The following is a 143,479-nucleotide window of genomic DNA, read 5'->3' on the forward strand; positions in this document are numbered from 1 at the left end:
AGACATCACCTTGCCTACAAAGGTCCGTCTAGTTAAAGCTATGGTTTTCCCAGTAGTGATGTATGGAAGTGAGAGCTGGACCATAAAGAAGGCTGATCGCCAAAGAATTGATGCTTTTGAATTATGGTGCTGGAGGAGACTCTTGAGAGTCCCATGGACTGCAAGAAGATCAAACCTATCCATTCTGAAGGAAATCAGCCCTGAGTGCTCCCTGGAAGGACAGATCGTGAAGCTGAGGCTCCAATACTTTGGCCACCTCATGAGAAGAGAAGACTCCCTCTCCATTCTGAAGGAAATCCCATTTTATTGAATGGGAGAGAGATCACACGTAAATATATATACTGTATACTGTATCTACCGGTATAATTTTTTTAAAAAAAGAATCAACCTCGCAAGACGACTGTGGTTGCGCGGCTCTATTTTGAAAAAAGATCTATGGTCAAACATGGCCCGCTTTGCTTTAACGCGCCTGCGCGGCGCTAGCTTTCTGCCTCATTCCATTGCCCTCCTCGTCGAAGGACCCCTGGCAAGTTGTTTTGTTTTCAAGGAGAGCGGGGAGTGCGCTGCCTACTGCAGTGCCTGATTAATATCAATAATGTTCAGAGGGACTGTGGCCACAACCTCAAACTTCTTAAAGCACTATTAAGGGCAGCAAGACTTAACAAAATGCCTGCAAAAAGCAATGCACCAGACATGATTTCCAAATACGCTTTTGAGTTTTCAAAACAATGAGATCAGCCAGGATCCCACCAGCCATTTCAAAAACTCCACATTTCTAAATCGCACTAAATAAACTTTCCTTCAGTAGCACCTTAAAGACCAACTAAGTTTTTATTTTGGTATGAGCTTTCGTGTGCATGCACACTTCTTCAGATACCGCTTCTTCAGATAAATAAACTTGTTAACCAGTTGTGCTTAGCCTTGTGCAGCTGGGCCACTGTTTAATTTAATTTAAATATATATTGGTGCTAGCTACCCTCCTCACAGCTGCACATTGCACCAAACACCTAGACAAGGACTTTATTTAAAAGCACTTTTAATTAAAATAAAATATGCATTTTAAAGCGCATTTAGCCTTTGCAACTGACCTCTAAGCGGCATGTTTCTTTCTTTCCGGTTGGTGCTTCAGTTTAATAATAATAATAATATTTTATTTATACCCCGCCCAACAAAATATTAAAATACTATGGTCTGTTAAACATTAAAAGCTTCCCTAAACAGGGCTGCCTTCAGATGCCTTCTAAAAGTCTGGCAGATGTTTTTCTCTTTGACATCTGGTGGGAGGGTGTTCCACAGGGCGGGCGCCACCACCGAGAAGTTTAAAAAGTGTTATGCAAATATTAGTAAAGGCAGCATCCCATTCTTCCTAGCAAGGGCAGCTTCCTAAACCCCACCCCAGCCATTGTTGCATATCAATAATAATTTATTCCGCAACTTGCCTGCGTTTGACAGATTTCAAGGCCCTTCCTTTTAGCTAGAGGCAGAAGAACCTGCGGCTCTCAAAATGTTGCTCCCAGCTCCCATCACCCCTGACCATGGAGCTGGCTGGCTAATGGAAGCTGGGAATTATAGAATCATTGGAAAGGTAACCCCAGGGGTCATCCAGTCCAACCCCCTGCGATGCAGGAATTCCAGCTAAAGCATCCACGACAAATGGCCATCCAACCTCTGCTTCAAAACCTCCAAGGGAGGAGAGTCCGCCACCTTCCATCGCGGTGTCAAACAGCTCTTGCCAACAGAAAGTTCTTCCTTATGTTTAGTCGGAATCTCCTTCCTTGTCACTTGAAGCCACAGGTTCGAGTCCTGCCCTCCGGAGAAGGAGAAAGCAAGCTTGCTCCATCTTCCGTGTGGCAGCCCTTGAGAGATTTGAAGATGGCTCTCCTATCTCTCCTCAGTCTCCTCTTTTCCGGGCTAAACATCTCCAGGTCCTTCAACCGTTCCTCATCGGGCTTGGTTTCCAGACCCTTTTTACAGGGCTGCACCCATCTTAAGTTCCACCCGTTGGAATCAACAAGACGGAGGCAAAGCAATCTCTTTTCATTTCAGCCGGTCGGAGTATGGCAAGCAACGGTGACAACCAAACGTGCCAACTGCACGTGGCCCCGGGCACCCAATAAATTCCGCATGAAGGAGCCAGGCACCCACAAATTTCGGTGCGGCGCCAGCGCTATGCCCAATGCATAGTGCCCCCGGGGCGCAGGGCCATGCTGGCACTCCTGGTGGAAAGAGTTTATCCCAGAGCAAGTTGCCGGTTTCAAATGGGATGTTAGCAGCCAGGAACCCTTGGGTCAATCTCAATATTGTCTATACTGACCGGCAGCAGCTCTCCAAGCTTTCAGGAAAGGAGTTGCCTATGAGTTGATCCCGGGACCTTCTGTATTTAATAGGCCTTGCTCCCAGGTAAATGGGTGTTAGGGCTGCAGCCCCCCAAAGTCTTTTAAAATAGAGATTCCTTCACGGACAAAAGGAAATCCTTCTTCTTGGGCTGCCAAGGAATGTCCTGGACTAAAGCGGTGAAAATAGCGTCTGGGGGCAATTTCAGAAAATCGGCAAAACAAGCCTTTTCTTTTTCATTTTTAAAGAAACTCAAAGCTGTTGAGTTTCCTAAACTCCAACAAAAGTTACTGCAAACAACTTCAAAATCCAAGACATTTTGCCGATTTAACAGGCTGCTTTCGCCGGTTAAATCCCAGACGCATGGCAACCCTAGATAAAAACTCCCTAAAACAGTGCAACCTCACGCCATTATCTACTCAGGAGTAATTCCTATTGAGTTCAATAAGTGGAATCTAGGATGGCAGGCTTTTATTCCTACCTAAAAAAATTAAAGCAAGAACTCGACGTTCCCATCAAGGTCAGGAATGAAGGGTGTGTGAGAGAGAGAGAACCAGGGAAAAAAAACGATTTTAGTACAAGGTAGAACCTTTATTACAACTTTTTCATTGATAGGTATACAACATCTGAGAGACAGATACGGGGAGAGGGACAAAAAAGGTAATATTGTTATAAAATGTCAAATTTATTGCTACATTACTGTTATATACAGGACAGTTCTCAAAATTCTACTTTTAAAAAAGTTAAGGATTATTTAAAAATTCCAAATAATCCAGCCAGCTGTTTTTTTTTCTTGACACTTGTATAAAATTATTATTATTATTTTTTTAAAAAATGAACACAATCCATATCTTGAGGCACTCGGAAACACAATTTTAACCCCCGTGCTCCCCCACCCCCACCCGCCCGATCCCAGAAATTTGTGATTCAGTCCAAAAATGTGGGTCCCCTCCCCTCCATTCTGTGGTGCCCTCCCCACCCACCAAATACTCTTTTCTTTCCATTTTCCTCCTCCTTCTACTTCTTCTTCTTAAACTGGGGTTAGGCCTATATATATATTTATACCATATATATATCTTTCAAAACTATAATGTGTATCTGATTTAATAACAAGGATTCTCAGCCACTTACGTACAGCTGGATTTTACAATGTAGGCAGCAAAAGGAGAAAAGAAAAGAAAAGAAAAACTCCCCATAGCCCCCTCCCCAAATCCAAATACCAGCTAGGCATGACTTAACCCCCACCTTGTCCACTGAAAGCAAAAGAGAGAGGGGTTCGTCGAGTCCTTTCATTTCCCATGAAGACTTAAGTCATAGCTAACTGTACCTGGATCGGGGCCACTCACCCCTCCCGCCCCCCATGAAAAAGCAAGGATCCATTTTTATCTTTTTTTAATATATATATATATATAAAACCCCAATAACAACAAAGAGAGAGCCCCGAAAACAATCTAATAGAGGCTGAAAAGGATAAACAGCCTCCCCCACCCCACCTAAAAAAATATAGCTTAACGGGAATCAAGGTACAATTTGTTCTCTGCAGAGCGTGAAACCACTTTTTTTAAACAAAAAGTTAACATTTTCCCATGGTGCTGTTTCTCCTAAGACACTCCCACCCACAACAAAAAAAGGGGTTTTTTTTCCCCCTCCTGTTTTTTTGTTTTGCTGGTTGTCCCTTTCTTACATTTCCTAACCCCGCAACAAAAATAAATATCCCAAGATCATTTGGGACATATCTATATTACAAACTTGAAAGAAAGAAAGAAAGAAAGAAAGAAAGAAAGAAAGAAAGAAAGAAAGAAAGAAAGAAAGAAAGAAAGACAGTTTCAAACCCGTTTTTAAGCTATCATAGTGACCTAAATGCAGAGGGCGTCTGGGGGTTGCATGGAGTGGGGAGGGGGCGCGACGCAGGGAGGGAGGTACTGAGCCTCCGAGCGCCCTCACGAAAATGGCAGGATTCCTTTAGATAGTTAAAACCGGTCTGAAACTGGTTTAAGAGTTTGTAGTGTAGACACGCCCCTACCGAAAAGGCGAGCTCCCCCCACCCTTTCCCTGAACGGAACGAAAACACAATAAAAACAGAACCAAAATTGTTAAAATAAAATACAACTTTGAAAGGAAGGAGGAGGAGAACTTATTTTGAGACAGTGGACTGGAAAGTGTTTTTTTTCCCCTGGGGTGGGGTGTATGAACTGGCACTGGACAAGGAAGTTGTCGCGACTCTCCTTTAAAGAGAGATTTAGTCAGGGTGGGGTGGGAACGAGGAGATGCAAAATGTTATCCTGTCTACTCCGCATCCTCGGCCGACCCCAGAGAACACCCCCGTCCCCCCAAAAAACTTCCAGTTTGGCGCAGAATTGCCAACAGCGGGAACAGGGCCAGAAATCAGATCTGCAAGGGGAGATGAATCAAGCCAGGCGACGGGTGGAAAAGGGGGGACCGTGGGCCGAGCAGCGGGTGGCACGGGGGATACCCACGCTGCAAAAAGGGGCCCCTGTTCCCACCCTAGCAAGCGCCCCCTCCCCCCCCCCCGGGATGCCACGCTCAGCTTCTCTGCTGTCGGAGTTGTGTGTGTGTGTGTGTTTCGAGCAGAATTTGCCCAAAGTCAACTTTCCGGGATATTCGAAACCTCCGATTCCAAGGTTGCAGCGACCCATGCGAGAGTTTCCAAAGACCTGTTGCCCCCCCAACCCCCAGAGGGCAAACTTGGGAGGACGACGCCTGGACGAGATACCAGGACAAGTCGACGCGCCCTCCCGAAATCCGAGACCGCGGCGGCGATCTCCTCTTGCCAGAAACAGCGGCCCAGGCACGGCCTTCTCTAGAGGGGCGCAAAGTTGCTTTCTGTCCGCAAGCTGGCGGGGGGTCAGAAGTATCCGGCGAGGGGGCCGCCCCACCGTCCGGCAGTTCCTCCCGAGCTCGCAAAATGCAAGGCGGGTCCGTCTTCGGTAGGAAGTCCTCCGTGTGGCCTCTCCGGCTTAGAACCCCCTTCCGTCACGCGCACCCCACCCCAAAATCTCGCCATCTCGTCTTTTCCTCGATGCGGCTCATTTGTTCTTCGTTCTGCCTCCAGCAGTTCTTTTAATATATATATTTAAATCGCTCCCAACCTCCCTCCTTTTGTTTGTTCCACGCCGGTTTTGCTCAGGTGCTTGTTTAAAAAAATGAAGAAGATTAAGTGGGAACGTGAGCTGGTCCTTCCATCTCCATCCTGCCTTTCAAAGTCCTCCGATTCCCGCCGTCTTGAGATCCACGTCTTCCGCGAAGAGGACTTCATGTTGCCTGTAGTGTCTTTGCGTTCCATTAAAGGGGGACCACAGATGACTTTTTTTTTGTGGGGTTTAAGATGGAAGCAAAGGGCACAATGTAAGACTTTTTGAGAACCCTGCGGGATGGAGGAAACTTTTCCGGATCGCTTTGCCATCTCTCCCCCTGTCCCCTTTCAACATTCGACAGAGATTATATGAGTACATCCTTCGCTGTGGAAGTTCCTAGCCAAATGAGCCCGCCTATTTCAATTCACGTTTGTGACATTTTCGTAGCGGAAAAACAACAACACTCTCACGGTCCGTGTGTCCCCCCCCCATTCCGTCCTCGAATTTAGTTTCCTTTTTTTGTGTTTTGTTTTCAAACATCCAGTCCTCTTAATACAAACTTTTAATATTTCTGGTTGATCTTAATTTTTTAAAAAATAATATGCAACATTAACTATAGAAACAGCAGCAGAGAAAAGAGATAGAGGTGGGGGGGGAGAAAGCAGGTCGATGGGGGGGGAAACAAATCTCTTCGTTCTTTTTTTTTTTACACGTCTTTTTTCGTTGCTTACAAAACATATACGCAAAAGAAGCTAAAAAAACAACAACCCAAAACGAAAACCCCCCCCCCTCCACAAAAGGCATTACTATGTTTGTTCTACGTTAAAAAAAATTATTGTAACTAATGTTCTTTTTTAAAAAAAGAAAAAAGAAAGAAGAAAGAAAAGAAAAACAAAATGCGTAGGCACAATTTCTTTTTTCTTTTTGCTGGCCTTATGTGAACACAAGCCATTTGTAATGTTACACATCCCCGCAAACAACCCCCCCCCAAACTCGGTAACTGAAGGATATGCACTGAAAGTTCAAGAATATAGACTTAAGGCAATCTTTGCTGTTGATTTTTTTGTTTTGTTTCGATAAAACTTGTTGCTTTTCCTTTCCTTTAGAGAGAGAGAGAGAGAGAAAGAAAGAGAGAGAGAGAAAAGTTCCTTCTAGCACGCTGAACTTTTCTCCACCTGTTCCCCCCCCTCCCCAAAAAGGGACCGCACATCGGTATTTAAAACAGGACTACAGTTTCTGGTGCGGACACGCGGCGGTTGTCGGGGAATGGAGGAGGGGGGATATGTGGGAGATCGAGCCTTCCCTTCTTCCTACAGATGTCTGCTTGCAGGGCGAATAAAAGAATTCATCTGCGGAGGGAGAGAGAGAGGGGGGGGAAAAGGTGAGAGAGAAACAGCGCAAAAAACACAAATCTCAAAAGCGTCGCCTGCATACTCCACCATCCAAGGCTGCATCCGACTCAGCTCTGAATCGCTTAGCCCAGGGGGTCAGCAAACTTTTTCAGCAGGGGGCTGGGTCCACTGTCCCTCCGACCTTGTGGGAGGCCGGAGTATATTTTTGAAAAAATAATAATGAACAAATTCTTATGCCCCGCAAATAACCCAGAGATGCATTTTAAATAAAAGCACACATTCTACTCATGTAAAAACATGCTGATTCCCAGACCGTCCGTGGGTCAGATTGAGAAGGCAATTGGGCCGGATCTGTCCCCCGCGCCTTAAGTTTGCCTACCCATGGCTTAGCCCTATCCTTGCTCTGCTGGCGGGGCATTTTGTGCCAGGAGGATGCTACTGCGCCAGGCAAGGCAGTGGAAGACAGGAGTGCCTGGCGTGCTATGGTCCATGGGGTCACGAAGAGTCGGACACGACTAAACAACAAGAACCTAGTTCGGCCACTGATGGATTGATTGTGTGACTGCAGTACATTGTATACTGCTTTTGTTTTATGGATCAATGGTCTCGTCAGATAGTAAAAATTAGTGTTAAATTGCTGTTTTAGGGGTTGTTCTTAAAAGTCCGGAACGGATAAATCCATTTTGCATTACTTTCTATGGGAAAGCGAACCCTGGTTTTGGAACGCTTTGGTTTGGAACGGAATTTGCGGAACGGATTAAGTTTGAGAACCGAGGGACCACAGGTAATGACCATAGGGATGTCAAAATGTTCCAAAGTAGGGAGTCCAGGGCTTAGCTTTTGAAAAAAAAAGGTGGCCCACAGTAATTCTTTTACATGATTTGGTACCAGGTTTGACCAAAGCCCACTCCAGAAGAAACGAAACTTCCCAACCTGAAGATTTCCCACTGCTCCCAAGTAAAGACCCAGAACAGGTGCAGAGAGAGAGAGAGAGAGAGAGAGTACCTTTACATATGCCCCACGGGGTTGTGTCCATCTCCTAGACCCGGATGAGATGCCGAGAGTGCCATTTGAGGGTCTCCAACAACGCCAGACACTTTCTCCTCTTCGCGGCGCTTTAGGCAGGCTGCTTTTGGGTTCAGGTTACGTTCTGAGACGAGAGAAGAGAGAGAAGCGGTGGGGAGGAGGAGGAGGAGGAGGAACTCTGGACGTTCGGGTCTGGCAAGAGCCACCTGCAACCCCAACCCAAACCAAGGAGCATCCGAGGGAAAGTGGCAAGACGGAGAGAGGGATATAAGGATTGCACAAAGCGCAAGAGGGTTGGCACCCGGGCGTCGGCCCCCTCCCCACCTTGCTGCTCAAAAGCTGTAAGCCCCCCCCTCGCTGTTATGGGGGATCTCTGCATGGACCGCGAACCAGAGCGCGGGGGGTTTTGGGAAGGGAAGAGCAGCGACGCAAAACCTCGAGCCCAGAGCAAAGGGTGGAAGGGAGAGAAGCAGAGACACTCGTGTGAGTGAGCGAGAGAGCACAGATGGGAGATGTGCGCAAAGCGGGGGGCCGAGAACTTGGGGTGGGGAGCCCCCCGGCGCCGTACCTCGTACTTGCTGCTCCAAGCCTAATATGACTTGCACCGCCTGCTGGAGGATGATGAGCTTGGTCTGCGCTTTGTCTGTTTTTAAGTGAATTTGGCACATGCGTCCCAGCTCTTTAAAGGCCTCGTTAATGTCCCGGACGCGCACCCTCTCCCTTGCATTATTGGCCATGCGCCTCTCTCGGTCCCTCAGGTCTTTGTCTTCCAGTGAGAGCGCCTCATCTGTACTGCTGGGTTCACACAGCACCACGGGGGTTAGTCTGGGGAGCGACGGAGGGACTCCGCGGGGCGGGCGGGGGCAGGGGGGACGGTGCCAAGGTGGGCAGCGCGGGGAAAAGTCCACGTCAGTGGTGAGCCAAGGCGGCATGGCACAACTGACGGAGGAGGAGGAGAGCCCTTTTGTTCCACCTCAGAGACAAGGAGCTGTCGAACGCTTCAGAGGCCTGGTCACCCTGCCGTGCGTGCCATTTTGCAACACGGGCAAAATCAAACTTATAAACCAGGTTGTCCCCCTATCCTCTGGGACGATACAGGCACCGCCTCTCTTTTGACACCTTGGAACCGTGGAATCGTAGAGGCAGAAGGGACCTCCCCAGCGGTCATCCAGTCCAACCCCCTAGCAATGCTGGGATCTCGGCTCAAGCACCCGGGACCGTTGGGCACCCAGCTTCCGCTCGGAACCCTCGAAGGGAGGAGAGGCCGCCACCTTCCAAGGGAGACCGTCCCTCTTGGGGCAGCCGATTGCAGAAGCAATACAATAAAATCGGGGATGGCTCCCCGCCTTTTAGACTCAAGTTCCCATCAGCCCCAGCCAGCCAGCGTGGCCAATGGTCACAATGGGAGCCAGAGTCCCACCAGATCTGGGTAAGTCGCTTAGCAGTTTATCTAAGCCTAGCCCCCGGAGTCCCTATTTTGTGATGTCGATTTTGGACGTTTCAATAACAACAGTCCAAACCAACTGTGCCGGCCTTTGGAAATCTGAACCTCGGCATCTGGAAGGAAGGTGAGTGTCCTGCCTCCAGGGAGATCTGTTCACAGCTGGAAAGGGTGGGGGTTGGATGTGTCAAGGCTGGGCGATGACACCCACCCACCCCGCAACTGACAGGTCTACTGCGACTGGAGGAGAAGCTCCGTCCTTCGAGGTTGCGGTCCCTCCCTAAATATTTGCCACATAAGCATTATGCGGTTTACTTGTAGAATCGTGGACTTGGAAGGGACCCCCAGGGCTCATCTAGTCCAACCCCCTGCGATGCAGAAATCTCAGCTAAAGCATCCACGACAGGTGGCCACCCAACCTCCGCTTAGAAACCTCCAAGGAGGGAAAATCCACCAAACCCCAAGGGAGTCTGTTTAATGGCTCTTACTGTCAGAAGATAATAATAACAACGATTTATTATTTATGTCCCGCCCATCTGGCTGGGTTTCCCAGAAGGAGGTTATTATATTAATAATATTAATATTCATAACAACCAGTGCTGTTTTTCTAGAAAAAGGTGCTGGAGCTCACCTTGTTCTCTTAGAAAAAGTATTATTATTATTATTATTAATTATTATTATTATTTATTATTACTATTATTATTTACAGTTGCAATCGAAATCATCCAGCCCCCCCCCCCCATTTCAAACCACGTTTATTCTCAACATTTGCAAACTTTCAGCTGTTTGCAAGGAGCGAAATCCCACAAAAGCCACGGAAAACATATGCTCCGCACAACATACGCCCTCAGCAGTTCCCCCCAAATTCAGCTGAAAATGCAACTTAAGAGACTGGAGAAGCCCGTCAAAGTTGCCTTTCCAGAGGATTTGCAAGGGGTGGGGGGGTGGAACAATTTTGATTGCACCTGTAGGTGTTGCCTAGAATCTATCTCCTCTCCTTTCTCCCGTCTCTTGGCATTTGATATCCGGACCAAGGCAGGAAAAAACGGCCTATGCCTACCCTCAAAATGTGTAAAGAACGTCAGAATTCCGAAGCTTGATCCGGCCAAAGCTGGGCTGGGGGGGGGGGGGTAGCATCTAAGCCAGCATCCTGTTCTCGCAGCGGCCAATCAGATTCGTCCAGGGAGCCCACAAGTGGTCACGACTCCCCCCTCACCTGCTATGTGCAAAGTACGTGGTACCCAGAGGCGTCTAGCGCCTCCGGCAAGCGGACTGGGCCTTGTGGCTTGCTTGCTTGCAAAATTTCGCTCGGCCCCTGTGGCAGTATATGTCCTGGGGTAAAATCCCATTAAAAAGCTCAAAAACTTTGGGGTTAAATCAGGGGTCAGCCTCCTTTTCCAGCCGTGGGCCAGTCCACTATCCCTCAGACCTGGTGGGGTGCCGGACTATATTTTGAAAAAGAAAAAAAATGAACGAATTCCTATGCCCCACAAATAACCCAGAGGTGCATTCTACTCATGTAAAAACACTCTAATTTCTGGACTGTCTGCGGGACGGATTGAGAAGGTGACACCTGACTCAGAACGCAGAGCTGTTTCGGAGTCCCCCTGGTTTATTTTTGGGGGGTGGGGGGGACTGGTTTTTTGGGGGGGAAAAACCCCTGAAACCTCATGCAGGATTTGAGACAGAAGCAGTGGAGGGGAAATATTAGAGGGGTTTCCGTATTAAGCAAGAGTTTGATATATATACAGTGACACCTCGGTTTCCGAACGTCTCCACTGACGAACGTTTTGGAAACCGGACGCTGTAAACCCGGAAGTAAACGCTTCCGTTTTTGAACGTCCATCGGAAGTCGAACTTCCGAGACGGCTTCCATGTTGAGTTTTCCGTTTCAAAGCTTCCTGTGTTTCTGGTTTCTGGTTTCCGAACGTTTCCGAACTCGGACGGTCTTCCGGAACGGATTACCGTTTAAAAACCGAGGTACCGCTGTATAAGGAAAGGGTTCGAACGAAAACACTGTGGAGGTGGAGGGCAGGAAGCCAATCCACAAAACTATTTAATTTGAAGTCAACATGTAAAAAAATAAAAAATTCCTTCAGTAGCACCTTAAAGACCAACTAAGTTTTTATTTTGGTATGAGCTTTCGTGTGCATGCACACTTCTTCAGATACAGTGAAATGAAAACTTCCATTTCACTGTATCTGAAGAAGTGTGCATGCACACGAAAGCTCATACCAAAATAAAAACTTAGTTGGTCTTTAAGGTGCTACTGAAGGAATTTTTTATTTTACTTCGATCCAGACCAACACGGCTACCTACCTGTAACCAGAACTATGTAAAAAAAAATAATGGATGAAAATTGTATTATTAAAGATAATGCAGTGGTTTTGAAACACTAGAAATATTAATGTTTCACTTTATTTCCAGGGGAAATAAAGAACTTCCGACTTCGGAGGAAGAAGTTAGCCATGAAGGCTTGTAACTAATAATAATAATAATAATAATAATAATAATTCTTTAGAAACTTCCTGACAGTAAGAGCTGTTCAACAGTGGAATTTGCTACCAAGGAGTGTGGTGGAGTCTCCTTCTTTGGAGGTCTTTAAGCAGAGGCTTGACAGGCATATGTCAAGAATGCTTTGATGGTGTTTCCTGCTCGGCACGGGGTTGGACTGGATGGCCCTTGTGGTCTCTTCCAACTCTAGGATTCTATGAAATAATTTCCAGGGGGAAGGTTAGCGATGCAATAAGCGATTCATTTTTAAAGTTACGCAGCAGGTGCAGAAAATGCTTAAGTCTCTCTGTGGCTACGAAAGCGACGGGGGTCACCGGGCGAACCTTAGAAAACTACCTTCTACCATAGGCCCATCGAGACCAGTGTCATCCACACAGACTGGCAGCAATCGTTCAGGGTTTCAGAGAGGAACCTGTCTTGCTGCTGCGACTGTTCCCCCACAAAGCTGGATGCTGGAAGATTCAGAGAAAAGGTAGCGATTCTCCACATAGCGACATAGCTAGTCTCTGGGACGTGCTACCCCAGACAAATGTTTAATGTCTGACTTTTATTATGCTTTCATATGTGCTAGAAGCTGCACATACAAGTGCTGGGGAAAGCCAGCCAGATGGGTGGGGTAGAATTATTATTATTATTATTATTGTTATTATTATTAGCCTTCATGGCTAACTTCTTCCTCCGAAGTCGGAAGAAGGATAAAGCTGAAAATCACGGGAGAATGCTTGTCGAAATTAACGGGGCTTGGTGGAGATTTGAAAAACTGACATCAGAGAATGTTGATTAAAATATTGGGGACCTCCTTTTTGCACGGAAAAGAAAAAGAAACAAATGGATTTGGGGGGGCAAAGGTTTTATGTTGGTTTATAGCAAGCAGGGTGTTTTTTGGGTGTGTGTGTGTTATATCGGGGTAGATGAAATGACAAGGGCTGGGCGATACCTGGTTTCCAACATCGCAATGTATCAGTATATCATGACGTCTGAAATAAAGATGGAATCAAAACAATAGAGACTATTGTTTATACGTAGCAGACAGATGAAAAACCGGAAGTTCTTTAACTTTTGTTAAAGGACAAATTTTCATCTTTCCTATTAAGTTCTTATCTATCTATCCAGAAGGGCATGGTATTATTATTATTATTATTATTATTATTATTATTATTATTATTATTATTATTATCTCTTACTTCTTATCATTTCCCCTTTTCTCCTCCTTCCCTTTTCTTCTTTCCCCCTATGTTTCTATTTTATTTAGATTCACGTTGGATAAAAAAAAGATATCTGGCATTGCGTTTTGTATGTTTCTTTATAAACCCTAATTCAAAAAGAAGGGGGGAAATTCCTGTAGGGGAAAAAAAAGAAGTAGTGGAGAGAGGTGTTGCTGCCATGGGATTTTGCTTGGGGGGCTACTCAGAAGAGGCACCCTTGGTTGGCCTCCGGAAAGACAGGAATCTGGACTAGATCATGAAATTATACAAGGTTCCGCCTGCAAAGCAGGGATCCTTTTGCCCAGTGGGCCTTGAACCTGCGAACCTGAGATTAAGAGACTCGTGCTTTGCCGACTGAGCTATCCCAGCAGATGGATGGGTCTTGGGTCTGACCCCGCTTGCAGGTCTCTCCTGATGTTCTTATAAAAAGGTAAAGAACCCCTGGATGGTTAAGTCCAGTCAAAGGCAACAATGGGGTTGCGGCGCTCATCTCGCTTTCAGGCCGAGGGAGCCGGCGTTTGTCCACAGACAGTTTTTCCGGGTCATGTGGCCAGCAGGACTAAACCGCTTCTGGCGCATGACGGAAACCAGAGCAGCACACAGCAACACCGTTTACCTTCCCTCCAGAGCAGTACCTACTTATCTACTTGTGCTGGTGTGCTTTGGAACTGCTAGGTTGGCAGGAGCTGGGACAGAGCAATGTGAGCTCACCCCATCACGGGGATTCAAACCGCCGACCTTCCAATCGGCAAGCCCAAGAGGCTCAGTGGTTTAGACCCCAGCGCTACCCGCATCCCTGATGTTCTTATAAGGCTATTGGTAAGTACAAGTTACGCCGGCTGTCTATTCCTTCCAGTATCAGTATTTTGCCTACGAATGCCAGTTGCGGAGAACAGAAGTGGGGAGCTCAGAGGCCTGTTCACTTTGGGGCACCTGCAAGAACAGGACCGGCAACCCAGTCCTCCCTATACTCTGCACATGCTTGGGAGACACATCCCATCCAACACAGTGCAACGTGGTTTCCTAAATACGTATGTGCCCTTCTAAGGAGAGGCATTCCCCGCATCCCCTTCTCTTGTATTTGTAGGGAATGCTGCCTGCCTGTGGCTGGACTTCAGAAGCCCACTATCTGGAGGGCATGACATATGGGACAACCATGTCACCGGGGGGTTTGGACTGGATGATCCTCAGGGTCCCTTCCCCCAACTCTACGATTCCACAGGCGACCCGTCTGTGCCAAAAGGCTACAGCCAGAGAGTGGGCCAAATCGGAGAGCTCTTCAGCTGGCCGGTTTTAGGCTTGGGGGGCGCCAGTGGCCGACCCATCCCAGACACGCCCCAACTTTGCTGCCTTCAGGAACGTGGCGAAATAATAGCTTTAAAAAGGAGATGCACCAGAGACTTCAAGGTTAGGGGAGGGTGCGCCCGCCTTTCTGCTCACAGGCTATTCCTTCCCCCGCCCGCCTGCCTTCTGCCCACCCGGGTTTTCCTGTCTCTCTGAGGACGCAGCAAGTACAAGGTACAGGGTTGGAACCACCGAGGGGGTCACGGCTGGGGTCTGTCTGTAGGAAAGCAGAGAAGGGATGGCAGCAAATGAGGCATATACGCAAGAGAGAGAAAAGAGACCAGGAAAAATAAAATAAAAAGAGTTATACATGTAAATAAAAGGAAGCTCCAGGATGGAAGGGGAGAGAGGAGCACAACGGGGGCTGCAGCAACGAAGGAGCTTAGCAGAAAGACGGGGCACAGGTTCTGTACTGCCAAGAAACGAGGCGCGCTGCCCTCCCGCCCTCCGACCGCCTCTGTCGAAGAGGAGAAGGGGAAACTGCATTGAACTCAAGATGCACCCATTTCGCAGATTCCGAGGAAGGAAAAGTTAAGGGCTTGCATGCACAGCCAAGCATGGGGAAAAGACATTCGCAGAGAGGAAGGGAAAGCAGCCTGACTCTCTTCCGTGGGAGCCTGCCTGGCAGAGAAGTGGACTCGCGTTTTAGCCTCCAGCCAAGCTCCCCACCCAGCCCCCGGCTATCTCTGCGCAGATGCCTTCATCCCTAACTTGGCAGCTGGGATTGAGGGACCCAGGCAGGTGGTTTTCAAAATACAGCCGTACCTTGGATCACGAACGCCTTGGCACTCAGACATTTTGGCTCCCGAACACCGCAAACCCAGAAGTGAATGTTCTGGTTTGCAAATGTTCTTTGGGATCCGGAGGTCCGACGCGGCTTCTGGTGGGCTGCAGGAGCTTCCCGCAGCCCATCGGAAGCCGCGCCTTGGTTTTCAGACGTTGAACGGACTTCCGGAACGGATTACGTTCTAGAACCAAGGTATGGCTGTAATAAAAAAAGACCAGGCTCATCTCTCCAGAGCATCTTTCGCTGGTTCCCGCTATGACTTTTTTAAAAAAAGCAAAAACCCAACAAAGCTCAGACTGAGCGGCTTTCCCACAACATGTGAATAGGTTTCCTCTCGCGTGGTGGATCTTTCCCTCTTGCACACCCCCAAAATCTTTGCAGGGAGTTCCCCTAACTCTGGTATGGAGGGAAACTCACAGAGGAGAGGAAGGACGAGGAAGTTTCACTCCACAAGAGGAAATCCTCGTGCGGACAGAATGACTTGTTTGGATTAGCATAGTCATTTATCGAATTTGTATTTATTAAATTTGTGGCATGCTTCCTGCAGCCCCCCCCTGATGCTCAGTGAATCTCCTAAGCTCAGCCAAGGGCTACCCCATCCTTCCGAGTCCGAAAGTCTCGAGGGATGGAAATAGTTTTCTTATTTATTCCCATCCCCAGTAGCCCAGTAACGTAAGGAACAGCAGCCTACGGCGAGGAGCTGATCTCAAAACTCACTGCTACAAGGCGAGAAACACAATGAAGTATTTCTTTAAAAGCAAGGCCTTGCCACCGTGCAAAAATTGGATGAAAAAATACATGGGAAAATACATAGGGATTTGCTGGAAACTCGTCCAGTGGGATCTTCGCATAACCTGAATGATCTTTCCCCCTCTCTGGAAAAAAACACACACCTCCCATCGTTGACAGGCAGCAATTTAGAGCCCCAAACAGCCACCCCTTTAGTGCTGCAGCTGCAATTGAAATCATCCCACCCCCTGATTAAAAAGGGGTAAAGGGACCCCTGACCATTAGGTCCAGTTGTGACCGACTCTGGGGTTGCGGCGCTCATCTTGCGTTATTGGCCGAGGGAGCCGGCATACAGCTTCCAGGTCATGTGGCCAGCATGACAAAGCCGCTTCTGGCGAACCAGAGCAGCGCACGGAAACGGCGTTTACCTTCCTGCTTGGAGCGCTACCTATTTATCTACTTGCACTTTGAGGTGCTTTCGAACTGCTAGATTGGCAGGAGCTGGGACCAAGCAACGGGAGCTCACCCCGTCGCAGGGATTCGAACCGCCGACCTTCTGATCGGCAAGCCCTAGGCTCAGTGGTTTAACCCACAGCACCACCCTGATTGCAAATCAGCAGATTTGCAGCACTTTTCAGTGGTTTGCAACAAGCCTTTTCAGCTGCTTCTTGCGCTGAGCTTATTTCCATGGCTTCGTTTGCTCCTTTGCAAACCACTGGAAGCCTGCAAATGTTGATTCATAAACCTGATTTTGCAGTGGTGGTGGTGGTAGTGGGTTGCAAAGGATTCCGACTGCAGCTGTATGTGGCAGTTTGGGGCAGATGAGGAAAACAACAATGTGTGCAAGTACCCCCGTAGGGGCGCGAGGGGTGGCGGCATGCAGGAAGCACAACGCTCGCTTTCCCTTATTATTTCCGGCGCGGGGAAAACAACAAATGGGAAAAGCGAGTGGTGCGAAAGGGGAGCAGAGAAAAGCAAAACAATGACAACCCGCTAAAAACCCACGACAACAGAGACCCCAAAATGGGCAAAAAATAAACCAAGATGTGAGAGTTTCAAGGGGTTGCCGGGGGGCGGGCGAGGGGGAGGACATCAGCAGGATTCGGAGAGGAGCGCCAGGGAATGAGGGGTTTCGGGAGGACGAGACAGACAGCCCCTTGCCGCTCGGAAAACGTCACCACATCGGAAGCCTCCACTGACCTCTAACTTGTTGTTCCAGATTCAGGATAACCGACACGGCCTGGTGTAGAATTAGGAGTTTGGTCTGCGGCTTTTCGCTGTTTAGGTGCAGTTGGCACATGCGCCCGAGCTCTTTAAAAGCCTCGTTGATGTCGCGGACGCGAAGGCGCTCCCGGGCATTATTGGCCACCCTCCTCTCTTTCTCGCGCTCGGCTTTTTGCTCTGGGGGGAGGAGGTCGTCATCCTCGTCCTCATCTTGACTGATGATTTGAAATGAGAATGAGACAAGGGGGAGGACATTTTTTTTCTCGCGGGCACACCTCGGCACCGGAAGGAATCGTGCACAAATAAGGGGGAGGGGGGGAAGGGATGCACAAAACACAACAGGGCAACACACCACCCGCCACAATTTATTTATTTATTTATTTGCAATAACTGGAACGAACGTAAACCCAACATTCCCCACCCCCCACCCCAAGCACCCACCGCATGTCTCAGGGCCAGATGGTTTGCAAAGCGTGTCCCCCAAACACACACACACCCCGAAAGGAAGAAGCTGACTGGGTAAAACGGCAGTAAACCGGAAGGGGGATTCAGAAGTCTAAAGAGAAAAATAGTGCATGCTAGCCAGAGAACCATATAGGCGTGTGACTGCAATTTTATTATTTTCGGCGGTTTCCGTTTTTCTATACAGCCGTACCTTGGTTCTCAAACGGAATCTGTTCCCGAAAACCGAGGCGCGGCTTCCAATGGGCTGCGAGAAGCTCCTGCAGCCCACCGGAAGCCGCGTTGGACGTCTGGGTTCCAAATAATGTTTGCAAACCAAAACACTCACTTCCAGGTTTGTGGTGTTTCAGGAGCCGAAACGTTCGGGTCGCAAGGCGTTCGGGATCCAAGGTACGGGTATTTCTTTTTCCTGATAGGGTTTGTATGGTTTCACCGTGGCCTCTGGCTAGTACAACAAAGCCTCTTTGCGGTGTCCACCCCCCCAAGCCCCCAGGAGATGCTCAGAATCGGAAGAGGGATGTGTGAACCGTCTCCGGGAAAACTGATTCCCATCAGTGCTGTGAGGACACAGTTTGGAAACCACCGAGCTCACGGCTGTGGGGACGAACGCAGCACCTTTTTGTCTCCCTACCCAAACCACCCGTGAGTAGGGGGCAAAATATGAAACACACACGCACACACACATGGGCAACAATAAATAAATTTTGAACATACATGCACACACACCCATGCAGACATCTATAGGTTCATCAGCGGGGCTGCAAAATGCCACCACCCCTAGAAAGCTCGGAGGGCGCCTCTCCCCACCCCCCACCCCGCTCTCCCCCTTCCCCAAAGAAGCGAGTCTCTCCTGGGGGTGTTTGAAGCAAGCCGGTTTCTTCGCTTTTCCAGCCCTGCTCACCAAGTCGCCGCCGCCCGACCTCCCGTCTGTCAAGGGGCTTTGTTGCCCGGCTGCCCAAAAGGCCTAGGATCCCGGTGGGCCCCCCCGCCCCTCCCCCCCGGAAAGGGAACAGAGAAAGGGCTGAGACCTGTTCAAAGAGCACCTTGTTCGGTTCCGCGATGCCTTCAGCTCCTTCTTCTCCTCCTCCGAGTTGTCGGCCACCGACGTGTTTTCATCGTCTTCCTTGTCCTCCCGCTTGATCTCGCTGGTGCCCGACGAGACGCTGGCCCGGCCAAGCCCAGACGTCAAGCCTGGTAAGGGAATCAGACAGGCAAAGATGAGAGGCAAGGCAGGGGACCGGAGCCTTCGAGATCTCGGCGGATCTGCTGAAGCGAAAGGGCTAGAAATTTGCTTCCCTTTTTCTTTTCTTTTTTAAAAACGAAATATCTCCCCCCCCCAACCCAAAACTTTTATCTTCTGGGTTGACAGGGATGGGTGTTGTAGAATCGGAGAATTGTAGCGTTGGAAGGGACCCCAAGGGTTAACAACACACTCAGTAGTGGCCAAACTTGGCCCTCCAGCTGTTTTTGGACTACAACTCCCATCATCCCTAGCTAACAGGACCAGTGGCCAGGGATGATGGGAATTGTAGTCTCAAAACAGCTGGAGGGCCAGGTTTGGCCACCACTGCTGTACATAATGCGTTGGGGGCAGGGGTCTAGGGACTGCAATAAAACCTCTGCGTGTGCGATCAGCCTCGTGATATACGGATATATCGTTATATATGGATGTATCGTGATGTCCGAAATAAGGATGGAGCTAGGAAGAAGCTGGCTTCGTGTTTTCTCCTGCATCGTGAGTTTTGCAAAGCACACACAAAAACATCACGATGTATTGCCAGGTCAAAAATCATGAAACAGATATCACAAAAGAACTTCAAACCAGTTTTGAATGCGGTGTTAGAAACTTATGATATATAAACTAGGCTCCTTAAACCAAGGTTGCTATTGCAAAAATGGAATGTCCAGTTGCCATTTTGGGGCCAGGTGGCTATAAAGGTTTGTTTTCCAAAGGATAGACTGTGATGGATTCTCAGCTAAACATCTGGCTAGCTCAGAGGACAATCTTGAGCTAGGTTAAGAGATTTGAAAGAAGTCGCTTGATCCAGGGACAGTGTGTGTGTGTGTGTGTGTGTGTGTGTGTGTGTGTGTGTGTGTGTGCATATTCCGGTCTCTTTTTTGAATGATGAGATGCACGGACCATTCATAACGTAGGGATATTCTTCCCAATGCAGAGCGCGGGGGGGGGGGGAGCAAAGGCAAGCGACAAGAATTCGCTATAACGTCACTCACAGCTCCTCTCAGGCAGCACAAAAAAGGCATTTCGGTCCCTGAAATTAATTCCGATTGTGCAGATAAAATATCACAGATAAAGTCATGCAGGATGGGGGGGTCTTAGTGTGTGAAAACAGTCCAGATCCAAGGATCCCCAGATGGAGACGTCAGGCGCCATGAGTGCCGGATTTACGTATAAGTAAACAAGCTCTAGCTTAGGGCCCCACTCTCTTGGGGCCCCCCAAAACATTTTAAGGGGAAAAAACTGGATGTACATTTCCAAAATATAAGATAGAAAACCAATAAAATAAAACCTCCATCCAGCAACTGTGTTTTGTGTTGTGTTGGCTCCTAGGATGTAAGTCATGGGCCCTGCCTGCTCGCCTGCTCCCTAAAATATCCCTGGTTTCCTCCTTTCTATATATGGCTTGAGATACCTATGAGGTCCATCAATGAGCATAGAGCATTTATTCAACACAGAAAGGGCCCCATGACCTTCAGGAGCTTAGGGCTTTGTCAAACCTAAATCCTGGCACCAAGGCATCTTCATTCGGTGGCCAATGGCCGGTAAAGGTAAAGGGTAAAGGGGACCCCTGACCATTAGGTCCAGTTGTGACCGACTCTGGGGTTTCGGCGCTCATCTCGCGATTTTGGCCGAGGGAGCCAGTGTACAGCTTCCAGGTCATGTGGCCAGCATGACAAAGCCGCTTCTGGCAAACCAGAGCAGCACATGGAAACGCCGTTTACCTTCCCGCTGTAGCGGTTCCTATTTATGGTATCTACTTTCACTTTGACGTGCTTTTGAACTGCTAGGTTGGCAGGAGCTGGGACCGAGCAACGGGAGCTCACCCCGTCGCAGGGATTCAAACCGCCGACCTTCTGATCGGCAAGCCCTAGGCTCAGTGGTTTAACCCACAGCGCCACCTGGGTAACCTCAATGGCCGGTAGCCGGGTGCAAAATGCGCCTGGCAAATTCCGATCCAACAATACATCGCCCGCCCCTAACGGTCCTCCTGGACAAGAACGCCGGTTTAGCTGCGACCCCTGCATTTGCAGGGGGCTGGGATAGATGGCACTCGGTTGCCCCAGCAAGGACGTTGGGACTTTTGAGGGGAAGGACGGCACGGCGAGGCCCGTGACTCAACCTTACCGCTGAAGGCATCCGAAGACTGGCCTCTGTTGAGGTCCGGGAGCGAGCTGGGCTGGGCTGGGAGAGGGACGTGATTGTGGAGGAGACTGGGGTTGCTGGGAAGGCCGTCTTCCGAATGCCCTCCTGCCACCTGAAAGAGCGAAGGGAGAGCCAGGCGTTATTTATTTTCTTAAAAAGTTTTTATTTATACTTCTCAAGTTTATACATTTCATGACAGCGGCACCTCGGTTCTCAAGCGCCTTGGTTCTCAAACGCTGAAAACCCGGGAGTGAGTGTTCTGGTTTCCGAACGTTTTACGGAAACCGAACGTCCGATGCGGCTGTCGGCTTTTGTTTCTGGGGCACCTGCACCAATCAGAAGCCGCATCTCGGTTTCCGAACTTTTTTGAAGTCAATTGGACTTCTGGAACGGGGCTTTTGTTTTTTGCTCTTTATTTTGCGTTTTTGTTTTTAAGGCTTTTTTTTTTTTTGGTTCATTTGTTCTTATGACTGTGTGGAACCCAGTCTGGCTACTGATTGTGTGACTGTGGAAATGGATAAAAAAACCCCATCCAAACAATGACTCTCATCAGTGCAGGTAAAGAAAAAAAATGTAATTTTAATTTTTATCATCTACAATACTGCCTTATTTATTTTGTAGTACAGCGCACTGATTATTGCTTTCATTTTATGGACCAACGGTCTTGATAGATAGTGAAATCCATGTTCAATTGCTGTTTTGTTTTTAAAAGTCTGGAACAGATCAATCTGTATTGCATTACTTTCTGTGGGAAAGAAGCGCGCCTTGGTTTCGGAACACTTTGGTTTTGGAACGGAATTTCCGGAACGGATTAAGTTTGAGAACCAAGGTACCACCATATAACGGTTTGAGTAACCTATCTAACTTTCATTATGGGGGAAAAAAGGAGAGAATAAAATATTATAATATATCGAAAATCCCCACGAAAACTTTCGAAATGGCAAAAGGGTGGTCTGGCACCCTCGGCTCGCCCCTTACCAGGTTTGAGTGCCGATTGGCGATTGGCAAGACAGAGGCGGGGGGGAAGGATTGGCTGAGGCTGCCGACTGTGGTGCCGTGGGCTGCCGCCGCCGCCGCCGATGCCAGCAAGTCGTGGATGTCCCTGTGGTTGCTCTGCCCCACCGCATGGTTCCGGAGGACGTGGATGGCTTCGTCCAAGTGGTCTTCCATCTTGTTTTGCTTGGGGAGAGAAACGAGAGAGGGTATCAGACAAGGCGGAGCCAAGCTGGTTTTCTACTTGCTTCGGAGGGTAGGACTCGAACCCATGGTTCCAAGGGACGAGGAAGGAGATTCCAACTCAACGTGGCAGACTCTCCTTCCTTGGAGGGTTTTAAGCAGAAGTTGGGTGCCCATCTGTCACCTGAGATTCCTGCATTGCAGGGGGTTGATAATAATAATATTTATTCATTTATTTATCCCCCGCCCACCTGGCTGCGTTTCCCCAGCCACTCTGGGCGGCTTCCAACAGAATATTAAAATACAATAATTCACAAAACATTAAAAGCTTCCCTAAACAGGGCTGCCTTCAGATGTCTTCTAAAAGTCAGATAGTTGTTTATTTCCTTGACATCTGACGGTAGGGCGTTCCACAGGGCAGGCGCCACCACTGAGAAGGCCCTCTGCCTGGTTCCCTGTAACCTCGTTTCTCGCAGGGAGGGAACCGCCAGGAGGCCCTCGGAGCTGGACCCCAGTGTCCAGGCTGGACGATGGGGGTGAAGACAGCTGCATTCTGGATTAGTTGCAGTTTGTGGGTCACCTTCAAAGGGAGCCCCACATAGAGCACATGGCAGTAGTCCAAGCGGGAGATAACCAGAGCATGCACCACTCTGGCAAGTCTGCAGGCAGGGATGGTCTCATCCTGCGTCCCAGATGGAGCTGGGAGACAGCTGCCCTGGACACAGAACTGACCTGCGCCTCCATGGACAGCGCTGAGTCCAAAATGACCCTCAGGCTGCACACCTGGTCCTTCAGTGACACTGTTACCCCATTCAGGATCAGGGAGTTCCCCACACCCACCCGCCAAGGGTTGGGCTGGATGACCATTTCCAACTCTAAAGATTCGACGATCCCATGACTGTGCAAAGCAAGCTTCCTCGTACAGATGTTTGGGGCTAGAGCTCCCACCCATCCCAGCTGGAGGGACACCTAGATGACGGTGAAATCCCCAACCCCCCAAACTACAGTAGCTACAGCCTGAGACTCTTCATCTCAGGTTCATGGGTTCGAGTCCCACGTTGGCCCAAAGATTCCTGCAGCGGAGCCAATTTGTCCCTTCTGACTTTACAATTCTAGGAGTCTATGAATCATGTTACGAGCTCCCTTTTCTGGGAGCAGAAGCAGAGGGGGACCGGAAGGAGGAGGCTTACCAAAGTATGAAGTGTCCCTTCGTAGCTTGGGGATAAGGCACCCTGTCCTCCAGCCCGGGGCCACTGCGAAGAACCTAGGGGGGGGGAATAAAAACAAGAGAATTGGTGCCAGGGTCCCAGGACAAAACCCAGAGGCGTCTACCGCTGGCGAGATTTATTTCTTTCGTAAAACTGACACTTAAAACTTTAAAAAGGCAACCTCGAGGCCGCTTGCGAAAAAAGCAAAGCCGTGACATTTCTGGTCAAAATAATAAATCCAAAGCCACAGTGTAAAACCGTGCAAAAATAATTAAATTTAATAGGGTGGGTGGAGATTGAAATGAATGCCAACACCCAACATATCTGAAGGTTTTGCCTAAGCAAAAATGCTTTAAGTAGGTGCCGGGAAGAGTAGAGCGAAGGAGACGGGCGTCAACAAGCAGGGAGTTTCAGAAGTGCGGGCAAAAGGAGAAAGAATAAAAGGAGATCGAAGGGGAAGAGTGTGGGACTCAGTTGTCAACCTTTTTGAGTCCACGACTCCCTTGACCAACTACCGGTACATTCTTTCTGTGGCTCCCCTGTGGGGCTCAGGAGCCTCCTCTCCCCTCTCCTTGGGAGTCCTTTGGTCAACCGCTGGTCTCTGAGTTGCCCCAAAGAGAGGTGCCTCCTCACGCTGCCCCACAGGGGCCTGGGAAGAGGATGCCCCCAGCCTCAGTGGCCCAACGGAGACTGGCCTAAGGTGAATGTGAGGCCAGCACCTTACCTGGGGGGGGGGGGGGCAGCAACGGGCGCTGCCAGGCCTGCATGGCACAAAGGCTCCCCCTTCAGCACCGGGCACTCAGCTCCCAGGCTGGCATTGCAGACAGCAAGCACAGGAAAGGCTGCCTGCCTGCCCGGCCTCCCACTAGTCTGTCCATTCCCAACAGCAAGGGCTGGAGGACTGGCCAGCTGGGCTCCCTCACCTGCTTGCTTGCTTACTCTGAGGCCGCCCCAGCTCCTGGCACCCAGCACCCCCTGGCCAGCCCCAGAGGCACCGTTCACCTGCGGAGCTTGTAGCCAGGGCTGCTGCAACAAACAGTTGTTGCAAGCCTTTGGGAAGCAGAGACGCCAGAGGGCATCAGGGGAGGGAGGGAGGGAGGAAAAAGGGACAGAGGCCAGGGTTGCGCACGGCACCCCTGACCATCCTCCAAGGCACCCCAGGGTGCCACGGCACACGGGTTCAAAACCACTGGGCTAGGCGATCCTGCAAGCAAACTGCTCCCAAGCTGTTAAGGGCTTTGTATACCCAAAGTAACCCCTCAAACTCGGCCCGGGAGCAAGCTGGCAAGCAGCGCGGCTCTCTGAGCAGGGCAGTTAGCCCCCCACCCCGACGAAGAAACTCTCTTGTGTGCGGAGAGGAGACAGGCTATCGAGGGCCAGATTTGATGAAGTGAACATGCGTGAGGGCCGGCCAAAGTTTTAACGGTCTGGAACGGATTGATCCATTCTGCATTACTTTCTATGGGAAAGCATGCCTTGGCTTCAGAACGCTTTGGTTTTGGAACAGACTTCCAGAACGGGTTAAGTTTGAGAACCAAGGTACTACTGTAATAGCCTTTTTCTTTTTAAAAAGTCTGCTTCTTGGGTGGGGGGTGTTTTCTAATCTCATGCTCTAGGTGGGCACTCCAGAAGCGATGCTGACCTGCTCTAGGGTTGCTACATAACCCCCCGCAAAAAATGCAAAAAACTCACCTGTTATTCCCTGAGGGGAGCCCACCGGTGTGGATGGGTTCGAAGAGAAATTATTGCTAGAGTGATCTGGGGAGTAGATCTGAAAAATGGGGAAACAACAACAACAAAAGGTTTTCTTTTCTTTCCAGGAGCCAGGCAAATAATACGGGGTGGGCCCTTTTATTCCCCAAAGGAAAAACTTCTCCAAAGTTTTTGTGGAAAGAAGAACTTACCGAAGCCAATGCTTTTCCAAGCGCATCTCCTGAACTTCCAGCCGTGGTTCCTCGGTTACCTGGCACAAGAGGAGAGGGGGAGGATGAGGGAGGAGGAAAACGCGCACACGCAAAAGGAGAATCGCCCGCGGAAATGGGGAGCCGAGGCAGCTGCTTCGATCAGGCCCAATTCATTTTAAATATTCAAGCAGGGATAGATTCATGCAGTGCTTTTTTTTCCTGGGGGGAACGCATACCCCTCAACGTTTTGTGAATCTTTGTACTTTTGTCCATTTACTGTATTTATTTCCCCCAATTTGAACTATAAAATGGTGATTTTCTTGAGTCAAAAGGAGAGTACCCCTAAACATATATTTTTTGTGGGGGGGAAAAGCACTGGATTTATGAACACCTGTTACCCCAAGGGCAAAAAGGGAGATAAATGTTGCAGCGAAACCAAATGGAAATTTAGGATGTCAAGGAAAAATAGGCCTCCTCGCGATAGCAAATACCTAGAGACGTTTCACGGTTGCGATAGATAATTGCCATTGTTATTAGGTTGTTGCATCGGTTGTTGGGCTAATGGAATATTATAGGGAAAGAAACGAAGGTTTGCAACCGAAAATGCAAAAATAAAAGCCGAGGAAAGAAAAGAGATTAATAGCCACTGGGGTTTTGCAACCGGGTTTTGCAACAGGTTCATTGTAGGGTGAGGGAGATTAGCACGTTCTGCGTTTCCAGCCCCCCCCCCTCGTGTTTATGTGTGTATGTGTGTGTGTGTTTCACAACAGAACCCTCAGCCTTTCCGAGCCTTGATCCGACCACGACGCCCCTTCCCCCCAACCCGATCCGTGTAATCCCCTCCTCATCTCGTCCAAAGGGTCTGCATTTCCCCTGCCCCCCCCATTGCTTCTTTTTGGGGGGTTGGAATTTGCATGCTCAGAGACGGGCACCCTCCACCGTCCCGGGTGCAAAAATAAAATAAAAATAAAAATGCATCGCTCTCCCTGCAAAGACGCTGTCTGGTTACCCCATGGCAAAGACAGGCGTTCAAAAGCACAAATAATATTCCATCTATCTATCTATCTATCTATCTATCTATCTATCTATCTATCTATCTATCTATCTATCTATCTATCTTCTATCTATCATCTATCTATCTATCTATCTATCTATCTATCTATCTATCTATCTATCTATCTATGAATGAAATATTTTTTGTGCTTTTTATATATAAACCTGCTTCCAACTCCAAGTAGAGGGAGGCTGCGTGCTTGCGGCCGCCGTACAAGGGGGAGGCATTAGTGTCGGGCGGCCCCTAGACAGCGGCTTAGACCCAAACGCATCTATTTCCGTAGCACTAATGGCTTTCCGACACTCCCCAAGGGATTAACCTACATCCAAGCAGGAAAGGACGAGAACTTGGGGGGGGGGCGCGGGGGGGGGCGGAGAGCCGGCAGAAGGAAGCAGGAGGAAGAAAAGGCCAGAAGAGGGGGGGGTTTTGGCACCTGAGACAGGTGACGGAAGGGAAATAAACCTGCGGGACCACCACCCCTGTCGCTGCAAATAAACCAGCCCCCCTCCCCGATTCATCATCGGGGTCATCGGGGCAGCTGGGAAATTCATTTTTCTGATCGCGAAACTTATGCAATGATGAGCAGGGTCCTTACCACGGGATCACATTCATCCGGTGCTTTACCAGCTGCACAGGGTCAGGTTTAAGGTGCTGGTTTTGACCTTTAAAGCCCTATGCGGCTTAGGACCCTCGTACCTGCGGGACCGCCTCTCCCAGTATTCCCCGCGGAGGACATTAAGGTCCACAAACAATAACATACTGGAGTTCCCGAGTTACAAGGTGGTTAGGCTGGCCTCGACCAGGACCAGGGCCTTCTCAGTACTGGCCCCGACCTGGTGGAACGCTCTCTCTCAGGAGACTAGGGCCCAGCGGGAGTTGTCATCTTTTCGTAGGGCCTGCAAGACGGAGCTGTTCCGCTTGGCCTTTGGACTGACTCAATTCTTGTCAGACCCCGGTGTTATCCTCCCCTAAGGCTTTATCCTACAGATATTTAAATGAGGTTGCACTTGTAGATTCCAAATATTAAAATTGAATTTAATCTACATTTTAATTGAATTGTTTCTTTTATGCTTGCTTTGATATTCTTGCTGTTAGCTGCCCTGAGCCCGGTCTTGACTGGGAAAGGCGGGGTATAAATATAATAATAATAATAATAATAATAATAATAATAATAATAATAATAATAAGGCCAATTTTCTCTGTCCCGCCCTGTGTCTCAAACTCATCATTGCGCCTAGAGCAGGGGTCCCCAAGCTAAGGCCCAGGGGCCGGATGTGGCCCAATTGCCTCCTCAATCCGGCCCACGGACAGTCCGGGAATCAGCATGTTTTTACATGAGTAGAATGTGTCCTTTAAAAAAAAAGTAGCTGACCCTGCCACGCATTGCTGTGGGTAATCCCTGTGATTCCCGCCACCCTGTCCTGTCCCATGACACATCATGCCCCCTCTTCCCCCCACCCCCTGGCTCATCCCTGTGACTGGTCCCATTGTGCCCTGACCTATCCCGTCCCCACCTCCCCCCAACCCCCACCCAGGCGAGTCAGTGCCTCCATTCAGCCTAGTCTGTAAAGGCTTCGGCCTAGTATGTAAACTGCAGTAGAGGTGCTGTTGAGAGGGAAGGTTCTATAGCTGCAGTAACATGTTGCTGTCGCTAGAGGGTGCTCTTTTGAAACCTCTTCTGGCTTCTTTTCCCCAGCATGCACTATTGGGTGAGTTGTGTGTTCTGAAACACGGGGTTTGGGGTTTTTTACGTGGCCCAGCTGTTACACCTGTCCACGCAAAGTGTCTTATATTAATCTCCTATTCGCATGTGACGTTGTGTCAAAATTTCAACGCATTCGGTCAAGCGGTTTTGTAGATCATTCAAGCAGAACGAACGGCGAACGAACGGACACATTCTACATTTTTATATATATAGAAGCATCTCTGGGTTATTTGTGGGGCATAGGAATTCGTTCATATATTTTTTTTCAAAATATAGTCCGCCCCGCACAAGGTCTGAGGAACAGTGGACCGGCCCCCTGCTGAAAAAGTTTGCTGACCCCTGGCCTAGAGGCTAATCTTCCCCCGGTAGAATGACGGATCCTGCGTAGGACACTTAGCTATTGGCTTTGCCTAAACTCAACCCACCCACCCCGGTCTAATATCCCCAGTGCTGCAAGATTGTCACAAGAGCTGGGGCAATCAGAATAAGATCCACTATTTGAGTACTGATTCAAAGCCCTAAGATTTATCTATATATATAAAAATGTAGACACTGCGTGCGCGGAGGTAACACCCTTGCACCGTAACTGCTGAACTGAATTGCATCAAATTAGGGCAAAGCGTACCTTGCCCATCAGGGAGGGATCTGGCATTTTATAAAATCCAAAAAAGCACACCTTTCATACCTAAAATAATGATTAAACACACAAAAAAGTGGCACGCAAATTACACATCACCAGAAGACTCCAGCAGCATCCAATAGAAAGGCAGATCGCGCGCTGTCACCAGCAAAAGCTCTGAAGGGCGGCGCCAAATAATGACGTCATCAACCGAGCAACTGAAACCACCCAGGCGGCCATTACCAGACAACCCAGTCAGGCCGGGACCAAGGAATGGAGATACAGGGTGGAGGCCTTAGCTTGCATTTAAATACTAGCCCAAGCCAAGGCCGACAGACTAGGCCTCGCCTCTACTTTACAGCCTACTTCACAGACTAGGCCTTGGCTCCACATTACAGACTAGGCCTCGGCTCTACTTTACAGCCCACAGGCTAGGCCTCAGCTCTAATTTACAGCCTATAAACTAGGCCTCAATTCTACTTCAGACTAGGCCTCGCCTCTACTTTACAGCCTACTTTACAGACTAGGCCTTGGCTCCACTTTACAGACTAGGCCTCGGCTCTACTTTACAGCCCACAGACTAGGCCTCAGCTCTAATTTACAGCCTACAAACTAGGCCTCGCCTCTACTTCACAGACTAGGCCTCGCCTCTACTTTACAGCCTACTTCACATACTAGGCCTCGGCTCCACTTTACAGACTAGGCCTCGGCTCTACTTTACAGCCTACTTTACAGACTAGGCCTTGGCTCCACTTTACAGACTAGGCCTCGGCTCTACTTTACAGCCCACAGACTAGGCCTCAGCTCTAATTTACAGCCTACAAACTAGGCCTCGCCTCTACTTCACAGACTAGGCCTCGCCTCTACTTTACAGCCTACAGACTAGGCCTCGGCTCCACTTTACAGACTAGGCCTCAGCTCTACAGCCCTTTAAATACTATCCCAAATGGAGCCCTGGGTGGGGTGGGGTGGGGTGGATGCACGAATGCATCCAATCCTCTTGTAAAACCATCCACGGCTGCACCCATCTCTGCCTCCTGTGGCAGGGAATTCCGCAGTCTAACAACTCAGCTCAGCAAGGTTAAGATTCCTTTTAGATCAAACCACAACCCTCTCTCCTTCCTTGGATGATTCTAGGATTCCCATCTTTGTTTTAGAAAGCTGCAGCCCTCGTGGCATTTCGGTTGCCGGAGCATGCATGCGCCTCCAACTTTGGCCTGTAAATTTCTGGGAAAGGGAGGCAGCTCGGATCCTCAATTATATCAGCAATAATAGGAAAAAACAAAATAAAATAAAAGGGAAGGGTTTGGATACGAACCCATGACACTCTCCGTTCCGCTGATGGGGGGCGTGTGGCTGGAAACTCCGTACTGGTTGGAGGCCGAGGAAAACCCCGAGACCGAGGGGATCCCGCCATTCACTTCCCCTGAATGCATCGGGTAATTCTGGAAGGGGACAAAGTGGTCGACCTGTTTTTTAGTAAAATTGCCCCAAAAGGATATTTTCGCTGCCATTTGATAATTCCACCCGGACAACATTCTCGTCTGGCTATATCTGGGAAACTTTGTGCGTACGGCAGCCCTACATTAACCGCATCCCCTTTACTCCATGGCAATAGGGCAATATTTTATTCTTGCCTTAATCCCCCCCCAAATCTCTTCCCCCCCACGCAAAAATGTGACGTTTTTGAGCAGGCACCCCCAAACTCGGCCCTCCAGGTGTTTCGGGACTACAACTCCCATCATCCCTAGCTAACAGGACCAATGGTCAGGGATGATGGGAAATGTAGTCCCAAAACATCTGGAGGGCCGAGTTTGGGGGTGCCTGTTTTTGAGCTTATTTTTTAGTGATTTTCAGAAATTCTGCCCGGCGCTTTTTTCCGACGGACAAGTCCTGGATACACCTGGAAATTCTGGATGTATGGCAGCCCTAGGTGTACCAAAATGAAATTATTATTATTATTATTATTATTATTATTATTATTATTATTATTATTATTGGTCCCGGGGGGGGGGAATGATTGGGTTGTTGCTTTTATTTTGATTACATATTATTTGGCTTTATATTTTGCTTTTGCTTTGCGAACCGCCCCGAGACCTCCAAGTATGGGGCGGTATATAAATTCAAAAAATAATAATAATGCTAATAAACACCCAACAACCCCTTTTTCTTGGGTTCAGGGCATTCAAACCTGCCATTGTTGCGTTCCTAAAATGGGCTATGAATGAGCCCCATTGGTCTGGAACGGATGGACACATCTCAGGGACCCCCACGTGGTTGTCTATACCAGACCAAACTGGGTGTGCGTGTGATTGTGGGGTGCAGCCCCGCTCTGTCCTTCAGGGACCCCGGATGCCCTTGGAGGTTTTCACCCCCCAAACCCCAAATCGGAACCAGTGAAGGTCCTGTGTGAGTGGCTAGAGGCGGTTGGAGGATGGATGGCGGCTAACAGGTTGAGGTTGAATCCTGACAAGACAGAAGGACTGTTTTGGGGGGACAGGGGGCGGGCAGGTGTGGAGGACTCCCTGGTCCTGAATGGAGTCACTGTGCCCCCAAAGGAGCAGGTGCGCAGCCTGGGGGTCATTTTGGACTCCCAGCTGTCCATGGAGGCACAGGTCAATTCTGTGTCCAGGGCGGCTGTCTACCAGCTCCATCTGGTACGCAGGATGAGGCCTTCCCTGCCTGCAGACTGTCTGGCCAAAGTGGTGCATGCTCTGGTTATCTCCCGCTTGGACTTCTGCCATGCGCTCTACATGGGGCTCCCTTTGAAGGTGACCCGGAAACTACAACTAATCCAGAATGCGGCAGCTAGACTGGTGACTGAGAGCGGCCGCCGAGACCACATAACACCGGTCTTGAAAGACCTACATTGGCTCCCAGTACGTTTCAGAGCACAATTCAAAGGGTTGGTGCTGACCTTTAAAGTCCTCAACAGCCTTGGCCCAGTAGACCTGAAGGAGCACCTCCACCCCCATCGTTCTGCCCGGACACTGAGGTCCAGCGCCGAGGGCCTTCTGGCGGTTCCCTCTTTGCGAGAAGCGAAGTTACAGGGAACCAGGCAGAGGGCCTTCTCGGTGGTGGCGCCCTTCCATCAGATGTCAAAGCAGTAAACAACGACCTGCCTTTCTGAAGGCAGCCCTGTTTAGGGAAGTTTTTAATGTTTGATGTTTTATGGTGCTTTTAATCTCTTGTTGGAGGCCGCCCAGAATCGCTGGGGAAACCCAGCCAGATGGGTGGGGTAAAAATAAATAAATAAATAAATAATAATTATTATTATTACTACTACTACCTCCCCCCCTAAAAAAATTACCATTCTTTCGTGCTGATGAAGACTGCTGAAGTTGCCGGACTGCGGGATAGGGGAGGACGACGCTCCCAGGATGGCCCCATAATTGGACTGGCTGATGGAGGTGGAGGAATTCCACAAATCCGCTGAGTTGTGAAGTCCATCTGCGAGATGAGGACAAAAAAAGAGGGTTTCTTTTTCTCTCTCCATTTTTCAAAGAAATTATTTATGCTTTTCAAATTTATACATTTCACTAATTTTGAAAAAAATCCATTGAATTTGGCATAGCTCACTCTTGCCACCTAGTGTTGCCTTTGTATATTGCGCTTTGCAACCTGTTTATAAAGCGTTTTACTTGCAGCTGTGTAGCTGAGTCCAGAAAGAGAGAAAGAGATAGATAGAAAGAGACAGAGACACACACACACAGAGAGAGAGTGACAGAGGGAGGAAGGAGATAAATAAATCTACTTTAAACGTTTGTTCCTCTTGTTCTCAGTGAAACATTTTTTAAAAAAAACGTTTTAAAAAAAAAGTTTGGAAAATTACATTGAATTTGGCATAGCTCACTTTCGCCACCTAGTGTCGCATTTGTATTTCGTGCTTTGCAACACATTTAAGGTGTTTTACTTGCAGCTGTGTAGCTGAGTCCAGAAAGAGAGAAAGGGAGAAATAAATGAGAGAGAGAGAGAGAGGAAGGAGAGGAAGAAAGAGAGAGAAGAGGGGGAGAGAGAGAGACAGAGAGAGGAGGGAGAGAAAGAAAGAGAGCGAAAGAGATAGAAAGACAGAAAGACAGAAAGACAGAAAGACAGAAAGACAGAAAGAAAGAAAGAAAGAAAGAAAGAAAGAGAGAGGAGGGAGAGAGAGAGAGAAAAAAAGAAAGAAAGAAAGAAAGAGAGGGAGAGAAAGAAAGAGATAGAGGGAGAGAGAGAGAGAGATGAAAGAAAAAGGAGAGAGAAGAAGGAAGGAAGGAAGGAAGGAAGGAAGGAAGGAAAATTGTGACCCTCCAGAGATGCTGTGGGGACTCCTAGAGCCCAGTAGGTCCTGAGGCCAAGGGCCATTTTGAGTTGTAGCCCAGTAACAACCAGAGGGCCACAAATGTCTCCCCCTCGGGTCAGGGTCCCGGTCCCCGCCCCCGAGTCGGACCAGGCTCGAATCCCCATGCTCCGGGCCCACCTCGCAGGGTGGTCGTACGGGGTTTTTTAAAAAAGGCTCAGTCCAATTGAATCCAATTTAATCTTTCGAGGTTGGTAAAAATGAAGGGACAGCTCCATGGGGCCAGGTTTTCTCTCTCTGGCCCCCCACCGCAAGGCACCCCAAAAGTTCACCCCCCCTTGTTCTTCCGCCCTTACCTGGCATGTAAAAGGCTCCAGGGTAGACAGTGCTGGGGGCTTTGGAGGGGGGGTAGCTGGCCGGTTCCCTGCTATAGTCGTCACCTGAGTTGGGTGGATATACCTGTTAAAAGAGAAAAAAAGAGGGAAAGTTGTCAACGCTTTTCCCCAGCCAGCAGCATCTACAGAGTCCGTGCCGGGTGCGAATCCCAACGACTTCCGGAGGAACCTGCGATTCCCGAGCCTAGAAATTTTATTCCGTTTCTTTTTTTAGTCTGTTTTTTTTCCTTTCTTTTTCTAGAGGGCCAACCCAGCCAAATGAGCAGGACATAAATAACAACTTAAAAATTATTAATAATTGGCGGCTCATGGAATATAATAAATAATAATAATAACAATTTTATTTATGCCCCGGCCTCCCCTGCCAGGGCCAGGCTCAGGATGGCTAACACCAAATACAGTATAAATTACAATGAAACGCAACAGGCTGGTGGTATCTGGTTCCAAAACACCAAAAACTCAGAAGTTTTCGAACGTTTTTCGGAAGCCGGACATCCGATGCGGCTGTCGGCTATTGTTTCCGGGGCACCTACTCCAATCAGAAGCCGCGCCTTGGTTTACAAACATTTCAGAAGTCCGACGGACTTCCGGGACGGATTAAGTTTGCCGCTTTTGTTTTCACTCTTTATTTCGCGTTTTTGAGGCTTTTTCGGTTCATTTGTTTCTGCGACTGTGTGGAACCCAGTTCAGCTACGGATAATAATAATAATAATAATAATTTATTATTTATACCCCGCCCATCTGGCCGGGTTCCCCCAGCCACTCTGGGCGGCTTCCAACAAAACAGAAATTCTAAAACACAGAAATCCATCAAACATTAAAATACAGAGATCCATCAAACATTAAAAGCTTCCCTAAACAGGGCTGCCTTGAGATGCCTTCTAAAGGTCTGGTAATTGTTGTTCTCTTTGACCTCTAGTGGGAGGGCATTCCACAGGGTGGGTGCCACTACCGAGAAGGCCCTCTGCCTGGTTCCCTGTAACTTGGCTTCTCGTAGTGAGGGAACCGCCAGAAGGCCCCTGGAGCTGGACCTCAGTGTCCGGGCAGAACGATGGGGGTGGAGACGCTCCTTCAGGTATACCGGACCGAGGCCGTTTAGGGCTTTAAAGGTCAACACCAACACTTTGAATTGTGCTCGGAAACGTACTGGGAGCCAATGTAGGTCTTTCAGGACCGGTGTTATGTGGTCTCGGCGGCCACTCCCAGTCACCAGTCTAGCTGCCGCATTCTGGATTAGTTGTAGTTTCCGGGTCACCTTCAAAGGTAGCCCCACGTAGAGCGCATTGCAGTAGTCCAAGCGGGAGATAACTAGAGCATGCACCACTCTGGAGAGACAGTCAGTGGGCAGGTAGGGACTCAGCCTGCGTACCAGATGGAGCTGATAAACAGCTGCCTTGGACACCGAGTTGACCTGTGCCTCCATGGACAGCTGAGAGTCTAAAATGACTCCCAGGCTGCGCACCTGGTCTTTCAGGGGCACAGTTACCCCATTCAGGACCAGGGAGTCCTCCACACCCGTCCGCCTCCTGTCCCCCACAAACAGTACTTCTGTCTTGTCAGGATTCAATCTCAATCTGTTAGCCGCCATCCATCCTCCAACCGCCTCCAAGCACTCACACAGGACCTTCACCGCCTTCACTGGTTCTGATTTAAAAGAGAGGTAGAGCTGGGTATCATCAGCATACTGATGGACACCCAGCCCAAACCTCCTGATGATCTCTCCCAGCGGCTGCATATAGATGTTAAAAAGCTTGGGGGAGAGGACAGAACCCTGAGGCACCCCACAAGTGAGAGCCCAGGGGTCTGAACACTCATCCCCCACCACCACTTTCTGAACACGGCCCAGGAGGAAGGCGCGGAACCACTGCATGACAGTGCCCCCAGCTCCCAAGCCCTCTAGACGGTCCAGAAGGATGTTATGGTCGATGGTGTCAAAAGCCGCTGAGAGATCCAGCAGAACAAGGAAACAGCTCTCACCTTTGTCCCTAGCCCGCCGGAGATCATCGACCAGTGCGACCAAGGCAGTTTCAGTCCCATGATGAGGCCTGAATCCTGACTGGAAGGGATCCAAATGGTCCGCTTCTTCCAGGCGTGCCTGGAGTTGTTCAGCAACCACTTGCTCAATCACCTTGCCCAAGAATGGAAGATTTGAGACTGGGCGATAGTTGGCCATATTGGCCGGATCTAAAGATGGTTTTTTTAGAAGCGGTTTAATAACCGCCTCTTTCAGCGGGTCTGGGAAGGCTCCCTCATGGAGAGAAGCATTTACCAACCCGCGAAGCCCATCGCCCAGCCCTTCCCGGCTAGCTTTTATAAGCCAGGATGGGCAAGGATCAAGGAGACAGGTGGTTGGTTTCACTCGTCCAAGCAGCCTGTCCACATCCTCGGAGGTAACAGATTGAAATTGATCCCACAAAACTTGACTAGACAGGACTCTAGCACTCCCCCGCCCCGGCCCTGCTCCCACGGTGGAGTCTACCTCTTCCCGAATCTGAGCGACTTTATCTGCAAAAAACTTTGCAAAATCATTGCAGGAGATCATGTGGCCCATACTGGGCCCGGATGGAGCAGGTGGTTCCGCTAAATTGCGAACCACCTGGAAGAGTCTCCTGCTGCTGTTTTCTGCAGATGCGATGGAGACGGTGAAGAAGGTCCTCTTCGCCGTCGCCATTGCCACTTGGTAGGCTCGAAGTTGAGCTCTAGCCCGTGTCCGGTCTGATTCAAAATGAGTTTTCCGCCACCGGCGCTCTAGCCGTCTCAATGACTGTTTCATCACCCTCAGCGCCGGGGAAAACCACGGGGCTGTCCGGGCTCCATGCAATCTGAGAGGGCGCTTCGGAGCCAGACAGTCAATAGCGCTGGTTAACTCCGCATTCCAGCGGGCCACCAGGGAATCAGCTGAAAGGCCATCGACATGGGATAAAACATCCCCTACCACTCTCTGGAAGCCAATTGGATCCATTAAGTAGCGGGGGCGGACCATCCGAATCGGTCCCACCTCCCTGCAGAGGGGAAGGGTTGCGGAGAAGTCCAGTTGCACCAGAAAGTGATCTGACCATGGCACTTCTTTTGTTTCGCTTTTACTTAATGTCAGATCACCACCATCCATAGAGGTAAACACCAAGTCCAAGGCATGTCCGCGGCTATGAGTTGGGCCAGACTTATTCAGGGACAGCCCCATGGTGGCCATGCTTTCCACAAAGTCCCGAGCGGCTCCTTGTAAGGTCGTGTCGGCATGGATGTTAAAATCCCCTAAGACAACCAAGCTAGGTGTCTCCAGGAGCACATCCGACACGACCTGAAGCAGCTCGGGCAGGGAATCCTTGGTGCAGCGGGGAGGTCGGTACACCAAAAGGAATCCTGTACTGCCCCTATTGCCCAACTTCCAGAACATGCACTCAGAAAACTCAGTCTTACCAATAGGACGCCTGGTGCAAACTAATGACTTCCTAAAAATCACTGCAACCCCCCCTCCCCGCCCAGATGGCCTGGGTTGCTGTGCATAAGAGAAACCTGGTGGGCAAGCAGCGCCAAGAACGGGCCCATCGTCTTCATCCAACCAGGTCTCTGTCACACATGCCAGGTCAAATCCTCCATCCACAATCAGGTCGTGAATGGCAGTGGTCTTATTCATCATCGACCTGGCATTGCACAGCAGCACCTTCAGGTCATGTGGGATGGATTAATTGTGCGACTTCGGAAATGGATAAAAGCCCCCCATCCAAGCAATGACCGTCCCCCGTGCAGGTAAAGAAAAGAAACCAATTTACATTTTTATCGTCTACAATACTGCCTTTTTTATTTTATAGTACAGCACATTGAATATTGCTTTCTTTTTACGGATCTATGGTCTCGTTAGATAGCAAAATTCATGGCAAATTGCCATTTTAGGGGTTGTTTTTAAAAGTCTGGAACGGATTAATCCGTTTTGCATGACTTTCTATGGGAAAGAAGCGCGCCTTGGTTTTGGAACGCTTTGGTTTTGGAACGGAATTTCCGGAACGGATTAAGTTTGAAGATCAAGATACCGCTGTACTTAATTAACCTCCTGCCCTTCACCCCGAAGACCTCAAGGTGGCGCACTTCTCTCCCCCTCTCCCTTGCCAGCCATGTCATCCTTACAACAGCCCTGCAAGGTAGGTCCAGCCAGGAAGCAGGGAAGTTGCATGCCCCCCCCCCCACCAAATGAGCTTGGTGTCGAGCTGAGGATTTGAACTCGGGTCTCCCCGAGCCCAGCATTCTCCAGCAGCAGTGGAGCAAAAGAGGCGGGGCCTGTCAAGAGAAGGTGGAGCCTAGTCTTTTAAGAGGGTGGCGGCTTGGGGGCAGAGCTTGGTAAAATGTTGGGGTGGGGCTAAGGCTGACCCTGCCCACCGAATCCTTTTAGGAGACCCCCAGGGAGGGCAGGAATAACCCCTCAATGTCAACATGGAAGCCATGGGCAGCAGGTCTGCTCAAGGGGTTAGCAAAGCTCATTCAAGCCTCTTGAGTCCAGATTTGGAGGAGATCGTAGAATCGCGGAACCGACCCCAAAGGTCATCCAGCCCAACCCCCTGCAATGCAGAAAGCGAGAGGCGTTCTCCCAATTTCTTGCATGCAGCTGCCGGTCAGAGCAGGGAACGGCCGCCTGCCTCCTACCCCCTACGGGGCACAGCCCTTAAACCTCGGGGCCATGGGTTCAAGCATTGCGCTGCGCCAAAGACTCATCGCACGGCAGCGTCTCAGGGGCTGGGTCTCCGACTCTGTCCCGGGGCTCAATACTGCTTGCACGGGCCGGCAGCGACTCCACGGGCAAGGGAGCTTCTCCCTCACCTGACCTCATGGCGACTGAAGAGCCGATTGAACAGGAACACTGGATGGTGCCTTATTCAGAGTCGGACCACAGGGTCCCTTTGGCCCAGTGTTGCCTACTCTGACCAGCAGCTACTCTCTAGCGATTTTTTTTGCCGGGGGGGGGCATTCCCAGCCATGCCTGCATGCCATTGGGGAATGATCTTGGGACTCATTTGCCCACCCATATGGTTCCTTTATGCGCTTCTCATTCCTTCTAAATTGTACCCAGGGCGCCTTTTGGGGGGGGGGGTGTTCATTCAGAAATGACCGATTCTGAGACACCAAAAAACCACAAGCTGAAACTGGCCTCAGAGTTTCAAAAGGAGCAGAATTTAGGCCTCTGGGAAGATTCTCAAGCTCTTTTAAAATGACGTGGGTTTTTCGCTCGCTTTGCATATATCATGGGGGGGGGGAATGGGGTTAGAACGGTTCGCCGCCCCCCGTCCAAGCTCTGACTATGAGAATCTTGCACCAATGCTAAACAGCTTCTTCTTTTTTAAAACCCACCCAACTCGAATTTGCAGGAAGCCAGGAACAAATAATAATAATAATAATAAATGATTCCAAAATCGTACACGCCCCCCCTCCAAATTTCGATGATGAGAATCTTGCACCCATGCTAAACAGCCTTAAAAAAAAATTGCATCTTTTTTTTTAAACCACCCAACTCGGGGGGGGGGGAGGGGGCGGGTTTGCAGGGAACCAGGAACAAATAATAATAATAAACGATTCCAAAATCGTACACGCTCTACCCTCCAAGTTTTGATCACCCTTGCTAAACAGCCTTTAAAAAATAATAATCATCTTGCATATATATTTTTTAAACCACCCAACTCGAGGGGGACAGGTTTGCAGGGAATAAAATAAAAATACGACCCACCCCCCTCCCCCCCCTGCAGCGTGTTCTGTGTAATGGAGCGAGAGGTGCAGGTTTTTGGGGTGGGGGGAGAGAGAGAGAGAAGAGGGGAGTCAGAGCGGGGGAACGTAGCCGGCTGCAAAGAATAAGAAATCCAGCAAATTGCCTTTTCCTATAATTTGATTACATAGCAGGAGCCGGGGAGCCGAGCAGGAATAATAGCTCCGTGCCATCTGCCAGGGGTTGGCAAGCGGCCAGATTTGCAGGCAGCTGCGTGGGGCTGGCGGGGATGGGGGGGGGAACACGAGGAGGAGGGGAGACGAGACCAAAAAAATAAAAAAGACGGTGGGGGCAGCGGGAGAGAGGAGAAAAGAGCAGCTTCAAAAAACAGGGGGTGCAAACGGAGAAAATCCCAATATAAGGGCAATCTGCAAACAGGACGGTGTGTTTGTGCATGCAATGGGAATGTGTCGTTGTCATCCCCCCCCCCCAAAAAAAATTATGCAAACTGAAGCAAGGATGATTCCTTCCCTCTTCCCGGGGAAAAAAATAACCATGCAGTTCTCGAATCAGAGGAAATGAGAATTCTCCTCCGCCTGCTGTCTTTTTTTGGGGGGGGGATAAGATTGGGGGGGGGATAAGATTGGGGGGTGGGGTGGGGCTTGAGGGTTTCATTATGCACCCCCCAAAAATTCTGGGCATATACCCCCTTCCCCTCATCCGGAAAATAAAACAGAAAACTCAGGCACAGAGGCGTTTCTGGGGCCCCCCGGCTGCTCGCCCCCTGAAAACCCGCAGCTTGGGAATGTCTTTGCTTGCAGGGGGGTGACCCTAAAATAAAAACGGAGAGGGGAAGCAAGAGAACAGGTGGGTCAAGCGCGAGTTAAGTGACCGACACGCCTTATCCGTACATGTGCATTCAGGGGGAAAGAGGGTGTCCCCCCCACATCGTGGCTGGGGGACCCCAGCCAGATGGGCGGGGTATAAATAATAAATTATTATTATATATTATCGTCCTAAAAGTTTGGGGTGAAGGATGAGGAAAGGGGAGAAACTCCCCCCGAGGCTTCTGAGCTGAGATTTTTATGTCTTTAAAGTCCCAGCCGGCATCAAGAGTTCATTCGTATTATTATTATTATTATTATTATTATTATTATTATTATTATTATTATTATTATTTGTCCTGCTCAACCTTTAGGGTTGCCATACACCCGAAATTTCCTGGACTTTGGTGGGTATTCTGCCGTCAGAAACAGTGTCCTGGTGGAAATGGCTTAAATGTCCGGGGAAATTCGGACGACGACGACTACTACTAATATATTATTTCTACCCTGCCCATCTGCCAAGCCATGTCAGAAGCGTCGATTTTGGATCAACCACTTTGGCCAAAAACCTCAACAACTTCTGTGTCCAGATTTTCACTTTCTGAAATATGGCAATCCATGGCTCTAACCAACCGAGCTATCCGGTGGGCTTATTCCCCGCTTCTCCCCAATATAGATTTTCCCTCTTTATTTATTTAATTTGTTAATCTTTTTTGGGGTGTGTGTGTGTTATTGAGTAGTTGTTGCTGTTATTGAGTAGTTGTTCCGTGAACCGCCCTGAGCCCTGCGGGTATATTCATTTAATGATGATGATGTCTATAGCTCTCAGGGCAGTTTGTGAGATAAAACCGGAACATCAAAAACACAAAATACACCGTTGAAATAAAAACTAACCCCCATTCCCAAATGAAAATGAAACACATTTCAAAAGGGACCTGGTTGAAGAGGAACATTTTCGCCTGGCACCTAGTGGAGGCGCCAGGCGAACCTCCCTGGGGAGAGCATCTTGCAAACGAGGAGCCACCGCGTAAAAGGCCCTGCTCTCGAGTTGCCACCGTCCGGACCTCTCCTGGAAGAGGCACACGGAGAAAGGGATCCAAAGATCTCAGGGTCTGGGATCCCTTGATCCATAAAGGGATTCCCCACTTCCCACCTTGTTCCCGATATAGAGTTTTAATTCCCACCCCACCCCCTTTCCCCGCCAGGTGCCCAAATGTCTCCGGCCAGCCCTGCCTGCAGCCCACCCCTCTCGAACTCGACGCATTCCTAACGTTTGCAACCGCCGGGCATTCGGTGACATCACAGAAGTCCGGCCAATGGCAGGCACAGGCTGGTAGCGCCCCCCCCTGACAGCACAAGGGGGGGAAAACACCCCCAGCTGGGCCGACTTTGCCAAAGAGTAAAACGGAAAATTGCTTACCGAAGAGGGGAGTCCTGGAGGAACTTTCCGGACTTTTTTCGGTTGTCCATCTGAATTTGGGGTGCGAGGAGGAAGGGGAGAAAAAGGGGGGAGAGTTTTTTTTAAGCATTAGCAAACATAATTACAGATTTTTTTAAAAAGCCATTCCTAATGTGGCAGAATAGATTTCGTAGCGCCAGGGGGATGCCTTCTGCCAACCGAGGTCCCCAACCTGTTGTGCCCCAGATTTATTAATTCTTATCACCGCATTTTTCCGTCTATAAGATGCCCCCATGTATAAGATGCCCCCTATTTGGGGGGACTCCGATTTAAGAAGACGGGGGGGGGAGGTATATACTATCTGTGTGTAAGACAAGCCCAGATTTTGGACATTATTTTAGAGTAAAAAAAAAAACCTTAGCCTTATACACGGAAAAAGTACGGTATTTTATTTATTTGTTGAATTCATAGACCACCCTAAACCCACAGGTCTCGGGGGTGATTCACAAGCAGATCTCGAAAGGATTAAGAAATGCATTTTGGGGTTTGAAGGGGCGAAAAAAGCTCACCGACTTCTGTTGGAGTCAGAATACTGGGGGTGTTTTTTTGTTTGTGTGTGTGCTATTGGGTTGTTGTTTTTATTCTGATGATGTATTTTGTGGTTTTATATTCAGATTTCTTTCTGCAAACCACCCTGAGACCTGCATGCGTAGGCGGCATATAAATTCAATGAATAAGAATAAGTTTCCAAGCCGCGCTCAAAGTCCAGTGGATTTATTACGGGCGCAAGCTTTGGGTGGGCGCACAGAGGCCATGATCCGTTTTGAAAAAGGTCCCCCGAGACGTTTCCGCTCTTCCGGTTATGACCGTGCAACTCACTATTTCAGGGCGGGGGTATTTTTAGCATTCCTGGTTTCCGTGCTGTAATCTCGAGGGTTTCGTTCTCGAACTCAAGCCCTCCAAGCTGCATAAAAGAGACTCCTGCCAAGCATCTTGTTCTCACGGAGGGGGGGGGAGGCAAGTATATTGCTACCTGTGTACAGTGGTACCTTGGTTCCCAAATGCCAAAAACCCGGAAGTAAGTGTTCCAGTTTTCAAACGTTTTTCAGAAGTTGGCCGTCCGACGCGGCTGTCGGCTATTGTTTCCAGGGTACCTGCGCCAATCAGAAGTCGCGCCTTGGTTTCCAAACATTTCAGAAGTCCAACGGACTTCCGGAACGGATTTAGCTTGGTTCTTAAGCCCCCCCCCCCAATCCAAACAATGACCGCCATCAGTGCAGGTAAAGAAAAAATAATAATTTTAATTTTTATCATCTACAATACTGTCTTCTTTATTTTATCGTACAGCCCATTGATTACTGCTTTCATTTTATGGCTCAATGGTCTGGTTAGTAAAATTCGTGTTCAATGGCTGTTTTAGGGGTTTTTTTTAATAAAAAAAGTCTGGAACGGATTGATCCGTTTTGCATTCCTTTCTATGGGAAAGCGCGCCTTGGTTTTGGAACGGACTTCCGGAACCGATTAAGTTTGAGAACCAAGGTACCACTGTATATCCCCAGGGAGACAAAGGGCTCTCTTCCCCATTTCTCTCCGGGAACAAAGGTCTCCTCCATCTCCCCCTGGGCACAACGATCTCACTTGCCCATCTCTCCCTGCCCCAGGGACAAAAGGGCCCTTCCCTTTGCAGGTGGGTGGAGGTGACCATTGTCCCACCTGCCCCAGAATCCCCCAGTGCCGGATATCTTCTGGAAATCCTTTATTTCGTTTTGGAACGGACTTCTGGGACGGATTAAGTCTGAGAACCAAGGTACTGCCGTATTCCTGCAGCTTGAATTTCTAACGGTTATCCCTTCTGCGAAACCTTGAATGCCAAAACGCGCAACCTGCACCCGGCCCTGAGAATTCGGAACAGGGAGTCGCACAGAGACACGACAGCCCCTCGGGTGGATAGGGGCTCCAGGCATCCGGGAACGTTTTAAGTTTCCTTTCTTCAGGCACGACCCCCTTTGGGAGACGGATCCCAAAAAGCTCGGCACTAAGACCCCGGCAGGCCAGAGCGGGCTGGAGGGGTTGGGGGGGGGGAGAGAGAGGCATTTTACAGAGTGAACCTGCTGCCACAGAACAGGTGGATTTCATTAGTTCCAAGGCGGGAGGATGAAAGCAAAAAATGGGGAGAGGAAGGGGCAGGAAATTGTGCAGGAGGGAGACCATGGGGGGAGGGCGTTGCGCAGGCAGAGCGGCCCCACGCCCTTTTCCAGACAGGGAATGTTCAAGGGATTTTATTATTATCATTATTATTTTTTGCAAAAAAACGGTTTTGCAAGAAAACGCCTCTTCGCTGGTGAGGGGGCCACAGGCAGAAAAAAAGCGTAGGTTTGGGGGCATTTTGCGAGAAAATGTGTCTTCGCTGGGGAGGCATTTCTGGAGAGACTCCCTGCCAGAAACCCGAAGAGCTGCTGCCAGCCAGAGCTGGATGAAGAGATGTTTCAACTCGGTGCAAGATAGCTGGGCTTGCCAACTTCTGGAGAATCTCGGTTGTGTTTTTAGGTTTCTAGACCTCACAGTGCCGAGAAAATGCACTGAAAAGGGCACCTATTGAAGGCCTGGTTTATTTCGGGGTGGGGGTGGGTGGGTATTGCCTGCTTCCTTGACTACTACCGCCCCAAAATAAAGCAGAATAACTTAGGCAAAGTGGAAAAGGGGGGGGGGGAGAATGAAGCTTTTTTTTTTTTTTTTTTTTTGCACATGGCCGAGTTCTCCAACAAGTCTCCATTCCTGAGATTCCTTTCCCGCAATGAATGCCAGATGTCTGGAACCGGAGCAGAGCGTTTCCTGTAGGCACCTCCGCCCCACACTGTAATAAATGGGGAGGGGGGCTTCTGAAGAGCTGGGGGGGAGGGTCTCCCCGCCCCCAGGAGATGCAGCAGCTCGCTGCCTTTGCAAATTCACCCCGTTCCCTGGCAAGCTAGGTAGGGCAGGTTTGGGGGCATTTGGGACCAGGAGGGTTTTTGATGGAAAGTGTGCAACTTGTCCCCCCCCACCCCCCACCGTGGCTGAGTGGTGGGACACCTGCCTTGCATGCAGAAAGGCCCCAGCTTTGATGCCCAGCCTCTCCAAGCAGGGTGAGGAAGGAGAGCTGCTGCCGGTCTGTGCAGGCAACATCAGCCAGATGGGCCAACATACTGATTTCCGCAGAAGCAGCACCACAAACGCCCCGCGGAAAGGCGGCCTCCCCAAACCCCGCCAGGCCCCATATATACCTATGCTGCTGTCCGCCCCTCTCCGGCGAGGGTTGTTGGCGTACGGGTAATATTGCGAGCCGCCCTTCACCCCCGTCGGCGACAACGCGCTGGGGCTCGAAATCCCCATTTCACCGGGCAGGAAGCCGGGCTGCGGGGATGAGAGAGAGGAAAACAACGCCGTCCGTGAAAAAGAGAGCAGAGAAAAAGCGGCTGACGCGCCGACCCTAGAAGGCAGGCCCATTCTCTCCCCCACCCTACCTCACCTAGAGGACGAGGAACGGGGGCACCCGGTTGTGGGTGCGAGAGAAGCAGGCAGGCAGCATATACCATTCTGACCTAGAGAGAGCCAGGGCTCGGCTTCAGAGAAGGCTGTGTGTTTCTGCTTCCCCTTGAAACCATGAGGACTGGCGCCCTGCGCTAGTTTGGGGAGACACGGAAAGACACTCTTGGGGAGCAGCGGCCGGTCAGTGTAGACCCCCCCGAGCTATAGGGGCAGCTTTGCCTGCTGCTGCATTCAGATCCTGCCCCCCACCCTCACGCCTCCTCCCTGCAAACAATCCCCGCCCCAACCCCGCAAAGAAACGCAGAACATTAAAACCCACTGCCGGCTGGCATTTATGCGCCTCCGATTAAAAAAATTAAATCCTCGCTGGCAACGAGGTGCTAGTCCCCACGCAGCTGTTTTGGAAACGCAACGCCGGGGAAAAACGGTGTGGGTTTTAAAACAGCATCTTGGTTGGAGGGTTGGTGGGGAGAGAGTATAGGAGTGCAGAGCCGGGAAGGGCCCTCCAGGGCTCATGTAGCCCAACCCGCTGCAATGCGGGCAATCTCAGCGAAAGCATCTAACTAAAAAGGAGCAGGGAAATCTGATTTCAGGAGTGCAAAGGGGCTGCCTGCCTCTTTGAGTTGGGAGTTCGCCAGATTTTCTCCGAAAACTGCTGGGGGTCTCGTAGCCGAACGAAAACTCCACATTCTGCAGCAGTCTACCTGTGAATACCCGCGTATACCCAAGCCTTTGTGCCATTTGCTGGCGGGCTCTGGGTGACCAAAACCCTGCCAAGCTCTGTACTGGCAACCCTACTAACAGCAAAAGCAGATAAGGATTAAGTTAAGGACATTTTGCTCACCTGGTTGAGAGCCGGCATGTCTCTTCCAAACGGGTAGGCACCTCTTTCTGTGCCTTTCCCTAGAGAAAAGAAGAGGAGGAAAGAAAGAAAGAGTCTGTGAGCACCCAAAACCAGGGGACCGCTTGCGGAGCTGCTGTCAACATTCTTGAACCCGCGTTTCAGGCAATGGGGGTTGGACTGCATGACCTCTGGGGTTCCCATTCCAACTTTTATGTTTGAGAACAGGGCAAAGAAGTGAGGGTGAACAGGTCTGGGAGCATTTGAGTTCACGTTTTTAAGCAAAGCTTCTTCTTCTTACCTATTATTATTATTATTATTATTATTATTATTATTATTATTATTATACCACCCTTTACCCAAAACTTCACACCTCCCGAATGAATGCACAGATCAGGGCGAAATTCTGCCGTTCTGGAGTTCGCACTCCTCCGAATTTTGCCTCCACTGAGAAAGGTATTACGCCACAGACGGTGCATTTTTGGAGATAAAAGGAGGTGTCAAAGAACATATTTTGTGATGAAATTGGGACTTAAAATATACATTTGCATATGGGTTTTCGGAAAGAAAAAAGGAAAACGCAGATTAATGTGGAAATGGGACAGGATGTAGTTGTCAAATAAATAAATAAATATTATTGTTATTTGTCTCGGGGTGGCTTCCAACAAATTAACCCTTAAACCTTAAAAAAAACACCTTCCCTCTACAGGGCTGCCTTCAGATGTCTCCTAAAAGTTGCATAGTTCTTGACATCTGATGGGAGGGCGTTCCACAGGGCGGGCGCCACCACCGAGAAGGCCCTCTGCCTGGTTCTCTGTAACCTCATTTCCCGCAGGGAGGGAACCGCCAGAAGACCCTCGGAGCTGGACCTCAGTGTCCGGGATGGAGATGCTCCTTCAGGTCTACTGGGCCGTTTGGGGCTTTCAAAGTCAGCACCAACCCTTTGAATTGGGCCCGGAAATGTCCTGGGAGCCAATGTGGGTCTTTCAGGACCGGTGTTATATGGTCTTGGTGGCCGCTCCCAGTCCCCAGTCTAGCTGCCGCATTCTGGATTAGTTGTAGTTTCCCGGTCACCTTCAAAGGCAGCCCCACAGAGAGCGCATTGCAGTAGTCCAAGCAGGAGACAACCAGAGCATGCACCACTCTGGCCAGACAGTCCGCGGGCAGGGAGGGGACATGATTGGGCTGTGGCTCCCATAATTCCCCAACCATTTCTCACGATGGCTGGGGCAAAAGGGAGCTAGCTGCTTTAAGGCAAGAAATCCTGGAGGGCCGCAGGTGGAGATGCCTTCTAAAAGCTAGATAGTTGTTTATTTCCTTGACATCTGATGGGAGGGCGCCACCACCGAGAAGGCCCTCTGCCTGGTTCCCTGTAACCTCACTTCTCGCAGGGAGGGAACCGCCAGAAGGCCCTCGGTGCTGAACCTCAGTGTCCAGGATGGACGACATTCTGGATTAGTTGCAGATTCCGGGTCGCCTTTAAAGGAAAGCACATGGCAAGATTCGCTGCCATGCACTCTCCAACTGCCTTCCCTGGTTCCAGTTTGAAGGGGAGGCAGAACTGGGAATCATCCTGGTATCTCACACCAACTGCCAAAAATGTATAAATGTAAAGCTTAGGGCTGCCGTACGTCCGGAATTCCCCAGACATAGCTGGGACCTGTCCGCCGAAAATGGCGCCCGGGCGGAATTCTTCCGAAAAACGGCTAAAATGTCCGGAGAGGAACCCAGTCATAGGGCAGCCCTTATCAGAATCACTGACTTTTTTTGCCGGTGTCCCTAAAAAAGGGGGGCGTGTGTGTAAAAAAACCCCCAAAAAAACCACCCACAAACAAATGTCAAAATATGACCACCCTACAAGTGGTGTGCTTCTCCACGACGCCCACATTCCCCGACTCTTCTCTCGAGAGGCTTAGCGTTAAGTCAGGAAGAGGTCACGGGGTTGCAGGGCAAAATCTTTTAACTGACCTAATTCCCCCCCCCCCCCGCCTCTCTCAAAGCGGTTTAGGAGCTAAATTTGCCACGCGGAGGACGGCCTCTCGCACGCCCTCCCTTTATTTCTCCCTCCTCTATGCGCAAAAAAAATGAATGCCGCCGGGTTTCGTCACCAGGCTGATCTAGGGCCTAAATCCCCTCTGCCGGGAGAGAGAACCGCGAGGTTTTCCCTTATTTCTTTTCTCCACACATGCCGCCCCCCCTCCCCCCAGTTTTCCAAATGTGATGTCCTGGTGCACATCAATCTCTGTGAGACGAGGATGCGAGATGAGTCCAAAGGGGGAGAGTAGCGTTTCCTGAAATTTCGCTCCCTCCAATCGCCTTGCAAATCTAGCACCGGGGTTTAAAGGTAAAGATATAGGTACCCCCCTTAGGTCCAGTTGCGGATGACTCTGGGGTTGTGGCACTCATCTCGCTCTATAGGCCGAGGGAGCCAGCGTTTGGCCGCTGACCGCTTCCAGGTCATGTGGCCAGCATGGTAAGCTGCTTCTGGCAAACCAGAGCAGCGCACGGAAACACCGTTTACTTTCCCGCTGGAGTGGTTCCTATTTATCTACTTGCACTTTGATGTGCTTTCGAACTGCTATGTGAGCAGGAGCTGGGTCTGAAAGACGGGAGCTCACCCCGTCGCAGGGATTCGAACTGCCGACCTTCCGATCGGCAGGCCCTAGGCTCTGTGGTTTAGACCGCAGCGCCACCTGCGTACCGAGCACCGGGGTTTAAGAGACCCCGAATAAGTCACGCAGGGGGGCGGGGAGAGGGACGACCTGCAACTATCTTGGACAACTTGGGTTTTTGGACAGAAGATGCTTTGCTCCACCTTCCATGTGACAGCCCTTGAGATATCTGAAGGTGGTTCTCCTCTCTCCTCTCAGTCTCCTCTTTCCCAGGCTAAGCATATCCAGCTCCTTCAACCGTTCCTCATCAGGCTTGTTTTCCAGACCGCTGATAATCTTGGTTGCCCTCCTCTGCCCACCTTCCATCTTATGCTTAAAATCCTTCAAGGAAGGGAAGTCCACCAGGGACCAAATGTCTGAACATCTATCTATCTATCTATCTATCTATCTATCTATCTATCTAATCAGGGTTAACTCTAAACCATGGTTAAGAGAAGCAGGCGCAAAAATCCCAAGCTAAACCACGGTTAAGAAAAGCAGGTGCAAAACCCAGAGCTGGCGCATTTGCTCAGGGTCCCAGGGACCAGAACGAAAAATGTCTGAACATCTATTACATTACAACAACAACAACCAGGGTTAAGGCTAAACCGCGGTTAAGAAAAATAGGCGCAAAACCCAGAGCTGGCGCGTTTGCTCAGTTTCCCAGGGAGCAGAACGAAAAATGTCCAGATCATCTGAAGATCTATTATTTTTTTAAACCAAACCAAACCAGGGTTAACGCTAAACCGTGGTTAAGAAAAGTAGGCGCAAAACCCACAGCTAACATCTTTGCCCCAGGTTCCAGGAACCAGAACGAAAAAATGCCTGGATCCAATAATTCAGGCGCATCCAACAGGTAGATCGTGATCTACCGGTAGATCACTGGACGCCTGTGGCAGATCACTGGCTCCTCCCTAAAAAAAAGAGAAAGCTCAACAAAGTTCAACCTGAACCCCTAAAAACAGGGCTTTCCTTCCTTTAAAAAAAACCCTCAACAACTGTGACCTGAAACCCCCAAAAGGGGGTAGATCACTGCCAGTTTTTAACTCTACGAGTAGATCACAGTCTCTTGGGAGTTGGCCACCCGTGGAATAACTTTATTAAAAATGCAATTCATGGCATGCTTTTTTGGGGGGGGGGAAGTGGCGAGAGAGGAAGGAGGCGAGATAAGGTGGAGAGATTAAAGGCGGTGATTGGCATGGTGGGGGGTGGAGGCGGGGGGGGGGGGGTAGTGGTGAGTGTGTCTTGCTCAGCCTGAACCGATTAAAAAACATTGTCCAATACGGTGTCGGCTCAGATTAGCAGGCTGGGTCTTTTTGGAAAAGGAGTTAATTGCGAGAAATAATGACTTGAAAGGGATCCCCACCCAGGGCTTATTGGCTCCCAGGCTACTTAACCACTATTTGCTGCCCCCGCCCCCCCTCCAAAATAAAATAAAACCAAACCCGATGATTCCTTTGCAGATATGCAAGTTTGCAAAAGGGAGAAGAGATCAATGGAGATTTTATTGGTATCTATCTGTTTATCGACACAGGTGAATTAACAGACACCCCCTCGGCCCTCCCTCTTTCTCCCCCCCCCCCGGAACACCCGGATTTGCGGGGATTAGCAGTGTCTCAGACTGGGGGGGGGCGTTTCGGAAGAGGGGAAGGGCAGACGCAGACTGTTGCTGACGGGCAGAGATGGGAAAAGGCCAAAATTCACTTTGGGGTTCCCCCATTAGGGCGGTTTATAAAAAAAAAAACTTTTTAAAAAGTCTTATCTCACTACGCTAGGGATTATATAGCCTATCTGAAATTTCATGCCTATCGGTTCCTATCTTGACCCTGCTCCACTGAACTGAAATGTCAGCCTTCACGATGACATAAAGTAGGAAAACGGCCAAGTAAACAGCTATTTTCGTGGAGGAGGGTCGAGAAATAAACTGATGCGCATGAAATTTCAGGTATAGCTATATAATCCCTAGTGTAGTGAGATAAGACCTTCGGAGCAGACATTAAAAAATAAAAATGAATCGCCCTATTCCGAATCTTTGCAGACCCCACCCATGTGGTTTAGAGGTTAGGGTGGCAGACTAGGAGCTGGGTTCAAACCCCAAAACTCAGCTGCCCGGCCCTGTGTGCGAAAGCAGCCGTCCCGGTACCGGAAACGCTCCTTGCGGCACTCGGGGCATGCTCAGAGGCGCCCTTGTTCTCCCGACCTGATCGCGCTCAGGCCGCAAAACGAAATAGCACACCTGAAGCGACCGCCCTCTGCTAACCCAAACGCAGAAAGCTAGATCTGGTCTGTGCTGCTCGCTGTACCAAATGTCCCATTGACTTCAGTGGTGTCCGCACTGGTTGGCAGCGCCTCTGCAGGGTTTCAAGCGGGGGGGGGGGGAGAGGGGCATTCCCAGCCCTACCTTGCGACTGGACGTGGGGCGTTCTGCGTTCAAAGCAGGTGCTCTAGGGGCTGCGGTCCTGTACCCCGCAAAAGAAAGCAAGTTTGTCGTCCTGATGGTCACCTCGGGTGGAACCCGGAACCAGAAGGGACCCCCAGCGGCAATCTAGCCCACCCCGCTGCCGAGCACCCTCGCCGAGAAACATTTTGTGCAGTTAGGTTCTCCCACCAACACAGCGGCTCTCACCTACAATCCCAGACCCCAGGAATGATGACGAAGATAGGCTATTATGGGATGGAAGTTCTCTGTGCTCGCCGTAGTGGGAGCCTTCGCCGTAGCCCTGCTGGAAGGAGGAGAAAGAAAACATTGTAGGAGTGGGTCCTTAAAAAACAAACACGACACGGGTCACTTTCCGACAGAGTGGATAAACATCAATGATTTTTTAAAATTGGATTAAAAAAAATTAAATCAAAATTTTAAAATTAAATGCTTTTGGGGGGGAAATCTTTCTAAAGATAGTTTTCTGTTTAAGTTGCATTATTGTTTTAAGCTTTTCATGTGTGCAAAAACTCAGCCTAAGTTTTTAACAACAACAACAACTATTATTATTATTTCCATTCTAAGGTATTTTCTAAAAAATAGTTAACAAACGTAGATACATATGCTATAATGTTATTGTTTTAGTTAAATTGTTCAAATTGTTATTGAGGAAATGATTATTTTTTCCTTCCAGTAAAGTACAGCAGAAAAAGTAGCCCAAATTGTTTTTATTCAGACGACTTTTTCTGTTGTACTTTATTGGAAGGAGAAAAATAATCATTTCCTAAATAACAATTTGACCCATTTATTTAACTAAAACATTAACTTACTAAAAAACCTCACCATAATTTCATGATTATCTGTCTATGTATTTCTAACTGTATCACCAAATCAGTCATTTTTGATATAACTGTAAAAACTACTCTGAAAATTTATTATTCCAAAAATGAAGCCCCTCCCCCATTGTGAACCTGATCCTACTTGAACATGGGTAGGCAAACTAAGGCCCAGGGGCCGGATCCGGCCCAACCGCCTTCTTAATCCGGCCCGCAGACAGTCCAGGAATCAGCGTGTTTTTACATGAGTAGAATGTGTGCTTTTATTTAAAATGCATCTCTGGGTTATTTGTGGGGCATAGGAATTTGCTCATTTTTTTCTTTTTCAACATATAGTCCGGCCCCCGACAAGGTCTGAGGGACAGTGGACCGGCCCCCTGATGAAAAAGTTTGCTGACCCCTGGACTAGAACCTCTCTGTCTTATCCGGATTGAACTTCAGTTCAGGCAAGCAAGAGGCACGAGTTCGAGGAGAACGTCGCAACCCGGGCGAACCGTCCAGGAAGGCCTGGACCTGGGCTCCCGGTGGGGGCGCGGCCTGAAGAGAGTGCTGGGGGCCGGAAAGAGAGAGATGGGGGCCACATTCTGCCTCTGGGCCCGGGGTTCCTCTTTGCTGGTGCAAGAGCATGCCAAGATATTATTATTATTATTATTATTATTATTATTATTATTATTAATATCCCACCCTCCCCGGCCAAAACCTGAAGCAAGGCTGGCGAGGTCCAGGCTGAGAGTTTTGGCGGGCCGCATTAATTGAATGCAACCTTTGACTATTGATTCAAAACCCCAAAATGCATTTTATATCATTGACTTTTTCTTTGTATATTGTATTGTGTTGTTTTGTTGCTATGGCCGATGGCTGGCGCAAATAAAGATTCATTCATTCAATTGCAAGCAACCCTATTTGCACCCTTTGCAAACCCGCCCCCCCCCAAAAAAAAAGATTCTCGAAAGGCAAGAGATTTATTTATTTATTTCTCTCCATTTCAAAGTGTGTGGTTTTTTTAAAAAAATCCTTACCCTGACTTGGTCAAACGTGGAGTTATTTTGATCTCCTGCTGCCCAGGAGCCAGAGGCCGGCCGCTCGTCCAAACCTGCTGGAGAAGGGGATTAAATAAAAATTAAACAAGCCCAGGAAATTATTATTATTTTTTTTAAAAAAAAGGAATCGGCTTTGATAAGCAGCCCCTTCAAACAAAGACAGTGCTCTCCTGAAGCTAAAACCGCTTTCCTTCCAAAAACAGAACAATATTTGGATGTTTAAGAGAGAATAAAGAGACTTTTTCCTGTTTTGCAAAGTTCCCATGCAGGGATTCCCAGCTTCAGAGCACAGCTGACCGGGGGATGATAGCTTCTTGAATTTCGTCATGGGCCGGGCCGCCTCTTTCCCCACCCACCCACCCTGGAAAGCCTTGCATGCAGAAAGTTAGGGTGTCAGGATGAGGGAGGGGGGAGGGGGAGGAATTTGGTTAAACTGAATTCTTTTCCCTGGATTGTTATAGTTCCAGTGGTTTCGTATTCTCACACGCAGTCAGAAGAAGACCCCTCCCCCAATGCAAATCCCACCATTACTAAAGTGGGTACAGGCTCTCCCCCCCCCGAAAATAGGTTGTTCGTTGTGGTCTGTTCCCCCTGAGGTCACCCGCGGGAGCCAGTCCCTTTTGTTAAATGCTACGTTTGAAACACACAAAGCAGACCCTGTTGGCCCACGCCCTGTGCTGCTAGCTTTCTGCTTGCAGGGAGTTAAAGCAACATCAGGGGAGGCTCGGGAAAAGAGCTCTAAGTGGGAATGTGGCCGCTGACAAGAGCCGGGACAGGATCAGGCTCCCTGAGTAGGAGACCCCCCCCCAAAAAAATACCAACTACGGAAGCGGAACGAACACGAACACACACACACACACACACACACACACACACACACACACATATATGCAGGAGAGGATTTTGAAGGGATGTTTTGGGCCAAGCAATTTCGATTTACGAAATTTCTGTGGGTGTCAATACAGTGGTACCTCTGGCCGGATCCCGAGGTTTCTGCCAAAAGTTTGCCGCTTTTGTTTTTGCCATTTATTTGGCGTTTTTGTTTTTGAGGCTTTTTCAGTTCATTTGCTTTTGTGACTGTGTGTGGAACCCAGTTCAGCTATTGGTGGATTGATTGATTGAGTGACTGCGGAAATGGATAAAAGCCCCCCACCCAAACAATGACCGTCATCAGTGCAGGAGAAGAAAAAATAATAATTTTTATCATCTACAATATTGTCTTATTTATTTTACAGTACAGTACATTGATTCTTGCTTTCATTTTATGGATCGATGGTCTCGTTAGATCAGGCATCCCCAAAATGCGGCCCTCCAGATGTTTTGGCCTACAACTCCCATGATCCCTAGCTAACAGGACCAGTGGTCAGGGATGATGGGAATTGTAGTCCAAAACATCTGGAATGCCGGAGCTTGGGGATGCCTGCGTTAGATAGTAAAATTAATGTTCAAGTGCTGTTTTAGGGGGTTGTTTTTAAAAGTCCGGAAGGGATTAATCCATTTTGCATTGCTTTCTATGGGAAAGCGTGCCTTGGTTTTGGAACGCTTTGGTTTTGGAACGGAATTTCCGGAACGGATTAAGTCTGAGAACCAAGGTCCTTGATTCCATCCTGCTCGAGACTCCGAGGAGCCGAAATGCAAGCCCCGATGTGAGTGTGCAAGGCTGGGTGTGCAAAAGTGCAACGCTGCACTCACACGCAATAACCCCACCCCCACCCCATTGTGTGCATCGTGTGTCCCCCCCCCCAGCTTATTATTATGTGAATCGCAGCCTTTGCAGGCTTCCAATCTCCCCTCGCTGTTCATTTAACCAGAAACTTCTTTCAAAATTGCAAGGCTTCCATTCCGCAGCCTTTTGTGTTAATCATTTCCCCGGAGAATCGGTGTTTAATTGCTGTCTAATTTGCATAATTATGCATATTAATCTCCACGCCTAATGAATATTCATAATTCTCATTTAGATTTTGTTTTCTAATCAAAAAAATAAAAATCCTCCCCCCCCCAATTCCTTTCACCAATCCCTGCTCTCTCCAATCTGATTACTTTGCGGAATTGAGGTGCCGGAAAAAGATGCTAATGCGACTTGGGATAGTATTTTGGGGGGGGGGGTGGCGGCGGGGGCGGGGAGCTGTGCATTCCTGCACCATTTACTCCTTCCCACCCCCACCCCCACGGTGATTCCCTTTTTTCGATGCTCCGCTCTAGAAGAGTTTAATCTGCATTGGCCAAAAACGTGAAATTTACAAAACACGCTAATAATGCAGGATTGGGAGCCGCCGAGAAACTTCTAAATCACCTATACATGGGGCTCTGCCAGCAAGGAGCTTACAGATCTACATTCCAACACAGAGGACCGGTTAAAGGAGCAGATCATATGATAAAATCATTGAACTGTAGAGTTGGAAGGGAACCCCAACGGTCATCTAGTCCAACCCCCTGCAATGCAGGAATCTCAGCTAAAGCATCCAGGACAGAAGGGCCATTCAACTTCTGCTTAAAACCCTTCAAGGAAGGAGAGTCCGCCGCCACCCGGGGCTTCAGAACACCTCTGACTGCCAGAAAGCTTTCCCAGATGTTGAGCCGGAATCTCCTTTCTTGTCGCTCGAAGCCGCGGGTTTGAGTCCTGCCTTCCAGAGCCGGAGGAAACAAGCTTGCTCTCTCCCCCATGTGACAGCCCTTGAGATATTGGAAGATGGCTCTCCTCTCTCCTCTTTTCCAGGCTAAACACCCCCCCCCCGGCTCCTTCGACCGTTGTTCTTCATCAGGCTTGGTTTCCAGACCCTTGATCATCTCGGTCTCCCTCCTCTGCCCACCTTCCAGTTTGTCAACATCCTTCCTAAATTGTAGTGCCCAGAACTGGACACAGTATCCCAGGTGTGGTCTGACCAAGGCAGAATAGAGGGGGACTATGACTTCCCTTGATCTGGACACTAGACTTCTGTGGATGCAGTCTAGAATAGTGTTAGCAGAATATTCTCCATGCAGACATTAAAACAGAGACTGCCTGGAAAGGAACCTGGGTACAATAAACGCCGGTCAACCTTACAGGGAGGGTGTTTTGGGAAATAAAGCGAAGAAGCCACTGCCAGTCTCTTTATAAAGAACTAGGAGCCTCCCACCCAGCGCTGCTCAGATATTCTAATAAAAGCCCAAACCAGTTTTGAAAATGTCCGTCTGCAACCCAACAGCATCTGATGGCAGGAAAACCTGCTCCTCAATCTCAGGGAACGCAAAAATTGCCGCCCATCTCTTACAAGGTGTCCAAACACAGAGCCATCTCCCCCAAAAGATATAGCAAGACAGGCACTCCAAAACACTAGGCAACGTTGAACTTCACACATCGCTGGGAACTTTTAACGCTTGGCCTTATAGATGTATATACATTGCTTTGACATCTTAAAGGTACTTTCTGTGTTGTATTGTCCAAATGCTGCCGTTTCCTATTAAGTTTCCACAGTTGCTCCCCAACGTCCCCCCTCTTAACAGTAAAAATAAGGTGCAAATTGTATTTCAATGTTCACATCCCCTCCAACATTTTGCCGGTGAAAATAGGGATGTCCTATTCCATCCCTTCCAACATTTCTGTGAAAATAGGGACGTCCTATTCCATCCCTTCCAACATTTCTCCTGTGAAAATAGGGAAGTCCTATTCCATCGCCTCCAACATTTTGCCGGTGAAAATAGGGACGTCCTATTCAATCCCTTCCAACATTTCTTCTGTGAAAATAGGGACGTCCTATTCCATCCCTTCCAACATTTCTCCTGTGAAAATAGGGAAGTCCTATTCCATCGCCTCCAACATTTTGCCGGTGAAAATAGGGACGTCCTATTCCATCCCTTCCAACGTTTCTCCTGTGAAAATAGGGACGTCCTATTCCATCCCTTCCAACATTGCTCCTGTGAAAATAGGGATGTCCTATTCCATCCCTTCCAACATTTCTCCTGTGAAAATAGGGACGTCCTATTCCATCCCTTCCAACATTTCTCCTGTGAAAATAGGGACGTCCTATTCCCTCCCCTCCAACGTTTCTCCTGTGAAAATAGGGGTGTCTTATTCCATCCCCTCCAACACTTCTCCCATGAAATTAGGGACGTCCTATTCCATCCCCTCCAACGTTTCTCCCGTGCAAATAGGAATGTCCGACTGTCATGTCTAGATGCCATCAAGAGCCTTCTCCTGCACAAAATCGTTGAATGCTCTTAGGACAACATCTCGGTGGATATCACTACTTCCTGCAGCAGCAAGTTCCGTAGTTAAACTCCTTGCTGTATGAAGAAATCCTTCCTTTTATAACTGTCCTGAATCTCCCAGCTTTGGGGTTCCATGGATTTCATTTGCAAGTTGCCTTTCCTGCAAGGGGTGTGTCCTGCTGCTTTGCGCTGGGAGGCAGCAAATTGTCTCCGAAAAGTTTTACACATCGCTTGGGAAGACAGGCGAACTAATGCCAGTGTACTGGAAGAAGCAAAGATCTCAAGTGTTGAAGCCATGATTCTTCAACATCATCTTTGTTGTACTGGCCTTGTGGTGCGGATGCCTGATGATCGTCTTCCAAAACAACTCCTCTATTCCGAACTTAAGAATGGAAAGCGTAATGCTGGTGGTCAACAAAAGAGGTTTAAAGACTCTTTCAAGGCAAATCTTTAAAAATGTAGTATAAACACTGACAACTGGGAAACACTGGCCTGCGAGTGCTCCAGTTGGAGAACAGCCTTGACCAAAGGTGTCCTGGGCTTTGAAGACACTCGAACTCAGGACGCAAGGGAGAAACGTGCTAAGAGGAAGGCACGCTTGGCAAACCCTCACTGGGATCAACTCCCACCCGGAAACCTATGTCCCCGCTGTGGAAGGACGTGTGGATCCAGAATTGGCCTCCACAGTCCCTTACGGACTCACTGTTAAGACGATGTCTATGGAAGACCATCTTACTCAGCTATGAGGGATTGCCAAAGAAGAAGAAGATATATAGGGTTGTATGCAGCCCTAAGTCACAGAGCGGACCCAGGGAAACCTAGCCTAACCCAGATGGGCAGGGTACAAATACTAAAATTATGTTTCCCATCGAAGAGCATTTATGCTCGTGAGAGTAAAGGCTTTCCCTTCTGCAGTGACCAAAGGCAGATTCTCACATACTCCATATCGAGCCCGTTTCTTTGCCTGCAACCAAGGAAGACCCGATTCAATGGACCACATTCTCTTAAGATTGCCTTTTACACGGCAGACCTCGTCAACTGATGCTGAGCAAAATGTTGGACCTCCAGCCCACAGTCCCAAGGGGAAGCCAAACGAGGTTTCTCCTAGCAGATCGGGACAAAGATATCACTGTCTTAGTAGCTTCCTTTTTAGCCACAATTCTACCCGAAAGGGTTCCCAACGAACTATCCTTTCGGAAAACAGGTAAAGGTAAAGGACCCCTGGACGGTTAAGTGCAGTCAAAGGCGGCTATGGGGTTGCAGGGTTCATCTCGCTTTCAGGCCGAGGGAGCCGGCGTTTGTCTGCAGACAACTTTCCGGGTCATGTGGCCAGCTGGACTGAACCGCTTCCGGTGCATGGCGGAAACCAGAGCGCACAGAACTCCATTTACCTTCCCGCCGCAGCGGTACCTATTTATCTACTTGCACTTGACATGCTTTCGAACTGCTAGGTTGGCAGGAGCTGGGACCGAGCAACGGGAGCTCACCCTGTTGTCACGGGGATTCGAACCGCCGGCCTTCCGATCAGCAAGCCCAAGGGGCTCCGTGGTTTAGACCACAGCGCCACCCGCGTGGAAAACAACACAGGGAGCAGCAGAATATCAAAATGCACAGGACCATATTGTGACCTTAAAACCCTTGACAGCGTCCCCTTTGTCCTTTAAATTATTCCAGTTACTTGAAACATTTTACACTGCGATTCCAATAAAGGTATTTGATTGATTGATAATAAATTTATTATTGCTGTTGTTGTTATTGCTGAAATGAGCAGGCATGGATTATATTCTTCCAACATGTCTTCTCTAAATAAAAACCTAACTGGCTATACGGTCCACTGCAAATAAAAATCAATATTGTTCTTTAAGCAGAGACCAGTGAAATAAAAAAATACGATCGCTTCCAGCTCGCAAAGAACTTCTAAACGCCACGTCCCGTCCCGTAGGTAGGAAGGGGCAATGATACAGGGCTCCCTTTGCCCCTCCCATCCTGGCTACGTTAATAGAGTTATTAAAACGGGGGGGGGGGGGGGAGAGAGAGAGAGAGAGAGACCCCACAGATTAATTATGCATTTTAATAACCCTGATCATGAATATTCATATAGCATTTGTGTGTTCGTGTTCTAATTAAATACGTACTAATAATATAAAATGTAGCTTGTCGGGGGGGGAGTGTGTCCTCCCCCCCACCCCCCATTAAAGGGTTTTGGCGCTGCAAAGCTCGCATGCAAACCCACCGCCTATGGTGGAGAGAAAGTGGACACACACACAAACACAGAGTGTCGTAACACTCAAACTCGGGGTCAGCCAAAGAAGCTGGACGCTGGAAGGTTTGGGACGGATCAAAAGGAGAAATTCTTAGTGCAGAGTTAAGACTATGGAACTCCCCACCACAAGCGGGAGGGATGGCCAATGACCTTGATGGCTTCAAATGAAGATTAGAAAACTTGGGTCCCTTGTGACTCTTAAGATTCCTGGAGGATAAAGGTAAAGGGACCCCTGACCGTTAGGTCCAGTCATGGCTGACTCTGGGGTTGCGGCGCTCATCTCGCATTATTGGCCGAGGGAGTCGGCGTACAGCTTCTGGGCCATGTGGCCAGCATGACTAAGCTGCTTCTGACGAACCAGAGCAGCGCACGGAAATGCCGTTTACCTTCCCGCCGGAGCGGTACCTACTTATCTACTTGCACCTTGGTGTGCTTTCGAACTGCTAGGTTGGACGATAAGACTATCAATACACTCATACCTCGGTTTACAACCACCTCGGTTTACAAACAAAGCGGACCCATCTGGAACGGATTAATTCACTTTCCATTACTTTCAATGGGAAAGTGCGCTTCAGTTTAAGTACAGACTTCCAGAACCAATTACACTCATACTTCGGGTTAAGTACGCATCAGGTTGAGTACTCCGCGGACCCGTCTGGAACGGATTAATCCACTTTCCATTACTTTCAATGGAAAAGTTCGCTTCAGGTTAAGTACAGACTTCCGGAACCAATTGTGGTTGTAAACCGAGGTACCACTGTTATGTGCAAATTCCATTTCAATGTTCATATAGCCTCCAACTTTTCTCCCATGAAAATAGGGACGTCCTATTCCATCCCCTCCAACTTTTCTACTAGCCATGATGGCTTTCCGCTGCCTCTGCATTGCTTTCCCAAATTGCATTCTTACATTCACAAAACCCACCTCGGTCAGTGGCCCTCCTAACCAGGGTTAGAAACTCGGGTGCATAGCCTAGGATCCTTAAACCAGGGGTAGGCAACCTAAGGCCCGGGGCCCAGATATGGCCCAACCCCTTCTCAATCTGACCCATGGATGGTCCGGGAATCACGAGTAGAATGTGTCCTTTTATTTAAAATGCATCTCTGGGTTATTTGTGGGGCATAGGAATTCCTTCATTATTATTATTTCCTTCAAAATATAGTCCGGCCCCCCACAAGGCCTGAAAGACAGTGGACCGGCCCCCTGCTGAAAAAGGTTGCTGAGCCCTGCCTTAATCCAAGGTTGCAGTCACCAAAAAGGAAGGTCTAGTTGCCATTTTGGGGCAAGACGCCTCTAAAGTCTTATTTTTCAAAGGATGGACTGGCTGGGATGGATTCTCAGTTAAATATCTGGGTAGTTTAAGAGGACAACCTTGAGCTGGGTTAAGAACTTAAGAGAACTTAAAGAGGAAAAGTCCCTTGATCCAGGATAGTCTGCATATATATTGGCCTCTTCCAACCTCTTTTTCTGAATGGGGACACGGACCATTCATAACGTGGGAATATCATTCACAACGGTGAGCAGGGGAGTTTAAACTTTCCCCTTTCTTTTAAAACTCGCAAGTTCCTAGTCCTCATCGTGGATGTACTGTGTCCAGTTCTGGGCACCACAGTTCAAGAAGGATACTGACAAGCTGGAACGTGTCCAGAAGAGGGCAACCAAAATGGTCAAAGGCCTGGAAACGATGCCTTATGAGGAACGGCTTAGGGAGCTGGGTATGTTTAGCCTGGAGAAGAGAAGGTTAAGGGGTGATATGATAACCATGTTCAAATATATAAAAGGATGTCATATAGAGGAGGGAGAAAGGTTGTTTTCTGCTGCTCCAGAGAAGCGGACACGGAGCAACGGATTCAAACTACAAGAAAGAAAATTCCACCTAAACATTAGGAAGAACTTCCTGACAGTAAGAGCTGTTCGGCAGTGGAATTTGCTGCCAAGGAGTGTGGTGGAGTCTCCTTCTTTGGAGGTCTTTAAGCAGAGGCTTGACAGCCATATGTCAAGAATGCTTTGATGGTGTTTCCTGCTTGGCAGGGGGTTGGACTGGATGCCCCTTGTGGTCTCTTCCAACTCTAGGATTCTATGATTCTATGATGCGAAAACACAGTTGCTAAGCGTATCTCTGGTGGCAGGGCCGGCTCTAGGTAGACCTCCGGTGGCGCGGTGCGCCAGGGCGCCGGGCCGGTAAGTAGGGCGCCGGGCGGCAACCATACTGCGCCCTGCAAGGGCGCCGGAGCGATCTCTGCCCCTCAGCAACAGGCCGCATGACCTGCTCGAGACTGCCCTGTCTGGTGGCAAAATCTGAGAAGGTAGGTAAGGAAGAAGGGTGAACCGGGCAAAAAGGGATTGCGATCCCCTCTCTCAAACTGAATCATTTGTCCATTTTTTTTAAATTGTTTGACCACAAATTAACAAACATGGATATATATATGCTATAATGTTATTGTTTTAGTCAAATAAATTGTTTAAATTGTTATCAAGGAAATGTTTATGTTTTCTCCTTCCAATAAGTACAGCAGTAATGTTGTCCAAATATAAGCAGTTAACTTACTAAACCTCGCAATAATTTCTTAATGATCTGTCAATGTATTTCTAATAGTATAGCCAAATCAGTAATTTTTGATAGAACTGTAAAAACCGCTCTGAAAATTTATTATTCCAAAAATGAAACCTTCATCTGGTTGTAAATATTAAGATTATACCTGCAAGAATGAGTCTTTCTGTGAATAATAATAATGATTTAAATAAAGTCTTACTGACTAGTGATTTAAATCAAGTCTCACTGACTAGAGATTTAAATCATGATTTAAACCGTTTTGATTTAAATCAAATCCACCCTGTCCTGAGTTGTCTCATGTTCTTTTGAGCTAAATCCTTCCTTGGAGGTTTTTAGGCAGAAGTTGGGTGGTCATCTGTCCTGGATGCTTTAGTCGGGGGTCCCAACTCTACCATTCCATTGCTGGTTGCTCTTGAGCGCCCCCTCCAAGGAAGCTGGCCAGAAGGCAGAAGTGCAGATCCACCCGGCGACTTTCCCATTTAAAACACAAAAAGCCCCTGCAGATCCTGTCCTTTCAGGGCTGGCCAACCTCCTGCTCCTTTTAGAGGGCGTCCTTCGGGGCCACAAACGCCGGAGGATCGCGCATGGGAGACACGTGAATTTTTTCAGGAAACTTTAAGAGACGCACAACAGATGTTCAGCAGAGCAATCTGACCCTTTGCACTGAGTTGGGCTCAGATTCCTGGGGTGTTTTCCCCCCCTTAAAGGGGGAAGGACCCCCAAGGCAGGTGGGGACGATAATTTGATTTAAACGAAGGTAGCAGACGGCTGCCATGATAAACACTTCCCTATTAAGCTGCTTTTAAGTGCCTAATCGGGGCTGCAATGGGGAGGGGGGGGAGACACCGCGGAGCGAGATTTGGGAAGGGCGGGGGAGGGGGGAATCAATAAAAGAAGCCGGCCGATAATTAGGTTTAGCCTTCCGTCACGAGCAGCAAAGTTGTTTTCCACTATGCTCAAATCCCCTGCCCTCATCCTGCACAATCAGGTTACAATAATTTAATAATGATATTTTTCTATACCCCGTCCATCTTATTGGGTTGGCCCAGCCACTCTGGGCAGCTTCCAACACATATAAAAACGCAATAAAAACACTGAACGTCAATAGTAACGATGCAATGTAAAAAGTCGCAATTACTTTAGACATAAACGGCTTGCGGCAAACAAAGCATCATTCAGCCATCGATCCGAATCGAACAGTAAACAGGAAAATCAAACATAGGCAAATAATAATTAAACAGGTTGCAATGGACAGGCCCATATACAGTCACAATCGAAATTATTCCGCCCCCACCCCCATTGCAAATCAGTCTTATTCTCAACATTTTGGGCTTTCGGCTGTTTGCAAGGAGCGAATCTCACAAAAGTCATGGAAATTGAGCTGAAAATGCAACTGGAGGAGCCAGGATAAGTTGCATGTTTGGCTGAATCTCACCCGATTTGCAAGGCGGGGGTGTGTTGATTGATTTCAACTTCAATTTGCATCGTATCATTTTATGCACTGTGGCTCGCCGTTGTTTTATTGATTGCAGTTTGAAAATTATTTATTGCAAATGTCAAGAGTGAATTTCTGTTTAATTTTTATATGCAGATATTATTATTCTATACTATTCTAATGATTGTTGAGTGTTACTTTTTGATGCAAGCTGTTTATTTTAAAATTATGTTTTATTATCACCTTTTGTATTGCATTCGATTGTTACAAGGTGTACATTCTTTGTTTCTTCCGCTTGTAAACCGCCTTGGGTATTGAAAGATAGAAAGACGGGACACAAATTAAAAGTGATGATGAGGGTGGTGATAACGAACACTCTTAGAGGCGCTGTGGTCTAAACCACTGAGCCTAGGGCTTGCCAATCAGAAGGTCGGCGGTTCGAATCCCCACGACGGGGTGATCTCCTGTTGCTTGGTCCCAGCTCCTGCCAACCTAGCAGTTCGAAAGCACGTCAAAGTGCAAGTAGACAAATAGGAACCGCTACAGCGGGAAGGTAAACAGCATTTCCGTGCGCTGCTCTGGTTCGCCAGAAGCGGCTTTGTCATGCTGGCCACATGACCTGGAAGCTGTACGCCGGCTCCCTCGGCCAATAACGCAAGATGAGCGCCGCAACCCCAGAGTCGGCCACGACTGGACCTAATGGCCAGGGGTCCCTTTACCTTTACACAGACCGCATGACGGATCAGCAGGGCCTTTAACTCAGCAGCAAAGCGCCACCTGCGTTGAAACGGCACCTACTCAACAATAAGGGGGCTTGCCGTTCGCCTGGGGCGAGCTACATCTCTCTTCCAGGTGAACAGGAAGGCAGGACAGCGCTGAACCCTTTTCCGACCAAAATGTGCACCCTTTTCCGGGCTCTTTCTCCCACTTAACAGGGGCTCGCATTTCAGAACCTGGTTTTGGGGGCCAGCAGAGGAGACGCCCAACCCACGGCGACAGGAAATTCGCCCATCAGTTTGGTAGTTTAAAAGGAAGCTACCGCTCCGAAGATCTATGGATGAAGGGCAATCTAAAATAAAGGTAAAGACACCCCTGACAGTTAAGTCCAGTTGCAACGACTCTGGGGTTGCAGCACTCATCTCACTTTACTGGCTGAGGGAGCCGGCGTTTGTCCGCAGACAGTTTTTCCGGGTCATGTGGCCAGCATGACTAAAGCTGCTTCTGGCGAAACAAAAGCAGCACACGGAAACGCCGTTTACCTTCCCGCCGGAGCGGTACCTATTCATCTACTTGCACTTTGCTGTGCTTTTGAACTGCTAGGTTGGCAGGAGCTGGGACCGAGCAACAGGAGCTCACCCCGTTGCGGGGATTCGAACTGCGGACCTTCTGATCGGCAAGCCCAAGAGGCTCAGTAGTTTAGACCACGGCGCCACCCGCATCAAGATAGGATTGCCATATTTCAAAAAGTGAAAATCCGGACACAAGTGTTTTTTCTTTGACAGTGGTACCTTGGTACTCAAACAACTTTGAACCCAAACACTGTGAACCAGGAAGTAAGTGTTCGCGAACTTTTTTCAGAAGCCAAACGTGCTCCGGTTTGAGTGTTACGCTGAGGTCTGTCTGGTTTTTTGCTATTTATTTTGCATTTTTGTTTTTGCGGCTTTTTCGTTTTGGTCTTTGTGACTGCGTGGAGCCCAGTTCAGCTACTGATGGATTGACTGTGTGGCTGCAGTACATTGTTTATCCGGAACGGATTAAGTTTGAGAACCAAGGTACCACCGTATACATTTTTTGCTGCATTCTAAACACTTCCACACAAAAAAATATAAAAACCCGCAGAGAGAGAACTTCTGAAGCTGGGAAGAAATACCACCCTTTTATTGGAGAGACCCTTCGGAGAGGGTCGCTTCCAAGTCTGAAAGCACAGGATCGGGTCGGGCAGCCCGAAGCAAACTCCAAGCCAGAGGTTTAATGCAGCTGCTCGCCTGGGGTGAGTCAAGGATCTCCTCCTGGCGAACCAGAAAGAAGCCATTCACAAACTAAACCACAGACCAGTGGCTCCCAATGTGGGCAGTGGGATAACTGGGAGGGGGGCTGGAGGTGCAAAAGACTAACTACCAGATTTTGCAAAGCTTGCTATCGCTGGATCAAGTCCATCAGTTCCGTTGAATTAATTAAACTAAACCATTTTAATTGGATTAATGTGCAATTAACTGCTGCTGTTTCGAATCGTATTCCGTTACGCTCTTCCTTAGCAGGGAGTATTTTTGCATGTTTTTTTTACAGGATAAGGGGGCAACCGGGTACGGATTTATGGGAAAGGTTTGGGAACAGCTGCGATAAGGTTGCGGCCAAATGCATTCTACTCGAGAGTAGACCTAGCCACGGCAACCACCCCAACTCGATTCCCTTTCCGCACAACACAATCCCGTCCTCCTCCCTTTGAAATCCCTACAGCAAAGTTCAGCCAAATGCCGACAGCAATCTCCGGCAGCAATTTGGGCTCGGTTCTAGCGATCAGTTAGACGTACGGCTCGAAATCCATTCTGAACCAAAAGTGAAAACGACAAAAGACTGCCTTTAAATAATAATAATAATCATATTTTCATAGTGTGGAAAAGAAGATATCTCTACCTGCATATGCAGGTGGCGCTGTGGGTTAAACCACAGAGCCTCTTGGGCTTGCTGATCAGAAGGTCAGCGGTTCGAATCCCCGCGACGGGATGAACTCCCGTTGCTTGGTCCCAGCTCCTGCCAACCTAGCAGTTCGAAAGCACGTCAAAGTGCAAGTAGATAAATAGGTACTGCTCTGGCGGGAAGGTAAACGGCATTTCCGTGCGCTGCTCTGGTTCATCAGTCATGCTGGCCACATGACCCGGAAGAAGAGTATGGATTTGATATCCCACTTTAGCACTACCTGAAGGAGCTAACATTCTCCTTTCCCTTCCTCCCCCACAACAAACACTCTGTGAGGTGAGTGGGGCTGAGAGACTTCAGAGAAGCGTGACTAGACCAAGGTCACCCAGCAGCTGCATGTGGAGGAGCGGAGACACGAACCCGGTTCCCCAGATTACAAGTCTATGGCTCTCAACAACTATACCACACTGGGTCTCAGTGTCGTCCGCGACTGGACCTAATGGTCAGGGGTCCCTTTACCTTTACCTGCATACCAGCCCTGCAAAGTAGGCCAGGCAGGCGGGGAACTGCAGCCAGGTTGCCAAGTGAGTTTGTGGCTGGGCAGCGGATTCGAACCCAGATCTTCCTAGAGTGAGAAAGCTAACTAAGATCAAGGGGGGAGGCAGCTTAAATGTGGTCCCCCCCGGCCACCGGGCTGCACCCCACACTGTCTGGCTTTGCCCCACCCACTGGCCCCACGCACATTTTAGAGATGGGGGGAGGGGAGAAGAAAACTTTTACTTTTTAGGGAGGCTGAGGATGAGAAAGCCAGAGGGTGGAGGCAAAATTGGACGCAGATCGTACTAGAACGGGAAGGCAGTAGCGTAGCAAGGTGGGGGCGGTGGGGGCGGGGCGCCCCGGGCTCCACTCTCCTTACACAGGAGCAGCAGCGGCAGCCTGGACGGACCGCGCATAAGTTGCGCCGTCACGGTGCATGCGTCGTGACACCCCGCCCCCATGGCGCGCCTTTGCCTTTGCCGCCCTGGGCAGCCAAGCGGCAAGGTTCGCCACTGCGGGAAGGGACCCCGTGGGTCATCTAGCCCAACGCCCTGCAATGCAGGAATCTTCTGCCCCACATGGGGCTTGGACCCGCAACTCCAAGATTAGGAGTCTCTGGCTCAAAACGGTTGCAGCATCTGGGGCTTTTAAGCCCGAGAGGAAACACAAGGAGAGGAGGCCTCAAATGCCCTTTTAAAATGGGTTAAGGGGGGCAGTGGTTCAAAATTGGGAAAGGAGTACAGTACTAAGATCATGGCCACTGGTCCCATCACCTCCTGGCAAATAGAAGGGGAAGAAATGGAGGCAGTGAGAGATTTTACTTTCTTGGGCTCCTTGATCACTGCAGATGGTGACAGCAGTCACGAAATTAAAAGACGCCTGCTTCTTGGGAGAAAAGCAATGACAAACCTAGACAGCATCTTAAAAAGCAGAGACATCACCTTGCCGACAAAGGTCCGTATAGTTAAAGCTATGGTTTTCCCAGTAGTGATGTATGGAAGTGAGAGCTGGACCATCAAGAAGGCTGATTGCCGAAGAATTGATGCTTTTGAATTATGGTGCTGGAGGAGACTCTTGAGAGTCCCATGGACTGCAAGAAGATCAAAGCTACCCATTCTTAAGGAAATCAGCCCTGAGTGCTCACTGGAAGGACAGATCCTGAAGCTGAGGCTCCAATACTTTGGCCACCTCATGAGAAGAGAAGAATCATTGGAAAAGACCCTGATGTTGGGAAATATTGAGGGCACTAGGAGAAGGGGACGTCAGAGGATGAGATGGTTGGACAGTGTTCTCGAAGCTACAAACATGAGTTTGACCAAACTGCGGGAGGCAGTGCAAGACAGGAGTGCCTGGCGTGCTCTGGTCCATGGGGTCACGAAGAGGCGGACACGACTAAACGACTAAACAACAACAAGGGGGGGCAGAATGACTGCGGAGAGAGCGCTGTATACAAATTTAACCAATAATATTAATCACAAAAATAATCCTAGGGACCAGGAGGGACATCTAGCCCCCCCCCCAAGGCAGGAATCTTTTGAGAAGGTTAAATTTGAACCCGCGACTCTGAGATTAAGAGTCTCTGGCTCAAATGGTTGCATCGTTTGGGGCATTTTAGGAACCGCAGGGAGGAGAGGAGAAAGTACCCCTGGGGGTCATCTAGCCGAACCCCCTGACATGCAGGAATTCTTCTGCCCGACGCTGGACTCGAACCCGTAACTCCGAGATTAAAAGTTACACACTCTACCAGCCAAGCTCTTGCAAAGTCATGGAACCAACCGCAGAACATGCATGGAATCTTTTGCCTGTTGCAGGACTTGAACTCGCGACCCCGAGATTAAGAAACTCAGGCTCTGGCAACGCAGAAATCCGGCAGGGGAGGGATGGGGAGAGATGACAAGGAGCGGAGCGCAGATAAGCCGGAGGGTTGAAAACAATTTTTTAAAAAAAAAACTCTGCGGCCCCCAAAACACTTCCTGGCAGCTGTGAAAACAAGGTCGCCCCACAGTGACCAAACAAAAGACCTCAAAGGAGAACGCCGCTGAGAAAAGGGGGGAGTTTTTTAAGTCAACACAATAAAATCAATTGTGTGGTTCTTTTATTTAAAGAACGCTAACACCAAGACGGAACCAGCCATTAAATACTTGTCCATATGTCTATGCATAGATTATATATATATATACACACACACACACACACATATATTTAAAAATAGTTTTGCAAGTTGTGTTCCCCACTTGTTGTTGTTATTATTATTAATAATAATAGTTTTGCAAGGTGTGTGTCCTTCCCCCCTTATTTTATTATTATTATTTTAACATCTTTACTGAAAATTCAAAAAGGACTCAATCACATGTGCGCTAAACATGGCAAGGAGTAAGTAAAAACGAAGGGAAAAGGAAAATCCCCAAACTGTACAGTTTAGCAAAGTGGTTATTGTACTTCGCCAGATCTTAGCCTATTAAGAATGGATTCCAAATATCGTTGAATTCGTCCCATGGCAGGTCTGCGTTTATATGCAAGTTGTTCACACGTTTGTGAGTTTGTACAAGCCTTCAATCCAATCGTAGAAGGGAGCTGCGTTTTATTTTTTCAATTTCATCCATATCAGTCTTTTTGCTTCTTTCTCAACTTTGACCCTTTTATGTGATTTTGCACGCTTTGCGGGGGGGGGGGAGAGGTTATGCATTGAGATTCGCTGCTGATTTATTGATTATGGATTGGTAACCCTCCGTTGTGGCTGATAAGTGTAGACAGTTGAATTGTTATCATTTGCTGGTTTCAACTTTACAGTTTGCTATTAGATTCTAATGAATTGTTTGTGCGTAACAGAGAAACCTGTTTACTTGCACCCAAAATTTGGAGTAGACAGGAATATTTGGGTGGGAGGGGCGGTGGCTGTGTGTTCCGGACTGTACCATTTTCCAACCTGAATTTTTAGAAATCCATGATTTTAAGAAATATCAACAACCTCAGATATGCAGATGACACAACCTTGATGGCAGAAAGTGAGGAGGAATTAAAGAACCTTTTAATGAGGGTGAAAGAGGAGAGCGCAAAATATGGTCTGAAGCTCAACATCAAAAAAACCAAGATCATGGCCACTGGTCCCATCACCTCCTGGCAAATAGAAGGGGAAGAAATGGAGGCAGTGAGAGATTTTACTTTCTTGGGCTCCTTGATCACTGCAGATGGTGACAGCAGTCACGAAATTAAAAGACGCCTGCTTCTTGGGAGAAAAGCAATGACAAACCTAGACAGCATCTTAAAAAGCAGAGACATCACCTTGCCGACAAAGGTCCGTATAGTTAAAGCTATGGTTTTCCCAGTAGTGATGTATGGAAGTGAGAGCTGGACCATAAAGAAGGCTGATCGCCGAAGAATTGATGCTTTTGAATTATGGTGCTGGAGGAGACTCTTGAGAGTCCCATGGACTGCAAGAAGATCAAACCTATCCATTCTTAAGGAAATCAGCCCTGAGTGCTCCCTGGAAGGACAGATCCTGAAGCTGAGGCTCCAATACTTTGGCCACCTCATGAGAAGAGAAGACTCCCTGGACAAGACCCTGATGTTGGGAAAGATTGAGGGCACTAGGAGAAGGGGACGACAGAGGACAAGATGGTTGGACAGTGTTCTCGAAGCTACGAACATGAGTTTGACCAAACTACGGGAGGCAGTGCAAGACAGGAGTGCCTGGCGTGCTATGGTCCATGGGGTCACGAAGAGTCGGACACGACTAAACGACTAAACAACAACATGATTTTAAGAACAGGGAGTTTTTAGTTTGCTTTTTGACCTGGGCGACGTAAGTTTCGGGAAAACTGGGTTGAAGTTTTTCCAATTTTCAGAATGAATTATTATTATTTTACCGCTGCTAAGCTTTAACCTCTCTCCCCAGCTAATACTGAAACAGCCTATCTAGCCCCATACTGCCTGCACTGACTGGCAACAGCTACAGCTAAAAGGTCTTATCCAGGCACCCCCAAACTTCAGCCCTCCAGATGTTTTGGACTACAATTCCCATCATCCCTGACCACTGGTCCTGTTAGCTAGGGATTATGGGAGTTGTAGGCCAAAACATCTGGAGGGCCACAGTTTGGGGATGCCTGGTCTTATCGGTTCCAAATAAACCTAGTGGCTAAAAGCAGTAAAACTGCTAGCGAATTTGCAAAGCTAAGCAGGGGCTGGCCTGGTTTCAAACTGGATCAGAGACTTGCATGTCCAGGCGTTTGCCATATTTCAAGAAGTAAAAATCCAGCCAAAGAAAACTGTTGAATTTCCCTAAATTCCCCCCCCCCCGGATGCTAATTCTGCAATTGAAATCCTAAGCAAAGCAAAATCTTACATGAATCAGCTCAAACGCTGAGGACTAGAATCTTATTTTGGGCTTTGCATGCAAAGGTCTGAGGTTCAATCCTCCGGCTTTGGGGAAGTAAATAAACTAATAATCATTCCATGGTGTCACCCTGTATGGCTATGCAACGCCCCTGTCTGAAACCCTGGAGAGCTGCTGCCAGTCAGAGCAGGCAACCCTGAGCTCGATAGAAGGCTGGTAATGAGGACTAGAATCTTGGCCCATCTTTACGGGATGGAGCCGAGCCGAGCCGAGCGGAGCACTGCTTGGAGGTTGCGCAGGGTCACGATCTGCTGCGCGGGCAGCCCCGCCGTCAGACGGGTGACTCACGGAGCAGGAAAAGGAAATAAGGAGGAGAATTGCTCCTGCCAGGAAGGGCCTATTCCCTGCGCCCAGAAAAACAAGCTTGCCCCTCCGAGAAAGAAAGAAAGAAAACTTCTTTTCTTCCGTAAACAAAGTGTTCCCTCGCTGCCACCTGCTTGCAACAAAAAAACAAGGGGGGTGGGAATAAAGGGGGAGGCAGGCAGCCTGGGAAATCTTTTGTCTTAAAGACTGTTTTTCCTAAGCTGCAGTTACCACAACAATACGGTGCGCTCCTTTCTTGGGGAACGCAGCTTGGCTTTGCAAAGAAGCTCGGCAAAGCAGCTTGGCAAGGCAGGACCCGTTCCGTTTGCAGATCTTATTCCGTTCCCGCATTTGCACCCTGCTTTCCGGAGCCAGGAGCTTCTCACTCCCTCCCTCCTGCACATGCAAAACATCCCTGCGAAGTAGGCCAGGCTGCTTCCCCCACTTTGGGGGTCCTCGGGTCCAGGCGGCGGACGCGGCCCACTAACAGCATTCGGAATCCCCGAGCCGTGTTTTGCTACCGGCAGGTGACTACGGGGCCATTTCCGGGCACTAGTTGGCGACCGACGTTTAAAAACCTCTGCCTTAGTCCAGAGTTCGTACCATTTCCGTTTCGAACTGTGTCCCGTTTCCCCCTCTCGCATCCCAGGACAAGTGAATTGGTGGCAGTCGAGCAGTTGAGTTGAGATCGTAAAATCGCAGCGCTGGAAGAGAGACCCCCTGAGGGGCATCTAATCCAACCTGGAATCTCCTCTCTTGCAACTTGAAGCCATGGGTTCGAGACATGCCCTCGGAAGCAGGAGAAAACAAGCTAGCTCCCTTCTTCCGTGTGACACCCCTTGAGATACTGGAAGTTGACGCTCCTGTCTCTTCTTTTCCAGGCTGAACATACCCAATTCCCTCAACCGTTCCTCATCAGTCTTGGTTTCTAAATTTGGGCACCTGGACGTGGTTGAAGATTGAACCCGGGAACACATTGTCACAAGAGCGCCTGGACTAAAACTGTCTATCAAAACTTCACTCTTGTGGTTTATCCCCACAACAGCTACACACTTTGGGCGTCAGAACAACTTGGCCCAATCAGGACATTTTGCCCATGGCATGACTATTTTCCACCTTCCCATTTTGACTCTCCGGCACCCTATCTGCATAACTGAGCAATTCCAAAATATATATTCCAAAATATAGACGCGCTTTGACTCTCGCAAGATTGAATGTATTGAACCTCAGCTGGACTTGAGAGACGATTCCAACAGATGCCACACAAAAAACATCCCTGTGGAGATGGCAGTCCCGAATCGGTGGTGCATGCCCTTCTGGCTTGCCCTCTTGATAAAGACTTGAGGAATGAGGTTATCCCCCCTCTTTTATTGTCCATTCCGAGTCGCCCAGCCACTGCCCCAGTGTCCTTTCTCTGGGCAGATCAAGAGGAGCAGGGGACAGCAAAGGTGGCAAGGTTTTTAGCTGGAGCAATCAGAATTAGGTCCACTATTTGACTACTGATTCAAAACCCTAAAATGTATTTTATAAAATTGACTTTTTATTTCTATTCTTTGTATATCGTATTGTTGTTTTATTGCTATGGCCGATGGCTGACGCGAATAAAGATTCATTCAAACTGGGAACATCTGCATGCCTTGCCTCCAGTTCGTTAGAATCGTAGAATCGTAGAATTGCAGCGGTCATCTAGCTCAACCTCCTGCAAATGCATGAATCTCAGCTAAAGCATCCCTGACATACGGCCACGCAATCTCTGCTTTAAAAACTCCAAGGAAGGAATATCATATCTCCCCTCCTACGATATTCCAAGGTAGACTGCTCCTGAACACGAGGCTTTCATGCAGCTGATTCAGCCGTCACAGCAAAGAGCGGCTGACTTGATCCCCAGAAAAAAAGGGGTCCCAGAGAAAGCCCAAAAAGGATGCCAGGCCCAAGGTGGCCGTTTTACAGACCTGGAAAAACTAGGATGGTCCCCGTTTGTGCCACCTGATGCCTACTAAAGTCGGAATCCGCAACACCACGTTTGGCCGTTTGTGGCGGAGAAAAAGTATTTCCTACTTCTGGGAAATGAATACACCTGCTTCCTACTTTTCCAGAGTCTTAGGCCGGCTTGTGATTTACAGGCAAGTAGGAATCTCACCCAAAATATACATTACCAGTGCCCAGAAATATGGCAATTTGTTGGGGGTGGGGAGCCCAGAACGTCTGACAGAAACAAGAGACTGACGAAACGAAGCCTGGGAGAGGTCTCGAGGGACACACGCAAATTAAAAAATATAAAAAGTTGCATTTTCGTTTGCAGGCGATGGCGACAGACCAGTCTAAGTCTCTCTGCAACCATTTAACTGTACTGCAGACCAGCTTCTGAGCTTAAATGGTGGGGGGTGGGAGGGAGGAGAGAAAGAGATACCGAGAAATGTAGATTATCCAGCACTTCAAAAATAGTCTGCGTTAAAAGAGGCTGCCCGGAAATTCTAAATCCTGCCATGCCCAGGTCCTCTTCAGTTCTGTTTACAGTGGTACCTTGGTTCTCAAACTTAATCCGTACCGGAAGTCTGTTCCGAAACCAAAGCGTTCCAAAACCAAGGCACGCTTTCCCATAGAAAGCCATGCAAAACTTATCAATCCTTGGTTTTGGAACGCTTTGGTTTTGGAAACGGAGCAAGCCTTGGTTTTGGAACAGACCTCCGGAACGGATAAGTCTGAGAAACAAGGTACCCCTGTATTTATATCCCGCCCATCTGCCTTTGCGCGCTTCCCCTGAGATTCCCAGGGGTCCTTTCATTGCCTGATGATACGTTAACAGGAAAGATTGCTAAGCTGGGATTTTGTCCAAAGGAGCTAAGTGAAACCCCAAACGGCCGTCCCCCCCAAAAAAATAAAATAACCGGCAGCTCATTCACCCATCGGCTTCTGGTTCTCGTGTGCCGAACTACGAATGTGTGTTTTGTTTTGTTTCTAAAAAATAAGTTTACCAAATTTGGAGGGGGGGCATTGAGAGAAAGAGAGAGAGAATTCCCGAGCCGATTTAAAATAGAACGGAGTTAAATTTAGGTTTCGGGACGGCTTCCTGACTTGAAACTGCGGCTCTCCGAATCTGGAATGATCATCAGGTATATAAAAAAGACTTGGCACGTTTTGAGATGCAAACTCTTGGCCGTTGCTGGATAAATTTGCCTGGAACGTCCCCTACCCCCAACCCCCTCCCGCAAAGGCAGGCTTGTCCTGCTTGCAGGAGGTTCAATCCTGAGCATCTACTGTGGTACCTTGGTTCTCAAACTTAATCTGTTTAGAAAATTCCATTCCAAAACCAAAGCGTTCCAAAACCAAGGTGCGCTTCCCCCTAGAAAGTCATGCAAAACGGATCAATTTGTTCCAGACTCAAAAACAAAAATGCAAAATAAAGAGAAAAAAAAAAAAGCACCAAGCTTAATCCGTTCCGGAAGTCCTTTGGACTTCCGAAATATTCAGAAACCAAGGCACAGCTTCTGATTGGCGCAGCCCCCCCCCACAAACAATAGCCGACAGCCGCATCATATGTTCCGAAAAACCTTCGAAAACTGGAACACTTACTTCCGGGTTTTTGGAGTTTGAGAACCAAAGCGTTTGAGAACCAAGGTACCACTGTGCTTAAATCAGTTCTTTGCTGAGAACAATGAGGACTAGAATGTTGCTTTATCATTAGGGCAAAGGACTGTAAATTCGATATTGGATGTCGAAGGTTCTAGCTGAGACTGGGAATGTCTGCCCCCCCCCCGGCCCACCTCGCCCACCAATCTATTTTATCATAAAACCGATTTATCATAAAATCGACCCACGTTCCCCATTATTTTCCTTACAAGCCGCCAGGGTGGATTTGATTTAAATCAAATCAATTTAAATCACGATTTAAATCACTGGTCAGTAAGACTTGATTTAAATCCTTTTTTTACAGAAAGACTCATTCTTGCTGGTATCATCTTAACATTTGCAACCAGAGGAAGCTTTCATTTTTGGAGGGAGGATGCAAGGCTGACTTGCGGAACTCACTGCCACAGGGCAGGCCGCAATTTGCTTTTTAAAAACCCAAGCAGAACTGCTCGCCTATCATATATTAGGGTGCGGTACAGATGTTTTGGGGGAGGCATCGAACCCAGGGCACCCATCTCTTCCCTCGATGATCATTTGTAGATGCCACAACAAGGATAAAAGTAAATTCCCCGCTAAGAACAGTAATTCAAAACAAAAACCATGCAGAAAATCCACAGAGATTTCAAGTCGGTAGGAAAGCAGTGTGTCGCTGCCTCCCCCCCCAAAAAAAAACAGCAAACATGCTTGCGTTCCCCATAGCAACCCCAAAACCTGGAGGCTTTTCAATATGGCGAAAATCCCATTTTGAAACACAGCCGGACTTTCAAATGCAAATAGCGACAGAGAAGGAACATATGGTGGAGGTTAGTTCTTATTTTTCCTAATTAAACGGCGCACTGCTGTTTTGTATAACAATGTTAATAGGGCATTTGCAAGCTTTCGGAAGGGAGGCCGTGGTGTCTCTCCCCCCCCCCATTTTTTTAAGAGAGAGGCGGCAATTGGCAGAGAAAACTGAAGGCAGCGAAACACACACCCCGTCCCCGATCTTCCTTGATATCAACACGGTGGTTTGGCACGTTCCGAATTTAGGGGTGTTTTGGGGGGGGGAGAATAGTCCCCTTCAGATCCCATTGCTGCTTTTTTTTTTCAGACCGCTAAAAGCAACCTCCCTCCCTTTGGCAAAAACGCACCCCGTCCTCGCAGATTCGCATGCTGAACATGGACACCTAATTGGGTGAATTTTCCAATGGGCATACTGTGGTCCCTTGGTCCTCAAACTTAATCCGGTCCGGAAATTCCATTCCAAAACCAAAGCTTTCCGAAACCAAGGCTCGCTGTCCCATAGAAAGTCACGCAAAATGGTTCAATCCGTTCCGGACTTTTAAAAAACAACCCCTAAAACCGCAATGGAACATGTATCATCTCGAATGAGACCATTGATCCATAAAATGAAAGCAAGAATCAATGTACTGTACTGTAGAATAAAGAAGGCAGTATTGTAGATGATAAAAATAATAAAAAAAAATTTTCTTTCCTGCACTGATGATAGCCATTGTTTGGATGGGGGCCTTTTATCCATTTCTGCAGTCACACAATCAATCAGTAGCTGAACTGGGTTCCACACAGTCACAAAAACAAATGAACCGAAAAAGCCTCAAAAACAAAAACGCAAAATAAAGAGCAAAAACAAAAGCGCCAAACTTCATCCGTTCTGGAAGTCCGTTTGACTTCCAAAATGTTCGGAAACCAAGGCGCTTCTGACGGGTGCAGGCACCCCGGAAACAATAGCCGACAGCCGCGTCGGACGTCCAGCTTCCGAGAAACGTTCGAAAACCGGAACACTTACTTCCGGGTTTTTGGTGTTTGAGAACCAAAGCGTTTGAAAATGAAGGTACCACTGTATTATAAGTGCCCATTAGGCTGTGATTTCTGGGATAAAAGTTGGCTTAAACCCTTCTCCTAAATTTCCCTAGTAAATCGGCCCCGCACGCCCCCACGCTGGATTGCAGTCAAGGACCCAATATGGCCCCCAGCCGGAAAATTTTCCCCTTGAAAGTCCTGCCCAAAAATCAGGTGGAATGGTTGCATCTCTCAAACCTGCCCACATCTGACAGCGATACACTGCCACAAAGTAAGCCCCGCTCCGCCCGACCTGATTTCAGCAATAGTTTGGAGTTCTCCCACAAAACGGTGCGGGGGGACAAAAGAGTTGCGCCCATTCGGAGCGAGGGCAAGCAAGCGCCGCCCTCGCTCGGCGCTGGCTTCACAGCGGTGCCAACTTTGCCAAACCTGCCGAGCTGGCAGCAGCTGGGAGATGCCAACGTGCCACCTGGGCCCTGCCTGACGAGATGGATCTCTCTGATTAGAAACACCCTGTACTTTTTTTAAAAAAATATTAACATCCAGTCGAGATTAAAGGGAGTGTTGCGTGAGAAACTTATTTACTCAAAACAGCAACTAACCATTCTGCTAACCCAAACTCCTAGTTAGACAGGATTTTCTTTCGTTTTTCCATCTTGGGTTTTTCATAAACCCATTACTGAAGCGCAGACTTTTTGGTTTTTTGCAAGGTACAGTGGTACCTTGGTTCTCAAACGCCTTGGTACTCAAACAACGTGGAACACTGCAAATCCGGAAGGAGGTGTTCCGGTTTGCGAACTTTTCTCAGAAGCCGAACGTGCTCCGTTTTGAGTGCCACACTTCCATTTTGAGTGTTACACTGAGTTCTGTCTGTTTTTGCTATTTATTTTGCGGCTCTTTTTCGTTTTGTTTTTGTGACTGTGTGGAGCCCAGTTCAGCTATTGATGGATTGATTGTGTGCCTGCAGTACATTGATTATTGCTTTCATTTTGTGGATCAATGGTCTCGTTAGATAGTAAAATTCATGTTGAATTGCTGTTTTAGGGGTTGTGTTTAAAAGCCCGTTTAGCATTCCTTTCTATGGGAAAGCGTGCCTTGGTTTTGGAACGCTTTGGTTTCGGAACAGATTTCCGGAACAGATTAAGTTTGAGAACCAAGGTACCACTGTATTGAAGTGCAGGGTTTTGCTTTTCAAAAAGGAAAGGGGGGGGGATGTAAGACTCTGGAAGTCTGGATCCAATTTTCCCTTTTAAACTCTTTTGCTGGAAAGTCTGAAGTCCATCAGCTTATTATCCTTCGTTATCGACTAGATTTTATAGCCTGCCTTTCCTCCGAGGGCTTCGAAAAGCAGCCGTTTCGCACTCGCGACAACAACCCAGCAAGGTTGCCCCACAGCAGAAAGACTCTAGGAAGGCAGTGGGGGCTGTAGTGGTTAGAGCGGGCATCCCCAAGCTCTGCCCTCCAAATGTTTTGGGACTACAATTCCCATCATCCCTGACCACTGGTCCTGTTAGCTTGGGATCATGGGCTAGGAGAACTAGGAAGAAGCTCTTAGAATCATAGAATCCTAGAGTTGGAAGAGACCACAAGGGCCATCCAGTCCAACCTCCTGCCAAGCAGGAAACACAATTAAAGCATTCCTGACATATGCCTGTCAAGCCTCTGCTTAAAGACCTCCTTCTGCTGACCTGCTGAGAAAGGTGGAGTGGCCAGGCGGGCAGAGATGGCCGCTGTGAACCTGGCGTCCAGAGATCTCCGTGTGGCCACAACGGGACCCGTGCCAAGTCGCAAAACGTGCCTGGTCAAAAGGTAAAACAAGGTTCTAGTCCTCAGGCTCCTGGTTTAAATAGCAACTGTGGCTGTTGCGAGGAAGGTGGCAAATTTTTATTGCGAAGACCTGGAACCCTGGGAAGACTCGACATGCCAGGACGGGTTGCCAAACCCATTTCATTTAGTTGTTGTTCTGCGAAAATGTGCCCGGTTCCAACCCTCAGTCTGACTTATGCAACGTGCAATTTATGCAATTTTTTAAAAAATAAATTTTAAAAAACCTTAACGGCCCGGAAGGGTTTTCTGTAAAATTAAAATCAGCGGGGTTGCAACCAATGCTGGCCTTACTCAAGAGTAGACCCGCCGGAAACAACAGGCGTACCCAACCGGGGTCTATTAACGTCACTGGGTCTACTCTGAGTAAGGCAAGCATCGGATGCAGCCTATGATTTTAATCTTTAGATTGGCCCAATACAAAGGAGTGGAGCAGGGGATGAAACGAAGTGTGTTTTTTTCACTGGGGGGGGGGCAGAGAATGTGTTGCTTTAAAAAGAAAAGAAAAGAGTTTAACCAGGAAGTAACACTCACTTTTAAAGCGTGTCAACTCTAATTCGCAAATTTCAGATTTATACGCAATTCAAAACGAGACCGACAACGCGCTTCTTCCAATTTCACAGCATGTGCGAAAATGAACACGATTTGCAGTAAATGACATTTTATGACCAGACTCGTTCTAAATACCCTTCCTATAGGTAGGGCTTGAGAAACTGCGATACATCGCATTTACTTGAGTCTCAAGCGCTGTCGAATCTAAAGCGCACCACAATTTTCGCAATGTCATTTGGCCAAAAAAGGTGAGCACTGGATTCAAGAAAAATTGGCCCTGCTACCGTGTTTCTCCAAAAATAAGACACCGTCTTATATTTATTTTTCCTCCAAAAAACACACTATGGCTTATTTTCATGCTTATTTTCAGGGGATGTCTTATTTTTTTCCTCCTCCGCCTGCCGCGGCCGGCATTGCTGCTGCGCCTATCACTATGTCTTATTTTCGGGGTATGGCTTATATTCCTTGAATGCTTAAAAATCCTCCTACGTCTTATTTTATGGCTACGTCTTATTTTTTGAGAAACAGGCTAGTAGCAAAGTTCTTCAGATTCAACAACAACAAAATAATAATAATACCTATTTCTCCCTCGCTTGCCACATCCAAGTACTGGGGCTCATGTTCCCCTCTTTGGGAACATCAGTGTGCACAGAACAATTTATTAAACTGTTTCACGTATGGACTTTCCTGAAGGAAAGTACTAGCGAAGACGAGCACATCTTATAGCCCATCCATCACGGACATGCCTATATCTGCCTATAGACATAAAATCGTAAGGCTGTCGTCACGCTGCAGTTTGCATGGCAGGTATAGAGCTCAGAAGAGCTTCAATCTGCTGAATTAGTAAACTGTCGAGTTGGAAGCGACCCTGAGGTTCACCCCCGGGGCAATGCAGGAATATGCAGCTGCCCCAGGCAGGAATCGAACACACAACCTAGGCGTTATCAGCACCACGCTCTAGTCAGCTGAGCTGTCCACTGGAGGCTGATGTTCATGTGTCCAGCATGTGCAATCTAGAGGTTCTCCCTTCCTTACTGGCTTTGCTCAATCCCCAACCTCTCAGTACAGCCATTTTTTGATGGCTGAAATTCTCAGAGCTGAAATGTTTAGCCTGCGGCTGCTTTTTAAAAGTTCAAAACGGCAACATAAAGAATTGGACACAATTGTATATAATAATAAAAATATAAGATTATATGTATTGGGAAAATTTCGGGGAAACAATATGCAGGGTGAACAATATGGAAATAAAACAAAATGAGTATGAGCGAAGTCCAGGGGAGGGAGTAGGAAAATACGGAAAACTGTTACGAGAAATACTGTTAGAGGATGTATATACGGAAAAACCAAAAAAAGGTATTTTTTCACACACAAAAAACGGCAGGTTTTATGGCTTTGCAACCTCAAAACTCAAGAGCTGCCACCTTTGAAAAGAGCTCATTTTATTTTATTTTTAAACTAGAGCGGCTGGGGAAAGGCAGAACCCTTTTGCAACGTTTTTTATTTTTATTTTAAAAAAGCCCTCTGTCTCCTTAATCACAGCAGCGTATATATTAGAAAGGGATCCGGAACAAGCTGGCAAGAAGCCCCATTTGAAGCTTTTTACAGCTCAGGTGAACTTTTTGCGCGCGCACACACACACACACACACACACACACACACACACACACACAGCTCCTCAATAAAGGGCGGAAGAGATTTATACCTAGGTGTGTGCGTACATATAAATATATCTTTCCACGGGTGTAATCCAGGCTGGCGTTTTAATTCTTTGTTTGGGAGACGGAGGGGGCGGGCAGGGAGAAAGGAGGGGGGGATGGAACAACCCTCAGATGCAAAGCCAACCTTCCTTTTTGGAGAGAGATCAAAGTGTGCCAAATTAACAATTAAAGATGGGGGGAAAGAAAACAGGCGCTTGCTCCCTTGATATGCGGTTGTTGGTTTTGGGTTGTTGTGTTTTGGGGGTTTTGCCAGAAGGTAAGCTGCTGTTTTACTTGGGGGTCAAAGGGAGGAGGGAGATTTTGGGGGACCCACAGAACAGCGGAGTCAAACTGGTGGTGCCCGGATGGGAATAGCGAAGGTTTCCCCACCTAGAGGTGTAACTGGACTCCAGATCCCATGGTCCCTGGCTGTGGATGATGGGAGTTGTAGTCTAGAAACATCATTCAGCCTGGACTCTGGGGTCCAGCTCCGAGGGCCTTCTGGAGAGGACCTTCTCCGAGGGCCTTCTCCCTGCAAGAAGCGAAGTTACAGGGAACCAGGCAGAGGGCCTTCTCGGTGGTGGCGCCCGCCCTGTGGAACGCCCTCCCGTCAGATGTCAAGGTAATAAAATACTAGCTGACTTTCAGAAGACATCTGAAGGCAGCCCTGTTTAGGGAAGTTTTTAATGTTTGATGGTTTACTGTGCTTTTAATATCCATCTGGTACACAGGATGAGACCCTCCCTGTCCACAGACTGTCCGGCCAGAGTGGCGCATGCTCTAGTTATCTCCCGCTTGGACTACTGCCATGCGCTCTCCGTGGGGCTACCTTGGAAGGTGACCTGGAAACTGCAACTAATCCAGAATGCGGCAGCTAGACTGGGGACTGGGAGTGGAGACCATATAACACCAGTCCTGAAAGACCTACATTGGCTCCCAGGACGTTTCCAAGGACAAGTCAAAGTGTTGGTGCTGACCTTGAAAGCTCTAAACGGCCCAATATCCCTGAAGGAGAGTCTCCACCCCCATCGTCCATCCCAGACACTCAGGTCCAGCTCCGAGGGCCTTCTGGCGGTTCCCTCCCTGCGAGAAGTGAGGTTAGAGGGAACCAGGCAGAGGGCCTTCTCGGTGGCGGCACCTGCCCTGTGGAATGCCCTCCCATCGGATATTCAAATAATATTTTTTATATATTTAAACTGGATTTTTATAAAATAAAATGCTTTTGGAGAAAGTTACATTATAGTCCAAAGGCTATCCATCAGGAAATAAGAATTTGTTTTTTAAGTTTTAAAAATTGTTTAACCACATCAGTTAACAAACATGGATACACGTCCTACAATGTCATTGTTTTAGTTAAATAAATTGTTTGAATTGTTATGAAGGAAATGATTGTTTTTCTCCTTCCAATGAAGCACAGCAGAAAAGTTGTCCAAATATTAACAGTTAACTCATTAAACCTCACAATGATGTCATAATGATCTGTCTTCTGTATTTCTAATAATAGAGCCAAACCAGTAATTTTTGATATAACTGTAAAAACTACTCTGAAAATTTATTACCCCAAAAATGAAACCTTCATCTAGTTGTCAATATTAAGAATGTACCAGCAAGAACGAGCCTTTCTGTAAAATAAATTAATAATAATTTAAATCAAGTCTTACTGACTAGTTATTTAAATCGTGATTTAAATAGATTTGATTTAAATCAAATCCACCCTGGAGGAGGGAATTGAAATTTCCCGCAACAAATAAATTCTAGGCCGGCGATCCCTCGCCACAGATCACAGCCTATTGTACCACAAAGTCGGTAGCGACCCACTTAGGACACAGTGCCCCACAAAACAATTTACCCAGCGGAACAAGAATACCGCTAATTTAGTCTTACTACACTGGACGCGGGTGGCACTGTGGGTTAAACCACAGAGCCTAGGGCAGGCATCCCCAAACTTCGGCCCTCCAGATGTTTTGGACTACAATTCCCATCTTCCCCGACCACTGGTCCTGTTAGCTAGGGATCATGGGAGTTGAAGGCCAAAACATCTGGAGGACCGAAGTTTGGGGATGCCTGGCCTAGGGCTTGCCAATCAGAATGTCGGCAGTTCGAATCCCCACAACGGGGTGAGGTCCCGTTTCTCGGTCCCAGCTCCTGCTAACCTAGCAGTTTGAAAGCATGTCAAATTGCAAGTAGATAAATAGGTACCACTCCAGTGGGAAGGTAAACGGCGTTTCTGTGTGCTGCTCTGGTTTGCCAGAAGCGGCTTTGTCATGCTGGCCACATGACCTGGAAGCTGTACGCCGGCTCCCTTGGGCAATAATGCGAGATGAGCGCCGCAACCCCAGAGTTGTCTGCAACTGGACCTAATGATCAGGGGTCCTTTTACCTTTACCTTTACACTGGACACAACCCAAGGACCATTTCCCCCAAAACAAAAGCGCCCAGAAAGCTGGATTTTCTGCACCACTTCCGTTCTTTTCCCCATGCTCTAGCTGAATCTCAGCTTTGCTGCCTCCCCGCAACCTATAATAAGTTCAGGGAACCTGCAAGAAGTTGAGCCCAGGAAACATCCTAGACCAGGGTTTCCCAAACTCGGGCATTCAGCTGTTTTTTTGGACTACAAATCCCATCATCCCTGAGCGCTGGGTCCTGCCAGCAATGGACGATGGGAGTTGTAGTACAAAAACAGCCAGAGACCCAACTTTGGGAAACCCTGTCCCAGACTTTGTGTGAGCACTCACCCCCTTCCCCAAAAGGCACTGGGGGTAACAATACAGCAAGCACAACTGTACTCAGAAAGAAGGCACCCCCCCAAAAAAGCCCCAAATATGACCAGAGAAAGTAAAGTAAATACCAAACCAAAGACTGAAGCTATTGAGCAGCCTTTGCAACAAACAGGAAATCAATTCTGCACAGAACAGCAAATTGCAATTCCTGGGAGAAACTTCTCAGCCAAAAAAAGGGAAAAAGTTAAATGGGGTGGGGTTAAAACATCATTTTCTCTGCAGCTAGCAAAAGCAACAAAAAAAACACACAAATAGTCTATAAGGAGTGGATGATTTTTAAAGAATATTTTAAAAATTATGGTATAAAATGAAACATTTTGACAGAACTAAACTGACCCTTGTATTATATAACTATAAGTTTGTAGGGATGTATAAAGAAACTATACAAGAAATATGTAACTGTGCGGTATAAGGTAACCAATAAATATAGTGAGACTAATTGGAAGTCATTTTTAACTTTTTTCTTTACAAGTTTTAAAATTATTTGCATTGTAAACAAATGATATATGTTACATTAATTTTGCGGATTCTGATGTTGTTATTTGTTTGTTTCTTTTATTGTTTGTTTCTTTGTTTGTATACTTGTTTATTTGTTGTCTGTTTTTCTTCCTTTTCCATTCTATGAATGCATGTTATTTTAAAACAATAAAGATATATACTTTAAAAAAAAAAAAAACCCACATCATTTTCTCCCTCCTGCTATCCTGGAACAGCCATCGCCAAGCTAGGGCTCGCCAGATGTTTCACACCAGCCCAAATATCAGGAGGGCACCAGGTTGGAGACGGCCGCCCTGGGAGGGGGCGTCGCCCAACGAAACGGATCCTCGTGGGAAACTGGCAACGCAAAAATACCATCCACCCGAAAAAGCAGGAAGCCTAGCTGGAAAGGCAGCAGCAACAACAACCGCCGATCTAGACAAAGGATGAAGGAACATGCAGAACCCCAGATGTTGCTTTCTGCCCCCCCCCCAAAGCCCAGCAGCTTTAGCCCAGCAATATCCAGGGGATGGCAGACTTTGCCACCTGCAATTGAAGATGCCACGTTCCCTAGATCCAGGCAAGAGGCGGAAGAATGCTTCTATTCTCGAAAAGAATGCCTCTTCCTAGGTTAGGAACCTGTATCCATCGCGACCATAGTGGAGGGATGCCTCTACAGTGGTACCTTGGTTCTCAAACGCTTTGGTTCTCAAGCTCCGAAAACCCGAAGCCCTGTAACGGTGCGAGCTCCCGTTGTTCGGTCCCAGCTCCTGCCAACCTAGCAGTTCGAAAGCACGTCAAAGTGCAAGTAGATAAATAGGTACCGCTCGAAGCGGGAAGATAAACGGTGTTTCCGTGCACTGCTCTGGTTCGCCAGAAGCGGATTAGTCATACTGGCCACATGACCAGGAAGCTGTCTGCGGACAAACGCTTGGCCCATAGAGCAAGATGAGTGTGCAACCCCAGAGTGGTCCGCGACTGGACCTAACGGTCAGGGGTACCTTTACCTTTTAAGCAAAAGCTCGCCCCTTCATGATACTCGGCCCTTTCTCCGAGGGTAGACCCTGCACTAAACAGAAGCTTCCTTTTCCTTTCCCTCTTTCTCAGAAAGGACAAGCGCTGCCAAGGCAAAAGAAATAGCCCAGCCCGCTCAGCCCAGCCCGGAATCTCAAACGCAGCTGGGGCGGTTGCGGCAAGAAGCCCAAATTATTTTGCGAAAAGCATCAAAGCCGGGGGTGGGGTGGGGTAGGGTGGGGGGGTTGAAGAAACCTCCTCAGAGGTGACAAGCTCCGGGCAGAGGGAGTGGAAAGGGGGGTGGGCAGTATATTTGTGTGTTGTGGGGGTGGAAGGGAGGGAGGGAGGGAGAGATTCCACTTTGTTGTAACCACCTGTAGCTTCAAAATTCGGGAACGTGCGCCGACTCGCCCCACTCGCAAGACACGCACGGGCGCAGAAGTCTCTAGAGCACACGCCCCATATCAAAGCAACCCCCCTCCATCAAACGAAGCACATTTCATGCTCAAAATCAAAGGACACAAAAAACCCAAGTTGGGAGATCCAAAAAAATGGGGGAAAGGGGGGGGTTTCCCTCCCCCCTGCACCTTGAACTTTTGCACCTGCAGTTAAAAATAAAAACGTAGACTTCTAACGAACCGTTCTTGCAAACCGGTTTTCTCCAGGTGTGGCCAGGCTACAAACCCCATTGTCCTAGACCAGGCCTAGGCGAACTCGGCCCTCCAGATGTTTTGGGACTACAACTCCCATGATCCCTAGCTAACAGGACCAGTGGTCAGGGATGATGGGGATTGTAGTCCCAAAACGTCTGGAGGGCCGAGTTTGCCTATGCCTGCCCTAGACCCCCTGGGCCCGGGATTGGCTGCTGGAAGTTGGGGGGGGGTCTGGCACAACCTCTGGAAGACACCCCTGGTCTGAGAAGAGGCATTCTCTCGCGGGCAGGAGGGGAAGGAAACCACTCAAGCAGTCAAGTACAGCACTACCTGTTTTGCTAGAGTGGTCCTGCAGGGGATGTTGGTCCAACCAGTCAGAACTTCCTGTTACACCTGGCTGGAGCATCTTTCCTTTGCTTGTGACTAGTAGGTGGGCGTGACCTTTCCAGACCTGCTAAAAGGCCAAGTCACGCAGCCACCTCCCTTCTTTTCCATCCTGCCTGATTCCCGATTCCCCTGGACTTCACCCAGGTGATCTTCCATATGGGCTAAACCTGTTTGTACATACAGTGGTCCCTTGGTTCTCAAACGCCTGGGGACTCAAACAACTTGAAACCCAAACAACTTGAAACCCAAACGCCTGGGGACTCAAACAACTTGAAACCCAAACACCGGTTTGCTCCGTTTTGAGTGTTACGCTTCCGATTTGAGTGTTACGCTGACGTCTTTCTGTTTTTGCTTTTCATTTTGCTTTTTTTTTTTGCTTTTGCGGCTCTTTTTTGTTTTTGCGACTGCGTGGAAACCAGCGCAGCTACTAATTGATTGATTGATCGTGTATCTGCAGTACGTTATAGCAATACCCCCGGTTGCGAACGTGATCCAAGCGGGAGGCATGTTCGCAACCCGCAGCGTTCACAGCCTGAAGCACCACGTCTGCGCATGCGCGTGACGTCATTTTGCGTTTCTGCGCATGCGCTGAAACCCAGAAGTAACCCGTTCTGCTACTTCCGGGTTCGGCACGATCCACAACCCGAAAACACGCAACCCGCAGTGTTCATAACCTGAGGTATGACTGTATTTATCACTTTCATTTTATGGACCAATGCTCTCGTTAGATAGTAAAATTCATGTTAAACTGCTGGTTTGGGGTTGTTTTTAAAAGTCTGGAATGGATTAATCCGTTTTGCATTCCTTTCTATGGGAAAGCATGCCTTGGTTTTGGAACGGACTTCCAGAACGGATTAAGTTTGAGAACCAAGGTGTACCACTGTACAGGTGAAACTCGGAAAATTAGAATCTCATCAAAAAGTGCATTTATTTCAGTAATGCAACTTATTCTTTTTTCCTTTTAATTTTTACAAATGCTTTCTTTTGGAAATTCCACAGTAATAAAACAAATAGTTACAATAATACAAAAATAAACAAGAATAAACATTGCTATTACATTTCCTTCATTGCATTCCATTTATAATTGACCCGCCTAACTACAAATAATTACAATAACAAATAAAGGCTTGACATATTTTGCTTTTCCTGTTTTAATTCTATCTCATATATTGGTTTCAGCTTTTAAGCTGCGTTACTGACATAAATGCACTTTTTGACGATATTCTAATTTTCCAAGTTTCACCTGCATTTGTAACTTTAAGCCGAAAGCCTGCCTTCAGGGATCGGACTGTGCTCTGCTTGATCATGAGCAAAACTTCCTTTTGTTCCTTATGAATAAGAGTGTGGTGTCTCTATTCTTTTAGGAGGGATCAAAGGGGTATCACCAGGAATAACAGAACATATCTCAACCTGGGCAAGCCAGATTAAATAGGCTTCTGAGACTCACACAAGTCTGCAACCAGCTTTCTGCTGTGTAAAAGGGGAAATGCACTCTGCTGTATAAAGAAACTTGCTAGCGAGGATATATTACTCAATATATCCTCTCCTGTTACCCACAACATTCCCACATGTCGCCCCTCTCCAGATGTTGTGCCAAAATCCCCACAACGTCCATCAACACCTCTGATGCTGCTTGCATCAATTATATTTTTATAAATTATTATATAATTATTATTATTATTGCCATGCAGGAAGCTGGAGTCCCGGCAATAGCAAGCGCAAGACCTTAGGCTCCTCGTTTGCGCAACCCTGGAGGAAAAAAAACCAGAAACACGGGGAGATATATTCAAGGTTACCTGATCCTCCGAACTGCGTGCTAGCGAGTGTCGTAGGCCTGTTTTTCCCATTGGCTACTGGCAGCGGAAACATCTGGGAAAGAAGAAGAAGAGGGGGAAAGCAGCGTTAGAAACTCAGATATATATATGCCAGGCGCCAAGCAGCTCCTTAAACCAAGGTTGCGGTCGCCAAAATGAAATTTCCGTTGCTGTTTGGGGGGCAAGACGGCTCTAAAGTCTTGATTTTTTTTCAAAGGATGGTGATGGATTCTCAGTTAACATCTGGCTGGTTCAGAGGACAACCCTGAGCTGGGTTAAGAGCTTTGAGAACTTAAAGAAAAGTCCCTTGATCCAAGAAAAGTCGGAAAGAAAAGCATTTCCTTCCGGGTTTTCCGCGTTCAAGAAACGAGGTACCACTGTATCTTGGTTTATTCCGACCTCTTTTTCTCTTTTTTAATATAATCTTTATTAAATTTCTGTTTTACATCTTAGAAAATTCACTTAAACCACCTTAAAACATTTTGCACAACATAAATACGCCCTGCCTATTTTATATAAACTAAACCAGGCATGTCCAACAGGTAGATCATGATCTACCAGTAGATCACTGGATGTCTGTGGCAGATCACCGGTAGATCACCAGCTCCCCCCAAAGAAGCTAAAAAACTTTGGCTCCCCTTAAAAAAAATAACATCTTTGCCCTGCACCCCTAAAAAACGGGGCTTTCCTCCCTAAAAAAAGCTCAGCGTCACTTTCCTCCTCCCTAAAGAAGCTCAACAACTTTGACCTGAACCCAAAAAGGGGGTAGATTTTTTTTAACTCTGTGAGTAGATTGCAGTCTCTTGGAAGTTGGCCACCCCTGAACTAAACCATTCAAAACTCATTCACACTGTTGAATTTATCTTAATGCTGGGCGGTGGGCATGTTTTCAAGTGTACACATCCCCCCTCCCCATATATTCAATCAATCAATCAATCAATCAATCAATCGTTCTTCTTGTTCTCTTATTTTGTATGTTAGATCCACAAAGTTGCGCATATTCCATCAGTTTATGTTGCGATTCTTTTTTAGTTCGGCCTTCGCTCCCGACCTTTTTTTTTTCTGAATGGGGACACAGACCATTCATAATGTAGGAATATTATCCACAACTCCGAGCAGGGGGAAGTGAAGGCAAGCAGCAACAATTCGCTATGACGCCGTTCTCTGCGCAGAAATAGAATTTTGGTTCCTGAAATGGTTACAGGTAGGTAGCTGTGTTGGTCTGAGTCGAAACAAAATTAAAAAATTCCTCCAGCAGCACCTTAAAGACCAACTAAGTTTTTATTTTGGTATGAGCTTTCGTGTGCATGCACACTTCTCCTGAAAGTCATTCCGATTGTGCAGATAAAATATAACAGACTGAATCCGACAGGATAGGGTCTGAGTGTGCGAATATGGTCCAGACCCAAGGATCCCCAGATAGCGAAGATGTCAGGCATCATCCTGGCAGTCGGGCAGCGTAGATAAAAATCTTTTTCTTTTTTTCCAAAAAAATTGGATTTATTTTTTTCAAAAATAAGATTGTTTTGATTTAAATCAGATTTTTAAAAGAAAATGCTTTCGGAGGAAAAAATATTTCTAAATATAGTTTTCTATTTAAATTACATTACAGTCCAAAGGCTATTCATCAGTATTTGTTTTAAACTTTTCATGTGCGCTAAAACACAGTCAAAGTTGTTGCTTTTTAACTGTTTAACCACATCAGTTGACAAACATGGATAAATATGTTGTAATATTATCACTTTAGTTCAATAAATTGTTTCAGTTATTAAGGAAATGGTTATTTTTCTCCTTCCAATAAAGTACAGCAGAAAAGTTGTCCAAATAATTTCATAATTATCTGTCTACATGTTTCAAATAGAATAGAATAGAATAGAATGATTTATTGGCCAAGTATCAACCATACTTGGAATTTTGCTTTGACTACCGTATATTCGGGCGTATAAGAAGATTTTTTAAGCCCAGAAAATCGCCTCAAAATTTAGGGGTTATCTTATACGCCAGGTACTGCCTGCTCGGCAAGTCCCCCGTGCGCTGCGCTAAACCGGGGACTCACCAAGCAGCGCCAGAAATTGCTTCTGAGCATGTCCGCACATGCTCAGAAGTGATTTCTGGCGCTGTGGACATTTTGGATATGGGCAGCGCGGCACCAGAAATCGCTGCAGACATTTTCGAGTTAAAATATAGAGTATATCCCAAATTCTATATTTTAACTCGAAAATTTGGGGGTCGTCTTATACGCCCAGTCGCCTTGTAGGCCGGAATATACGGTACATTGCAATGTAAAGAAGAAACATACCTCGAACAAACACTATTCCCCTCACAATACAACAGTAGAACCAAATCATTCATTTTTGATGTAACTGTAAAAACAACTCTGAAAATTCATTATTCCAAAAACGAAGCCTTCCTCTGGTTGTAAATATTAAGATGATACCAGCAAGAATGAGTCCTTCTGTAAAAAATAATAATGATTTAAATCAAGCCTTACTGACTAGTGACTTAAAAAAGTCTTACTGACTATAGTGATTTAAATCATGATTTAAAACGATTTGATTTCAATCAAATCCACCCTGCAGCTGGGCATCTTCACTTGGCGGCCGCAAGTGGCCAATAGCTGGGCGCAAAATGTGCCTGGAAAATTTTGTACACCGGGGAAGAGGTTAGCCAGAGAAGGAGAAGGGGGTGCTAGGGGGGGGGTGCAGGCAGAGGCAGCATTTAACAGCACCCAAAATCTGACACAGATTCTCCTCTCTGGGCTTACACACACACACACACACACACACACACAATCATAAGAGTTGGTAGGTGTACCCTGATGTCATCTAGTCCAACCCCTCTGCAGTGCATGAACCTCAGCTAACGCGGCCATGAAACGCAGCCTCCCTAATTCTGCTTCAAAACTTCTAAGCAAGGTCCACCACCTTCTAAGGAGGGACGCGGGTGGCGCTGTGGGTTAAACCACAGAGCCTAGGGCTTGCCGATCAGAAGGTCGGTGGTTCGAATCCCTGCGACGGACGGGGTGAGCTCCCGTCGCTTGGTCCATGCTCCTGCCAACCTAGCAGTTCGAAAGCACATCAAAGTGCAAGTAGATAAATAGGTACCACTCCAGCGGGAAGGTAAACGACGTTTCCGTGCACTGCTCTGGTTCGCCAGAAGCGGCTTTGTCATGCTGGCCACATGACCTGGAAGCTGTCTGCCGGCTCCCTCGGCCAGTAAAGCGAGATGAGCGCCGCAAACCCAGAGTCGTCCGCGACTGGACCTAATGGTCAGGGGTCCCTTTACCTTTACCTTCTAAGGAAGTCCGTCGTACTGCTTTTTAATATATGGGGTGGGGGAGCAAAATAAAAATTAAAAAACTCGCCCAATAAATTTCCTCTCGCCTCTAGTTGCAAACGAAAGTAATCTCCCTTTTTTGAACACGCAACCCCCTCCCCAACAAGAGCTGCAGTCAAAGAAGCAAAATTTCAATTTACTCGGTGAACTTCACCTAGGGTTGACATACCTGCACTGTATTTCAAACAGCAAAAATTTGGACACAAAAGTTGAGCTTCTTTTTTTTGGCCAAAGTTGCAAATGAGGTTTTGACATATGGCAACCCTAACCTCAACCCCCCCCCCCCGAAAACATTCAGATAAACCGGAAACTGCCCCTGTGATCACAGCAATATAAACATGCTTTGGCCCCAGATCAATGCATAAGCAAATATCTCTCCAGCTCCAAACACTCTTGCAGCCTTCCTGGTCAAAGTTTTGCAGGAAAGACCTGTGAAAATATGCATTTTTGATTTTTCTCTTCTGTGCTTTCTCTCCCAACGCTGGGAAGATCTGGGAAGAGGAATGATAGGGGCATATTTAAACTATGCACCTGAATCACAATGTTGTCTGTGCAAATTAAGGCAGTGTAGATTTCTAAAAAATAAAGAAAGAGCAGGCAGCCTTCTGCAACTTAGTTGGTACCATGATGTTGTGGGACTAAAAAGAAGATTTTGTCCATCCCTCAGATATGGCACAGGTTATCAGCAAACAGGTGGTTTGCGTGGGAAATGACTGTGGACCAGAAGCTTAAGCAGACTGCATTTGCAAGTTCAACATTCGCCGAGTTATGGCTCCAAGGGCCATTCACAGCGACTCTTTTCTGCTTAAATAAATTTTATTATGGTTTGTAGAGAAAAACACACAAAAGTTACTCTCTTTTCTCTTTTTTAACCAAACCAACTTTCATATAGATACCATAAAAAAAAACAAAAAGGGGCGAAAGAGAGAAATAAGGAAGGAAAGACTAGAAAAGAGGTTAAAAGAGAAAGAAAGATAAGATTCAGAAAGTTCCCAAAACACAAATTCAAGCCCCCAGGAAAATATTTCAGGTCCTTCTCTAAGGGGACATTTTCCTTTCCACATCTTGATCTACCTATTTAATTTATGGAGCTGCCCCATAGCAGAAAGACTCTAGGAAGACAGTGGGGTGCAGTGGTTAGGGGGTCAGACTAGGACCTGGGAGATCAGGGTTCAAATCCCCTCTCCGCCAGGAAGCTCGTTGGCTGACCTTGGGGTCAATCGCAGCCTCCTGACCTACCTCGGAGGGTCGTTGTAGGGATTAACTGGGGGGGAGCGAACCATGGACTCATTGGAGAAAAAGGTGTGCTATAAATGCAATGAATAAACTCACACCTGTCGCAAAATGCGTTGGAGCACCAAGGAAGTTGCCCATAGATGGAGCATCCCTAGGTTCAGAATGCTGAGGACTAGCGCCTTGCTCTGTTTTTAGGAAAGGAGCTTGCTGTTTTCCATACTGAAGATCCCGGGTTCGCGCACCCCCCCCGCCTCTCCAGAAACACACTTGCCTAAAAAAAAACCCTGCTGCGTAGGGTTGCCACATTTCAAAAAGCGAACACCCAGCCGCAAACGATGTTGAGCTTAGGGGGTTTTCTTTGCAAAAGAAAAATGAAGTTTTTGAGCTATTTTTTAAAGGAGATTCGCCATAATCTAGACTTCCAACACTGGATTTTCACGGACCTTTCAGCGCTTTCTGCCCAGACGCTGCTTCCGGGAACTGCAGTATTCCGGCTACGTCCAGGAAATACCAGACATAGGACAACCCCTAGTGTTGCCGGTCAGTGCAAGAAATACTGAGCTAGATGGACTGAGCTATGTTCTGGCTTAGGATCAATTCCACCTGTGGCGCTTTAAAGTATCGTAAGCACACCAGGCTTTTAAGAAAGCCCAGATATTTCCTGCAATTCAAGGGATGCAAAACCGCACCTTTAACTTTTTCCTTTTTACGCAGCGTCAGAGAAAGAAACAGATTTGCGAATGTGCAAAGGAAACAAGAAAGAAACGAATTAAACGACAGAAGGCAGGAGTTCCCTTAAGTTTTTTCTCTCCCCCCCTCTCTTTGTAAAATTTTCCATGCAGTGTGAAAAAATCCACCTTTAATGCATGCAGTGCTCGAGGACTACAGCTCCCATGATGCAGTGTGCTAAAACAACAACAACACCATATAAACACAGAGAGAGCTGGCACAGAGACATGAAAGGAACCAGCCAGAATCCCAAGTCTACAATTCTATGAATCCAACAGATAGCCCAAGGGCACCGAATTTCGAGAAACCGTGTACAGTAATATCATGTGCAGAATTTAGCAACCCGGGTGACCCCTTGGCCTGACCAAAGTTGAAATGGACTAGAGTAGAGAAAAGAGAGTGACGCTGTCCGCTGTCCCTCCCTGGGTTGTGTTTTATCTCTCTCCGTCCCTGGCCTCCTTCCAAGGCTCCTTATCTTAAAAAGCCAAGACCACACGACCGTCCAAGTTCAGCCTGCATGACACAACGCTCTCCTCCGACCGCACGTTGCCTGCCGAAAGTTTGCCTCCGTTCGGCTTCCCTCAGTAAAATCAACAGAAGGCGCCCCAAAAATGGAAGAATGCCTCTTTTTAAGAGGAGGCATTCCCTCTTGAGAAAGGAGAAAGCTTCTTCCTAGGCCGGGGGATCTGTCCCCCTACTGACGGCGGCCCCGCTTCAACTCCCGTCAGAATAGCCAATGGGGAAAAAAATCTGGAAAAACCAGAGATTCCCCGTCCCTTATTCTGGACTGCATGCAATAGTGTAGGTGCCTCCGTTTAGAGAGGCATTTCCTGCCGACAGATGGAAGAACATCGCTACAAGTGGTCCCTTGGTTCTCAAACGCCTTGGTACGCAAACAACTCGGAACCCAAAAGCTGCAAACCCGGAAGCAAGTGTTCCGGTTTGCGAACTTTTCCCGGAAGCCAAATGTGCTCCGTTTTGAGTGTTACGCTTCTGATTTGAGTGTTACGCCGAGGTCTGTCTGTTTTTGCAACTTATTTTGCATTTTTGCAGCTCTTTTTTGTTTTGTTTTTGTGACTGCGTGGGACCTAGTTCAGCTCCTGATCGATCGATTGTGTGACTGCAGTACATTCTTTATTGCTTGGATTTTTGGGGGATTTTATGGATCGGTGGTCTCGTTAAGATAGTAAAATCCATGTTAAATTGCTGCTTTTAGGGGTTGTTTTTAAAAGTCTGGAATGGATTGATCCATTCGGCATTGCTTTCTATGGGAAAGAAGCGCGCCTCGGTTTTGGAACGCTTTTGTTTTGGACTTCCGGAACAGATTAAGTTTGAGAACCAAGGGACCCACTGTATTTAAAAGAGGCCTTCCCTTCTGAGAGAGGAGAAAGCCTCTTCTTATTATGCCAGGAATGGGAAAACCTACAGCCCTCTAGATGTTCGTTGCCGGAGTCCCAACTCCCTCTTCTCTGGAGTAAACAAACAGCCGGAGCAACTCCACACAACTGGAAGCTTATTTTAGGAAGGGTGTTGAGAACCAAGGGTCTGGAGACCAAGCCTGGCGGTCGAAGGGGCTGGGTATGTTCAACTTGGAAAAGAGGAGACTGAGAGGAGAGAGGAGGAGTCGCCTTCAAATATCTCCCAAGGGCTGCCACATGGAAGGAGGAGCAAGCTTGTTTTCTCCCGCTCCGGAGGGCAGGACTTGAACCCATGGCTTCAAGTGGCAAGAGAGGAGATTCCGACTCAACATCAGGAAGAACTTTCTGACAGTAAGAGGCGCTCGGAGGTGGGATGGTGAACTCTTCCTCCTTGGGAGGTTTTTAAGCAGAGGTTGGCTGGCCACCTGCCATGGATGCTTTGGCTGAGATTCCTTCCTTCCTTCCTTCCTTCCTTCCTTCCTTCCTTCCTTCCTTCCTTCCTTCCTTCCTTCCTTCCTTCCTTCCTCCCTCCCTCCCTCCCTCCCTCCCTCCCTCCCTCCCTCCCTCCCTCCCCATAGCTGTCAACCCTCCCTTTTTTTTGCAGGAAACTCCCTTATTCCAGCGCTGTTTCCCGCTGCTATCCTGGATTGCTGATCCCTTATTTTCAAATCCGAAAGTTGACAGCTATGTTCCTTCCTTCCTTCCCTTTTCTCCCCCCTCTCTTTTCCTTTCTTTCCTTTTCCTTTCTTTCTTTCTTTCTTTCTCTCCCTTCCTTCCTTCCTTCCTTTCTCTCTCTCTCTCTCTCTCTCTCTCTCTCTCTCTCTCTCTCTCTCTCTCTCTCTCTCTCTCTCTCTCTCCTTCCTCTCTCCCTCTCTCTCTCTCTCCCTCTCTCCCTCCCTCCTTCCCCTACTCCGCCCCCACCCTTTCCAAGTCTTCACAACAAGGAGACCGTAGCAATTATGCATCCCCCTTGATACTGCGACGAGGAACAAACAAGTTGGTACCAGCAACCGCTTTTGCCTCCTTGTGAGTTGCCTCCGTCCGACTCCCTCACGCACACAAACACACCCATCCAGCGTAACGCCACCGTTCCCTCCCCTCATGTTCACATGTGCGCAAACCCCGCAAGAGATAAATAACTAGAGTCTCACTTACCATACTGAAATCCAAGAGGTCACTCAGCTCCTTGTCGGTCCCGGCTGCGGCCATTCTCTGCTGCTGGTTCATATTCCCCCCAGATTCAAACGTAGTCCGTCCTTATTATTATTATTATTATTATTCCGCACGGAAGAAAAGGAGAGGGGCGAGGGATGGAGGAGGAGAGGAAGGGATGGGAGCAGAGAGGGGAGGTGGGAGAGAAAGAAAAAGAGAGAATTTATTTATTTAAAAGAATATTTGTGAAACGGAGGAACAAAACCACCCAGAAATAAACGTTTCATTTTGCGATACCATCCCCTCCTGCAGGGATCTGCGTTCAAATCCACAACAAGTGAGTTATTGAATGGAGAATGGAGGATTTTGGGGGGGGAGAATCGGTGGGTGCAAACTCACCCCCACCAATGACTTGAATTCCCCCCCCAAAAAAATGTGCCTCCCCCCCCCGATTTCTGGGCCAGACGGGCTGCGAGGTGACAGCCACAGGTTTTTGCAAGGGGGTGGGCAGCGAATATGTGAAATGAAAACAGGATTTTTATTTTTGCAGGAAGGGAAGGGAGGGTGAAGGTACCGGGGATGCGGGTGGCGCTGTGGTCTAAACCACAGAGCCTAGGGCTTGCCGATCAGAAGGTCGGCGGTTCGAATCCCTGCAACAGGGTGAGCTCCCGTTGCTCAGTCCCTGCTCCTGCCAACCTAGCAGTTCGAAAGCACGTCAAAGTGCAAGTAGATAAATAGGTACCACTCCGGCGGGAAGGTAAACGGTGTTTCCGTGCGCTGCTCTGGTTCGCCAGAAGCGGCTTAGTCATGCTGGCCACATGACCCGGAAGCTGTACGCCGGCTCCCTCGGCCAGTAACGCGAGATGAGCGCTGCAACCCCAGAGTCGTCCGCGACTGGACTTAACGGTCGGGGGTTCCTTTACCCTTTAAGGGAGGGGAAAATAGAGACCACTTCTATCCCTGGGTACTGTTTGAGACTCTGCATCAAATAAATGCCTTTGGCCATCCTCGGAAATCAGAGAAGCTATCACTACCCAGAGAGAAAACAGGACGTAGATAGGGATGCTAAGGCCTTGGGAAGGGGGAGAGATCAGAAAAAGAAGGGGTACAGCCGGTTCCTCCCTCCATTTCACCCCCCCAAATAGGCATGAGAACGGGGGGGGGGGCAGGAACTACCCCACAAGCCTTCACATAACCATGAACAAAGCTTATTCTGTTGACGATAGCAGAATGCTTTTCTCACGTTTGTGCATTTGTGTGAGTGTTAGAAACCCAGATATATAAGCAAGGCGCCCAATAGCTCCTTAAAGTAGGGTTGCAGTTACCAAAAAGGAACCTAAGATGGTTCTAGGGTCCTATTTTTCAAATGATGGACTGGCTGGGATAGAGTCTCAGCTGAACATCTGGCTAGGACTTTGGAGGACAACCCTGAGCTGGGTTACGAGGTTTGGGAACTGAAAGAAGGAAAGTCCCTCGATCCAAGGCCAGTCAGTGTATATATTGGCCTCTTCCAACCTCTCTTTCTCAATGGGGACATGGACCATTCATAACGTGGGAATATCATTCACAATGGTGAGCAGGGGGGGAGTGAAGACAAGCGACAAGAATCTGCTATAACGTCGCTCACAGCTCCTGCTCAGAATTTTGGGTCCTGAAATTCATTCCAATGGTGCGGATAAAATATCGCAGATAGGATTCTACAGGGTGGGGTTTTAAGTGTGTGAAAACAGTCCAGACCCAAGGATCCCCCCGATTCTGGAGGCCTCAGGTGCCATCCTGGCACCCAGGCATCTTCACTCGGTTGCAAGGGTGCAAAATGCGCCTGGCAAATTTTGAACGGCGTGGAAGAGGTTACCCAGAGAAAATGCACCTTGCGGATCTCCAACGCTGGCACGGACACTGGGAAAAGCCCACTGTGGGCACAACGTTGGAGACCCCCTGCTCTGGCTTCTAGGGTTGTCAGACTGCCAGGTGGGCTGGAATCTCCAGGTGAGAGCGAGAGGGTCTTTAAGAACAACCATAAAGCTATTAAGGAGACTGCGGCCACCGCTTGCAAGCTTCAGCATGGCAGGAACAGGCCGCAAAGCATTGCATGGACTCTGAGAGCGAGTGGCTGCCCCTCACCACTTCCCTTCTCCCAATTAACCTCCATCTCCAAAGCTTAGGAGATGGAGGGAGGACGAACCACCAGGGGCTGCCCTGTTACATTGCCTGGGCCCACCCCTGGGTGTTACCGACTGGCTTCTTTTCTGAAATACACATGCATTTGGCCGTCTGGGGTTCAAAGCTGCAGGCTGGGCTGCTTCCTTTTACACATATTTGCACAAGAAAACCTACACACAACTACGGAATCAGATCATCCTTTAATTATCTGCACAGGAATATTATAAATAAATCTTCCGTGGAACACTTACGTCCAGCCGGAACGAGCCCTTAAAACTCTGATAATGGGTTGTTATCCAGAGCCGGTCCAACTCAGAATAGACCCATTAGAAAGGAAGGCATGGCTCCCTTGCTTTCAGTGGGTCTACTCAAGAGGAGAAATGAGTTGGCCACAGCCCAATACCCTATTGCACGCACCCCCCAAAACTCGGCCCTCCAGCTGTTTTGGGACTACAACTCCCATCATCCCTAGCTAACAGGACCAGTGGTCAGGGATGATGGGAATTGTAGTCCCAAAACATCTGGAGGGCCGAGTTTGAGGATGCCTGCCCTATTGCAAACCACCCACCCACACAAACACAAACACAAACACACCCACACACAAATACAAGCGCCAACAAAATATTTAATCAGGTAAAGAATTGGATCTTGCAGATTACACCTTTAGGGAAAGCCTTCCTGAATCAAAATGTCTCCGACAGGTGCCTAAACCTCACTGTGCAGTGTGATAGGAAACAATATATAAGCTAGGTACCCTCGGCGGGGGCCCCTCCCAATACTACAAGTCTATTATCTCAACTATATCGCTTGCTAGTACAACAATTCACTTGTCCCGGGTCCAACAGGGCTCCCATATGCCTGGAACTTCCCCGGGCACAGCCGGGATCCGTCCGCTGGCAATGGCGTCCGAGCAGAATTTCCAAAAAGTGGTCAAAACGTCTGGGGAAATGTCCAGCAACCCCTATTGGAAGTTGTCATGGCGTTGTTGCGGCTACTCTTGAGTAAAGGCGCCCAAGTCCGCTCTGTCTTTAAGAGTTTTTTTGTGCATAGTATTTACAGTGCAGAGATAGCGGAAAACATGACCTCCTAGTCACTCGCAGAATCCGGGAGTGGACGTTTCCGGCTACGGGACCAGCATAAGAGTTTGGGCACCCCGAAACGCCTCCTCCCGACCTCACGTTTGGTGGCGCGCCTTAATTCGGGCGCCGGAAGGGGCTGCCTGCTCCCCTCCACCTCTTGGTCCTGGCGGCGCAGAGGCTCTCCAACACCGTTGAGCCCTGGCACCTCCATCCCCGCTCACTTCCCGATTCCCCTCACCTGACCCGCTGCTGCTGCTCTCCCTGGGCAAAGGGCTGGTCAGCAAGAGGGGAGGGAGGCTCCCTGTAGGAAGGCCCCCTGACAGAAGTGTTGATTTTTTTGTGTGTGGCAATTTTGATTTTTAAAAAAGCAGCTTACATTTTTGGGGGGGAGATTCTGCAACAAAAAAGCACGACAACTTTGGCCCGCCCCAAACCACCACCTTTTTGAAATATGGCAACCCTACGATATGCAAAAAAGGAGAAAAAACACACACATTGGAAACGGAAACAGCATTAACTGTGGACTAAGAAAGAAGTTTTTTAATGTAGTTGCAATTAGACCGGCGCCAGTCGCCAAGCACACCTGGCGAATTTCAAACACTGGCTAGGTTCTGTCTGATCTTGGCTCCACCCACTTTTGCCTGTAGCCCCTCCCTCACCGCTGCCATCCACGCCCCCCCCCCATTCTCCAAGAGGGAGTGTGGCCCTCAGGATTGAGCGGCCAACCCTCGCCATTTTCCGGGCCCCTTGGTCGAAAGGGTCTGATTGTAATCTCCTTGGGGCAGAGGGGTTATCCTGCCTGGGGCTGCCAGATATATCTGGGATTCATCTGTTGGGCAGAAATTCCAAAAAAAAAAGGAGAAAAAGGTAAAAATGTCGGGGGAAACCCGGGCATGTGTCAACCCATGTTTTGGGGGGCGAATTTCCTTAAAAACAGCTTTAAAAAACAACAACTTTGGATCGGATGTTTGAATTAAGACTGGGGAAGGCAGAAAACAGATCCAGGTTCAAACGATTACCTTTTCCGTAACCAGATCAAAGGCTCTTCTCCCCCCCCCCCAATATGTGGTGGATTTTCAAGAACGCAAGGGCATTTTGGGAGACAATATATAACAAGATAAAAAAATGTTTAAAATGACTATACCCAAAAACAAAAACTCCTTTTAGGGATTACAGGGAGAGAAGTCCCTGAAAAGGATGATTAATTTGTTTATGCGCATTAAGGCAGCAGCTAGGAATTTTATAGGCTCAAAAACGGAAGGAAGGAAGATATTCCCACTAAAAAAAAAGGACGGATCAGTAAAAGGTGAAACAAAATAAAAAAAAAAATCCTTCCAGCATCACCTTAAAGACCAACTAAGTTTTTTTATTGTGCTATGAGCTTTCGTGTGCATGCACACTTCTTCAGATATGTGCATGCACACGAAAGCTCATACCAAAATAAAAAACTTAGTTGGTCTTTAAGGTGCTGCCGGAAGGATTTTTTTTATTTTGTTTCGACTACGTCAGACCAACACGGCTACCTACCTATAATCAGTAAAAGGTGATTTGGGTTCTGCCGAACTGGCAAAGCTGAAATAACAGAAGCTAATGGAGAAGGTTTTGTGGAAGGATGGAAATAGGATTATTTAAAGTGGTGTCATTGTATGGTGGACGCACGAGCAGGATTCGAACTATGAGCGACAGAAGGGATCAAAGATTATAGTTTTGTTAAGGTTTAAGAGATAGAAAGCAAGCTGCGGCAGAGGGAGAGAAACAGAGACACCGCGGGAAAGGGGGTGGGAAGTCGCGGGGGGGGGTATTCTGTATCGAAATATATGTATGAAATTTCGGGAAACTTTCTAAAATAGAACTTCAGCTCAAATGATTCCATTTCCTTCGTTCCCTTTCCTCCCAGGGAGCCCAAAACAGTGTGCTGCCCTTCATTTTACCTACACAACAACCTTGCGAGGTCGGCCAGGCTGAGAGACACCGGTGGGCCCTGGGCTCCCCCCCCCAGCAAGACTTGCAAGGTCTAGCAGAGATCTGAACTTGGGTCTCGACTAGTCCCAACTGGCCACAACACCAGGGGTGTCGTGAGGGCTACCTCTCCTCAGAGGGAAGGAGGAGATAAAGGGGTGGGGTGGGGAGTTAAATTTTTCTGCCAGGCTTTGGTTTTTCTGAAGCCGTCATCAGATTTTATTCCCTTGTCAGCCAGTTTGCAAAAAGGCAGCCTGATGAAGGATTATTATTATTATAAATGTTATTATTATTATTACTATTATTACCCCACCCATCTGACTGGGTTTCTCCAGCCCCTCTGGGCGGCTTCCAACATATTGGGGGAATGAGCAAAACTCAGTGGCAGAATACCTGCTCCGAATGCAGGCAGTCCCAGATTCAATTCAATTCTCACCGTCTCTATATAGGGCAGGCAGGGGGATGGGACGAGGACTCACACATGAGACCCTGGAGCACTGCTGCCGGTCAGTGTAATAATAATAATAATAATAATAATAATAATAATAATAAATTTATGCCCCACACAAGATGAAAAACACAGTAAAGCATCGAACATTAAAATCTTCCCTAAACAGGGCTGCCTTCAAATGTCTTCTAAAAGTCGGAGAGTTGTTTATTTCCTTGACATCTGATGGGAGGGCGTTCCACAAGGAGGGTGCCACCACCGAGAAGGCCCTCTGCCTGGTTCCCTGTAACCTCACTTCTCGCAGGAAGGGAACCGCCAGAAGGCCCTCGGAGATGGACTTCCATGTCTGGGCAGAATGATGGGGGTGGAGATGCTCCTTCAGGGATACTGGGTCGAGGCCGTTTACGGCACGGTTCCCAAACTAAGGCCCGGGGGCCGGATGCGGCCCAATTGCCTTCTAATCTGGCCCTCGGATGGTCCAGGAATCAGCATGTTTTTACATGAGTAGAATGTGTCCTTTTATTTAAAATGCATCTCTGGGTTATTTGTGGGGCATAGGAATTCGTTCGTATATATTTTTCCAAAATATAGTCCGGCCCCCCACAAGGTCTGAGGGACAGTGGACCGGCCCCCTGCTGAAAAAGTTTGCTGACCCCTGGTTTAGGGCTTTCAAGGTCAGCACCAACACTTTGACTTGTGCCTGGAAAAGTCCTGGGAGCTATTGCAGGTCTTTCAAGACCGGTGTTATACTGTGAAGACAGCCCTGAGCAAGGATCTGATTCAGTTTAAAGCAGGTTTCACTTCGGAAACCATGAGGACTAGAACCTCATTTTATGAGAAAGCATCATGAGTACCTACTTTGAATGCTTAAGGTTCCAGGTTCTGACACCCCTCACAAGACCCTGGCCTGAAAATTCCCCCAGGGAAAAGAATGCCTCTTCTCTTCTCTTCTTAGAGAAAAGACAGCTTCATTCAGCGATAAAACCGCTAGCACCTTTGCAAAGCTCAGCAGGGCCCGGCATGGTTTGGAATTGGATGGGAGACCGCGTGTTGAGACCCCCTGGGATTGCAGCGGGCTGGAATGGATGTCCCTCGGAGTTCCCTTCCAACTCACAGGTTCTAGGATCCTATGAAATCTGTATCCCTTCAGATGTTGAAGGATTCCCTCACCAGTACCCTAGCCAGCCAGCATGGCCAAAAGACAAGAGACCAGAAATATCTCGAAGCCGCCAGGCAAAAACGGCAGCTTTCCCCCCAGCACAGAAGCTGCTGGAGCAATTTCTGGATCCGACCCTCAAAAGCTGCAATCGAGGTTTTTTATCCTACACTCCTTTGGTCCATAATGTATCCGCAGTTAAGGCTCACAGATCCACAAGTTTCTAGAAAATTTAAATGGAACTGCGGTCATTTAGTCCAGGAGTAGGCAACCTAAGGCACGGGGGCCGGATGCAGCCCAAAAGCCTTCTAAATCCGGCCCGCGGATGGTCCGGGAATCAGCATGTTTTTACATGAGTAGAATGTGTCCTTTTATTTAAAATGCATCTCTGGGTTATTTGTGGGGCCTGCCTGGTGTTTTTACATGAGTAGAATGTGTGCTTTAATTTAAAATGCATCTCTGGGTTATTTGTGGGGCATAGGAATTCGTTCATTTTTTCTTCTTCCAAAATATAGTCCGGCCCCCAACAAGGTTTGAGGGACAGTGGACCGGGCCCCTGCTGTGAAAAAGTTTGCTGACCCTTGATTTAGTCCAACCCCCTGTCAACGCAGGAAACTTTTGCCCAAAGTGGGCCTGCGATTGCCGGCTCGAGAAACAACACCAAACTCGGGGGTCATGCGACGGACAAAAGGAAACAGACGCAGAACGAAACCTGCGGAACTGACTGCCGTAAGATGTAATGCAAAAACAAAACAAGAATGCATGGAGGGATAGGCTTGTTCCTGAGAAAGGCCGGGGTGGCGTTGCAAGGAAATTGTACTTTGCACATGCTCTGCTGCCAGCAAACACTGCTCGATACACACGCAGGAGAGAGGACTGGCTTACATCTCAGAGAATTACAGCAGCGGGACCGGATCCCCAGATTTATTTACTTTTCATTTGTTTTGGTAGGAAATACATTTCCTCTTGACCACAATGGCCACGCTAAAATGAGATAGCTGTCCATTTCTACTCTGGCCTCCCTGAAATGTGCTCAGTTGCTCCAAAGTGCTTTTCGCCCACTTGTCGTTCTTCGTGTGGTGCAGTGGTTAAGAGTGCTGGACTAGGAACCCGGGAGAGCAGGGTTCTGTTACGGAAATTAGGGCCACACTCGGCCCCAAAGCTGACCCCAAAGAGACCTGGTCGCGGCCACCATCTCTCAGGCTAACCTACCTCACAGGGTTGTTGTGAGGATGAAGTGCAGAGGGAGAAAATATGCCCACCCTGAGCCTTGCTAAAAATGTGGGAGATAAATGCAACAACAACAACAACAACAACAATGTAGTTACTTGCAAAGCTGCTAGTCCACATTAAAAAGATATTTGAAGAGTGGAAGAATCGAATGCATGTTTACTCAGTGGGAAATCCCACTGGGTCCAGTGAGCCTTACTCCCATGTAAGCAGGCTCCGGACTGAAAAACAACAACAACACAACATCTCCCCTGTTTACTTGGCGCAGGATTAAGCCTCGTTGAACGTGGCACCCTTACTTTGGAGTATGCAAACAACATCCAAACCAGCCTTCATTTTTAAAAAAACAAAAAACAAACCTGCTATTTAGATTGTGTGCCCCCCCCAAAAAAACACAACCCAGCTTCTATTTTACATCATGTTTAAGAATTTAGTATCTTCAAAAACACCTGGCAATTTTAAAATTATTCTTTACACCGGCCTTCCTCGGCTCCAGCGACGCATTTAAAACTGAGAAGCCAACTGGGGGTGGGGGACTGCAAAAAATAATGTGTGGGTTTTTTTTAAAAAAAAAACCCTGCGCTCAAAGCGATATATCTTTGCTGATCCGGAGACCCGTGTTCCTGGGTTGGGAGAATACAAATTTGCTAGCAGGTGGCAGTGTGAGGGGGGGGGGAGAAAGCAAGGTAAATATGTATAGAATCACACATGGGGGGGGTTTCAGGACACAGGGAAGGGGGGGGCGTGCCACCCACAGAGAATTTCGCTTCCCCATCGAATGTTTCTACAGATATGGATATTGTTGCATGGGCGAAAAAGGTAACATCAATATTGACTGCTTCCTTGCATTCTGGGATGATGGAGGGGGGGCAGCTGTGGGGGAAGATTATCCCTTGCGGACATTCCTCCACCCGGTGGCACGCCGTTCGAGTGCCCAAACAGCACATGGGTCTTGCCACCCTAAGGCGTTTTGGAAGGACTTCCCCCAGTTTGGGAAGGAGACGGGGGTCCCAGACCTTGGGGGTGGGTGAGTGTTAAGGCCTGCGAGAACAGCTTCCTTTTGCTCTTTGCAAACCCCCCCCCCACGTGAAAAGGGCAAGGACGGAGCAAGACCCAAGGGCAAATAATACGGGACGGGGGACGGGATGGGACCGGACGACGACACAGGCAAGGCCCGATTTTGCCCTGCACCTGCCTCCATAAAAATAAATAAAAACACAATTTGGTATGGAAATGCCACGCCTCCACACACACACAAAAATACTGCGGAATTAAAAGGGGGGTTTCTACCTTCCCGGTGCGCCCACCCCCCCAAAGGAAAAAAAGAAAAGAAAACTCCCTTCCCTATTGCACTTCAACCTGACTCAGTTCCTGAGTCTCCTCCTGCCAAGGCCGGGAGTTTTATTACTTTAGGACAAAGAGTTTCTAGCCAGTCTCACCCAACCCTCCTCCTTTTTCAACTCCCCCTTCTCCCTTCCTCCATCTCTCTCTCTCTCTCTCTCTCTCCCCCCCTGCTTTCTTGTCCTCCAAAACCAATTCCCACAGCACCCATTTTCGTAATATTATTATTATTATTAATTTTTTTAAAAAAAACCCACCAGGCAGGGTTGCCAATACTTTGCGGAGTTGCTATCGAAGCATTCGACCCCAGTGCAATTTAACACACTCTCTGGAAAATCTGGGAAAAAATGGGGGTGGGAGCTGAGAGGGTGAAGGGGGGGAGAGAGAGATGGGGGAAGGCATCGCACACAAAGCAGAAGAAGGGGGCAGGTCCAGCCTCGTGCACTCAGCAAGAAAAGTTTGCAGAGAGGCACACACAAAGCTCCCAGCAGCTGCCATTCATACAGAGAGCTTTTTACTACTATCCACAGACAGGCAGACCTCTCCCCCCCCCACCAAAAAAAATGGGTTTAATTCAGCAGGCAAGACATCTCTTTTGCATGCAAACAGCTGCTGTCTTGGAGCCCTCCAAAATAAAAATAAAAATAATTGCAAGGAGATAAACACTTTCATATTAGGGGGGGGGGCACCATTATGGTACTACAGTTCAGCCAACGGTGACAAATGTTGATCTATCCTATTTTTGCAAGCTACTCACACAGAGGCACTAAATCGGAGGTGTCTTACGGCACAAACCTTACTGGTTTCTGAAAGATCAGCAGCACAGGCAGAAATACCATAAATATGTATTTCCACGTTTAAACCTGGGAGTGTAGGGCTGGGGTGTGGGGAAGGGAGGAAGCGGCGACTCCATTGACTATTAGTCCTCATAATTCCACATGCACGCAGAAATATAAATAGATCTTTGATGCAATGCATTAATTTACTGTGCTGGTCGGAGGCCGTATTAAAGATTTGTTTGTAAATATATCTTCCTTCCAACAGCAACTTATGCAAAACAAGCTTCCAGATTGTCTGCATAGACAAGGCAGAATAAAATGTATTTTGGAAGAGTTTTTGGACTCCCTGGTTAAGACACAGACTACCAGGAGGTATGGAAAATTTGCACACACAATGGGATTTGGGACAAAACTTAGGATGGTGTTGTGTTTGTGTGTGTGTGTGTGTGTGTGTGTGTGTTTGGGAGGGGGGAGGAGACAGAGGAAGGCAAACCTGGTGCCCACAAACAGGCCAAATCAAGATTGTTTCAGACAAGCAAACACGTGCAAACAAAAAACAAAAACACCGAAAACACTAAACAGCCTTTTAAGAAAACCACCACCGGCCCAAACTTCCCTGAGTCGTTTCTTTTTGTCCAAAAGCTCGGCCTTATTCGGAGGGCTCCTTCGTGAAATTAAGGTTGTTTTGTGCAAAAAGGGGATTTTGAAGGAACGAGACAATCTATCCTTCATTTTGCTAACAATAAGGGGAGCTGTGGGTGGGGGGGGGGTGGGGGGGAAAGGCAGAGAATAAAACCTGCGGTGGAAAATGGTATATTAAATTCGGGGAGCCGGCCAGCCTGTGTCGGAAAGGCTGGCTTGTGGGAAGGTGGAGCCTGGGAACCTGTAAAAGACGAATAATCTGTCCATGTGGTAGAGGCCTACCTGAAAAAAACAAAACTTAAGCCATTCCCAACTCTTTATTTACTGGATCTTTCAGGGTCAGTGGGCAGGGCGTGGGATGGTGAATTATGGAACGTCGAGCAGGAGGAATAAAAATGGGAGATTAAAACAGGAGAGATTATGATACTTTCTCAAACGCACCAGCCACCAGCAGTAGCCCGGTCGGCTGAAGTGTATATGTGGAGATGTTCGAAGGGACTGTTTAAAAAAAACCTCTGGTAGACAACTCTGGATCACAACCACCTTTGGGAACAACTCTCTGGTTTGTCCGTCCTCCGTCCCCCCAACAATCAAGCCTCTCTTTTCGCACATGTAAATTTAAGGGGGCGGAAAGTTTAACAGCCAGGGAACTGTACAATTAAAGGCCAGTGGTTGTTAATGGGGTGAATTGGGTGTGAAATTCGGGGTCCCCCCCCCACACCTCAAGGAAAAGAAACGCCTGGAATTCAAAAGCTTGCTACTGTAACCGGTTCAAAATAAAATAAAATAAAGACATCATGAACAACCCCCCACCCCACTCGCCAACAAGCACAATGTGACCTGACTCTATTCCTAAAGTCCACGAGGCAGGAAAATGGGGGGCTGGACCCCCCCCCACAAAAACAGAACTTTCAAATAGTTTTAGATACAGTAGCAGTAGCAGCAGCCCCCCCCAAAAGAACATTAACTGTGTTAGCGGAACAGGGAGACCCCCTCTCGCCCCCCCTTCCTTGCTTCCACTAACTTCCCGCCCCATAAAGTTTAACACCACTTCCGGGGGGGGGAGAGAGAGAGAGAAAGAGAGAAAGAAAGGGCAAGAGAGGGGGAAGGAATCCCTCACCATTTTAAAATAAAAAATAAATCAATCGCAGGGGGTGGGGGCGGCGATAGGGATGTGGGGGAGGGGGGGGCCACTGAGGAAAGTCGCGAAGAAACGGCCAAGTTAGTTTTCCACGGTGGGAGATTTAAGTCTGACCTGAGCCGCCCCCCCCCCCACGTCCTCACACATTACACACAAAATAGTTCCGAGGAGGGGGAGGAGTCAAAAGTGAACATTCTCCCCCCCTCAAATTAAAAGTAGGAGCCCCTCCCCCCTCCCTCCAGCTTACCTGCTCAGTTTGCGGTGAAATTGGGGGGCGCGGGGTGCGGGAACCGCGTCACATCCACGACTGGGTGGCGTTGATCCCCGGGGCGCAGCCGGGCTGGGCGCCCCGGTCCCTTCTCCTAACCCTTCCTATTGTTCTCCCGGCGGCGGCTGTGGCAAGGCTGACGGAGGCGGCTTCTTCCCCCCCCTCTCCCAGCTTTTTAATAACAATGTAATAAAAAAAGAGATACAGAGGCGAACGGAAATGGCTACAATGTAGCAAAAAAAGAAAGGGAGGGGGAAGGGGAGGAAGGAAGGAAGGAGAAGAGGAATTTAAAAAAAGAGAGGAAGAGGGGGGGGGAAAGAACCGGGAGCGGAGGGAGGGAGAGAAGGAAGGAACGGGAAAGAGATTAAAGGGGAGGAGAGGACGGGCTCCGAACGTTCGGGGTCCGCGCGCGCCCCGTCCCGGCGCCCGGATTGGCCGCGCCGAACGTTCGATCGGATGTTTGGCCCGCGCCGAGCGTTCGATCGGATGTGCGCCCCGACGTTCGATCCCTTTGATGTGCCCTCGCCAACGTTCCACCCGCTTCCCGGCGGCCGCGGGGGAGGGAAGGAAGGAAGGCGGGGGGCGGGCAGGAAAGTAAAAGTGCCGCCGCTCCTGCTTTTTTTCTTTTCTCTTTTCTCTCTCTCTCTCTCTTTTCTCTCCCCTCTTTCTTTCTCTCTTTCCTCCGGCTCCGAGCCCCCTCTTTTTAGCGCTTGATTCGCTGGCTCATCGTTGCAAGAGCCTTTGGTTTTGCCCCTCTCTCTCTCTCCGTGGGTTTCTGTTTCTCTCCCCCCCTCCTCCCCCGCGTCTCGCTCGCTGGGGCAGGCAAAGGCGGACGGGCGCCCCCTTCTCCTCCTCTGCTTACACACGCATCCACACACACACACGCATCAAGGCCTCCCTTCCCCGACGTATCCTTCCGCCGCATCAACCACCATTACGACCAGCTGCACAAGTTTAAAAAAAAAATGAACGGGGTGGGGAGGGAAGGAAAGAGTTAGGATGGCTGGGCTCTGCCCACGAGGCTCCGTCCCCCTCGCCCGTCCCCCACCCGCCTTCCTCCTCCTCCTCCTCCTCTCTCCAGCTCCCAAATACTTAGGAGGGGGGAGGGAGAAATTTGGATTTTTTTCATCATTATGATTTAAAAGGGCTATCTCCCCAGAATATGGTCTCTCTCTATCTAGCAGAGGGCGCGCTTTTTTTATTTCCCTTTAAAAAAAATACACGCTCTTTTCCCCTACAGATCCAAATGTATTTTATTTTATTTTTTAGGGGTGTGGGGGCCGTGGAAGAGATGGAAGCGGTCGATTAAATGGCTGCCCTCGTGTGTGTGTTTTTTTGTTTTTAAAGGGGACGCAGTGCGGAGGGCCGTTGGTCCGCCGCTCACCCCCCCCCCAAGCCAAAAACACACTTGCAACTCTTCACTCTTCTTCCATCGGCAAATGGAGGGGTGTGTGGGGAGGAAGGGTGGCAAGGGGTTCAAAATAACTGGTCCCCCCTCCACTTTTATGGAAGATCCAGCAATATTAAGGCTCCCCCCCCATATTAAGAGCTCACTCACTCTTATATATAAACTCACTCTCTCATCCCGTAAAGTGAGAGGGAGGGGTGAGAGTAAAGCCCCCCCCCATCTGGATTTCAATCTTCACACTCCAGGGTCAAGGGCCACCTGCTCTCCGTGACAGCCCCAAACAAGTTCCAGAAGCCCCCCAACTTTAAGCAGTTCCCCCACCCTCACAAAACACACACACACACACAAAATAGCCCCCACTACACAGACCTACGGGTGCCTCCTGCTTCCACCCTAAAACTATAGGGAGTTTGGGGGATGCCTCCCTCCCCACCCCACCAGATCAGGGGTCCCCAAAACCACAAAGAACTGGCAGAGGTTGAGTTAGGGTCCTTTGGGAAACCCCACAAAGCAGAACCTCCTAAATGATCTCTCACAAACCCCTCGAGTCTACATATCGGCCTCCTGTGTTCTGCACTCCCCAATCCCCCCTCCTGTGCTCCCCGGGGGGGCCCCCAAGAGTGGACTTCGGCATTTAGTGGTGACTCACAGGGCCCCACAGAACAGATCTCCCATTCCTGCCATCCCTGAGACCCACATCACAAGCCCTCCAACATTTCTCTGATGAAATTGTTGTTGTTTAGTGGTGTCCGACTCTTCGTGACCCCCTGGACCAGAGCACGCCAGGCCCTCCTGTCTTCCACTGCAGTCCATGGGACTCTCAAGAGTCTCCTCCAGAACCAGAATTCAAAAGCATCAATTCTTCGGCGATCATAGGGACGTCCTATTCCATCCCCTTCATTTCTCCCGTGAAAATTGGGGTGTCCTGTTCCATCCCCTCCAACGAAGAAGTGTGCATGCACACAAAAGCTCATACCAAAATAAAAAAACCTTAGTTGGTCTTTAAGGTGCTGCTGGAAGGAATTTTTTTATTTTGTTTCGACTACGTCAGACCAGCACGGCTACCTACCTGTAACATCCCCTCCAACGTTTATCTGATGAAATTAGGGATTCCCTAAGGAAAAGCAGAACGTTCTGGGATAAAATCAGAAACCAGTTGGCTGGAGCAACCCAGTCTGATGAGCGGGGTATGATTAATAAAACTATTATTAATATTGTGGAACAAAGCGTCCCTATTTTTCATCTGAGAAATGTTGGAGGTTATGAAGCTGAGTGCTGGGAGCTTTGAGACAGGTAAACGAAATGACTTATTCATGCAGCAAATTGTTCCATTATGGAGCAGGACTCATCTGTTCTTTTGAGCATAATCCGTTTGTTTGCTTATTTCCCTTAGACCTTTTCGAAGCCCCCAGAAGCTGGTGGCTGTGACCTCCCCCTGTGGCAGAGAGAGGCTGGCAGTCTTAGAACTTGTGAGAAGAAGGAATTCCTTGGGGAAAATAGTCCTGCAACCACCTGCTTTTCACAAGTGATACCAAGTGAACTTCCTAAAATTATTTAAAAAAAAAAAATATTTATGATTCCCACCTCAAATGATTTACCCTGAAGGTCCCCAGATCTATCCTTATTCCCCTATGGAAGCGTAATTGGTTTCGTGTGCTGCTTATTTCATAGCATTGTAGAATCGGAAGGGACCCCATGGGTCATCTAGTCCAACCCTGTGCAACGCAGATCACCCAACCTGAGACTCGAAGCCATAACTCTTCGTCTTGTGCTCTTATCGGCTCAACTATCCCTTCAGCCCATTATTACCACTCCTTGTAATATTATTATTATTAGATATATTCATATCCCACGTTTATGATATGTCTTCTTCTCCTTGACATCCTAGGCCCTTTTAAAATGTGTTGTTTTCGTTTTTATTTTTTTTATGTATCTTGTGGTTTTATATTCTGATTTTATCCTGTGAAACACCCTGAGACCTGCGGGTATAGGAGGGTGTATAAATTCAATCAATAAAATAAAATATTCAAAAGTAGGCCCACTGGAATTAATAGGTATGATTTGTCCTATGGCCATGAATTTAGGTTTAGGAACTTAGGTCTATGACTAAATCTTCAGTCGTTAGAGCACAAGACTTATCAATCTCAGGGTTGTGGGTTCAAGATTCCCCAAAATTCCTGGAATAAATTGACCCAACTCAACAATTCTATTGGTTTTTTTAGGGGTGGTGGTGATGGTTATTGAGTTGGTTGGTTTTTATTTGGATTATGTATTTTGTGGTTTTATATTATGATTTTATCCTGTGATCTGCCCTGAGACCTATGGGTACAGGACAGTATAATAATAATAATAATAATAATAATAATAATAATAATAATAATAATATGAGCTCTTCAGCAGTGGAATGATCTGCAGGTTGCGGACTCTCCTTCACTGGAAGTCTTTTAGCAGAAGTTGGATGGCCATCTGCCACGGGATTCTTTAGCTGGGATTCCTGCATTGCAAGCCGATTGGGCTAGATGGCCTCTGGGGTCCCCATTTCCAACTCCACCTTTCTACGATTCTATGAAAATTGCAGCGGTTCTGCTGGATGCAACCCTATAGAAGTATAATTACATAATAAGGTAAGATCGATATAATTGGTTGCTTTCTTCCTCTCTTTCTTTTTAAAATTTATTTTTATATTATTTTGCATTCTTTAAAATTCACCTATACCAAAAAGAAAAGAAAAAAATACATAAAAGAAAAAAAAGAAAGAAAAAATATTTGTCAAATACACAAAATTATTTAAGGAGTACAAACCATAATTTGAATAACCTATACACAAAATTTTTTTAAAAAAATAAAAATTGCGGGTTGGGAGTTAGGAGAGAAAAGCCCGCAACGCTTAAAGGAAAGGGGGGGGAAGCAAAACAAAATACTGTAGTAAAGTAAAGTAAATAAATAAATAATCACAGTGGGGGTGTGGCTCCCGAGAGTGGGCGGAGCGAGGAGGAGCCACGCTAGAGGGTGGAGAAATAGGAACTACTTTTCCCTTGGCGGAGGGACACGAGCAAGAAGAAGGTGCGCGAAGAGACCGCGAGAGCAGCAGCAGCAGCGTGACGAAATGGGAGCACCGGAGAGAGAGATGGAATGATAAGGCCGCGGGGCAGGGTCCAATGGGAGGGCGCGGCGGCGCGGAGTAGCGTGAGCGCCGGCCAATGGGAGAGGCCCCCTCCCTTTCCCCCCTCCTTTCCCGTCCGCCCCTCCCCTCGGACTGCCTGCCTAACCCTGCGAGCCCTTCTTCGCCCACTGAGCAAGGGGGAGGGGCCCCGCAGGCAGCTGCCGCGATTCTTCGTTTCGAGTGCGCCGCCCGCGCCTCCCGCGGTTTCAGGCGTCAATTGGTTTAGCGCTACCTGCGCCTTGGCAAATTTCAATGGCCCCTGCCGACGCTGAGTAAACGAATAAATAGGAATGAATGGGGAGGCTTGCGGGAATTGAAACACACATGCATTCCCCTCCCCTGTGGCTTCTGCTTTTAAACAAGTCCGAATTTTAGAATTCGGTCCACCCCAAATTCAGCAGTTAATGCAACGTTAGATTTGCTCCTCGCAAACGGCGGAAAGTGCAAATTTTGATGGTTTGCAATGGGGGTGCAAATTTTAATGGCCCTGCTAGCACTTAATAACAAATAAACAGGAATTAATTGGTAGGCTGTGGGAATTAAATGCAGGCATTTCCCACCCCTGTGGCTTCTGCTTCAAACAAGTCAGAATTTGAATTTGGTTCCCCCCAAATTCAACAGGAAAAATGCAACTTTAGATTTGCTCCTTGCAAATGGCAGAAAGCCTGCAAATTTTGTTGATTTGCAATGGGGTGTGTGTGTGTGTGTGGATAATTTCAATGGCAACTGTAATGTCCGGGAAGACCTGTTGGAATCAATGGGCTTCACAGAACCGCAGTTGGGTCTGTGCCACTCTAATCCCAACCCAGGACTCGAATCCATGGCCCTGAGCTTAGTAGAGTCGGCTGCCTTTTGTGGATGGATTTCTACGGGGCTGCTCTTGAGTTTGACTGCAGACAGAATGCAGGCCTAAAATTCTACTTTTTCGAAAATGGTTTGTTTGTGGGTTTTTTAAAAAAACCACCCCAAAACAATTAGTAGCATTTTTTTCTTCTTCAATATGAACCTAATTAAATATAATTCATATGATTGGATGCTGTTTGGATTTCTGCTTTTTATTTATTTAAACATTTTTTTTATTGGTGGTTTTTAAAAACTGCTTTAAAAGAAGGTTGTAGGACCACACCGATTCCCGACATGATGCTTACAAAATGGGTGCAAAATAACAATGACAACAATAATTTTATTATATATATATGCTGCCCATCTGACTGGGTGCACTCCGGCGGGCTCCCAATGGAATATTAAATAATTATATATAAAGTGCCTTGATGCCAGGCACTGTACAACCCAAATACAGTTGCCAACTTGTTAAACAGCCTTGGCTCCTGTGCATTTGCTTTTCAGTTGTTCTAGGAGGAGACCGTGCTAAGAGTTCTGCGTTGTTGCCTTTGAGGGATGAAACAAGCTGCTAATTCCTGCAGATAAAGCTATTGGCTGAAGGCTCAGGAGCAGCCGTTCGTGTCTTCCTTTCTGGTAAGCTGGCAACCCCCAAAACAATTCAGTGAAGGCGAGCAATCTTTGCAATAGCTACAATGCTCTGAAATAAAAATCCACGATCGAAAACAATAGTTTTTTTACTGGGACCAGTCGAGGTGTCACTAAAGAGCAACAAATGCCAGAACTCTTTCCAGTAGCACCTTAGAGACCAACTAAGTTTGTCATTGGTATGAGCTTTTGTGTGCATGCACACTTCTTCACATATCTTTTCTACCAGACCCTTTTATATATACCGGTAGTGAGAGGGTGGGGAGGGGTATTACTCAGAAGGGTGGTGGGAATGGGTGATTGACTGATAGGTGTGGTAAACCTGTTGACAACTGTTAATTGATCTTACAGGAAAAAGCAAGGGGTGAGATGGCTAAAAATAGCTTTATCTTGTATAATGAGATAAGAATCCAATGTCTCTATTCAGACCAGGTCTCTCCATGGTTTTAAGTTTGGTAATGAGTTGCAGTTCAACAACTTCTCTTTCCAGTCTATTTCTGAATTTTTTTGTAATAAGACAGCTACTTTGAGATGTTGTATAGAATGTCCTGGGAGATTGAAGTGTTCTCCTACTGGTTTCTCTGTCTTGTGATTCCTGACTCAGATTTATGTCCATTTATCCTTTGGTGCATGCATACGAAGGCTCATACTAATGACAAACTTAGTAGGTCTCTAAGGTGCTACTGGAAGGATTTTTTTGTTTGTTTGTTTTGACTATGGCAGGCCAACATGGCTACCTACCTGTAACTAAATTCCAGAACTATTCTAGAGAGGTCGGACTCTCTTTCATTGGAACGAGACCTTAGGGTTGTAGCAGATATCTCAAAGATGACGCTGCGGCAACTTTGAAGAAGCAGATTCCACGCTAGCAATTGTTAGGAAAGGAATTGAAAACAAAGCTGCAGGTATCATAATGCTGTTACATTGCAGGTTCAGAAAAGGGCAACCAAAATTTCAGACCCACCCAGTGTCCCTATTTTCCAGGGACAGTCCCGGATTTACAGAAGCGGTCCTGGTTTCTGATTTGATCCAGGAATTTCCTGCTTTCCCTTAGGACAGGTACCCCCAAACTTGGCCCTCCAGATGTTTTGGGACTACAACTCTCATCATCCGTAGCTAACAGGACCAGTCAGGGATGATGGGAATTGTAGTCCAAAACATCTGGAGGGCCGAGTTTGGAGGTGCTCGCCTTAGGATGTTCGTATTTCCACAGGAGAAATGTTGAAGGGGATGGAATGGGACGTCCCTATTTTCATGGGAGAAACGTTGGAGGAGATGAAATAGGACATCCCTATTTTCACGGGGGAAATGTTGGAGGGGATGGAATAGGACATCCCTATTTTCACGGGAGAAATGTTGGAGGGGATGGAATAGGACGTCCCTCTTTTCATGGGAGAAATGTTGGAGGGGATGGAATAGGACGTCCCCATTTTCATGGGAGAAATGTTGGAGGGGATGGAATAGGACGTCCCTATTTTCATGGGAGAAATGTTGGAGGGGATTGAATAGGACGTCCCTATTTTCATGGGAGAAATGTTGGAGGGGATGGAATAGGACGTCCCCATTTTCATGGGAGAAATGTTGGAGGGGATGGAATAGGACGTCCCTATTTTCATGGGAGAAATGTTGGAGGGGATGGAATAGGACGTCCCTATTTTCATGGGAGAAACGTTGGAGGGGATGGAATAGGACGTCCCTCTTTTCATGGGAGAAATGTTGGAGGGGATGGAATAGGATGTCCCTATTTTCACAGGAGAAATGTTGGAGAGGATGGAATAGGACGTCCCTATTTTCACGGGAGAAATGTTGGAGGGTATGGAGTTATGTGACCTCCCGAGCCAAGGAGATAAGTCACTATACAGCCTTTAGACGGCACCTGAAGGCAGACTTGGATAGGGAATTTTTGGGATGTTTTATTATATACCGGTATGTTGCAACCCTCCTGGAGTATCCTGGGGCAACTCAGGGCCCTGCCTGAAAGCATCAGACAGGGCAATATCATGTACCTGTCTACCCCATGGGCCTCCCTCCGGGCTCAGTGTGCTGAGCCACTGCATCTTTTGAATCCGTGTTTCGTTATTTAATTTAACTTTCCAGCCCTACCCGTTCCTTTCCTCCAGGAGTCCCCCAGTGACAAACAAAAAACCAATCCGTCTGGCTGTTTGGGGAGGCTGATTCATAGACCAGCGGTGGAGAGAAAAGAATGAAAGAAAGGAGGAGTGGGGGTGGAGTGGAGTGCAGAATCACTTTGGAGGAAAATATAGGGGGAGGGGAGAAGGCGAGAGTTGGGTTTGTTAAAGTTGTAGTAACATCATGACCCCACTGATCAAACAAACTCTCTCGCACCCAGACTTTGTGCTTCATTCCAGAGTCGAGAAATTTTTCCCGGTTCTAAAGTGCCTTCAGTTATAGTATTAGGGCATTGGGAAGTTCCTTGGAAGTTTCTCAGCTGCCCTTGCGAGGAAACGTGCCCCCAGGAATCCCCCCAAAAGCTGTGCCACAGTTTTCTTGTTGTTTTTTTCCCAATGTTTGGAAACCTCTGAACTTGTTTAGGGTTTCTCAAAGCCCTGCTGGCGGAGTCCGATGCCAAATGGCATCCGTGTCTCCCCAAAGATTGAGTTCTGGAGAGCATGGAGGCGGAAGAATGGCCTCGACGCTTCAGATCCGCAAAAGAGATCGGAGACTCAAACGGAGGAGCGACGGGGAGCCTCCTCCCAGGGGCTGGCGGTTCTGCAACGTCCCCTCCACGCTGAAGGCGGCTGAACGGCATGCTCGCACCTGTCACGGACAGAAGGGAATCGCCTCTCTCCCCTGCAGAGACTGAGCCGGACTCGTTCAGAGACACTGCAGGCGGCCTCCTCTGAACGTGATCCTGCAGAGTCTTTGCAGTGGGAGGGACTGAAAATGATCCAATCCGCTCCGATGGAGGAGCCGACGAGAATCGCCCCCTCCCGCAACTAGCATAGTTTAAGTTTATTGGGAAAGAAGGATCTATGCCCTTCTTAGTAATAGGAGCAAAAAATACCGTATTTTCCGGTCTATAAGACGCCCCATGTATAAGACACCCCCTATTTTGGGAGACTCCGATTTAAGAAAATGGAGGGAGATGGCCTCTGTGTATAAGATGCCCCCACATTTTAAAAATTATTTTTAAGGGAAAAACCCCAGCCTTATACACTGAAAAATACGGTAGTTATTTAAACCACAGAGGGGGGGTTGGGGGGAGAACAAGTCTCCGACCGACCTCGACGAATTTAAGAAGTGGATTGCTTTAACTTGGTTAAAAGTGCCCCTACTTCCAAATCTTTAGTGGGGGGGGGTGGAGTATCTCTGTTTTCGTGTGCCACCCGTGTTGATGAGAGGCTGAGAAATATTTCAAATGCTTCCTCTCACGCCCTTCCGAAACGCCGCGTTTAGAAACGTGGTCATTTGGCAACTATCTTCCCGATGAAACACCCAGCGCTGGTATTCCCCCTGTTTGTTTCCTGTTCCGAGCACAAGGCCTAGGGTAGGATTGCATGTCCATCCGCTTTCAGGTCTCCTGGTGGGTTGCCAACTCCCCGCACCTCATCCCTGCTCTTGTGCCTTCAAAAGCAGCAGCTGGAAACACTCCGAAACGTGTTTGAAGCTTTCCCCCATGTCCTCCTCTGGCTCCACTCAAGAGCTGGAGAATTGCCCTTGCAGGAACCCCCAGGCCTCCCCTTGCTAAGATAGACTGCCCCTGTTGGGAAAGCTTTGCGCTGGCTCGAAGGAGATTCTGAGCCTTGGATTTTCCCTCTCTCCACTCCAAGTGCTCAAAGGCTTTCCAATTCTGGGTTTGCAGAAGCCGCAGTGTTATCGCCATCTAGCCAGCTGCCTTGGCCGAGCCTCTGAACTAACTGTCATCTGGCTGGTCCCCTGCAATCCCAAACCCTGGAGGGCATCCTATTTTCCTGGCGGATTTGGGTCTGGAATGGAAACCAGGGCCCCAGAGGCAAGGAGAGGAAGCTCAGGACCTCGGACAGTTCCCAATGGGCTTTGCTGTGGCTGAGCTAGAGAAAACGTTGTCTCAGCAAAGGCCCAGAAGCTCGGAAAGAAACGCTGCAGGGCTGGACCTTTTCGAGTGCCTCCACCACTGTTTGCAGGATCCGAAGGGGCTGCTACCAGTTCTGGAGTGTCACACACCTCTCTGGTTGCAAAGGAATCCAAGTCTGAGATTTGTGCTAGGCCACGTCCTCAGGCTGGCAGTAGGATTGGCAGTGTAGGAAGATGGGGTGTCCTCCTCAAGCCAAGACAGGGACACCCCCCCCTTTCTCCTCTACCTTGGAAAGAAGCCCAGAGAAAGAGTTGGGAGAGTAAGGGAATGCGCTTGATTGAAAGTGGGTAGGTAGAAAAAGGGGCGTCCCACCCACTTTTGACCTGGACCGAAACTATGACCACCAGTATGTGGCCCTTGGAATGTGGCCCTCTGGCCAATCTCCCAAGCCTATGACTCTTGCCGGCTCTGTGCTTTCTCTGGCTAGAATGTGGACTCTGATAAGGGATTGTATCCAATAGATGATGATGATGATGATGATGATGATGATATCTTCACCCATCACTGCCAGGATGTGTTCCCTGACACATACAGGGCTACCTTGGTTCTCAAATGCCTTTGGTGCTCGGAAACCAAACACTGCAAACCCGGAAGCAAGTGTTCCGGTTTGCGAACTTTTTTCGGAAGCCAAACGTGCTCCGTTTTGAGTGTCACACTTTCGATTTGAGCATTACGCAGAGGTCTGCCTGTTTTTGCTGTTTGCCTTTTTACCTGTTCTGCCTGTTTTTGCTGTTTGCCTGATCTTCTATTCCGCTTTCCTCTTTTATGAAGAAACCCTTTCTGGGACCCCACATTTAAATTCTTATTCACATACCTCCTTGCTGGCCCTAGTAGGACCAACATGTCCAGTTAGCCCTGGTGATCATTCGATGTCTACTGACGTTTTCTTTTTCTTTTTTCAAAAATGACCCATGAATTTTAGAATTTTATTGGTGCTGCATTTTATGTTGTATTATTCTATATTGTTTTATACTGTTTTAAAGGCACATTTTAATCAATGTTTTATATTTGCTGTTAGCCGCCCTGAGCCCAGTTTTTAAACTGGGAAGGGCGGGATATAAATAGCATCATTTATTTATTTATTTTGCATTTTTGTTTTCGTGGCTCTTTTTGTCAATTGCTGTTTTAGGGGTTGTCTTTAAAAGTCTGGAACGGATTAATTTATTTTGCATTACTTTCTGTGGGAAAGCGCGCCTTGGTTTTTGACAGAATTACAAGCCTGGTAGATGAAGGGAACGCTGTGGATGTAGCCTATCTTGATTTCAGCAAGGCCTTTGACAAGGTGCCCCATGATATTCTTGTAAAGAAGCCGGTAAAATGCGGGCTAGACAATGCTACCATTCAGTGGATTTGTAACTGGCTTACTGACCGAACCCAAAGAAGGATACTGACAAGCTGGAACGTGTCCAGAAGAGGGCAACCAAAATGGTCAAAGGCCTGGAAATGATGCCTTATGAGGAACGGCTTAGGCAGCTGGGTATGTTTAGCCTGGAGAAGAGAAGGTTAAGGGGTGATATGATAGCCATGTTCAAATATAGAAAAGGATGTCATTTAGAGGAGGGAGAAAGGTTGTTTTCTGCTGCTCCAGAGAAGCGGACATGGAGCAATGGATTCAAACTACAAGAAAGAAGATTCCACCTAAACATTAGGAAGAACTTCCTGACAGTAAGAGCTGTTCAGCAGTGGAATTTGCTACCAAGGAGTGTGGTGGAGTCTCCTTCTTTGGAGGTCTTTAACAGGCATATGTCAAGAATGCTTTGATGGTGTTTCCTGCTTGGCAGGGGGTTGGACTGGATGGCCCTTGTGGTCTCTTCCAACTCTATGATTCTATTATTTTAAAGTTTTCAAGGGCTCCGTAGCTAGGCATCTGCTTTGTGAATATGTGGATAATTCAATCTTGCTCTTTGAAGCCCTGGGTGGAAAACCAGACAGCAATAAAGGATCGATGAAGGCCTCACAGATGAAAAACCCAACAGAGTTGGGCAGAGATGGACGATGCCGCGGTCCAAATGGGGAGGGAGGGAGGAATCCGTCCACCGAGCAAAGGATAATTGACAGCGCTTCTCCTCCATGCAGACCACAAAATTCCTGTGAATGTGGAATCATGCTCCCAGCAAGCCAAAGGTGCCAGGAGGTAGCCAAGATATTGCCTGACGACGTTTCCAAGGACACAGCGAAATGTATTCTGCAGATACTCCTCTGGGAGCCTCGGATATTCCTCTGCATTTTGGCCTGTCTCGTTTGTTGGGGAAGGAGGGAAATCACAGACTGTTTCTCTGCAGAGGATGGATGGCGTCTAAACAGACTGAGGTTGAATCCTGACAAGACAGAAGTACTGTTTTGGGGGAGACAAGGGGGCGGGCAGGTGGGGGGACTCCCTGGTCCTGAATGGGGCAACTGTGCCCCTAAAGGACCAGATGCGCAGCCTGGGAGTCATTTTGGACTCACCGCTGTCCATGGAGGCGCAGGTCAATTCTGTGTCTAGGGCAGCTGTCTGCCAGCTCCATCTGGTACGCAGGATGAGACCCTCCCTGCTCAGAGACTGTCTGGCCAGAGTAGTGCATGCTCTGGTTATCTCTCGCTTGGACTACTGCCATGCGCTCTACGTGGGGATACCTTTGAAGGTGACCCGGAAACTACAACTAATCCAGAATGCGGCAGCTAGACTGGTGACTGGGAGCGGCCGCAGAGACCATATAACACTGGTCCTGAAAGACCTACATTGGCTCCCAATACGTTTCCGAGCACAATTCAAAGTTTTGGTGCTGACCTTGAAAGCCCTAAACAGTTTCAAAGACCCAGTATCCCTGAAGGAGCGTCTCCACCCCCATCATTTCTCCTGAGGGCCTTCTGGCGGTTCCCTCCCTGCGAGAAGCGAAGTTACAGGGAACCAGGCAGAGGGCCTTCTTGGTGGTGGCACCCGCCCCTGTGGAACGCCCTCCCACCAGATGTCGAGGAAATAAACAACTATCTGACTTTTAGAAGACATCTGAAGGCAGCCCTGTTTAGGGAAATTTTAAATGTTTGACCTTTTACCATGTTTTTAATGTTCTGTTAGGAGCCACCCAGAGTGGCTGGGGAAACCCAGTCAGATGGGTGCGGTACAAATAATAAATTACGTATATAATTATTATGGTGTCTAGGAACATAGGAAGATGCTGTATGCCGCATGGCGAGTCCGCCATTTATCCCCACGAGTTGGCAGAGATGCCTTCAGGAATTCAGCCCACGTGCAAAGGACCGAACAATGCTACTTCACATAAATTATGGGATAAATCTAGTCCTCAATGGCCAGAGGGAGCTGCCTTATCAAACAACACATCCATCAAGCTCACTATTGTTGACACTGACTGGCAGCAGCAACTCAGGGCTGAAGGCACTCCCGGCCTTGTCCAGAGAGGCCGGGAATCGAACCTTCTGCATGCAAAGCAGGTGCTCTACCTATGAACTACGGCCTGAGTCGATCTGTCTGGGCCAGTATTGATCTGATCTGGAGAGATCTTTCCTATTCTACTTAATTCAAAAGGGTTCTGGGAGCTTCTCTGCGTGAAAGAAGCAAGCAGAAGGTTCGTGATGTTTGGGTTATACCGTGGGTAGGCCAACTAAGGCCCAGGGGTCGGATTCGACCCAACCGCCTTCTAAATCTGGCCTGCGTGTTTTTACTTGAGTAGAATGTGTCCTTTTATTTAAGATGCATCTCTAGATTTTTTGTTGGGCATAAGTATTTGTTCCTCCCCCCCCAAAAAAAGAAATATAGTCCGGCCCCCAACAAGGTCTGAGGAACAGTGGACTGGCCCCCTGCTGAAAACGTTTGCTGACCCCTGGACTCTGGGCGATACCTGTCACAAATCTAATCCTTCGCCACATGTAGCAGGAGATGTGTGGCAATTATTTTTGGGAAGATCTGAAGGGGGGGGGCATGGGAGAAATTCAATTTGGGTCTCGTTCTACCTCATTCTGCACTCTACGCTAACCAAAACGCAGCAATTTTTTTGGAAGCTGCCCCCTTGTCCGAATTTTGCAATTTTTACATTTTCTCCAGCTTAAAAATTGCATACATGGGGAGCGTTTGCCCTTGCTAGTTCTAAAGTTTGTTATGTTGTTGATTAATTAATTGCTAAGCTCTGTCAAAGGATCACAGTACGGTTTACAGTATAAAAACAAAAAGATGACAAGCAAAACAAGACCCCACCACACACCATTTAAAAGGCCACAGATTAAAGAACTCATGACCCACATACTCTCAGCAACCAGAAACACCATAACCAGACACTGGAAAGACCTGTCAGGAGTAAGCATGGACGAATGGTACCAAATAGTATGGGAAACAGCCCTACTAGAAAAACTAACCAATAAGCTGAAACTGACACGGGGACAAATAGAAGACGACGACTTCACCCCGGTATGGCTCCCCTTTATCACATACACAGCCCAACAAGACAATGAGAAAAATCCACCAACAGCATACAAATCAATATGGCTAACCTGATCCAAAATACCCACCCACCCCACTCACACATGAAACGAAGACCACCACAGCCAGCCACAAATGAACAACCATACCCTAGGCCAACCCCAACCTCTCTCACCACCAAAGGAACACAAGGGAACAACAGAGAACCTGCGCAAGCGAAGCTGACCCCCCCCCATATATTAAGTAAAATAGAAACACCGTCACCTGACCCCCCATCTCTCCCCATTTACTTCTATCCCCCTCTTTCTTCCCAATGTCTCAACAAATGAAACTGATTTGTAAAAATGTTACGAGAGACATTGCATATATTTCTGTAAATCAAGAAAACCTTTAATAATAATAATAAGGCCACAGATTAATTAGCAAAAAGGACCAGATACTCTTCGGGGAAATTGTTTGCAAGAGGTATATATGCAAGGAAAGATTGTGTTCTAAAATGTATATATATAAGAAATGCACACTAAGATGTGGATGGATTTTTTTTCTTTCTCCATTCAAATCATCATCATCGCAAAGCGGTACGAAAAAGCCGAGGATTAGAACAATAAGAACTTAAATTGGTAGGTTCGTTTGCAGGTATGTCTGAGCCGCAATGCTGAAAAAGCTTTTTGGTGGTGTTCCTTCCAAAAAGAGGAGGAAATTGTGTGTGTGTGTGTGTGTGTGTGTGTTACTTTTAAAATGTCCTCCCTGCCTACTGGCTGGGCTGCTGTGATGTCGCCGACATTCTGCAACTTGAGTGGCTAGGATGCTCGCGGACGTACCGTGATGTCACAGAAGTTCGTCCAACGGCTGATTGAGGAGAGCGATGGAAACCAACAAGGCAATGTGCAAGATTTGAAAGAGGAAAGGAAGGGCAGAGAGAGAGAGAGAGAGAGAGAGAGAGAGAGAGAATTCAAAGTTCTGGGGCGATTGGTAGCGAGGGAGAAGGAACTCTCATACCTTTGTGAGTGGCAGGCGAATTTCAAGCCATGGCTCGTGGTGAAATAGGCCTTTGATCAGGGCCAGATTTAGGTTTGATGAGGCCCTAAGCTACTGAAGGTAATGGGGCCCCTTATATGTCCAGCTGTCCTTTGTCAACAACAAATGGTCACTGTTTTTTGTGTTGAATATATGCTTTCTGGTCATTGATGGACCTCATAGGTATCTCAAGGCATTTGCACAGGACATTGATTCTTGCTTTCATTTTATGGATCAATGGTCTCGTTAGATAGTAAAATTCATGTTCAATTGTTGTTTTAGGGGTTGTTTTTAAAAGTCCGGAATGGATTAATCCATTTTGCATTCCTTTCTATGGGAAAGCGTGCCTTGGTTTTGGAACAGACTTCTGGAATGGATTAAGTTTGAGAACCAAGGTACCACTGTATATAGAAAGGAGCAAACCAGGGATATTTTAGGGAGCAGACGAGCAGGCGGGGCCCAGGACTTGCATCATAGGAGCCTACACAACACAGAACACAGGTGCTGTATGTAGGCTTTGTTTTATTTGTTCTTTTATCTTATATTTTGGAAATGTACATCCAGATTTTTTTTCTCTTTCATTTTTGGGGGGCCCCCAAGAGAGTGGGGCCCTAAGCTAGAGCTTGTTTAGCTTATACATAAATCCGGCACTGCCTTGGACCCTCGCCCAGATTTTCTGTGCCAGCTTCTCTCCCCATCCAGGCAGCTCTGCACAATAATTTTTTTTTTAGTCATACTGTGAATCAGGCATCCCAAAACTTCTGTGGCCAACATACCTCAACGCTGACTTCTCTCTTTTTCGGACAGATGGTCTCTCTCCCTGTTGAATCGCCTCCTTTCTGTTCCCTGTACTTGATCAGCATCGCTTTCGAGTTCCTTGCTGGGTCAGACTGGAGGCAGCTCTAGTCCCTTATCCTCTCTGCCCTGTGGTACTGTTTGTCCTCAAGGCTCCAAGGTAGACTGCCTTGAGCACTGGATGCTCAACAATCATAGCCAACAAATGTAACCGCCATAAGACTATCCATGGCGAAGAGCCAGAGTGGCTACGTTCTACCTCCACTTGCTGGGAATCACAAATGGGGAATCATAGAATCCTAGAGTTGGAAGAGACCACAAGGGCCATCCAGTCCAACCCCCTGCCAAGCAGGAAACACCATCAAAGCATTCTTTACATATGCCTGTCAAGCCTCTGCTTAAAGACCTCCAAAGAAGGAGACTCCACCACACTCCTTGGTATAAAATTCCACTGCTGAACAGCTCTTACTGTCAGGAAGTTCCTCCTAATGTTTAGGTGGAATCTTATTTCTTGTAGTTTGAATCCATTGCTCCGTGTCCGCTTCTCTGGAGCAGCAGAAAACAATCTTTCTCCCTCCTCCATATGACATCCTTTCATATATTTGAACATGGCTATCACCCCTTAACCTTCTCTTCTCTTCTCCAGGCTAAACATACCCAGCTCCCTAAGCCGTTCCTCATAAGGCATCGTTTCCAGGCCTTTGACCATTTTGGTTGCCCTCTTCTGGACACGTTCCAGCTGGTCAATATCCTTCTTGAACTGTGGTGCCCAGAACTGGTCACAGTACTCCAGGTGAGGTCTGACCCGAGCAGAATACAGTGGTACTATTACTTCCCTTGATCTAGATGCTATACTCCTATTGATGCAGCCCAGAATTGCATTGGCTTTTTTAGCTGCTGCATCACACTGTTGACTCATGTCAAGTTTGTGGTCTACCAAGACTCCTAGATCCTTTTCACATGTACTGCTCTCAAGCCAGGTGTCTCCCATCCTGTATTTGTGCCTTTCATTTTTTTTGCCCAAGTGTAGTACTTTACATTTCTCCTTGTTAAAATTCATCTTGTTTGCTTTGGCCCAGTTGTCTAATCTGTTAAGGTCATTTTGAAGTGTGATCCTGTCCTCTGGGGTATTAGCCACCCCTCCCAATTTGGTGTTGTCTGCAAACTTGCTCAGGATGCCCTCAAGCCCATCATCCAAGTTATTGATAAAGATGTTGAATAAGACTGGGCCCAAGACAGAACCCTGTGGCACCCCACTAGTCACTTCTCTCCAGGATGAAAAGGAGCCATTGATGAGAGTTGCTCTTGCACACAGGTCCTGTAACCACTGGTCAACTGGTTGACTGCTGTGATAACAGGTTGCTGGATGAGGGGGGGGGCATTGGGGCTGATACAGGAGGGATGTTCTGATGTTCTTATAAGTCGTCTTCTTCTTTGGCAATCACTCGTAGCCGAGTATAAGATTGTCTTCCATAAACACGGTTTTAAAAGTGAGTCTTTAAGTTACCGTGGAGGCCAATTCTGGATCCCCACGTCCTTCCACAGTGGGGACATTGGTTTCTGGGCGGGAGTTGATCCCGGTGAGGGTTTGCCAAGCATGCCTTCCTCTTAGCACGTTTCTCCCTCGCGTCCTGAGTTTGAGCGTCTTCAAAGCCCAGGACACCTTTGGTAAAGGCTGCTCTCCAACTGGAGCGCTCGCAGGCCAATGTTTCCCAGTTGTCAGTGCTTATACTACCTTTTTAAAGATTTGCCTTGAGAGAGTCTTTAAACCTCTTTTGTTGACCACCAGCATTACGCTTTCCATTCTTAAGTTCGGAATAGAGGAGTTGTTTTGGAAGACGAGAATCAGGCATCCGCACAACATGACCGGTCCAACGAAGTTGATGTTGAAGAATTGCTTTGACATGGGTGATCTTTGCTTCTTCCAGTACACTGGCATTAGTTCGCCTGTCTTCCCAGGTGATGTGTAAAATTTTCAGAGACACCGTTGATGGAATCTTTTGAGGAGTTGGAGATGGCGTTTATAAGTGGTCCATGTTTCACAAGCGTACAGTAAGGTTGGTAGTACAATAGCTTTCTAAAAAAGCGTTTGGGTTTCCCTGTGAATGTCCCAGCCCTCAAACACTCTGCACTTCAATCTTAGAAGGGCCTTTCTTGGCACACTAATTTCTTCATTTGATGGACCTCTGATGTGATGGAAGATTTCGGGGTTGGTACTAGTGAGCTGTCAATGGCCTTGTCTATCTCTGGTCTGTCTCATCAGTCGTCATGGTGGGTATTGTTCTCCATCTGCTCTTGGAGACAGTCAATGCCACAGGGTAGGACTCGAACCCATGGCTTCAAGTGACAGGAAAGGTCTTTCAGGGGCACCGTTACCGCATTCTGGACCAGGGAGTCCTCCAAACCCACCTGCCCCCTGTTCCCACGAAACAGTACTTCTGTCTTGTCAGGATTCAACCGCAAACTGTTAGCCACCATCCATCCTCCGACCACATCACACGGAACAAACATTGCTTGAGCGGCGTTGCCCACGGACGGCAGGAAAAGTGGCCCCTCCGAGACTGGCGGAGGCGCCAACAAGCGCTCTCTGCAAAGGATCATTAATTTTGCTTGGTGGCTGTTCAGAAACCTTCCTTTGGGGCTCGTTCATTATCAGCGACAGACTCTGACAGGCTCTGGGAGAGCGTTGGAGCGGCTTCGGCGCTATTATAATTCTATCAGCTGAATTATGACAGTAAATATCTCCCCGTGGGGAGGAGAGGCAGGGAGGGAGGAGGAGGCACGGGGATCGATCCAACAGGAGTCTTGAAGAGTGAACAGCGGGGTCGTTTCTCCAAGAGGAAGCGGTTGCAGCCAGAAGGTGAGCTTGGGAGAAGGAGAAGGCCTCTTCTTCCATGAGGAAGACCCTCCCTGCCTGCAGACTGTCTGGCCAGAGTGGTGCATGCTCTGGTTATCTCCTGCTTGGACTACTGCAATGCGCTCTACATGGGGCAACCTTTGAAGGTGATTCGGAAACTGCAATTAATCCAGAATGCGGCAGTTAGACTGGTGACTGGGAGCGGCCGCTGAGACCACATAACACTGGTCCTGAAACACCTACATTGGCTCCCAGGACGTTTCCGAGCACAATTCAAAGGGTTGGTGCTGACCTTGAAAGCCCTAAACAGCCTAAAAAACCCAGTATCCCTGAAGGAGCGTCTCCATCCCCATCATTCTGCCGGACACTGAGGTCCAGCTCCGAGGGCCTTCTGGTGGTTCCCTCCCTGCGAGAAGTGAGGTTACAGGGAACCAGGCAGAGGGCCTTCTTGGTGGTGGCGCCCTCCCTGTGGAACGCCCTCCTGTCAGATGTCAAGGAAACAAGCAACTATCTGACCTCTTAGAAGATATCTGAAGGCAGCCCTGTTGAGGGAAGTCCTGCTAGTCTCATTGTTGGGCTGTCAATGAAAGCCTGAACGGTGCCTTGAAAAGATCTCATTTTTTTTGAGAAATAACGATGGGGAGGAGGGTGAACCCTCGTCACCTCTTGGTTTCAGACGGTGTTCCCTCCTCTCTCGCAAACACATGCAAATGCGCACCGAGTATAGAAGTCGCCCACGGACAGGAAGCCCCTTTCGCTCGCTGTGTGATCACAGAGGCAAAGGGGAATCTCCACCCAATGGAAAATGGAGAGAAAGAAAGAAAACCCGAAACATTTATTTATTTATGTGAAGCAGAATACCCAGAATAAAACACAAAACCTTTAAAAAAACTAGGGCTGCCTTCAGATGTCTTCTAAAAGTTCCCGAGTTACTTATCTCCTTGGCATGGGGGTTTCATAATTCCATCCCCTCCAACATTTCTCCCGTGAAAATAGGGACGTCCTATTCCACCCCCTCCAGTGGTATCTTGGTTCTCAAACACTGAAAACCCGGAAGTAAATGTTGCAGTTTTCAAACATTTTTCAGAAGCCAAACCTCCGACGTGGCTGTCGGCTTTTGTTTCCAGGGCACGTGCGCTAAACAGAAGCCGTGCCTTGGTTTCTGAACATTTCGGACGTCAAACGGACTTCCGCAATGGATTAAGTTTGGCGCTTTTGTTTTTGCTCTTTATTTTGTGTTTTTGTTTTTGAGGATTTTTCAGTTCCTTTGCTTTTGTGACTGTGTGGAACCCAGTTCAGATACTGACAAGCTGGAACGTGTCCAGAAGAGGGCAACCAAAATGGTCAAAGGCCTGGAAACAATGCCTTATGAGGAACGGCTTAGGGAGCTGGGTATGTTTAGCCTGGAGAAGAGAAGGTTAAGGGGTGATATGATAGCCATGTTTAAATATATAAAGGGATGTCATATGGAGGAGGGTGAAAGGTTGTTTTCTGCTGCTCCAGAGAAGTGGACACGGAGCAATGGATTCAAACTACAAGAAAGAAGATTCCACCTAAACATTAGGAAGAACTTCCTGACAGTAAGAGCTGTTTGGCAGTGGAATTTGCTACCAAGGAGTGTGGTGGAGTCTCCTTCTTTGGAGGTCTTTAAGCAGAGGCTTGACAGGCATATGTCAAGAATGCTTTGATGGTGTTTCCTGCTTGGCAGGGGGTTGGACTGGATGGCCCTTGTGGTCTCTTCCAACTCTAGGATTCTATGATTCTATGATTGATTGTGTGACTGCAGAAATGGATAAAAGCCCCCCATCCAAACAATGACTATCATCAGTGCAGGTAAGAAGAAAAAAAATAATTTTAATTTTTATCGTCCACAATACTGTCTTATTTATTTTATAGTACAGCACATTGATTACTGCTTTCATTTTATGGATTAATGGTCACGTTAGATAGCAAGATTCATGTTCAATTGCTGTTTTAGGGGTTGCTTTTAAAAGTCTGGAACGGATTAACCCGTTTTGCATTCCTTTTTATGGGAAAGCAGCGCGCCTTGGCTTTGGAACGCTTTGGTTTTGGAACGGATTTCCGGAACGGATAAAGTTTGAGAATCAAGGGACCACTGTATCCATTTATGACACATGTTTAAAGGCCTGAACAAAGAAAGGTCTGACTCCCACCCCCTCCCTCCTCAACACTGTCACCCAGCTCTTGAACTGCTTCTCCTTTCTGCACCCTCCCCCCCCCACCAAAGTGAGGGGGCACCCACCGCATGGAGGGTTACCCACACCTAAATTTAGAGGTGGCAGAGGGCCGTTGGCACCCCCACCCACACACCGTTCCCTCGAGCGGCGGTGGAGAAACGAAAAGAGAAGCGACCGGGTTTTGCGTGTGTTGTTTTTTCGGGGGGGGGGGGGGTTAACCAGAAAGAAGCTATGCCACCTGCAAGGGACCGGCAAGCTTTCTACCCATGTGGAACTCTTTTCTTTCCATCCGAGGTTAACCACAGACTTACCTCTCCAGGCCGCGTCTTCAACAGAGCTTTTCGAGCGTTTCTCACGGAAGCAGTGCCGGATTTACGTATAAGCTAAACAAGCTCTAGCTTAGGGCCCCACTCTCTTGGGGCCCCCAAAACAATTTAAACTGGGGAAACTGGGTGTACATTTCCAAAATATAAGATAAAAAACAAATAAAATTAAACCTACCTACAGCCACTGTGTTTTGTGTTGTGTAGGCTCCTGTGATGTAAGTCATGGGCCCTGCCTGCTCGCCTGCTCCCTAAAATATCCCTGGTTTGCTCCTTTCTATATATAGGGTGCCTACATTCTGCATGGACTGGTTGCAGGGCAACATGGGCAAATGGCTTGAGATACCTGTTAGGTCCATCAATTACCCTATAGCATATATTCAACACACAAAAAACTGCGGCAATTTGTTGTTGAACAAAGAACAGCTGGACATAGAAAGGGCCTCATCAAGCCTAAATCCGGCCCTGATTTTGGGCATGGTTTGGGGCACAATCCACCCTATCCGGGCAGGAATAGCCTAACTCCTGTTGTCTATGCTCTGGTAACCTCCAGCTTAGATTACTGCAATGCGTTCTACGTAGGGCTGCCTCTGAAGACGGTTCGGAAACTTCAGCTAGTGCAGAATTCGGCGGCCAGGTCGCTCACCGGATGGCGAGACGGTTTGAGCATATTCTGCCAATCGTGGTTCAACTGCACTGGCTGTCGATTAGTTTCCGGGCCCAACTCAAAGTGCTGGTTTTGACCTATAAAGCCTTAAACGGCTCAGGACCGGAATCTCTCAAGGACTGCCTCTTTCCATATGAACCTACCTGATCTTGGAGATCATCTTCTGAGGCCCTCCTTCGTGTGCCTCCTCCTTGAGAGGTCCAGAGGGGAGGCAAGACGAGAACGGGGCCTTCTCTGCAGTGGCTCCCTGTTTGTGGGAACACTCTCTCCAAGGAAGTTCGCCTGGCGCCTTCATTATACACCTTTAGGCGCCTGGCAAAAACATTCCTTTGCAAGCAGGCCTTTGGTTGACCTGATTGACATCCTATATAAAACATCTCTCTCTCTCTCTCTCTCTCTCTCTCTCTCTCTCTCTCTCTCTCTCTCTCTCTCTCTCTCTCTCTCTCTCTCTCGTGTGTGTGTGTGATTGGGTTACTGTTCTCATTTTGATTTTATACATCGTGATCTTTTTTGTGAACCGCCCTGAGACCTCTGGGTATAGGGTGGTATATAAATTCAATAAATAAATTCCATGCATGGAAAAGTCTTTGCTTTGGTGACAGTGACAGCTTTGCATGGGGTTCCAGTGCGAATCCTGGCTTGACCGCAAAAGACCTAGGAAGATGGAAGGTGATCTTCCTGCTCTCTCTCTCTCTCTCTCTCTCTCTCTCTCTCTGGCAAACCTTTCCACCTCTGTTGGCAACAGCTGCAAGACTTATGGAGTCCCCCACTCCTCCCTCCCTCCTCATCGCACTGTTCCCTTCCCTTCTTCCCCTCTTTCTCCCTCTCTCCCAAGTGTGATTTCCTCATCCTTCTCCCTTTCCCGCCGGCCACCCTTCCCCCTAGAACGGAGGCAAAGCAGCCTTCGCCAGGGTTGTCTCCCTTTCTGGCTGACGCATGAAAAAAGCCGGCGAGCTGAAGATGTGAGACAGCAGCTGCGAAGTGGCACAGAGCCAACACCTCCTTCGTTCTGAGCGAGACTTTGTCTTTCGGGAGAAAAAAGGGGGAGATGGAGAAAGAGAGAGGATGAAGGCCAAACCGAAGGATCTCCGCTCGCCGGCTACTTGCCTTCTCGCACTGAAGTTTCTAGTCCGCTTGAGGCAGGGCCCATATTCCATCCCCTTCAACGTTTCTCCCATGAAAATAGGGACGTCCTATTCCATCCCCTCCAACGTTTCTCCCATGAAAATAGGGACGTCCTATTCCATCCCCTCCAACGTTTCTCCCATGAAAATAGGGACGTCCTATTCCATCCCCTCCAACGTTTCTCCCGTGAAAATAGGGACGTCCTATTCCATCCCCTCCAACATTTCTCCTGTGAAAATAGGGACGTCCTATTCCATCCCCTCCAACGTTTCTCCCGTGAAAATAGGGACGTCCTATTCCATCCCCTCCAACATTTCTCCCATGAAAAGGGGGATCTCCTAAGGAAAAGCGGGACACTCCACGATCAAATCAGAAACTGGGATGGCTTCTCTAAATCAGGGACATCTCTAGAACATAGGGGCGCTTGGAGGGCCTGAGCTGGTCTCGGAGGCTGTGCTGAGGACCCCCAGATTCTTGGTTATTGCATTGCCTTGTAACGTGGTTATTGCATTGCATTGTAAAGGACGTCCCTATTTTCAGGGGAGAAATGTTGGAGGGGATGGAATAGGATGTCCCTATTTTCACGGGAGAAACATTGGAGGGGATGGAATAGGATGTCCCTATTTTCACTGGAGAAATGTTGGAGGGGATGGAATAGGACGCCCCTATCTTCACGGGAGAAACGTTGGAGGGGATGGAATAGGATCTCCCTATTTTCAGGGGAGAAATGTTGGAGGGGGTGGAATAGGGCGTCCCTTTTTTCAGGGGAGAAATGTTGTAGGGGGTGGAATAGGATGTCCCTATTTTCATGGGAGAAATGTTGGAGGGGATGGAATAGGGCGTCCCTTTTTTCAGGGGAGAAACGTTGGAGGGGATGGAATAGGATGTTCCTATTTTCAGGGGAGAAATGTTGGAGGGGATGGAATAGGATGTCCCTATTTTCACGGGAGGAATGTTGGAGAGGATTAAACAACACAGCACAACAAAACCTCTCTCTCTCTCTGTCTGTCTCTCCTTTGTCCAGTGAAGCAATAAGTTTTACCCCACTTCAAAAAGTTATATTCCACATTTAAGGAGTGTGCTGCAGAGAGCTAGAGAGGAGTATGGCTTTGCAAAAGGGCAAAGGCCGAGGGGAAGCCCTGAAGGGCCTGGTGAGAGTCACCTGGCAGGAAAGATTTGGCCCAGAGGGTGGAGGTTGCCACCCCCTCGATCCCACAACTGGGTTGGGGGAAACCCAGACTGCCGTCCAAATTAGCATGTGGCGTCTCTGGGGTCTGCCAGCTCCCCCTTCCTCTTTCTAAGCAGCGCTTCCAGAACAGCACCATCCTCTCCCCAGAGGGGAAATTATCTTAGAAGAAGGCGAAATGCCTCTCTAAGAACTACGGCAGTGGCCCCTGTGTCCATGGTCAGAGCAGTAATGGTCCCTGTGAATGAAAATCCGGAAGTTGTTGAGCTCCCCCCCCCCCCCGCAGGCATGGGTGACGTCTCCCCCCAAAGTTTTTGGCCTTTTTCGATTTTTTAATGTTTTTTTTAAAAAGGACCCCCCCTCTCTCATTGTCATATGCCCGGATATTTTGCTGATTGGCTGAAAACCCACCCGGACGCTATTTTTCTGCCTGATTCCCGGATGTGTCTGTGAAAACCGGGAAATAAGGCAGCCCTAGAGGAAACACGCTGCTGGTGTAGGTGACCCAGCAGGCTCTTCTGAGGCTCCTCTGGAACCTCCAGCTCTAGAGGCAGTCTATCTCAATTCCAAGTTTTTTAGGGGTATTTGGCCACTGTGAGAACAGGATGTGAGTCTAGACGGGCGATTGGCCTGATCCAGGAGCGCGTTTCTCACCCCTCCAATGCCTTCGTTTCTCTCAGAGACGTGGGTGGGTTAGGTTGTTGTTGGGTGTGGGGAAGAATGAAGAACAACCCCCCTTGCCGCAAGCTAGAGTTCAGTTCTGACCCTCCAGATGTCCCTGGTTTACAGGGACAATCCTGGATTTACAGAAGCCGTCCTGGTTTCTGATTTGATCCTGGAATGTCCGCTTTCCTTAGGATGTCCCTTTTTCATTGGAGAAATGTTGGAGGGGATGGAGTTATCTGTCCCCCCTCCCCCGAGCCATATGAAGCCAATCCTGTATAGTGGTTGTGCTTAGTCGTTTAGTCATGTCCGACTCTTCGTGACCCCATGGACCATAGCACGCCAGGCACTCCTGTCTTCCACTGCCTCCCGCAGTTTGGTCAAACTCATGTTCGTAGCTTCGAGAACACTGTCCAACCATCTCGTCCTCTGTCGTCCCCTTCTCCTTGTGCCCTCAATCTTTCCCAACATCAGGGTCTTTTCCAAGGATTCTTCTCTTCTCATGAGGTGGCCAAAGTCTTGGAGCCTCAGCTTCAGGATCTGTCCTTCCAGTGAGCACTCAGGGCTGATTTCCTTCAGAAGGGATAGGTTTGATCTTCTTGCAGTCCATGGGACTCTCAAGAGTCTCCTCCAGCACCATAATTCAAAAGCATCAATTCTTCGGCGATCAGCCTTCTTTATGGTCCAGCTCTCACTTCCATACATCACTACTGGGAAAACCATAGCTTTAACTATACGGACCTTTGTCGGCAAGGTGATGTCTCTGCTTTTTAAGATGCTGTCTAGGTTTGTCATTGCTTTTCTCCCAAGAAGCAGGCGTCTTTTAATTTCATGACTGCTGTCACCATCTGCAGTGATCAAGGAGCCCAAGAAAGCTCCAGGTGAATCACATTTAGTCTAAACTCTCGGTGACCATTGATTCATTAATCTCCTTCTAAACTCCCACCTCTCAAGGCAAAAACCAGTCAAACCCCTTTTTGCTTTTAAATTATTTTTAATTTTCTTCATGCTTTTACTTTTTGTAACATTGCAAACTGCTTTGGTATGTTTTTGTGATTTAGCAATGCAATATATAAACGCCTTTATGAATAAAGTAAGATGCAAACAGGGACATGGGTGGCGCTGTGGTCTAAAACACAGAGCCTAGGGCTTGCTGATCAGAAGGTTGGCGGTTCGAATCCCCGCGACGGGGTGAGCTCCTGTTGCTCGGTCCCAGCTCCTGCCCACCTAGCAGTTCAAAAGCACGTCAAAGTGCAAGTAGATAAATAGGTACCGCTCCAGCGGGAAGGTAAATGGCGTTTCCGTGCGCTGCTCTGGTTCGCCGGAAGCGGCTTTGTCATGCTGGCCACATGACCTGGAAGTTGTACGCCAGCTCCCTCGGCCTATAGAGCGAGATGAGCGCCGCAACCCCAGAGTTGTCCGCGACTGGACCTAATGATCAGGGGTCCCTTTACCTTTAAGATGCAAACAATAAATATGCTTAGAACAAGACCAAAACCCTGGCAAGCGGACCCCCGTGGTGAGGACCCCCTTATCAAGCCAGGGAGGCCTTTTGGAACAAAAATGTCTTTAGCTGTTCCCTGAAACGGCAGGCTGTGGATGCTGGTGGCTCCACGGAACAGGGGCAGCTACACTACAAGCCCTTCCAAGGAATGGGCTTCTCACATTTTGGCAGAGAAGCCTTTCCTGCCGACCGCAGTGATCGACTGGGTGTGTAAGGGACAATGCAGGGCCTCTTTGCCTAGCAGTCAGGTCCTGTGCTTCCTGGACCCTTGATCCTAACATGTAGCGTGCACCGACAGCCATTGGAAATCCCGCAAGTAGGGGGTTATGTGCTGGAGGTCATTTCCCCATGTTACGGAAAAAAATCTAGGTGCCAGGCTGCTCAGCCACCCAGCTCGTTGGGCAGAGCCCGCGGGTCCCTGCGGAACAAAGGAAGGAATCCAGCCACCAACCACAGCAAATAGCTGTAGACCAAAGTCTATTGCGCAACAGGTTCAAAGAGGAATTTTGAACCCCGAGAAAAGGGTGATGAGGACTTTTAAAAGTTTCTATCTTATCCCAGCATACAGTTCACTAAGCATCATCACTACATCAGAAAAGGGGAGGGTTATACACGATTAACATAGGAGGAATCTGTTGGGGCAACAGGCGGTTACAGGATATGTATTATATGATTTTTAAAGGTAGGTAACTTCCCTAAGCTGACAAGTCGGAAGGATACATTTAGGCACAATATTTGTAACATTTAACAACTTTTAAAGATGTGCCCCCCCCATAATTTCCGTAACGCCCCCACCAACATTATCGTTATGGAACGGGGCGTCCCTATTTTCACCAGAGAAGTGTTGTGGAGGAGATGTGTAAGATGTGTAAGAAATTAAGACAGATTGATTGACGAGGAAGGAGATAGATGATAGATAAAGAGGAAGAAGGCAGAAGAGGAAGAAGGATATAGATTGATAGACAGCATAGGTACCAACTCCCTGGGTGCCCGAGGACCCACAAAATTCTCCGTGAAGGGGCCGGGCATCCACAAATTTTGGTGCACTCTTCCTCTTCTTCTTCTTCTTCTTCTTCTTCTTCTTCTTCTTCTTCTTCTTCTTCTTCTTCTTCTTCTTCTTCTTCTTCTTCTTCTTCTTCTTCTTCTTCTTCTCCTCCTCCTCCTCCTCCTCCTCCTCCTCCTCCTCCTCCTCCTCCTCCTCCTCCTCCTATCTTCTATCCATCCATCCCACGTAGCCAAGTAATATTGTCTTCCATAAACACAGAAGATCAAACCTCTCCATTCTAAAGGAAATGAGCCCTGAGTGCTTACTGGAAGGACAGATCCTGAAGCTGAGGCCCCAAGACTTTGGCCCATAGCTGTCAAGTTTTCCCTTTTCTCGCAAGGAAGCCTATTCAGCATAAGGGAATTTCCCTTAAAAAAGGGAGAACTTGACAGCTATGCTTTGGTCACCTCATGAGAAGAGAAGACTCCCTGGAAAAGACCCTGATGTTGGGAAAGATTGAGGGCACTAGGAGAAGGGGACAACAGAGGACAAGATGGTTGGACAGTGTTCTCGAAGCTACGAACATGAGTTTGACAAAACTCCAGGAGGAAGACAGGAGGGCCTGGCGTGCTCTGGTCCATGGGGTTACGAAGAGTCAGACAGGACTAAATGACTAAACAACAAACACTACATTTTCAAAGATTTGCCTTGAGAAAGTCTTTAAACCTCTTTTGTTGACTGCCAGCATTATGCTTTCCGTTTTTAAGTTCGGAATAGAGGAGTTGCTTTGGGAGACGATCATCGGGCACCCACACAACATGACCCCGGGCACCCACCGGGCACCCACGGTCACTGGGACGAGCTGGCACTCCTGATAGACAGACAGACAGACAGGCCAAGGTGTGGCAAAATTCAGAGACGCGACAAAGGACTTTACAACGGGTGCAATAGGAGAGAACAGGGGATGGGTTTGCAGAGGCCTGTCGCAGGGCTGTGCGGAAGCGCTCACGGTTTCTCTCTCTCTCTCTCTCTCTCTCTCTCTCTCTCTCTCTCTCTCACACACACACACACACACACACACACAGTCTCTTGCCACGCACCTGTCATCTCCTTTCTCCCCCTCCCCCCTCCCCACAACCACAGCTGCTCCAGCATAGGCATCCCCACAAGTTCCTATTTTTCCTCCCATTGTAAAAACCAAGAGCCTCTCCCTCTCGGAGGAAGAATTGTGCATGCGTGTGTGTATTATGCAGTGTGTCGGTTCCAACCCCCTCCCCCGACGTGCTTCCTTGGGGTCCAGCCTCCCTCCCCCCCTCCCAACCTGCTTTCTGCCACCTCGTGGGCTCCCCCCCTCCCTGGGCTGTGTGCGTGGGGGTGAAATCTCTCGCCCATCTCCCAGCAAAGGAACCCATAACTTGATACGTCAAGCCAGCTGCCTTCCATGTGCCAGACAGAAGATTGATGGCTGGGTGGGGGGGGGCAGGGCAGGGAATTTTTTTGGGGGGGGGGACGGGGGAAGGGCTGCGGCTCGGGGACGGACGCACGAGACCCCCGAGCATTTCCAGGTAGGTCTGGGGGCATCCTGCTGTCCGCAACCCGGGAGGGACACTGCCGGCCAGTGTAGACAATACTGATCTTGATGTACCAGCGATCTGATTCGGTATAATAAGGCCACTTCCTAGATTCCGATGTGAACCGGCCCATTTATTCAAAACCATGAGGACTAGGATCTTGCATGCTTTCTAGGAGAAGGACCGGGGCCTGGTGCTTGGGTCCCCGGCATTTCCTGGTACAGATGATGATCGTAATCATGGTGATTCCCCCTCTCTCAGGAGTGAATGCCTCTCCTGAAAAGAAGAGCCAGAAAATGCTGCTTCGCCTATCAGGAATGGGAGAGAACATCTGCAGCCCTCCAGATGTTGCCAAACCCCAACTCCCAGAATCTCTGACCAGGTTGGCGCTGGCCTTGAAAGCCCTAAACAGCCCAGTAGACCTGAAGGTTGCAGGGAACAGGGCAGAGGACCTTCTCGGTGGTGGCTCCCACCCTGTGGAACGCCCTCCCATCAGATGTCAAGGAAATAAACAACTACCCAACTTTTAGAAGACATCTGAAGGCAGCCCTGTTTAGGGAAGCTTTTAATGTTTGATCTTTTACCATGTTTTTAATGTTCTGTTGGGACCGGCCCAGAGTGGCTGGGGAAACCCAGCCAGGTGGGCGGGGTATAAGTAATAAATGATGATGATGATGATGGTTCTCCCCTTCCTCGTTCAATCGCAAAACCACCTACAGAGGCAGTGGCCAGCTTCCAAGGTCACACTCAATGAGCTTAAACAAAAAAACCAAAGCTTTACAAAATCAATCTGTATTTCTCTCAGCTTTCCTCCCCTCCTTTTTGTGGTTACTTTGTTTATATCAGATGGGTGGCATAAAGGTAATAATAATAATAATTTATTATTTATACCCCGCCCATCTGGCTGCGTTTCCCCAGCCACTCTGGGTGGCTTCCAACAGAAAAAAGAAATAAAATAATCTATTAAACATAGATTATAAAGGTAAAGGGACCCCTGACCATTAGGTCCAGTCACAGATGACTCTGGGGTTGCGGCGCTCATCTCGCTTTATTGGCCGGCGTATAGCTTCCAGGTCATGTGGCCAGCATGACTAAGAATGTGAAGGATTTCAGAAAGCACATACATGTTGTACAGTTTGAAATCTGGTGAACCAGAGCAGCACACAGAAATGCCATTTACCTTCCCGCCGGAGTGGTACCTATTTATCTACTTGCACTTTGATGTGCTTTCGAACTGCTAGGTTGGCAGGAACTGGGACCGAGCAACAGGAGCTCACCCCGTCGCGCGGATTCGAACCGCCGACCTTCCGATTGGCGAGCCGTAGGCTCTGTGGTTCTGTGGTTCTATCCATTCTTCAGGAAATCAGCCCTGAGTGCTCATTGGAAGGACAGATCGTGAAGCTGAGGCTCCAATACTTTGGCCACCTCATGAGATGAGAAGAATCCTTGGAAAAGACCCTGATGTTGGGAAAGATTGAGGGCACAAGGAGAAGGGGAGACAGAGGACAAGATGGTTGGACAGTGTTCTCGAAGCTACGAACATGAGTTTGACCAAACTGCGGGAGGCAGTGGAAGACAGGAGTGCCTGGCGTGCTCTGGTCCATGGGGTCACGAAGAGTCGGACACGACTAAACGACTAAACAACAACAACAGGCTCTGTGGTTTAGACCACAGCGCCACCCGATGGGTGGCATAAATTTATTATTATTATTATTATTATTATTATTATTATTATTATTATTATTATTATGAATAGTTGGGGGAGTTGAGTAACGGTATCTTCATCCTGAAGGAGAGGAGACAGGGAGGAGATACGATAGCTATCATTAAATATCTGCAGTGGCGTGCAGTCGGTGGACTGACCAAGCTAGTCTCCTAAACGTCCCCATATTCCAGTTGCAATCGGAATTACGATGCCTTATGAGGAACGGCTTAGGGAGCTGGGTATGTTTAGCCTGGAGAAGAGAAGGTTAAGGGGTGATATGATAACCATGTTCAAATATATAAAAGGATGTCATATAGAGGAGGGAGAAAGGTTGTTTTCTGCTGCTCCAGAGAAGCGGACACGGAGCAATGGATTCAAACTACAAGAAAGAAAATTCCACCTAAACATTAGGAAGAACTTCCTGACAGTAAGAGCTGTTCGGCAGTGGAATTTGCTGCCAAGGAGTGTGGTGGAGTCTCCTTCTTTGGAGGTCTTTAAGCAGAGGCTTGACAGCCATCTGGCAGGAATGCTTTGATGGTGTTTCCTGCTTGGCAGGGGGTTGGACTGGATGGCCCTTGTGGTCTCTTCCAACTCTATGATTCTATGATTCTATGATTCTATGATTATTCAACCCCCATTGCAAATCAGGATGAGTTTCGAAATCTGCAGACGTCCGGCTGTTTGCAATAAGCAGAGCAAGGTTTGACTTTCCAGCTGAATTTGGGGGAGCCACTCGAGGCGTCCGTTGTGTTGAGCGACTTCAATGGCTTCTGTTCAATCTGCCGCTTGCAAACAGCTGGAAGCCTGCAAATGTCGATCTGCAATGGGAGGTTGAAAATTTCAACTGTATGCATTAAATCCTTGTGCCTCCTTCCCAAAGCTTGAGAAGCTTCTGTCACCTGCACAATGTTGGCCCCCTAATCGCCCTCGCCAGCTGCTGACTACGGCCTTAACTGTCCCCCCCCCCCAATGAAAAATTTCACCGCACGCCACTGTGTGGAAGATGGAGCAAGCTTCCTTTCTGTTGAAGGTCAGACCCAAACCGATGGATTCACACGACAAGGAAGGAGCGCCGAGCTAAGAACAAAGGCGGCCTCTACAAGGGTCGGAGCTGTTTGACCACGGAACGAGCAACCTCGGAAGGCCATAAAATCTCAGAATCATGGAATTGCATAGCTGGAAGGGAACACAAGGGTCAAAGGTGCCAGATTCTCCACCCAGCGATGTTTTTAAATGGAAGTCGTACGGATTCTCGGGTCGTGACCCCTTCATTGCAGGGGGTTGGTCTAGATGACCCCCCGAGATCCCTTCCCGACTCGACACTCTTGCAATTTTATTGCCGCGCAAGAGGCCACATCCTCGCCGTGCAGCCTCACAACATTCTCCACGTGTGGTGATTTCCAATGTTCTGAGCTCGCGACGGTGGGAGGGAAAGAGAAGAAGAGGAGGCTTTTTTATTCTCGCCCCACTCAGGAGCCCCACATCGCCGCACATACTTCACACCTGAGCAGAGAGGCCAGCTGTTCCTCCTAGATTCTCCCACCCCCCCAAAAAGAGGGTGTCGAGGGCACCCCATTCCGATCCCCGAATATAAGGCTACCATCACTGCGCCTGGCTGCCTTTTCCTCCCTGACAATAGAATTCATTATGATGGAAATATCCTCCAGAGGACTGCAGCTTAATTACCTCCTCATTTGCATTTTTGCATATTAATGACTGCAGTGCTGCTAATTTTTTTTTTCTTTTTTTGCTGCAGTGTTTTTCCAAGACGAAGACAGAGTGGAGTTCTTTGCTAGGGTCCTTGTCTTTGAACGCCCTCCATTTTCTTCCCTCTCTGCAGATGGCGGCACTGTGGCTGGACCCCCCCCCCCCGAGGACAAAAGGGGCACCCTGAGCCCACAAGGATCTCTCTTAAATTCCGTGGGTTCAACTGCAGAAGCCAATTTCCTTGATGGCTGCAAAACCTTTTGCCCTCATTTATTTTCCATTAACCCCCCCCCCCCCGCCTGTGACCTCTGCACCCCCAGGACTGGTGTCCCAAAGACACCCCCCTCTCTCCACCAACTTTGCGCCTTCCTTCCTGCCTGACTTTCATGCCTGCAGCTCTCAGAGTCTCACAAACCTCCTCCTCCTCCCTCAGACAAAGGCACCGTAACAATAATTTTAGTAATAATAATTTATTACTTACACCCTGCCCATCTGGCTGGGTTTCCCCAGCCGCTCTGGGCGGCTCCCAACGGAATATTGAAAACACGACAAAACATCAGATATTAAGAAATGTCCCAATACAGGGCTGCCTTCAGATGTCTTCTAAAAGTCAGGTAGTTGTTTATCTCCTGGGCATCTGGTGGGAGGGCGTTCCACAGGGTGGGCGCCACCACCAAGAAGGTCCTCTGCCTGGTTCCCTGCAACCTCGCTTCTCGCAGGGAGGGAGCCGCCAGAAGGCCCTCGGAGTTGGACCCCGGTGTCCAGGGTGGAAACGCACCTTCAGGTCTACAGGGCTGAGGCCGTTTAGGGCTTTCTAGGTCAGCACCAACACTTTGAATTGTGCTCGGAAACATCCTGAGAGCCAATGTAGGTCTTTCAGGACTGTTGTTAGTGTCCAGGGAGGAGACGCTCCTTCAGGGATACTGGGCTGAGCGTCACATAGAATCATAGAGTTGGAAGAGACCACAAGGGCCATCCAGTCCAACCCCCTGCCAAGCAGGAAACACCATCAAAGCATTCTCGACATATGCCTGTCAAGCCTCTGCTTAAAGACGTTGGGCAGAAGATTCCTGCATTGCAGGGGGTGGACTAGATGACCGCAGGGGGTACCTTCTGACCCGACAGATCCATGGTTCTATGATTTCGGCCCGGACAGCTGCTGGAACCAGTCTTGGTGCTCCGGAGAGTCTTGCAACACCGGCAGGTCTTGGAGGCCAGTGGCGGCAAATTGCAGGAAGGGCCAACCGCAGGCTGAGAAAGGAGTTTCCGCGTCCTTGCCATCGGTCCCCATTGTTTGGCAAGCGGCTTTTTTGGCTGGTATGTCACAGGCCATTACTTCCGCCCGAGGGAGCCCAACCGCAGCCTTCGGCCAAGGCAGACGCTGAGCCCCAGGCGGAGGCTTTAACTGAGTTTGACACGAGCCCAGATAAAGTTCATGGTGGCAAGGGGCTTTTTTGGGTGTGTGTGTATGGGGGGGGGGATACTCAGTCAATTTCAAACCACTGGTTGCAGCTGGCTGGCTTGTTCTCCCCATTCCCCCCAACGTGATCCCTGGAAACCGAGCCTCAGGAGCGGTCGAAGGAGCTGGGTATGTTTGGAAAAGGGGAGATATGAGAGCCGCCTTCGAATATTTCCAGGGCTGGATGGAGCGAGCTTGTTTCCCTCCTGCTCTGGAGGTCAGGATTCGAACCCGTGGCGCACCAAACCCCGCACTCGACGGGCCTCTGATATGGCTTCTGGGGTTGGGACTAGTGAGCTGTTGGTGGCTTGTCTATCTCTGGTCCGTCTCGTCAACAGCTCACGGTTGCGATGGGTATTGTTCTCCCTCTGCTGTTGGAGAAAGTCAATTTCCACGGGGTAGGACTCGAACCCGTGGCTTCAAGTGATGAGGAAGGAGACTCTGACGTCAGGAATAACTTTCTGACAGTAAGAGCTGCTCTCCCCATAAGATGGGAGGCGGTGGACTCTCCTTACTTGGAGGTTTTTAAGTCAAGGACGGATGTCCACCTGTCATGCATGGGTTTGACCAGACAACCCTTGAGGTCTATTCTTACTCTACGATTCAATCAATCAAAACACTTTATTCGGCCGATAGTCAGAAAGAAAAACATTTCTCAATACAAATATAAAAATATAAAACTGAAGGCATCAGAGGGATGCATAAATTCTACGATTCTAAGACACTGGCTGAGATTCGGTCGCTTCCCCAGAATGCCAGCATGGCAGAAACTGTGTGAAACGCAGGTTCTCCACGGCGGACATCTGGCTACCTGAAGAACTTGGGACCTGGTGGCCTAAAAGACTTGTCTCTAAGATCACGACCGGGGCACCTCCATCTGAGGTCTTAGTACTCCCAACAGCCAGCATGACCAATGGTCAGAGAGGACGGTGGCAGCTGGAGACCAGCGACATTTGGAGAGGGGCAACTGCTCCGTCCCTGGGGGAAATCGGGGTACAGGTGGCTTCATCCGTAAGACACCTTTTTGCTCAGACTCCCCCCCCCTGACCCATCAGATTGGACCCTCCTCTTTCTTAATTCCTGCGTTTATAATTGGGGGGGGAGGAATATGCTCTCTTGAGAGGGGGTGGTCTTCCCAATTTGCATAATAATAATAATAATAATAATAATAATAATAATAATAATAATTCATTATTTGTACCCTGCCCATGTGGGCTTCCAACAGAGATTAAAAATACAATAATTCATAAAATATTAAAAGCTTCCCTAAACAGGGCTGCCTTCAGATGTCTTCTAAATGTCAGATAGTTGTTTATTTCCTTGACATCTGATGACAAGGAGCTCTTGGCCAAGAGGCCTCCGTTCAAACTGTGATTTGCAGTTGTTTCTTGGGATCAGTGAGATGCTATCGTCCCTTGGTGCCTCTTGTGGGATGTGATACACAAGTAGCAGTCAAGTACAACATTCCTTGTTTTCCTAGAATGGACATGCAAGGGGATGTTTGGCCCAGCCAGTTGGAACTTCCTGTTTCCTCCTGGACTGGAGCATCCTTCTTCTTGCATGTGACCAGAGCTGGGCGTGACCTTACCTGTGCAGGTAACAAAAGCACAAGGCACGCAGCCATCTCTTTCTCTTTGACTTCCTTCATGGTTGGAGCAGCTTTTTCACTAAAGATGCTCAGTTGGCCAACAGAGGACA

The 143,479-nt window shown here is 48.2% G+C and overlaps 1 protein-coding gene across 11 annotated transcripts; it reads right to left on the minus strand.

The window, feature by feature from the left end:
- Nucleotides 1–2,904: 2,904 nt before the first annotated feature.
- Nucleotides 2,905–108,361, minus strand: TCF3 (transcription factor 3). Of its 11 annotated transcripts, none has more exons than XM_035119262.2 (20): nucleotides 107,451–108,361; nucleotides 95,269–95,369; nucleotides 87,377–87,449; nucleotides 52,436–52,509; nucleotides 50,788–50,881; nucleotides 45,514–45,572; nucleotides 44,405–44,534; nucleotides 41,166–41,215; nucleotides 33,197–33,299; nucleotides 31,872–32,011; nucleotides 29,880–30,006; nucleotides 25,184–25,242; nucleotides 24,972–25,050; nucleotides 23,262–23,335; nucleotides 21,874–22,074; nucleotides 20,878–21,007; nucleotides 18,557–18,704; nucleotides 8,376–8,602; nucleotides 7,787–7,931; nucleotides 2,905–6,778 (listed from the first exon to the last, which is right to left on the minus strand). In XM_035119262.2, the coding sequence occupies exons 2-19, from the start codon at nucleotides 95,338–95,340 to the stop codon at nucleotides 7,789–7,791; spliced, it is 1,983 nt and encodes a 660-aa protein (XP_034975153.1). In that variant the 5' UTR covers nucleotides 95,341–95,369; nucleotides 107,451–108,361; the 3' UTR covers nucleotides 2,905–6,778; nucleotides 7,787–7,788. The 11 variants fall into 11 exon arrangements, with proteins under 11 accessions (XP_034975153.1, XP_034975150.1, XP_034975147.1 ...); XM_035119259.2 differs by having other exon boundaries at nucleotides 50,788–50,884; XM_035119256.2 differs by having other exon boundaries at nucleotides 50,788–50,884; nucleotides 52,436–52,512; nucleotides 107,451–108,360.
- Between the last annotated feature and the right edge of the window lie 35,118 nt (nucleotides 108,362–143,479).

This window comes from Zootoca vivipara, chromosome 6 (genome assembly GCF_963506605.1).
Source record: "Zootoca vivipara chromosome 6, rZooViv1.1, whole genome shotgun sequence".
Lineage (NCBI taxonomy): Eukaryota > Metazoa > Chordata > Lepidosauria > Squamata > Lacertidae > Zootoca > Zootoca vivipara.

Bases quoted from the DNA above. Each gene is read 5' to 3' on its own strand.
- TCF3 (XM_035119250.2), bottom strand. From the start codon at position 95,340: ATGAACCAGCAGCAGAGAATGGCCGCAGCCGGGACCGACAAGGAGCTG. The intron at 52,513-87,376 runs GTAACCTTGAAT...CCCCTTCTCCAG, and splicing joins CACGCAGTTCGGAGGATCAG to CAGGTTTGGACGAGCGGCCG. The intron at 44,535-45,513 runs GTGAGCAAAATG...TCATCCCCGCAG, and splicing joins ACATGCCGGCTCTCAACCAG to CCCGGCTTCCTGCCCGGTGA.